At 46.2% G+C, this 144,179-nt stretch overlaps 2 protein-coding genes across 10 annotated transcripts; both read left to right on the forward strand.

The window, feature by feature from the left end:
• The first annotated feature begins 5,498 nt into the window (after positions 1–5,498).
• ARHGEF19 (Rho guanine nucleotide exchange factor 19) lies at positions 5,499–98,756 on the forward strand. Of its 4 annotated transcripts, none has more exons than XM_088463239.1 (16): positions 5,499–5,929; positions 60,250–60,746; positions 63,154–63,465; positions 66,658–66,751; positions 72,026–72,171; positions 75,697–75,944; positions 76,250–76,410; positions 77,781–77,933; positions 78,782–78,911; positions 79,497–79,571; positions 82,349–82,438; positions 82,526–82,689; positions 86,564–86,722; positions 96,435–96,514; positions 97,152–97,256; positions 97,833–98,756. In XM_088463239.1, exons 1-16 carry the CDS (start codon positions 5,925–5,927, stop codon positions 97,988–97,990), a joined length of 2,577 nt encoding a protein of 858 aa, XP_088319365.1. In that variant the 5' UTR covers positions 5,499–5,924; the 3' UTR covers positions 97,991–98,756. The 4 variants fall into 4 exon arrangements, with proteins under 4 accessions (XP_088319365.1, XP_088319364.1, XP_088319367.1 ...); XM_088463238.1 differs by lacking the exon at positions 5,499–5,929 and adding an exon at positions 47,626–47,741; XM_088463241.1 differs by lacking the exon at positions 5,499–5,929 and adding an exon at positions 47,626–47,741 and having other exon boundaries at positions 63,154–63,309.
• Positions 98,757–104,416: 5,660 nt separating this feature from the next.
• On the forward strand, positions 104,417–118,050 carry LOC148443101 (rho guanine nucleotide exchange factor 19-like). 6 transcript variants are annotated; one of them, XM_088463197.1, is made up of 15 exons: positions 104,417–104,484; positions 105,358–105,482; positions 108,636–108,897; positions 109,803–110,007; positions 110,824–110,894; positions 110,993–111,234; positions 112,040–112,200; positions 112,287–112,439; positions 112,774–112,903; positions 112,980–113,054; positions 113,307–113,399; positions 114,705–114,865; positions 115,063–115,224; positions 116,404–116,499; positions 117,344–118,050. In XM_088463197.1, exons 3-14 carry the CDS (start codon positions 108,645–108,647, stop codon positions 116,465–116,467), a joined length of 1,770 nt encoding a protein of 589 aa, XP_088319323.1. In that variant the 5' UTR covers positions 104,417–104,484; positions 105,358–105,482; positions 108,636–108,644; the 3' UTR covers positions 116,468–116,499; positions 117,344–118,050. The 6 variants fall into 6 exon arrangements, with proteins under 6 accessions (XP_088319323.1, XP_088319327.1, XP_088319325.1 ...); XM_088463199.1 differs by having other exon boundaries at positions 104,466–104,484; positions 105,404–105,482; XM_088463196.1 differs by lacking the exon at positions 104,417–104,484 and adding an exon at positions 104,491–104,749.
• The last annotated feature ends 26,129 nt before the right edge of the window (positions 118,051–144,179 follow it).

Consider the following 144,179-nt stretch of genomic DNA (forward strand, 5'->3'; position numbering starts at 1 on the left):
CTCGTTGACTGATACTCCTCATCCCAGCATCAATCAGTGAGGACTGAGGAGATGGAGCCGACCGGGTGAGGGAGCGTTCCTGCCCTGCGCAGCGCCACCAAGGAGCAGGTAAGTTTACTGTCGAGGAGGGTGCGGGGGAAGGGGGTCACGGACCTAGGGGGGCCCGTGACAATTTTGCTATGGGGCTCAGCAAGGTCCAGTTATGCCCCTGGCCAAAGTGTCTTTAAAGTCGCCGTCAGGTAACATAGAACATTCAGGGCTGGGTTCAGAGGTGGATGCAGTGTCGTTGCCGCAGGCAGGCGGCCGATGTTTTCAGTCTGAGCTTGCCTCCGAGCTGCACTGCGCACGCGCCCCCGATGGGTACCGCCGGGAGCCGCAGAATTAATTTGCAGAGAGAGGTAAAATTCAGTGGGAGTTCGTGGGTGGTAACAGGATGCGCACAGCGGTGGATTCGCCTCGGGGACGACGGGGGCATCTCTGTACAAATTCCATAGGCCGCGCCATTTGAATAAAGATGCAGTCGTGCGTATCTCTGAATCAGGCCCTCAATATTTGGTGCCTGTGTTTTCTGACAGTTAGGAGCTGATTGGCTGGTACTTTATCTCCATCCAGTTTCTCTCTATCCATGGCTTAGTAAATAGACCCCACTCACTGTAACATGACAGGAGCTAATGGGTTGGTATTTTATCCCCATCCACGTTATGGCTCTCCTAGCTTAGTACATCTGCCTGTAACAGAGAGAGAAGACTTTATATAGAGTAACGTTATTAGAGGTTGTTATATAAATATAAAGTGTAGTAGTAACTTTTCTTTATCCTGGGCACGAGATAATATTCTGGCATAGTGTGATATACAGGGAGCTGTGTCGGCACTTTACACATTAACATGAGATTTATACATAAAGTAGGACATGGGCGATGCCAATGTATCATAAAAAATGCTAAATATTTTTAAGAATTGCCCAAAAATGAAGGAGGTTTTCACAGGAGAGGGTGAACGTTGCTAAGGAGGAATGTTACTGAATAAACCATGCGGTGTCTAATATCAGTGTGTCCTGTCATTAATCGCACATATAATAACTGCCTGGTACTTAGGGTAATTACTATTATCATTTAGGAACCTTAGGTCATCCTCTCTCATGTGTCATTAGTAGCACTTTAGGACGGTGCCCCTGGCTGTTTTCTTGTGTATGTAGTATACCTGTCATTAGATGTGCATATTAGTATTGTGAGAACCCTCCCCGGCAATGGCGGCCTCGCATGCGTAGTCGGTGGGACTGCGCATGTGCAGTAGCCCTGGCAGCACTCCGGGCACATCGCAGGGACCGGCTCCTTTCGGAGCCCCTGTCCCCGCAACGTGTGCCGGTTGGTACATCCCACCGGTTGGAACACATCTCGCAATGCGATCATGGGTGGTAATGTCATTCCCAGATCACATTGCAAATGCCATAATTAATAAATGGGCTTCATATTAATGAAGTGTGAAGACGTCTTCCAGCAATGAGATCACGTTCTTTGGCACGATAGTTCCCTCGCTGTACAGCAGCGCAGGATAACCAGTCTTCTTGCCATGCTTGATAAATAGCCTTCCCTGTACAAAGGCACTGCAGTGTTATCACCAGCGGTAACCCTTTGTTGTGCTAGGGAAGTACAAAGTGCCCCCTGCAGGTCTGCAACAGGCGGGGGGGACCCAGCCTAGAATGCAGGCTCTGTAGCCCTGGCTGAGGGAGAGAGACATCACTATAATCCGCTCTCCATCTGACACGAGTTATACTGACACCCTGTCACACTTTCAGGGACAATTTACCGCTCTTGATCTTGATACTGGCTGCACAGGCAGGGAGCCACAAACAGGTTGTGACAGGGCCCCCGCTGGGCCTCGTACTCCCCCGCCATGAGGTGTCATTGATGTTTCTCTGGGCTCTGTAATCATAGAAATGATGTGAACTTGGACAGCAGAGCTCACAAGTGACAAATGGCGGGGACAGTAGTGGACGCCTGGCGCAGCCTCCCAGCCCAGGTGGCATAGACCGGGGCAGAGGCTGGGAGTATACGGAGGGTTATGCTGCTGTCTGACTCTGTAATATTATACATTCTGTGCTCAGTACGTGTTCCTGCCGAGTCCCCATGGCAGGTGCTGCTCTGCGCGTCTCTCAGGTGACCGCCCCGGGCACATATTTCTCTAAAATAAGAATAAAGCTCTAAGTTTTGGATATAAATTCACAGAGTCTGGAGGCAGCGCAGATTATTACCAAACTTCACAGCACCTTGTTCTTCACCTCTATGCAGAGGACTCTGTACATACATAACAGCATAGCTTACACTTAGTATTACTATAGGGGGGCAGGGATTGTACATACATAACAGCATAGCTTACACTTAGTATTACTATAGGGGGGCAGGGATTGTACATACATAACAGCATAGCTTACACTTAGTATTACTATAGGGGGGCAGGGATTGTACATACATAACAGCATAGCTTACACTTAGTATTACTATAGGGGGGCAGGGATTGTACATACATAACAGCATCTCTTACACTTAGTATTACTATAGGGGGGCAGGGACTGTACATACATAACAGCATAGCTCACACTTAGTATTACTATAGGGGGGCAGGGACTGTACATACATAACAGCATAGCTTACACTTAGTATTACTATAGGGGGGCAGGGACTGTACATACATAACAGCATCTCTTACACTTAGTATTACTATAGGGGGGCAGGGACTGTACATACATAACAGCATCTCTTACACTTAGTATTACTATAGGGGGGCAGGGATTGTACATACATAACAGCATCTCTTAGTATTACTATAGGGGGGCAGGGACTGTACATACATAACAGCATCTCTTACACTTAGTATTACTATAGGGGGGCAGGGACTGTACATACATAACAGCATCTCTTACACTTAGTATTACTATAGGGGGGCAGGGATTGTACATACATAACAGCATCTCTTAGTATTACTATAGGGGGGCAGGGATTGTACATACATAACAGCATCTCTTACACTTAGTATTACTATAGGGGGGCAGGGACTGTACATACATAACAGCATAGCTTACACTTAGTATTACTATAGGGGGGCAGGGATTGTACATACATAACAGCATCTCTTAGTATTACTATAGGGGGGCAGGGATTGTACATACATAACAGCATCTCTTACACTTAGTATTACTATAGGGGGGCAGGGATTGTACATACATAACAGCATCTCTTACACTTAGTATTACTATAGGGGGGCAGGGATTGTACATACATAACAGCATCTCTTAAACTTAGTATTACTATAGGGGGGCAGGGATTGTACATATCAACATGTGCTATCCTATATAAAGAATTCATGTCAGGAAACCCCATAACCGCAAACACAATATTACTTCTACAATAAGGTATAGGTCCTGTAATACTCAGCACTATTATACAGCGCAATACACTAACATCAGCCAGGGTGCACCACCACAGGGTATAATAACAGATTCCCCATCACACAGCGCAGTAGACTGACACCAGCCAGGGAGCACCACCACAGGGTATAATAACCGATTGCAGTACACTGACACCAGCCAGGGGGCACCACCACAGGGTTTAATAACAGATTCCCCATCACACAGCGCAGTACACTGACACCAGCCAGGAGGCGCCACCACAGGGTTTAATTACAGATTCCCCATCACACAGAGCAATACACTGACACCAGCCGGGGGGCGCCACCACAGGGTAAAATAACCGATTGCAGTACACTGACACCAGCCAGGGGGTGCCACCACAGGGTATAATAACAGATTCCCCATCACACAGCGCAGTACGCTGACACCAGCCAGGGGGCACCACCACAGGCTGATAGTAACTGATATACACCATATACATTCCATAGAGTATGGTAATGTGGACCATATACATTATAGAGTTTATGTAGTCTGGACCGTATACACACTATAGGGTTTATGTAATGTGGACTGTATACTCACTAGAAAGTATGATAATGTGTACCGGGTTTAGGTAGCATGAACCGTATACACTATATAAAATTTAGGTAGCATGGATCGTATATACACTCTGTAAGGATTATGTAGTGTGGACCGTATGCACTCTATAGGATTTAGGTAGCATGGACTGTATACACTCTATAGGGTTTAGGTAGCATGGACTGTATACACTCTATAGGGTTTAGGTAGCATGGACTGTATACACTCTATAGGGTTTAGGTAGCATGGACCGTATACATTATATGGGGTTTAGGTAGCATGGACCGTATACACTCCTATAGGGTTTAGGTAGCATGGATCGTATACACTATATAGGGTTTAGGTAGCATGGACTGTATACACTATATAGGGTTTTGGTAGCATGGACTGTATACACTCTATAGGATTTAGGTAGCATGGACTGTATACACTCTATAGGGTTTAGGTAGCATGGACTGTATACACTCTATAGGGTGTAGGTAGCATGGACTGTATACACTCTATAGGGTTTAGGTAGCATGGACTGTATACACTATATAGGGTTTAGGCAGCATGGACTGTATACACTATATAGGGTTTAGGCAGCATGGACTGTATACACTATATAGGGTTTAGGTAGCATGGACTGTATACACTATATAGGGTTTAGGTAGCATGGACTGTATACACTACAGTGTTCTCCCCAGAAAAAATTTCCAGCTGGGTGGCATCAAGAAGTAGCCGGGTGTGGGCTTTATTAATAGCAATAATAAAATGTTTTAAACCCTGACCTTATAATGATTTAAACTTGAAATAACATTGTATATATTAATTCTCCTCTTCTTATTAGAGGCCCAGTCGTCTGATTATAAAAAAGCTGCAAAGTCTGTAGGATCTGGTCCTTTTTATACAGCTCCCAGATACTGTCCCCACTTGCAGGCTCCAAAGTGCCGGGTGGTGCACCCACAAAAAACAGCCTGGGAGAACACTGCACTATATAGGGTTTAGGTAGCATGGACCGTATCCACTATATAGGGTTTAGGTAGCATGGACCGTGTACCCTATAGGCTGGTGGACCAGTATGTAAAGATGATTGAACGCAGACATGCTGTGTAAGTGATGCAGTGGCAGATCCCTGCGACTTCTCACAGTGCTGCCAGGGGGTGAGAGGGCACCGTTTCAGCTCTGCGGGCACTGACTCAGTCTCTCTGTTGTCTGGGTTTCTCTGGCACGCTGACCCTTCCTGCCCCTCCAACAAAAGAATCCTTAACCCATTCCTGGGCGCAGATGAGCCAAATCCCCCCCCCCCTGCCTGGCACTGTCTGCCTGGGTCACGAGACGTCCCCTCCATCCAGGGATGTGCAAACAGAATCTCCCCTGTTATTTCGGGAGCTGCCAAACCAGTTCTGAGTCTGTGAGACATGTCTGCAGGGATTGGGAGAAGATGGAAGGGGGTTGGGGCTGGGACATGTCAGCACAACACTGGGAGTCAGTTCTCCCTCCTCCCTCCCTGTGTCCTCAGTGTACACACAGAATCCTTCTCACACACACACACACATACACACACACACACACACACTGGGCATACACTGGGCAAGATGTGCAACAGGTGCCGGAGACAGGGGGGCATTCGGGATGTGAGCGGGGACTCAGCCTAATCCTGGAAAGTTGGGCTGACATTGGAGAGAGCGTGAGGAAGGGTCTGCAGAGAGTATGATAGAAAAGGGGTCAGGGGCATAGTCAGAACTGGGGGGGAGGGAAAGAGAGTGGGGTAAGACAAAAGGGAGAATGTGAAAGGGAGTTACATGGAGAAATATTAGGTAGCACCTGCCAGAGAAGAAAGACACAAGGAAGGAGAGACTCCCCGGACAAGGAGTGAGGCACAGACTCAGCCCCGTGCCATGTCCTGCCCGGGTACTCGGGACCTGCCAGTGGATGGAGGTGGCAAACCCTTCACACAATGAGGTACTGTAACTTCTCCTTATCTCTTGGGAAGTTTTGGGAATGGGGGGAGGAGGTTGTCAGGCTCTGCTGCTGGTCAGTGGATTCCTGGTCTCACTCCCGCCCCCCACTTGTTGATCCAAAACTTTAACTTGGAAGCTCTGTTCTGGACCACTTTGTGAAGTGTGTGTGGGGGGGTTTATCCACTGAGAACTTTTACAGGGGGCTCTAAAAAAGGGGGCGAATCATAATTTTCTCTGGCCGTGGGGGGACTGAAAGGGATCACTCACAGATTTGTCACCCTTACTTTCTGTTAATCCCTTTGTTCCCCGCGGCTCCCAGTAACACAATGAACACAGCGATCACTGGTCACGTTACTGGGGGGGGGGGAGAGGAACTCTGTAAAACTTTCTACAGCAGAGGAATGATCAATACTGAGGGTCGCACTTGTCCCAGTCACTTCTACAAGCACCAGATTTGTGGTTATATTATACAATGTACCTAACAATATACATATATAGTATATTTGTATAGGCGACTGTGTGTAGATCACCTGTTACCTGCTATTTCTGTCTCTATTGCCGTCTTTGTGTTTCTACCCCTTGTGTAAGGGCCCCTGTGCCGGCCATCTTTCTGTTGACTCGGGACCCATCTGGAGTGTACGGCGGTGGGCCGTCTATTTATAGATGGCACCGTGTCACCTAGAGGTGACGGCCTATGTATGCTGTGACACTGTATGTTCTAGATGACTTGGGTACACTTTGTATAGAGGTAACATTGGACCGTGTACAATGGGTCGCACACAGTGACATCATAATTGTGACATCACGCCATAGGAGGAAAATTCCCACGCATCTGAGGCCTCAAATTAGGCCAGACTGTCCGAGGTCACCATTCAAGACTACAGGAGATTTGTCTGCGTACAATGGACCTCATTCAGAGTCTCTCGCAAGCGGCCCGATGGTTTGTGTACGCGCATGCGCACACTTCATTCTGCACATGCGCAAACTACTCTGTGCGATCACAGGCCGCTCGCTCGACCAGCAAATGCAGCCTGGGGAAATGAGTGACAGGAGAGGCCGTTTGTGGGCGGTAACAGGGGCAGGACACTAATAACGGGGGTGTGGAGGTGCGAACGCAGGCATGTCTGAGTGTTTCAACGCCGTTTTAGAGGCGTGCATAATTAACATGCAGCGTCATAGTACACGTCACATGCCTGTTTTTTACACTGAAGTCCTCGCAATGCTTGCGAGGACTTCAGTGTAAAAGGCAACCACAAGCATTACGATCGCTTCCGATTGTCCTCGATGTACCAATGTTTTAATACACTTCCTGGAGATGACGTGTGCTGGTGGGCGGCTCTGCCTGTGCGATTGGGCGTACACTAGCAGCTCGCTAAGACATGGTGGGCATGCTTATGCCTTGGCGAGCGATCGCTTCCCGTGGCGTCACTTTGACAAATTTGCATACGCTGGGGGCGAGTGATTGCATCTAGCGAAAGACTCTGAATGAGGTCCAATGTACAGTACCACAAGCGGATCTATCAGTGCCACACATGGGACCTAAGTGCCTGTAGTCATCACTGCATCTATGTGCGAGCATTGTCAGCGCTCTGCAATATTGATCATGATGATAAATGTGCTGTGTTATTGGTTGTGATCTACTGATTATTATTTTAACAAGTGTATACAAAGATGAGAGGCTGAGCACCCTGCTGGACACCGCCTGACGGACGGATGTGAAAGCCACCAGAGGTGCTACTTGTGACAATGCAGCGAGGCAGCGGTCAGGGTAGACTCTTTTTATCTGAAATGGCGCTCCCCGGTCCCTTACACTAGCTGATTTCATATTTAGAGGGAGATGTATCAAACTTTGGAGAGATATAAAAGTTGCTCAAGGCAACCAATCAGCTTCTAACTGTCAATTTATAGACTGTGCTAGATATGTGACAGTTAGAAGCTGATTAATTGCTTAGTGTAATTTCTCTATATTATCTCTCTCCATGGGGTCTATTTACTAAGCAGTGTTAGGAGACAGAGTGAAATGAGATAAGGTACCAGCCAATCAGCTCCCAACTGTCATCTCACAGGCTGTGTTTGAAAAATGACAGTTGGGAGCTGATTGGCTGGCACCTTATTTCTTTGTTTCCTAACACAGTTTAGTAAATAGACCCCCAAGGATTGATTAATCTCCCCCATAATCACATTCCCTGCTTGAACTGTATATTTACACAGGGAGGACAGATTCTTATACCTGACAGCGTGGAGAGAGATAAAGTGGACGGAGCGAAAGTACCAACCAATCGTCTTCCAACTGTTTTTTTTTTCAAACACAGCCTGTGACATGACAGTTAGGAGCTGCATGGCTGGTAGTTTATCTACGTTCAACTTTTATCTCCATCCAAGGCTTAGTAAATAGACCATCTGTTATCTGGAATCATTAATAACTGATATAACCGCGCAGGTGCATCTAAGCACGTCACGCCTGGTACTGCGCAGGTGCATCTAAGTACGTCACGCCTGGTACTGCGCAGGTGCATCTAAGTACGTCACGCCTGGTACTGCGCAGGTGCATCTAAGCACGTCACGCCTGGTACTGCGCAGGTGCATCTAAGCACGTCACGCCTGGTACTGCGCAGGTGCATCTAAGCACGTCACGCCTGGTACTGCGCAGGTGCATCTAAGCACGTCACGCCTGGTACTGCGCAGGTGCATCTAAGCACGTCACGCCTGGTACTGCGCAGGTGCATCTAAGCACGTCACGCCTGGTACTGCGCAGGTGCATCTAAGCACGTCACGCCTGGTACTGCGCAGGTGCATCTAAGCACGTCACGCCTGGTACTGCGTAGGTGCATCTAAGCATGTCACGCCTGGTACTGCGCAGGTGCATCTAAGCACGTCATGCCTGGTACTGCGCAGGTGCATCTAAGCACGTCACGCCTGGTACTGCGCAGGTACATCTAAACACGTCACATCACACCTGGTACTGCGCAGGTACATCTAAGCACATTATGCCTGGTACTGCGCAGGTACATCTAAGCACGTCAAACCTGGTACTGCGCAGGTACATCTAAGCACGTCACGCCTGGTACTGCGCAGGTGCATCTAAGCACATTATGCCTGGTACTGCGCAGGTGCATCTAAGCACATTATGCCTGGTACTGCACAGGTACATCTAAGCACATTATGCCTGGTACTGCGCAGGTGCATCTAAGCACATTATGCCTGGTACTGCGCAGGTACATCTAAGCACGTCAAACCTGGTACTGCGCAGGTACATCTAAGCACGTCAAACCTGGTACTGCGCAGGTACATCTAAGCACGTCACGCCTGGTACTGCGTAGGTGCATCTAAGCACGTCACGCCTGGTACTGCGCAGGTGCATCTAAGCACGTCACGCCTGGTACTGCGCAGGTGCATCTAAGCACGTCACGCCTGGTACTGCGCAGGTGCATCTAAGCACATTATGCCTGGTACTGCGCAGGTACATCTAAGCACGTCAAACCTGGTACTGCGCAGGTACATCTAAGCACGTCAAACCTGGTACTGCGCAGGTACATCTAAGCACGTCACGCCTGGTACTGCGCAGGTGCATCTATGCACGTCACGCCTGGTACTGCGCAGGTGCATCTAAGCACGTCACGCCTGGTACTGCGGAGGTACATCTAAGCACGTCACGCCTGGTACTGCGTAGGTGCATCTAAGCACGTCACGCCTGGTACTGCGCAGGTGCATCTAAGCACGTCACGCCTGGTACTGCGCAGGTGCATCTAAGCACGTCACGCCTGGTACTGCGCAGGTACATCTAAACACGTCACATCACACCTGGTACTGCGCAGGTACATCTAAGCACATTATGCCTGGTACTGCGCAGGTGCATCTAAGCACATTATGCCTGGTACTGCGCAGGTACATCTAAGCACGTCAAACCTGGTACTGCGCAGGTACATCTAAGCACGTCAAACCTGGTACTGCGCAGGTACATCTAAGCACGTCACGCCTGGTACTGCGCAGGTGCATCTATGCACGTCACGCCTGGTACTGCGCAGGTGCATCTAAGCACGTCACGCCTGGTACTGCGCAGGTGCATCTAAGCACGTCACGCCTGGTACTGCGCAGGTGCATCTAAGCACGTCACGCCTGGTACTGCGTAGGTGCATCTAAGCACGTCACACCTGGTACTGCGCAGGTGCATCTAAGCACGTCACGCCTGGTACTGCGCAGGTGCATCTAAGCACGTCACGCCTGGTACTGCGCAGGTGCATCTAAGCACGTCACGCCTGGTACTGCACAGGTACATCTAAGCACGTCACGCCTGGTACTGCGCAGGTACATCTAAGCACGTCACGCCTGGTACTGCGCAGGTGCATCTAAGCACATTATGCCTGGTACTGCGCAGGTACATCTAAGCACATTATGCCTGGTACTGCGCAGGTGCATCTAAGCACATTATGCCTGGTACTGCGCAGGTACATCTAAGCACGTCAAACCTGGTACTGCGCAGGTACATCTAAGCACATCACGCCTGGTACTGCGCAGGTGCATCTATGCACGTCACGCCTGGTACTGCGCAGGTGCATCTAAGCACGTCACGCCTGGTACTGCGCAGGTGCATCTAAGCACGTCACGCCTGGTACTGCGGAGGTACATCTAAGCACGTCACGCCTGGTACTGCGCAGGTACATCTAAGCACGTCACGCCTGGTACTGCGCAGGTGCATCTAAGCACGTCACGCCTGGTACTGCGCAGGTGCATCTAAGCACGTCACACCTGGTACTGCGGAGGTGCATCTAAGCACGTCACGCCTGGTACTGCGGAGGTGCATCTAAGCACGTCACACCTGGTACTGCGCAGGTACATCTAAGCACGTCACGCCTGGTACTGCGCAGGTGCATCTAAGCACGTCACGCCTGGTACTGCGCAGGTGCATCTAAGCACGTCACGCCTGGTACTGCGCAGGTACATCTAAGCACGTCACGTCTGGTACTGCGCAGGTGCATCTAAGCACGTCACGCCTGGTACTGTGCAGGTGCATCTAAGCACGTCACGCCTGGTACTGCGCAGGTACATCTAAACACGTCACATCACACCTGGTACTGCGCAGGTACATCTAAGCACATTACGCCTGGTACTGCGCAGGTACATCTAAGCAAGTCACGCCTGGTACTGCGCAGGTACATCTAAGCACGTCACGCCTGGTACTGCGCAGGTGCATCTAAGCACGTCACGCCTGGTACTGCGCAGGTGCATCTAAGCACGTCACGCCTGGTACTGCGGAGGTGGAATCTGGGTTTATCTTGTTGGTAGAATTACAAAATGTTCAATATTACCAGATGTACCTTATACTGTGCAGGCAATTTATACATAGATGTTTCTGACACATGTGAGAAGACGCTATTTCAGTTACCGCCATGCTCCAAAAATATCGCCCCGGTAATCTTAGAAGTCTAAGGGGCCTGTTTCAGTAAGGATTGCGACTGCGATGACGCACAGTCTCACTGCGATGATATGCTAATCCATTATGATCGCTATGCCATCGTAGCACTACATAGGGACGTCCACCTTACCTTACACACATCCGTAATACTTAGCAAGACTGCGAAACCATCGGTAACAGTGAGTACCATCGCAGCCTCACGCACACTTGCACAAGCTCTGACCTTACTCAGGAATTGCTAATCTCATTGCACGCAGGGAGAGCTCAGGCTGCGTATGGAATCGCAGTGGATAATTTATGCACACCCCTGTAACGGCGTTCAAATGCACTGGCACACCTGCGTTTCGCCAACCACCCCCGTCACTTTCCACAAACAGCACTTCCTGACAATCACTCTGCCATGGGTCTGCATAGTCTCTGCGATCGCAGTCCCGATCACGGTGGCTGGTTCGTGCACTGCGATGCATGCGCAGAACGCAATAATCGTCCGATTGCGTGCATAATCGCAATTGCGATCCTAGCTGAATCAGGCCCAAGGGCAACACTTTACTCAGTATACAAGGATTTAGGGCCTGATTCAGAGCCGGACGCTATTTGCGGACGGTCGTTCAGGAAAAGGGGGTGGCTATTCAAATGAACCGTTCGCTCTTTGCGGTCTGTTCACGCCTCCATGTCTGAACGAGCGAACAAATCTTGCGGTCGTTTTTTGGATAACTACGCCCCCTGGCCATTCGCATCCTACGTCATGTCCGCTATTTATTAGATTAATCGAGCACATCGACCAGCGTATGAACTGCTTGCTATTCTTGTGGTTGGTTTTTGCTACCGCAATCTTGCGAGTAGTTCTGACTATAAAATAACCCAGTGACGTGGTCAATGACGCTGCTGTATTAATTATGCACACCCATAAAACGCCCGTTTTGACCTTTAAGCACGCCTGATCTCCACTCCCCGTTTTCAAGCACCTTCCCCTGTTACCACCCACATACGCCTCCTCCTGTCACTCAAAATAGCAGGCACTCACTATTTAGCGAACAAACAATTTTCGGCCGCACTGACTGGTTCGCGCATGCGTATTACGATCCGTACGCATGCGCAGTTGGGCAAACATCGCTCGGAACGAACGAGCGGCCGCTTACGAGCGGCTGTGAATCAGGCCCTTAGTTTCTAAAGTTGTCCAGTACAGAAAATGAGGGACATCTCTCCCTGCAAATCTGTAATCCCTGGGAGTTAGGGGCAACTGGCAGCCCATCCAGCGTCTATCATGTCCATATCATTTCCTGAACACGCTTGTGTTGAGCAGCTGAATTTATCTTGGTTACACGTGATCAGGGGCTGGCTGGCAAATTTTAGCCTGGGGGATAAGTCCAGAGCACTGGCCCCTAAGTATCGGCACATCCTTAAATGGAGGGTTTTTTTATGATAATAGATAAGTCACAAAAGTGCACTACCTGTTTTTTAGCAACATCTGCATGGTTTCCGTCGCCATACAATGGTAACTTGTAGTCAGATACCATAAAGAAAAGGGATTTTTTTTTTGCTATGTTACCTGCTTTTATACATACAGGTGTTTAATGTAAAGGTCAAATAGCACTGGCTACAGATAACCCATATTGTCATTGCATTTCTACTGATTGCTGCATAAACAACCTCACAGTAATGTTACCAGTCATTTTACTCAATGCGGACAACATGATTGTAACAATAAAATAACAAATGCATACAAATACATGCAACATTTTAAACACACAATCTTTCAACACTGAGGGCCTGATTCAGAGGGTCGATGTTGGCCCAGTGTGCATGCGCACGAGGGAGCCGGCTCTGTCGTGCGCATGCGCGAGACCCGCATATCGACGGGCAAGCCGTTGCTATGGGTCTCGCTACAAAGGTGGCGTGCTGTCGATGGTGAGTGACAGCACGCCCCCTTTGGTGGGCGTGCCGGGGCGTGGCTGCCCAGACGGAGGCGTTCCCATGGGAACGCCTACCGTCTGGGGCTGACCCCACTGACATCACAAGTGATGTCAGTGGGAGTGCTCTCGGCTCTGATAGAGCCAAAAGCACTCCAGGGCTGCGGCAGCGAGACCCTACCACAAGGGTCTCGTCGCAAGCCCGATGGTTGCAATGGTCTTGACCATCGCGACCATCTTTTTGGCCGCTCGCTATAGCTGTGGGTGGCCAGGAGGCCGCTCTAAAAAAGAGAAAGAGGGCACTGATTCGGAGCGAGCGCTCTGAAAGAGCGTCCGGGATCTGAATCAGGCCCTGAGACTCCTGTCCTGATCACACTGTTACCAGTATCTCACAATTATGTCGCTGGAGAAATCTAGATTACCAGTCTCCTCATAGCAGCAATACAACTGCAGGGATAATACATACATGTACAGTAAGGAGAATACATTCCACTAATCGCTCTAGCACACACTCTTATGGGACGCCAGTGATGCATTAAAGCAATTTCCAGAGTGCTGTCTTACTAGTGATCAATATATTTATATACACACATGCTGAACACCACGCATCCCGAAAATATAGCAGTAACAGTTTGTCGCTATCAGGACCTGCCACTCGCATTGCCAAGACAGCCAATCCTCCCCAGTGACCCCTGGTTTGGGCAGGGCAGAGGGGTAGGAGAATGTAACAATATAACATGGGCACCAGTAGGATAATAATCACCTGTCAGCAATGCCTCCTACTGGGTGAGGTGACCCTTGGCATTGGGGTGGGTATGTAGGGTGCTGGCTCTCATTAATATCAGGGTGTAATGGGGTGCAATAGTATAACATGGGAACCAGCAGGGTTATAATCACAGCTGCCAGCAATGCCTCCTGCAGGGTGAGGTGAGGCAGGAAGGGTGCTGGCAGCTAATCTCATTAGTACTGGAGTGTAATGTAACATATGGGCACCAGCTGGATAATACAGGGACCCCCTCCTCCTCCCAGGACCCAGAAGGAAACTGTGCAAACCAAATTGATATAAGGGCCTGTTATTGTTGCAATACTACTGGTACCCCCTCCTCCTCCCCAGTATGGGTAACAGTACTTTTGCAGCAGTAACAATAACAGGCCCTCCCGGTTAGCTTGCTGCCCGCAACTCCCAACACAGGGCACACTGTGACCTGAGTACTACTTACACTATTGGGTGCTTAAGGGAAGAAGCCTCTGATGCTGACGTTGCATGCTCTGCTGCTGTGACTGTGAGAGGCGGCCACTGCTATGTACAAGCCCGCGGTGCATGTCTGGATGGCTGGCCTATACATGATGTAATTTGGCCAGGCCATGCCCCCTGCACATCTGGACTCGCACATGCGCGGTCCGGATTTTTTACGGGGCAGTGGAGAATCCGGGGGATATAATTAAGTTTCTGGGGCAACGGGAGCATCAACCACTGGACCACCAGGGTTTTTTTTTACTGCTGAGGAGGCAGCCCAGGACACCAAGTGACAGTGCGGCCCGGAGGGCACATGGCACCCTGTCCCCCGACGCGGCCTGCCACTGCACGTGATCCAGGCTGGCCGTAATCAGCCAAAGTCTGCACCATGACCGGCTAACTAACCCTGGTTATAATGCCCTTTCCGGGGGTTTATATACTCTTTTTCTATAAATATTTAATCATGTAGACCAGAGACTACCAACAGATAGTGAGAATCACCAGAGCCGTAACCAGACAATTTGGTGCCCTGTGCCAGAAAGAGCACAGGGCACAAGAAAAACCACATCAAAGTACAGCTGAAGTGTGCCAGAAAACATCGTAATGACCCAGCTAAGAAGTGGGATCAGATAGAGTCAAAAATTAAGCATTTTCTCCCAAATTCAAAACGCTATGGAGCTCATTCAGACCTGCCCGCAAGATGCGGCCGCTTGCTAGCAAAAAGAGGCCGGATATTTAAATGAAATGCTCGCACTGCTTGGCGTATAGACGCCCTCTATGTCTTAGCGAGCTACAGCATTGAGCGCTCGCAAGTGTATTAAGATGCCCCCTTTCCCCTCACAACACACGTCATCTCCTGGAATTGTTTGATTAATCGGTAACATCGAGAGGCATAGGAGCTGCTCACAGCCCTTGAGGTAGCCTTACCCCACTGCAAGCACAGTGATCAGCGCTGGCTGAAATACATGCAGGTGACGTGTACAATGACGATACTTTGCTAAATAAATGGCGTTTTGTTTGCCTGACACGCCTGCATACGCAACACCACACCTCCGTTCACATACACCTTCCCCTTTTACCACCAACAAACGGCACATTCTGGCCCTGATTCAGAGCCGGACGCTCTGACAGAGAGCTCGCTCTGAATCAGGGCCGTCCCTTCTCCTTTTTGGAGCGGTCTCCTAGCCGCTCGCATAGCTGTGGGTGACCACCCACAGCTATAGCGAGCGGCCAAAAAGATGGTCGCGATGGTCAAGACCATCGCGACCATCGGGCTTGCGACGAGACCCTGCGGTAGTGTCTCGCTGCCGCAAGCCATGGAGTGCTTTTGGCTCTATCAGAGCCAAAAGCACTCCCACTGACATCGCTAGTGATGTCAGTGGGGCCGGCCCCAGACGGTAGGCGTTCCCATGGGAACGCCTCCGCCTGGGCAGCCACGCCCCCGGCATGCCCACCAAAGGGGGCGTGCTGTCAATCACCCTTTGGTGCGATACCCATAACGACGGCTTGGCCGTCGTTATTCAGGTCTCGCGCGTGCGCACGATGGAGCCGCCTCCGTCGTGCGCATGCGCACTTGGGCAACATCAACCCGCTTGCGAGTGCTCAGCGCTCGCGAGCGGGTCTGAATCAGGCCCTCTGTCACTAAAAGCAGCGACCTGATAGTGGCTTACGTCAACCAAAATCTGATTGCAAAGACTGGCTTGCGCAATCGCACTGCGAATTATACGCATGCGCAGAAGGGCGAAAATCGCTCAGAGCGAGCGCACCTTAGCGACTGGGTCTGAATCATGTCCAATGTGTGGTGCAAACCCAGCACTTCCCATTTCATAGCAAACTCCATCCCAGCAGTGGGGTATGGGGGTGACAGCATCATACTGTGGGGATGCTCTTCCTCAGTGGGGACTGGGCATTTTATTAAGATTGAAGGCCTGATAGATGGTGCAAAATACAGAGAGATACTATTAGACAACCTGCGTCAGTCTGCTAGAACACTAAAGTTTGGGAGAGAATTCACCTTTCAGCAGGACAGTGCTCCTGAGCACAAGTGGAAAGCCACACTGGCGTAGTGGTACAACATAGTAGGAATGTTCTACAATGGCCGAGCTACAGTCCAGATGAGAATCTGTGGAACAGCCTACAAAAGTCATCCGGGCAACCTGGAGCAAACCTGCAAGGAAGAATGGACAAGATCACTTCCAAACCTGGTAGACAATAACCCCAACAGACGTCCAGTTATTATTGCAGTAATAGGTGGTTCTATGAAGTACTAGTCTGCAGAGATTGAATACTTATGCAAGCAGAAATTTACAGTTTTATCTATGTATGTATGAATATATATATATATATATATATATATGTATATTGGGCGTAACCAGAGGTATGGGGGCCCCACCCAGACCCATAATACTTACACCCCCCCCAGACCCGTAATACTTACACCGACCCACCGACCCCCAGCCCCGTAATTCTTCCCTTCTCCTGAGGCTGGCGCTCCGCTCCATCTCTCCTCATTGAAGCTGGGAGGAGGCGTGGCCGTGATCCAGGGATGTCATCATAGCCACGCCTCCTCCCAGCTTCTAAAGGGGGGTATCCACTACAAGATCTGAAAACGACAGCACGATTGCGACATTGTAATCGCGGGGTCGTTTCTATGTCTGTGATGAGCCTGCACTGAATGAGCAGTCGTTCAGTGCAGGCTCATCAATCATCTGCAAACATGCTGAACCTGACGTTATTGTCGGGTTGACCAGCATGTTTGAAAGATGACAGATGTCTAAACGACCAGCGGGCACGGGCATCGTTCAATCGTTCAACTTAATCATCTAGTGCAGGGGTCAGGGAACTTTTTTACCTTTTACACGAAAATAGATTTAGATACGCCAACGTTACCCCCTTGATTTGAAAGGAAGGAAATCATATAGTAGTGCCCCCATATAATGCCCCTGTAGTAGTGCCCCCATAGTTATGCCTCTGTAGTAATGCCCCCATATAATGCCCCTGTAGTAGTGCCCCTGTAGTAGTGCCCCCATATAATGCCCCTGTAGTAGTGCCCCCATAGTTATGCCTCTGTAGTAGTGCCCCCATATAATGCCCCTGTAGTAGTGCCCCTGTAGTAGTGCCCCCATATAATGCCCCTGTAGTAGTGCCCCCATATAATGCCTCCTGTAGTAGTGCCCCCATATAATACCCCTGTAGTAGTGCCCCCATATAATGCCCCTGTAGTGCCGTTTGTACAAAAAAAAAAACACCTTAATCCCCGCTCCTGCATCCGCCACCGTCCTGTCCGCCCCGGCTGCTCCTCGGGACTATGGGAGAGATGTCATGATGTCTCTCCCATAGTGCGCATGGAGAAAGCCGGAAGCTGGAGTTGAGTAGAGAAGTCCAGCCTCCGGCTAACGCGGCGCTGCAGGGAAAGAGCCGAGCGCCCGCTGGTGATAACATCTCAGCGGGCGTCCGGCTTATAGACTCCCTGCGGTACAGCCGGGCATGCATATGAATCATTATATTATAGAATGATTCATATGCATGCCCGGCTGTCCGTCCATTACCCCCAGGAATTTCATTTTTACCCCATGTGGGGTAATTTACCCCTGTTCCCTGACCACTGGTCTAGTGATTACTCCCCTTAAAAGAGACAATGCCATTTTAATAATGCTGCCGGTCGCGAGCCAAGAGGAACTCGCGGACCAGCAGCCGCTGCTGATTGCTGGTCCCGAGTTCCTATTGACTCACAACCGGTTCCTGATTAAATGAGACATCAGTGCTAGCTGTACTTGGCAGGGTGCACGGGGTTGCGTGCTGGGCCGGCCGGCCCCCTTAGCCCCATAGCAAGCGCACCCCTTGCACCCTCTATAATTACGCCAGTGTACGTGTATCTCTCTCTCTATATATAAAATGCTGCTTGTTATGTAGTGTCCCAATACATTATATTTAGCAGATCCAGGTGAGGCAGAGGGTATATCCTCCCCTCTTGCAGACACTCCTTACACAGAGATGATTATATGTCAGCCAGCCGCCCGGGGCGTCAGTGCCCAGATGTTTAATTTAAGCCTTCAGCTGAGACAAGACACAGGAAACGCACTTTCACTCTGTTATAAGGTTTAACTTCTATAGAAACATATTCCTTTGTTTAATGGTGTCATGGAGTACACCTACCTGGGACTCTCACACATTGAATGGAACTGTCCAAATGTAATATAACTTTTTATCTTTAACTTGGATAATGTAGTTTTCTAATCATCACGTAACAAGTTCGGTAGTCAACACAGACATAAACTTTCTATCCACTAGTAAATATAGTATAGAAAGTAGAGTTGCATATAGGAATGGTGCAAGCAGACAAAACCCACTTCACGACTCTTATGATAAATTTGTCCTCGGATAGTGGCACTTCACCTACCCGCAGGGCCACTCACTGGGGGGGGGGGGGGGGACATGTCAGGGGCCACGTGACCTCAGAGGACCTGTAGCTACACTGCAAAAGCTTACAGTATGAAGAAACTTCTGATAAAGGGGGCTACATTGTAACCCAAGAGGTTGCCTTGACAACCATTCACTCGGGCAGAGAAGTCACGTTGACATCTCCATGACAACACAGCACAGCACGGTGACGGTCGCGCTTGAAGTTTTGGAATTCTATCACACGAACTTTAGTATGTTACATTTTTCTGTACCCAACACAAAACATAATACCATTAATGCTCCAAACATACAAATGTTATTTAGTGGCTGAATTATAGCAAATTTCAAACTCATCCCTCAGGGAGAAGTGGCCCCAGGATCACAAATCGTCTGGCAGTACAAAAAGACCCAACTGTAATATTTTTGTCTAGTGCCTGCCCTCCTGCCACTTTTACTAAACGCAGAGCTTCCTTCTGTGCTGTTGAGCCATGGCTATATAGCAGCGGGCAGATGTCTGGCTCGGCTGTGTTCTGTGCATCGGGTACAGTTTTATCCAGAGAGCAGCTTTGTGTGGGATCTCACTAGGGAATGCCTGTTCATACACAAGAAGAACAAAACTTGCAGGAGGATCAAATAACATAAAGTTGCCTGAGGTAAAAGCTGTTTATGACAAAGGATAAAAGGAGGGCTAATTTGAACAATATGTATTCAGTATAGTTCAGTCAATGTGTCACTAACACGGTGTCTCTGATAGGTTGGCCCAAACTGTAAACTGTCGAACTGTCGATGCCAATGGGTTGCTAAACGCTTTTCATTGTGGAATTGACCACAATTTCCTCAGTAACGTGGCAGTTGTGGGCAATTCCTCTACTGAGGAAGTTGTGGGCAATTGCGCTACTGAGGAAGTTGTGGGCAATTCCGTTACTGAGGAAGTTGTGGGCAATCCCACGGTGAAACGCGTTTAGAATGCCATTGGTATCGACCATCACATCATTGGAGCCTCATTTCAAGTTTCCGGACCGGCACTTTTATCACCTATTATCATGCCATTTGCCGAATCTCCTGGATACCATCAGGACGTGACTATCTACTTCAAGGCTGGTAATTATTCGCAAGCTGGATAATATCCTGGGTGATATTATTGAGGCCAATGACTGTTATCATACATTGTTGGATGTCATATGAATCAAGACTTTTTTTTTTATTCTATTTTTTTTTTTTTTATTCTTTCATTTTTATATATTATTGACTACATAACTGACCCTACCCATTTATTATATGGAATTCAGCAATAAATAATATTTTTTTTATACAACCAAGCTGTATATAGTCATATCTTTATATACATATTCTCAATGTATGTTAATTTTTAAATTTATGAGTTATTATCTGCTATATAATGGTTTAATTGGATATGAAATTACTGTATTATTTGTGATTTTTTTATTGAGTTTACCAATTTTCATTAGCGCTGTTCATCCAGTGCGTGATGTGTGTCATAGTTTGTCCAATGTGTAATGTAGGTGATGGCTCATCCAGTGGGTGATGTGTGTCATAGCTTGTCCACTGAGTAATGTAGGCGATGGCTCATCCAATGGGTGATGTGAGTCATAGCTTGTACAGTGCGTAATGTAGGTGATGGCTTATCCAATGGCTGATGTGTGTCATAGCTTGTACAGTGCGTAATGTAGGTGATGGCTTATCCAATGGGTGATGTGAGTCATAGCTTGTCCAGTGCGTAATGTAGGTGATGGCTCATCCAATGGGTGATGTGTGTCATAGCTTGTCCACTGAGTAATGTAGGTGATAGCTCATCCAATGGGTGATGTGTGTCATACCTTGTCCAGTGCGTAATGTAGGTGATGGCTCATCCAGTGGGTGATGTGTGTCATAGCTTGTCCACTGAGTAATGTAGGTGATAGCTCATCCAATGGGTGATGTGTGTCATAGCTTGTCCAGTGCGTAATGTAGGTGATGGCTTATCCAATGGGTGATGTGTGTCATAGCTTGTCCAGTGCGTAATGTAGGTGATGGCTCATCCAATGGATGATGTGTGTCATAGCTTGTCCAGTGCGTAATGTAGGTGATGGCTCATCCAATGGGTGATGTGTGTCATAGCTTGTACAGTGCGTAATGTAGGTGATGGCTCATCCAATGGGTGATGTGTGTCAGAGTTTGTCCAGTGAGTAATGTAGGTGATGGCTCATCCAATGGATGATGTGTGTCAGACCTTGTCCAGTGAGTAATGTAGGTGATAGCTCATCCAATGGGTGATGTGTGTCATACCTTGTCCAGTGCGTAATGTAGGTGATGGCTCATCCAGTGGGTGATGTGTGTCATAGCTTGTCCAGTGCATAATGTAGGTGATGGCTCATCCAATGGGTGATGTGTGTCATAGCTTGTCCAGTGCGTAATGTAGGTGATAGCTCATCCAATGGGTGATGTGTGTCATAGCTTGTCCAGTGCGTAATGTAGGTGATAGCTCATCCAGTGGGTGATGTGTGTCATAGCTTGTCCAGTGAGTAATGTAGGTGATAGCTCATCCAATGGGTGATGTGTGTCATAGCTTGTCCAGTGCGTAATGTAGGTGATGGCTCATCCAATGGGTGATGTGTGTCAGAGCTTGCCCAGTGGTTAAGTAGGTGATAGCTCATCCAATGGGTGATGTGTGTCATAGCTTGTCCAGTGCGTAATGTAGGTGATGGCTCATCCAATGGGTGATGTGTGTCAGAGTTTGTCCAGTGAGTAATGTAGGTGATGGCTCATCCAATGGATGATGTGTGTCATACCTTGTACAGTGCGTAATGTAGGTGATGGCTTATCCAATGGGTGATGTGTGTCATAGCTTGTCCAGTGCGTAATGTAGGTGATGGCCCATCCAATGGGTGATGTGTGTCATAGCTTGTACAGTGCGTAATGTAGGTGATGGCTTATCCAATGGGTGATGTGTGTCAGAGCTTGTCCAGTGCATAATGTAGGTGATGGCTCATCCAATGGGTGATGTGTGTCATAGCTTGTACAGTGCGTAATGTAGGTGATGGCTCATCCAATGGGTGATGTGTATCTTAGCTTGTCCAGTGCATAATGTGGGTGATGGCTCATCCAATGGGTGATGTGTGTCATAGCTTGTACAGTGCGTAATGTAGGTGATGGCTTATCCAATGGGTGATGTGTGTCAGAGCTTGCCCAGTGCGTAATGTAGGTGATGGCTCATCCAATGGGTGATGTGTATCTTAGCTTGTCCAGTGCGTAATGTAGGTGATGGCTCATCCAATGGGTGATGTGTGTCATAGCTTGTACAGTGCGTAATGTAGGTGATGGCTTATCCAATGGGTGATGTGTGTCATAGCTTGTACAGTGCGTAATGTAGGTGATGGCTCATCCAATGGGTGATGTGTATCTTAGCTTGTCCAGTGCGTAATGTAGGTGATGGCTCATCCAATGGGTGATGTGTGTCATAGCTTGTACAGTGCGTAATGTAGGTGATGGCTCATCCAATGGGTGATGTGTATCTTAGCTTGTCCAGTGCGTAATGTGGGTGATGGCTCATCCAATGGGTGATGTGTGTCAGAGCTTGCCCAGTGCGTAATGTAGGTGATGGCTCATCCAATGGGTGATGTGTATCTTAGCTTGTCCAGTGCGTAATGTAGGTGATGGCTCATCCAATGGGTGATGTGTGTCATAGCTTGTACAGTGCGTAATGTAGGTGATGGCTTATCCAATGGGTGATGTGTGTCATAGCTTGTACAGTGCGTAATGTAGGTGATGGCTCATCCAATGGGTGATGTGTATCTTAGCTTGTCCAGTGCGTAATGTAGGTGATGGCTCATCCAATGGGTGATGTGTGTCATAGCTTGTACAGTGCGTAATGTAGGTGATGGCTCATCCAATGGGTGATGTGTATCTTAGCTTGTCCAGTGCGTAATGTGGGTGATGGCTCATCCAATGGATGATGTGTGTCATAGCTTGTCCAGTGCGTAATGTAGGTGATGGCTCATCCAGTGGGTGATGTGTGTCATAGCTTGTCCAGTGCGTAATGTAGGTGATGGCTCATCCAATGGGTGATGTGTGTCATAGCTTGTACAGTGCGTAATGTAGGTGATGGCTCGTCCAATGGGTGATGTAGGTGATGGCTTGTCAAGTAGTTACTGTGGCTCATTCAGTGAGTGGCGTGGTTGATGACAGGGCTGTTGCAAGGTTTCCTGGCACCCTAGGCAAAGCTTTGCCCTGCCACCCCTCCTTCCATCAATACCCACTTCCCAGCCCCGCACTCACTTTTGTGAAATAAAGATCACTCTTACCTCCTCCAAGAGGATTGTCTAGGCTGCAATCCAGATGCAGTACACTGCCCAAGCTTCACTCCAGGGGCAAATGCAGGATTTCTAGAGGGGGAGGTTCCAAATGTTAGATTTCAAAACAAAGGAAAAAGAAACTGCAATAAGCTGATAACAATAACATGATCAAGATACAATATAGGGGGCATCCTAATGAACGCCATACAATACAGAGAAAATCCCAGTGAGCACCACACAGTGGCATTCTATGATTATTAATTAAACCCTCCTCAAAAATCGTTAACATCTTCAACATCATCAAAATAAACCCTTTTATTATTATTAGCCTATTTACAATCATTAATTCCCTAAACTCCATCATTAATTTACCCCCTATCATCAATTAATTCTGTTCATATTCATTAACCCCCTCATTATCTCACTCATCAACATCAGACCCATTAAAAGCATTAACCCCTATCACAGGAGTATTTTAAATTAAATACATTTAGAATAAACACAGTAAAAGTCCTCCGCTCTGCCCAGCGACCTCACAGAGCTGAGGCCACCTACGTAGGGTGGAATATACAGCATGGAGAAGCCCAGCAACCAGCCAGGAGGCCACAACAGGTATTCTCCATGCCACATCTATGCCAATACTACAGCCATTTGCAGCAACTCCCTTGCTGCTGGAATGAAATATTTTATACTGCCTACAAACCTATATGAACAGACGTTTTATGCTTTATTATGTTTTATTATGCTTTATTATGCACGTCCAATTATCAAACTTTTACTGTATTCATTATAAATAATTATTTTTAATTTGAAATACTCGTATTTTTTGATCCTACATTCATACACATTATCATCTCAAACACACTGGGCCGGATTCTGCAGCGCACCCGATGCCGATGTTCACAAAGCTGAACATCGAGCCGCTAAAACAAATCGCAGATCGGTGACCGGGAGGTGGCTATTCAGGCTCACAAAGGTGGTCCGTCTTATGAGCGGGTTATGGTTGTGTCGCGGCCGCGTCGCTGCACTGGTTGCAAACTCAGACGCATAATCGCTGACGCTGGAGGCCGTACTCTGACGGAAAGTCTGCACCCAGCACGGGGCTGGCGCACGTTATGACAGTGCGATAGATGGTTACGTCTAAAGACGCATCAGGGGCCTGATTCGCTATGGACCGCAACTGTGATCGCAGCTGCAGTTACGTGCGCAGTCTCACAGCGATGATATGCTAATCCATTGCGATCACTATTCCGTCGCAGCACAACATAAGGACGCTCACTTTACCTTACACACATCTGTAATACTGTGCAAGATTGCAAAACCATCGGTAACATCGAGTACCATCGGAGCCTCAAGCACACTTACACAAGCTCTGACCTTACTCAGGAATTGCTAACCTTCCGGTACACAGCGAGAGCTCAGGCTGCGCATGGCATCGCAGTGGATAATTTATGCACGCCCCTGCAACTGCGTTCGAAAGCATTGGCACGCCTGCGCTTCGCCGACCACCTCCCTGTCACCTCCCTCCAATCACTCGCAGTCCCGATCTCAGTGGCCGGTTTGCGCACACACTGCGATGCATGCGCAGAATGCAACAATGGCCGATAGTGTGCGTAATCGCAGTTGAAATCCAACCTGAATCAGGCCCCAAGTGGTATTTCAGCGTATAAAGACGCTGACAGTGGGCGTCTCAATCCTTGCACACATTTAGCCGCACAGCTCTACACCGGGGAAGACGCAGATGTAATGCGGAAAAAAGTCGCACACACGGATGCTAAATCAGCTTCTCCGGCGGTCTCATACTCATAGTTAGGGGAGTAGCTCAGATTCCCTCTCCTCTTTATATATTAAATGTTCATCTACAGCTGCCACCAGCGTAAACTAGATTATGTAAATTAAGATATATATTTTCTGTGATCTCACTGGAATCCTCTGCAGCGCAGTGTCCTAGGCAGCTGTTTAATGGTAGCACAGCCACTGGCACCACCGCAATAATTGCTATGTTACCGCCGTATCCGGATGTAATAATAACGCAATAACGGCCAAGCCGTCGTTAAGGGTCTCGCACCAAAGGGGGCGTGCTGTCGATGGTGATTGACATCACGCCCCCTTTGATGGGCGTGCGGGGGGCATGGCTGCCCAGACGGAGGCGTTCCCATGGGAATGCCTACCGTCTGGGTCCGGCCCCACTGACATCACTAGTGATGTCAGTGGAAGTGCTTTTGGCTCTGATAGAGCTATAAGCACTCCTGGGCTTGCGGAAGCAAGACCCTACCGCAGGGTCTCGACGCAAACCCGATGGTCGCAACCATAATTTTGGCCGCTCGCTATAGCTGTGGGTGGTCACCCACAGCTGTGCGAGCGGCCAGGAGGCCGCTCCAAAACGGAGCAGGGATGGCCCTGATTCAGAGTGAGCGCTCTATCAGAGCGTCCGCCTCTGAATTAGGGCCACTGTCTCATAACACTGCTTAGTAAATAGACCCCTGTGTCTTTAAAGAAAAGTAATCTCCAGTAGTTCACCGTAACTCCAATAATATCAAGTCGTCACTCCAAGCTTTGATTAAAATCATTCACCCACGGTCAACCTCCTTTGTGTAGATCTTCTGAAATATGCATACATGCAAGACAAAACAGGGTTGCCACAATAGTGTAAAATCTTCACAGTTTTATTAAAATTTAAAACACATAAATGGATGCGTACCATAACAGACCTATAAAGCAAGGTACACTGTTGTACATATAGGGGTGTTAGTCTGCTCCCCCTATAGAGCGTTACCTTCCCGGTCTGGGTACTTCAAATGCAATCACCATAAAACCACATTAAATAGGGCTGCCTGAGAATCAAAGTGACTTTCACAGGTCACAATCGTGAAATAGACTTGATATTATTGGCGTTACGGTGAACTACTGGAGATTACTTTTTAAAGACACAGTATTGATACAGGAATATTTGACTGCGATCGATTTAGCGGTGTAATAACACCACACATTGACTTAATAGCATTATAAATAGACTGAGAAACATTTTTTTGTTCTGAAAAACTATTCATCATTTCCCATTAGGTGCGCTGGAGAACATTCTTTTCTTTTCTGTATTTCACGATTGTGACCTGTGAAAGTCACTTTGATTCTCAGGCAGCCCTATTTAACCTGGATCGCGATTGTTGTATATATACGTCATCAGAAAATCAATCGTATTGCCGCTAAAGGTGGCCTGTTGATAAATAGGCCCCATAATGCTCAGAGCGTCAGTGAGCCTTTTACTCACTACTGGCGAGGTTTGATCTTTTAATTTGCTATTTGATATATAATATACTGTATTCAAAATTAATGTAAAATTTGCAAAGCTGGTGCCATTGCCAGGGGTACGTTGCCGGTGGTAACCGTTTCATGCATGCCCTATGCAAGCACAGACACGTGTAATATTTTGTCTGCTGTTTGCATTTATAGCAACACAACCCTGTGCACGGTTTATATACATGTACAGGATGGGCAATTTTATGACAGGTGTGCGAAGATCGTTATAGCACCCAATTTGGTTATAGATATTTCACCATTATACAATATTTTATCCAGGTCTATACTGGTTTTGCCTCCGGGCTTAGGTCCGGAGGTCATACATACTGATTCCGGGCCATAAAGCCATTTTATTGTAACTGTGCATTATAATATCATATATATGCTCACTCCATACATACTTCATATAATTTGTAGGGTGGGGGCCGAACATTCCTTCTCTAATTCCTCAGACACCTCAGAGAGCAGAAGCCTCTAATGTGCTGGGAGGGAACTTTTTTTATCTTGTCCCCGGGCGTGAGACGCGAGAAACTTCAGAACTCAGCTTAGCCCCAGTAAATCCTCCACATTCACACTCATTATTCACGTTCCACCAACCAGCCCATAAACATGTCACAAAAAATAGACCCCAATTACACCGCCTTAAATGTTTTCTAACTATTTAAAATGCTAATGTCTTTTATGTATTCTCTGGAGAGGCCACTGAGGTTAAAATGTAAAGTTGCCATTTATTAGCGATAATCTGTAATGGTGAAGGAAAGCATTTCCTCCTCTGCTCCCCAGACTTCCTGTGTGTACTCTGAACGCCGATGCGTGCGGCGTTTCTGGGCCTACAGATGGCTGACAGCAGAGGACAATACGGCGTTCTGAAGGAACGTCTGCCGTTTGTAGACGGCCCTACTGACATCGCCATTGATGTCAGTAGGGAGCTTCCTGCTCTGTTAGAGCAGGAAGCTACCTGGGGCTTGCGGTAGGGCTTGCGGTAGGGTCTCGTCTCGTCGTCTCGTCGCAATCCCCAATGGTAACCCACAGCTTAGCGAGCGGCCAAGAGGCCGCCTTTCAAAGCAAAAGCGGCTTTCCTCATTCAGAGCGAGCGCTTGCTTTTTGCGAGCGGCTCTGAATGAGGGCCCATGTCTGAAAACCCAGGTCGGACCTGGGTTTTTGATGGCAAAGAGGTATTAGTCTAAACTTTGGTACACAGTATACAAGTCTTGGCCCGACATAACTGTAGTTATATCTGACAGATTCGGGCAATAATTGTGTAGTGTGTCCGCAGCACCAGGGCCCGACGTTTGTTTAAAAACCGGTCAGATGGGCGCTCAATATAGTGAGTGCTGCACTCAGAGATGTAGGCTAATGCCATTGTAGCTGCGATCCCGTACTCAGCTGCTGTGTGGAAATATGCAACTGTCGCAGACACAGAGGATTGTATTGAGACGCCCACCTGCGTCTTTGCAAAACCAAGCATCTGCGTGCAGAGACGCAGCATCGGTCGCAGAGCACTCGAATATCGCAGTTCTGAGCGCATGTGAACTAACTAGTGTGATCGGGACTGCGATCGCAGGGATTACGCAGACTCATCGCAGAGTGAATGACAGGAAGTGTTTGTGGGTGGTGATGGGGGTGTGGTCGGCAAAAATCAGGCATGCCAGTGTGTTTGAATGCAGGGGCGTGCATAAGTTATCCACTGCGATACCATACCCAGCTCGAGTGCTGAGTGCGTGCGATGAGGTTAGCAATTTCTGAGTAAGGTCAGAGCTTGTGCAAGTGTGTGTGAGGCTGCGATGGTACTCGATGTTACCGATGGTTTCGCAGTCTTGCTAAGTATTACTGATGTGAGTAAATGGGAAGTGGGCGTCTTTATGTTTTGCTAAAACTGCATTGCGATCACAGAGATTAGCATACCTTCGCAGCTGAACTGCGTCCGTAATCGCAGCCGAGATCACAATAGCGATCCGTAACAAATCAGGCACTAAAATTATTATGATATTCTATAAGATAAATATGTTTTGTATTTCTCCATCAGTGGCTCTGAGGCCCATTTATGAATAACTATGATGCCAGTGTCGATTTGTTTTGCGGAATCACGCGCAAATATGAGATTATTTAAATTAGATAATGGGGAGAGGAAGCAAATTCCTGTTCTGGGACAGGGCTAGGGTTTTCTATCGAATGATTAACCATCGGTGATCTTCAATACTTTTCATCACTAGCGGTGTCACATGATGGGAGAGAGACAATTGGAGAAGGGGCGGGTCTTTGAAACATAACAGGAGGGCAGCGTTAAGAGCCATGGTAGTAAAAAAACAACAAGACAATATGGCCCTCATTCAGACCCGTTCGCAAGCGCTGAGCACTCACAACCAGGTCGATGGTTCGGCCCTGCGCATGCGTGCGCAAGCCCCGGAGCGAGAGAGAAACTCTCTAGCTCCGGAGCTCACTACAAAAGGGGCGGCTGTCGATGTTGATCGACAGCTCGGCCCGTTTTGTAGGAGGGGCGGGGGGATGTTTTCACAAACGGAACGCCTGCCGTTTTGTGGGCGGCCGCACTGACATCAGCAGTGATGTCAGTGGGGAGCTTCCTGCTCGATCAGAGCAGGAAGCTCCCTGGGGCTTGCGGCTGCCGAGACCCAACCTTATGGTCTCGTCGCAAGCCCCGATGGTCGAGATGGTCTTGACCATCGCGACCATCACCCTGCTCTGGTAACCCACAGCTTAGCTAGCGATCAGGAGGCCGCACTTAAAAATAAAAGCGGCCGCCCTCATTCAGAACGAGCGCTCGCTTCTTGCGAGCGCCTCTGAATGAGGGCCTCTGTCTCCCTCGGACCTCTGCTATCGATGCTAGAGTAACATTGGACCTACTCTCAGTGCCGTGCCCCACTGACATCACAGGTATTTCTCGGGGCGAGCCCCGAGTGAGCTCTCGCTTCTGGCTCCAAGCGCCCGGCCCTTCACCCGGCCGGCGCGCGACCCGCTCCGGGGACAGTGGCAGGTGGGGAGTTTGACTGAGGCGGTACACCTGTCAAACCGTAACGCAGGTGTCCTAAGGCGAGCTCAGGGAGGACAGAAACCTCCCATGGAGCAGAAGGGCATGGCTCAAACAGTGCTTTCGGCTTTGTTTGAGCCGAAAGCACTCTAGGGCTTGCGGCAATGAGACCCTACCACAAGGGTCTCGTCGCAAGCCCAATGGTCACGATGGTCTTGACCATCGTGACCATCTTCCTGGCCGCTCGCTATGCGATGCGGCCGCTCTAAAAAAAACAGAAGGCCGGCCCTGATTCAGAGCGAGTGCTCTGTCAGAGCGTCCGGCTCTGAATCAAGCCCAGAGCCCCCCATCTCCCCCCATGTAGGTGCAAAAGTGGGCGTGGTCACATACCACAAGGGGCGTGTCCACTGGAAAATGGGGGCGTGGCAACATGACACACCACCGTTTCTTGTCACTCTGGGAACATTCCTTTCCATTCCATATGCATCTTGATGCCCACTGTAGTAGTGCCCCCTGTAGTAGTGCCCCTTGTACTGTGCCCCCTTAGTGCCCCCTTATACAGTGCCCCCAGTAGTAGTCCCCCATATGCAGTGCCCCTTATATAATGCCCCCAGTAGTAGTCCCCCCTATGCAGTGCCCCCAGTAGTAGTCCCCCCTATGCAGTGCCCCCAGTAGTGGCCCACCCTATGCAGTGTCCCTTATATAATGCCCCCAGTAGTAGTCCCCCTATGCAGTGCCCCCAGTAGCCAGTAGTGGTCCCCCTATGCAGTGCCCCTTATATAATGCCCCCAGTAGTAGTCCCCCCTTGGCAGTGCCCCCAGCAGTGGTCCCCCTATGCAGTGCCCCTTATAGAATGCCCCCAGTAGTAGTGCCCCCAGTAGTGGTCCCCTCTATGTAGTGTCCCTTACATAATGCCCCCAGTAGTAGTCCCCCCTATGCAGTGTCCCCAGCAGTGGTCCCTCTATGCAGTGCCCCTTATATAATGCCCCCAGCAGTTGTCCCCCCATTCAGTGCCCTTTATATAATGCCCCCAGTTGTAGTCCCCTTATACAGTGTCCCCAGTAGTGGTCCCCTGTATGCAGTGCCCCCAGTAGTGCCCTCAGTATTAGTCCCCCCTATGCAGTACCCCTTATATAATGCCCCCAGTAGTAGTCCCCCCTATGCAGTGCCCCCAGTAGTAGTCCCTCCTATGCAGTGCAGCTTATATAATGCCCCCAGTAGTAGTCCCCTCTATGCGGTGCCCCCAGTAGTAGTCCCCCTACGCAGCGGTCCCCCATATGCAGTGCCCCTTATATAATGCCCCCAGTAGTAGTCCCCCCTATGCAGTACCCCTTATATAATGCCCCCAGTAGAAGTCCCCCCTATGCAGTGCCTCCAGTAGTGACCCTTATATATTGCCCCCAGTAGTAGACCCCCCGCAGGCCCAGACAAAGACACACACTCAAAAAAAAACAAAACACTTACCGGCCCACTCTGCACCATGGGAGAGATGACATGACCATACTTGTCTACTTTTGAAAAAGCATTTCATGGAGTTTGTGAAGGCAGCACCTATGACGCGGCGGTAAAGTTGGCGTGTACTCCTACATCTGAGAGGCGTGTCATACATGTGATAGGCGTGTACTCCTACTTCTGAGGGTGTGTCATACATGTGATAGACGTGTACTGCTACATCTCAGAGGCTTGTCATACATGTGATAGGCGTGTACTGCTACTTCTGAGAGGTGTGTCATACATGTGATAGGCGTGTACTGCAACATCTGAGAGGCATGCCATAAAAACTGACTTACTTCCGCATGTAAATGAGCCCCAAAGCAGTTAGTAAGATCTAATTATTGATAAAAACACACTGATACTTTACAGAAAATGCATGAAACCATAGGGATCATTCTGCCTTATGACTAATGAAGGGAAATGGCACTGATTATACTATTGGAATGTATATAACAGTTTTTTCTATATATAACAGCTATATAATGTGGGTAAGGTGCTATCAGGGAGATTGCTGGGCTCTTCAGGGAGACAGGGAGATTGCTAATTTCAAGGAGTCTCCCTGACAATCATGGAGAGTTGGCAAGTATGGTCATGACGTCTCTCCAATTACCCACTACGGGAGCCGGAAGTTGGAGATCATGAATGAGCTCCAGCTCGGCTAGGGCAGTGGGCGCAGCAGGCAATGAGAGGTCTGTCTGACTCTCATTGGCTGCCAAAACAGACGCACAGCCGCCGGGTAGTATGAGTGTACTAGCCGGCGGCCGTGTTTGTTGCTGTGTCCGCACTACACTGACCAGTGTCCTGGACCACTGCCGGCGACACCCCCCTGCACCGCTGGTCCGATGGCGCTCAGGGCACCCCACCTAGATTCGCCACTGCCTGCGCTATCAAAACCGTTGCCCATGGATAGCAAACCATCAATGTTTGACCATCGATGGTCAACCCTATATAAAACAAACAGGCCTGATTAAGAGATGGACGCTATTGCGGCCACGGATTGTGCGAGCCCTGAAACGTCCCACCCCAAAGAAACCTGGAAAGCTGTAGGTAAGAATTACTTCACATTAATCACATTAAACACCCCCCCCCCCTCCAATCTTCAGTTCTGGCAAGTCCCTGAAACCATCAGCAGCACTTTAATACGAATCTCCTTATATGTTTTTCATTGGTTTCCTCTGCGTGCTCCAGTCTCCTCTCAGATACCGAAAACATACTGGTAGGTTAATTGGAATCTGAGAAAACAAAATAACGTAGTGGGTACATGTGTGTCCATATTGTAGGGAACATACTGATGCAGCAGTGGAGGCAGATTGAGTGACTGCCATCGCGCATGTTTAGAAGCTGCACTGTGCGTGCGCAGAAATCGCTTTGTGATTACGCACGCACAGAGTGATTGTAAATTCTGCGTGACTGTCAGATGTACGTCAGTGGTACCGACCATTACGCAGAAGAGCGACATTGGACGGATATGAGAAGGCGGCAGTGGGCGTCTTTATGTCGGCTGTACTTTGGTAAGCACTAGCACATTTTAGCAACTGCGATCCGTAGGCGACTGACCAAATATTTTCTGTAAAGCGCTGCAGAATATGTGTGCGCTATATAACTGTTGATTAATACACATCAGTCCACCTCCCCCCGCCCCCCCCCCCCCCCCACGGCCGGCAGGCAGCCTCGGTGTCCTAGATCTCTACTGTTTATACGTCTCATCTGGGTCTGTAGCTGTAAGTATTTCCACGCTGATGCAGAGCATTTTTGCTGGGTATATAATTACTGGGGAAGTGATATGTCCTGATAATTATGGGATTTAGTGAGGAGGTCTGAGCCGGAGCCAGGGAGATTACCATGTACCAGGCCAGTCTGTACTCAGCAAACCCCAGGGTGGAAAATGTGAGTGCCACACTCAGGACTCATGCCAGTGTGCTCCGAGTATCTATGTCATCACAGCGGAATGGCCTGGCACACGCGGTATCCCCTGTGTTTTACTTACTCTTCCATTCCCAGCATCACAAAGGATCTAACACTTTATCCTGTCTAGCACAGTGTACCTAAGCTATAAAATACATAAATACAGTATATATAATACTGTAAAGTAATAATAATACAATAGGTGTCACAGTGACAGCCACCGTCTGCATTCTGGGCACCAAAAGTCTGGAACTACAGATTAACAATAAATATCCCAAATATCTTATTAAGCCTCCGCAAATGACTGTAATAAGTAATATAAGAGCCGTGAAAGAATACTAAGCTCCATAAATTAGCGGCAGCCCCCTCAATATTGGCTCACATAACTTATATGAGTCCTACAGCTATTTGCAGCAAATCAGATAGGAGCCACTCCCCAAATGCTGCTTCATTCACATAAATGGGATTTTTGCAGGTAGATTTTCCACGCTCCTGGGCACAGCGACAGGACACAAACACCTGGAGCACTTTGAAGAGAAATAAATGTTGTGGAAATTGTAGTAAAACCTCCTTATTAAGCAAATAGTTTGAATAAATAATGCAGGAATGATGAAAAAATGTAGCTGCATGCTGTTGTGTTTAGGTTATAGAATGCTGTTATGTTTAGGTTATAGAATGCTGTTGTGTTTAGGTTGTAGAATGCTGTTGTGTTTAGGTTATAGAATGCTGTTGTGTTTAGGTTATAGAATGCTGTTGTGTTTAGGTTGTAGAATGCTGTTGTGTTTAGGTTATAGAATGCTGTTGTGTTTAGGTTATAGAATGCTGTTGTGTTTAGGTTATAGAATGCTGTTGTGTGTAGATTATAGAATGCAGTTGTATTTAGGTTATAGAATGCTGTTGTGTTTAGGCTGTGGCATGCTCTTGTGTTTAGGTCATAGAATGCTGTTGTGTTTAGGTTGTGGCATGCTTTTGTGTTTAGGTTGTGGCATGCTGTTGTGTTTAGGTTATTGAATGCTGTTGTGTTTAGTTTGTGGCATGCTGTTGTGTTTAGGTTATAGAATGCTGTTGTGTTTATGTTGTGGCATGCTTTTGTATTTAGGTTGTGGCATGCTGTTGTGTTTAGGTTGTGGCATGCTGTTGTGTTTAGGTTTAGAATGCTGTTGTGTTTAGGTTATAGAATGCAGTTGTGTTTAGGTTATAGAATGCTGTTGTGTTTAGGCTGTGGCATGCTGTTGTGTTTAGGTCATAGAATGCTGTTGTGTTTAGGTTGTGGCATGTTGTTGTGTTTAGCTTATAGAATGCTGTTGTGTTTAGGTTGTGGCATGCTGTTGTGTTTAGGTTATAAAATGCTGTTGTGTTTAGGTTGTGGCATGCTGTTGTGTTTAGGTTATAGAATGCTGTTGTGTTTAGGTTGTGGCATGCTTTTGTGTTTAGGTTGTGGCATGCTGTTGTGTTTAGGTTATAGAATGCTGTTGCGTTTAGGTTGTGGCATGCTGTTGTGTTTAGGTTATAAAATGCTGTTATGTTTAGGCTATAGAATGCTGTTGTGTTTAGGTTGTGGCATGCTATCGTGTTTAGGCTATAGAATGCTGTTGTGTTTATGTTGTGGCATGCTTTTGTATTTAGGTTGTGGCATGCTGTTGTGTTTAGGTTGTGGCATGCTGTTGTGTTTAGGTTATAGAATGCTGTTGTGTTTAGGTTATAGAATGCAGTTGTGTTTAGGTTATAGAATGCTGTTGTGTTTAGGCTGTGGCATGCTGTTGTGTTTAGGTCATAGAATGCTGTCGTGTTTAGGTTGTGGCATGTTGTTGTGTTTAGCTTATAGAATGCTGTTGTGTTTAGGTTGTGGCATGCTGTTGTGTTTAGGTTATAAAATGCTGTTGTGTTTAGGTTGTGGCATGCTGTTGTGTTTAGGTTATAGAATGCTGTTGTGTTTAGGTTGTGGCATGCTTTTGTGTTTAGGTTGTGGCATGCTGTTGTGTTTAGGTTATAGAATGCTGTTGCGTTTAGGTTGTGGCATGCTGTTGTGTTTAGGTTATAAAATGCTGTTATGTTTAGGCTATCGAATGCTGTTGTGTTTAGGTTGTGGCATGCTATCGTGTTTAGGCTATAGAATGCTGTTGTGTTTAGTTTGTAGCATGCTGTTGTGTTTAGGTTATTGAATGCTGTTGTGTTTAGTTTGTGGCATGCTGTTGTGTTTAGGTTATAGAATGCTGTTGTGTTTATGTTGTGGCATGCTTTTGTATTTAGGTTGTGGCATGCTGTTGTGTTTAGGTTGTGGCATGCTGTTGTGTTTAGGTTATAGAATGCTGTTGTGTTTAGGTTATAGAATGCAGTTGTGTTTAGGTTATAGAATGCTGTTGTGTTTAGGCTGTGGCATGCTGTCGTGTTTAGGTCATAGAATGCTGTCGTGTTTAGGTTGTGGCATGTTGTTGTGTTTAGCTTATAGAATGCTGTTGTGTTTAGGTTGTGGCATGCTGTTGTGTTTAGGTTATAAAATGCTGTTGTGTTTAGGTTGTGGCATGCTGTTGTGTTTAGGTTATAGAATGCTGTTGTGTTTAGGTTGTGGCATGCTTTTGTGTTTAGGTTGTGGCATGCTGTTGTGTTTAGGTTATAGAATGCTGTTGCGTTTAGGTTGTGGCATGCTGTTGTGTTTAGGTTATAAAATGCTGTTATGTTTAGGCTATAGAATGCTGTTGTGTTTAGGTTGTGGCATGCTATCGTGTTTAGGCTATAGAATGCTGTTGTGTTTAGTTTGTGGCATGCTGTCGTGTTTAGGCTATTGAATGCTGTTGTGTTGTGGCATGCTGTTGTGTTTAGGCTATAAAATGCTGTTGTGTTTAGGGCAGGCTATAGAATACTGTTGTGTTTAGGCTATAAAATGCTGTTGTGTTTAGGCTATAGAATGCTGTTGTGTTGTGGCATGCTGTTGTGTTTAGGCTATAAAATGCTGTTGTGTTTAGGCTATAAAATGCTGTTGTGTTCAGGCTATAGAATGCTGTTGTGTTTAGGCTATAAAATGCAGTTGTGTATAGGCTATAGAATGCTGTTGTGTTTAGGCTATAAAATGCTGTTGTGTTTAGGCTATAGAATGCTGTTGTGTTGTGGCATGCTGTTGTGTTTAGGCTATAAAATGCTGTTGTGTTTAGGCTATAGAATGCTGTTGTGTTTAAGCTATAAAATGCTGTTGTGTTTAGGTTATATAATGCTGTTGTGTTTAGGCTATAAAATGCTGTTGTGTTTAGGCTATAGAATGCTGTTGTGTTTAGGTTGTGGCATGCTGTTGTGTTTAGGCTATAAAATGCTGTTGCGTTTAGGCTATAATAATACATATAATTATAGTGTCTGCGCTAGTTTGCGTAATTCTGTAGGTGCCTAATGTGACAACCAATATGTGTATGTAGATCTAATAATACTAAGCTCACAGGGATAATATTTAGGTGGTTTTAATGGATCTAGTACATACTACAACAAATCAATTTAGAAGTCACAATGCTCTCTAATTTGAGGAGTAATGTATGCAGGATATGGTACAGGGAATGGGTAGTATATAAGTATATGGTCAAATGAACGTAGAAAAAATGGGGGGGGATAAAATAATAAACAATGTCCTTTAAATATAGGAAAAATTGTAAATAATATATATTGCAGAAGGAATTAATGTCCTGGGGGGGTTGCGCTCTGCAGGGGCGGCGTCCCATGCCCTCCGGTCCGACAACTTACCCTTCTTCTTGCTGTCGATGTTAATCCTTGTGTGAAAGGTTCTTTCAGGTACACAGTCTCTCCGCCTCCGTTGGAGTGTGTGCCAAGTTACACACTCTCTATAGGTCCCATTGATTCACCAGATGCAGCGAGACCACCGGAACCACGATCACAGTTGATCACGTGGTCACCGGCTATCGATCACTGCGGCCGTACGGAGGCAGTTATGGTGTGTGCCGTGTGCACACTTCCTGGATACTTTGGTTGGTCTTTCGCTTCCTGGATTTGAGTGAATCCTTGCGAGATCTTGCAGGATCTCATGGAACAGCTATTCTTGTCAGTGCTTACTCCGGTAAGTGTTCTTATATCAGCGAGTGTTCCAGAGATTGATTGAATGTTGTCCAATGCGTTGCAGCCTTCCGGCCTTCCTCAGGGACATGCTGTTGTGTTTAGGCTATAGAATGCTGTTGTGTTTAGGCTATAGAGTGCTGTTGTGTTAGGTTGCGGCATGCTGTCGTGTTTAGGCTATAGAATACTGTTGTCTTTAGGTTGTGGAATGCTTTTGTGTTTAGGCTATAGAGTGTTGTTGTGTTTAGGTTGTGGCATGCTGTCGTGTTTAGGCTATAGAATGCTGTTGTGTTTCTTATTGTAGCATGATGTTGTGTTTCTTATTGTAGCATGATGTTGTGTTTAGGTTGTAGTATGCTGTGTTTCTGGATGTGGCATGATGTTGTGTATACATGCCTCCTCTCCTGGAAGTCGCGGGAGGCTCACAATTTTTCAGGTAAGCCCCGGCACCCCTGGTAGAGTAGGCATTTCTCCCGCATTCTGCCCACTTGCTAGTGAAGTGGGCAGAATGGGGAGAATTTCAGTGGCGATTGCAGGTTCTCGTGTAGGGGGCAGGGCTTAAATGTCTGACAACTTTGTTTTCCTGATTTACAGGTCTCATACAGATTCTTCTCTGTCAGTTACTGACATTCATGTGACCACCCCATTCTGTAGCTTCTGAACACTGTTGTATCCAAGGTGACCAAATCTTCTGTGCCAGAGTTCCGGTGACTCAGTTGTCATCATCGCATAACAGTGCTGTGTATGTAGGATGTACAATTGCTGACACATTGACGGTCCATCTTCTGTTGTGCACAATACACTTTAGCGAAGTGAACTCTGTGACCTCTCTGCTCCAGGACACTGATGGCTCCCATTTCTAGTACAAAAAGCACGTTTTTGATCTGTGACTTTTAGTCTCAACTTTCAGGCGGGCTTTAATTGTTCTTACTTTTGTAGCTGTAAGCACTTGATTGCCAATTCCTTTAATTGTGATAGGGTCACATTTGGTTAACTTGGTGAACCATTCATCATTGCAGCTGAAATGCCTTGTTGTACCTGAATCAATATATCAACAATCTTTTCTGCGGTTACCTGTAAAGGCACACATCCAAATGCCAACCAAAAAATGACTACACGATTACGACATTGTAATTATGCAGTAGTTTGACAGTCTGTGCTGTTTCTACACTGAATGAGAAGTCGTTCAGTGTAGGCACATTATTAATCCCCTAACATGCTGAACCTGGCATTACCGTCAGGTTGCACAGCATGTTCGGACCATGATTGATGTCGTAAAAGACCAGCGGGAGCGCGCATCTCTGGTCGTTTCCGACATTAATGTGCCCGATTAATGCATGATTCATGAGCGATTGAACGATAACGATATTGTTATTGTTCAATCGCTCAGAGAAATCGTCTAGTGGATGTGTGCCTTAACACTCCGGGCTGATTAATCTTTGCTGTTACATTTCATGCTTTGTAAAGGATTCACACTCTTTTGCTTGCACTCAAATGCTGTTATGTTTCTGGCTGTAGCATAATGTTGTATTTAGATTGTAGCATACTGTCGTTTCTGGTTGTAGCATAATGTGTTTAGGTTGTAGTATGATGTTGTGTTTCTAATTGTACAGTAGCATGTGTTTGTGTTTAGGTTGTTGCATGCTGCTGTGTTTCTAATTGTAGCATGCTGTTGTTTCTGATTGTAGCATGCTGTTGTGTTTCTGATTGTAGCATGCTGTTGTGTTTCTGATTGTAGCATGTTGTTGTGTTTCTGATTGTAGCATGCTTTTGTTTCTGATTGTAGCATGCTGTTGTGTTTCTGATTGTAGCATGCTGTTGTGTTTCTGACTGTAGCATGATGTTGTGTTTCTGATTGTAGCATGATGTTGTGTTTCTGATTGTAGCATGCTGTTGTGTTTCTGATTGTAGCATGTTGTTGTGTTTCTGATTGTAGCATGCTGTTGTTTCTGATTGTAGCATGCTGTTGTGTTTCTGATTGTAGCATGCTGCTGTGTTTCTGATTGTAGCATGTTGTTGTGTTTCTGATTGTAGCATGTTGTATTTAGATTGTATTATGCTGTTTTGTTTCTGATTGTAGCATGTTGTATTTAGGTTGTATCATGCTGTTTTGTTTCTGATTGTAGCATGCTGTTGTTTCTGATAGTAGCATGATTTTGTGTTTCTGATTGTAGCATGTTGTATTTAGGTTGTAGCATGCTGTTTTGTTTCTGATTGTAGCATGCTGTTGTTTCTGATTGTAGCATGCTGTTGTGTTTCTGATTGTAGCATGATGTTGTGTTTCTGATTGTAGCATGCTGTTGTTTCTGATTGTAGCATGCTGTTGTTTCTGATTGTAGCATGCTGTTGTGTTTCTGACTGTAGCATGATGTTGTGTTTCTGATTGTAGCATGCTGTTGTTTCTGATTGTAGCATGCTGTTGTGTTTCTGATTGTAGCATGTTGTATTTAGGTTGTAGCATGCTGTTTTGTTTCTGATTGTAGCATGCTGCTGTTTCTGATTGTAGCATGCTGTTGTGCTTAGGTTGTATGTGTTTCTGATTGTAGCATGCTGTTGTGTTTCTGATTGTAGCATGATGTTATGTTTAGGTTGTATACTGTTGTGGTTCTGATTGTTGTTAATCTACGTGAACATCGGCATGCCGTTCGAATTGCGTGCACCTCTGAATCTGGCTGTTTAATCATAAATGTGAGGGGAGATGTGGACTGTCTCTATTACCTGTGTGTCTATTATTTATCTCAATGTTCTTATTGCATTAGTTGAATTGCACTTGTGCTTTTCTATGCAAAGAGGGTCTAGGGCAAAACTCATCCCATATTGGAGACAAAATGCTGAGCGATCAGGCAAAACAGTGAGCAACCCCTTCAATGCACCTTCTCCATCCCTTTCCCTCAGTTACATAATCTCATCCCACAAAACAAAACCTAATTTTGGCGGTGATTGAGAATTCAGCTTTGCAATTCCATCCTTTCAAATATGCAGATGCAGCAGGAGGTGTCTGACCATCGGTTGCGATGGTGGAAAGCGCCAGCCAGTTGAGTAAGCATCAGTTTACGCAGGCTGGCCAGCTTGCAAGGCCAGGAAACTGCGCGGATGCAGCCCATGGCCTGGACGCTCCCGGAAAACAGGGCAGACAATCCGATAATCGGGAATCTGCGTTCGGCATTGTACTTACGTGCAATGCTGAATCAGCCACAGTGTGCACATGTAGGCGGAGTCATGCACCTAGACCATGCCCCAATCGCTTGTCCCCTCCCTATCACAGGCTGCAGTATTTTGCAGCCATTTTGATTGAGGAGCCTGACTAAGCAGCCATATAACATGAACATCCCACAATCCCTGTCTCACCCAGGGACAGCGGAGGAGGAATACTGCTATGTCTAATTCCCCCCCTGGAATCAGTGAGACAGCGATGCCTCGGGCTCTGATATTATTAGTATTTGCAGCTCTGACCTTTTCCATTAGACATTTCACTGTCTTGCTAATAACCCTGACCTAGAACCAGTACTGACCTCATTTCCTGCACCCTGACCTCTGCTTGTCAAGAGCAATAATTCACTGTACAGACATCTAAATTGCAGGACACAGCGAGCTCCTGTGTCGTTTATGTTACAGTACATCATGAAGGGGCAGAAGGCTTATTAGACACTACCAACATGTATAATAATTTGACCCATACTCTCGAATTTGGGAGTTTCTCCCAGGACTGTAGACAACCCTCTCACACCCCAGTCACTTGGGAGGATGGATGCATGATGATGTAATTACCCCATGCGATGTAATGCCGCATCTGCGAGTAGCTTATATACTTGGTCATCATCAGTGATGTCATTCTTAGTTTCAGCTCTACCTCCTCAATCATGTCGATATTTACTAACAAATTTATAATCATGAACACACTATGGGGTAAATTTACTAAGGTGAGAGTTTGGTCAAGTTTTGTTTTTTTTTAGTGCAAATTGTATTTTATTAAATTCAACAAAATCGTGATAATACATACATGCAAAGAGAATAAACAGTGGCCAAACTATCCTTACATAGAAAAAAGAGGAAACATTCAGTTAATTTGTCAGAACCACTGGAAAAATGTCTAACATCATATTACCTATCATCAATAATCAAATCACAAAAAAAGAAAAACAGACCTACAAAAACAATAATACTGTATTCAGCATAATATGAAAATAAAAAACAAAAAGACATCAAGACAAAGGGAAGGAAAGGGGAGGGGGAGAGAAAGATGGGAAGAAGTACTCACTTTCGATCCAAAGGTGCAAACTCATATTTACAAAAACCAATTAAACCTAAAATAGATATAGAGTGAAATTACAGAGCGGACAAAATAGCAATAGAGGCCTTAATGTGACACACTGGGAAACATACCCATAAAATATAAGAGGGTGAGCAGGAAAGAATAGCCTTAAAGGTATCCGAGTCCTTAAAATCCATCCAACGGAACCAGGTGTTTCCAAAGGACTCATAACCCCCGTCAGCAGGTCAGTATATCATCTATATCCATATAAAAATGTATTCTGTTGAACCAGTCCATCACCGTTGGAGAAGAGGAACACCATCTTACCGGGATAACTGCTTTAGCTGCATTATTCAAATGGCACAACAGAGATTTCTTATATTTTGAGGGGGGTCTGGACGATAAATGGAACAACCAAAACAGAGGTTCTGTAGGGACTGCTTCACCTAAAAATTTTTCAGATAGGGTAAGAACCTCCTTCCAAAAAGATTGGAGAGTAGGGCATTGCCACCAAATATGGAAAGGGATGCCCGGGGCATTAGAACATCGCCAACAAATATTTGGCACACCTATCCCCATTTTAGAAAGAGTGTCCGTACATCTGTACCAATGCGAAAGAAGCTTGTATTGGGTCTCTACAACATTAACATTGGAAGAGCATGCATGGGCTAATTTCAATATTTTTCCCCACTTAACTTCGCCTAGATATTCCCCAATCTCTTGGTCCCAGACTTTTGTGAAACTAGGTAGCGACAGGCTAGAGTCTGCCGACAAAACATTATAAATGAGAGAAATAGTATGCGTCGGGGGGGTTGAGCTGGCACAGGGTTGTTCAAAGGGAGTAAGAGGTAGGCGAAAAACTAAAAAAGGAGCAAGCGAGCGTATAAAATGGCGCACCTGGAGATAACGCCAATGTTCCCTTGATGGGAGGTTCCATTTCTCCCCTACTTCATCAAAGGGGATAAGACTACCTCCACTCATCAGCTGTCCGATTCTAAAGAGTCCTACCTCGAACCAGGATTGAAAAACTTTACCATCCATACCCGGGGGGAATTGTTCGTTAAAGAGAAATGACATGAATGAAGAATGAAGTGATGAAATTGAGGGAGACCGTCTCAGAGTTTTCCAACAATTTAAAGTGGGTAAAATAGTAGGATGGGAAGAACAAGGGAGGGAGGGAAGCCATGGTGATAAAGGAATCCCTAGTGCCTGGTTTTCAATTTGCACCTATTGTTTAGTGGAGTCTGGTCTGGATTGGCATTCTAAAATTCTATGGAGGAGACAAGCCCGGTAGTAACCTCGAATATCAGGGAGACGTAGGCCCCCTCTGTCTTTGTGGCGAAACAAAATATCTCATTTCAAATGTGGTCTACTACCTCCCCAAACAAATTCTCTAATTAACGTTTGGACCTCTAGAAACCAACTACACTGTAGCTTAATAGGTAGGGTCTGCAACAGGTACAGAATCTTGGGAAGAGAATTCATTTTTAGAACTACTAACCTCCCAAACCACGAGAAGGGCCTGGACTTCCACAGATGTAGATCAGAACGGATTTTATTTAAAAGGGGAGGAAAATTGGTCTCAAATAGTCGAGAAAGGTCCCTAGTAGTGATGACACCCAGATATTTCAGTTGAGAAGCATGCCAGGTAAATGAAAACGCTGATTTGAGGCCTGCTACCATCTGAGGCGTTGCCGTAAGATTCACGGCCACCGATTTAGAGTAGTTGACCTTAAAATTAGAGAGGTCTCCAAAGATCTTAAATTCATCAACTAGGTTTGGTAACGAGATAACAGGATTTGTGATTGTGGCCAATAAATCATCGGCGAAAACAGCTAGTTTAAATTCGCCGTAACCTGATATATCTGGGTTAAACCTGATTGACCTTGCCAGAGCTTCCATACAGAGAATAAAAATTAGGGGGGATAGAGGGCAACCCTGTCTAGTCCCATTATTAATAGAGAAAGAATCAGATAGGGAGCCATTGACTCTAACATGAGCAGAGGGAGAGAGGTAGAGGGCAAGGATACGCTGAAAGCAGACAGGACCCAGTCCCAAATGACCCAACACCCCTGACATAAAGCTCCAATCTATTCTATCGAATGCCTTCTCAGCATCTGTAGACAATAAAATAGCTGGAGCATCTGTATTTGAGATGTGGTGGATGAGCGCTATGATTTTGTAGGTGTTGTCCCTGGCTTCCTCCCCCGGAACAAAACCTACTTGGTCATTATGGATAAGAGAAGGTAGGAGGTGTTTTAATCTATTGGCAAGGAGCTTGGCAAATAATTTAACATCGACGTTAAGAAGGGAGATTGGGCGGTAGCTGGGACATAGGGAGGGGTCCTTGTCGTCTTTGGGAATAACCGTTATATGCGCCTCCAGGGATTGGCGAGAAAAGGGGGTTTCAGTCGAGACAGTATTGAAGGCTTGCAAAAGTATAGGAGCTATTTTATCTCTGAAGGCCTTATAATAGTTGATAGTAAAGCTGTCTGGGCCCAGACTTTTCCCCGATGGGGAGGATTTAATTGCCTCCTCCAGCTCAAGCAGAGTAAACGGCTTTTCCAGTTCCTCCTTATCAAAGTCAGCAAGTTTAGGGAACCCGTTTCTAGAAAGGTATACCTCGATGGCTCGTTGTTTCTCACTAATGTCAGGGTAGGTCAGGGGGGGAGAGAGATTATACAGTGAGGAATAATAAGAGCAGAAAGCTCTTGCAATCTGACCAGTATCGTGGAAGACCCGACCCTTCTCATCCTTATTAGAGGAGATAAAAGAACGAGCTATTTGAGTCCTCAGGGCTCTAGCAAGCATTTTACCGGGCTTGTTACCCCACCTATAATACCTACTACGGCACTTCCTAAATGAGTGTTTAACTTTGTCCAGAAGGATCTTATATAGTGCCGTTCGGGTCTTGACTAAATCAGCATATACAGCAGAGGAAAGGGAAGATTTATGTGCCATCTCCAAGGTCTGTATCTGTTGCAGTAATCCTTCTATTTGGTTCCCCCTTTGTTTTTTTAAGTAGGAGCCCAATTGAATGCATTTACCCCTAATAACGCACTTACGAGCTTCCCAAACAGGGAGGCTCGAGACATCAGGAGTAATATTACAGTCTAGGTAAACATCAATAGCCTCCTCCATCTGAGATTTACAGTAAGGGTCAGATAATAGGGATTCATTAAAACGCCATGTTCTATAGGTAGGGTCAGAAGGTCCAAGTGACAGGTCTATAGTAACAAGAGCATGATCTGACCAAGTTGTTATTTCTATAGAAGATGCCCGGACTAGGTGTAGGTGTCTATGTCCCAGCAATACATAGTCTATTCTAGAATAAGACTTATGCGGACTAGAATAATAGGTATAATCCCTCTCCGTGGGGTGAAATATGCGCCAAATATCGGACAGCTGATGAGTATGGAGCAAACGTCTCAACCGTCTTGACGTGCGGCAAGGGGTCGTTGAAGAACCTGAGGAAGTGTCCTGGAGGTGGTCCAAAGTCCCCACCTACTATCAGGGTTCCCTGTTGAAGTCAACATTATCCAGAATCCTCTCAAAAAAAGCCGGTTGACCTTGATTAGGGGAAGTTTTTTTTTTTTTTTTAAACTCACTTTGCTTCACCAATACTCGGGTGAGTTTATCCTTTAACAACTCACAAATTTACTAAGAAGTGAGTTTATCTGAAAGTGAGTTTTCCGATGGTGAAGCAGATCGATTTTTTTCCACCAAATTGAGAGTTTAGATGAGATTACTCACCCGAGATTATCAGTGAGATATGTGAGAGCTTTTTGTGTGGTCTACTGTTAAAAAACCGGGTTAAATGTTTTTTTTTAAAAACTGACATAGGGTCCCCCCAAAAAGCCTAACCAGCCCCAGACTTGCCAGCCAGTCCTGGTGCCTAAAATTACGGGAAACAAAATGAGTAGGGTTCCACCGTAATTTAGGAACCAGCACCTGGCTACAGGTGCAGTCCTGGTTTTAATTATAGGGGGGAAAAAAATGCGAAGGGGTCCCCCTATAATTAAAACCAGCACCGGACCCAAAATGGCCCGGCTGTAATGCTACAGCCCGGAGACCCTTTCACCGGGGCTCCGTGGCTAAAGCATTATCAGCCCAAGCCGGTCGGGCCAAGCCGGGGATCTCAGGGGAGATGGGACCCCCCCCAAGAAGCAGTCCCCCCCCCAAAAAAAACAGGCTTGGTCTGCAGCCCTGGGCTCTTCCCCACACCCCTGGAGCATTGGGTACAGGGTCAAAAAGTGAGAAATATAAGGAAACTATTGTATTTTACAGTGGGACTACAGGTGCCAGCATGCCTGCCCTTTGGCACTTGTGGAATATATCTGTGTGTGGGTGATATGAGGATATATCTGTGTGTGTGTGATATGAGGATATATCTGTGTGTGGGTGATATGAGGATATAACTGTGTGTGGGTGATATGAGGATATATATGTGTGGGGGTGAAATGAGGATATATCTGTGTGTGGGTGATATGAGGATATATCTGTGTGTGGTGGTGATATGAGGATATATCTGTGTGTGGGTGATATTAGGATATATCTGTGTGTGAGTGATATGAGGATATATCTGTGTGTGGTGGTGATATGAGGATATATCTGTGTGGGGGTGATATGAGAATATATCTGTGTGTGGGTGATATGAGGATATATCTGTGTGGGGGTGATATGAGGATATATCTGTGTGGGGGTGATATGAGGATATATCTGTGTGTGGGTGATATGAGGATATATCTGTGTGGGGGTGATATGAGGATATATCTGTGTGTGGTGGTGATATGAGGATATATCTGTGTGGGGGTGATATGAGGATATATCTGTGTGTGGGTGATATGAAAATATATCTGTGTGTGGGTGATATGAGAATATATCTGTGTGTGGGTGATATGAGGATATATCTGTGTGGGGGTGATATGAAGATATATCTGTGTGTGGGGGTGATATGAGGATATATCTGTGTGTGGGTGATATGAGGATATATCTGTGTGGGGGTGATATGAAGATATATCTGTGTGTGGGTGATATGAGGATATATCTGTGTGTGGGTGATATGAGAATATATCTGTGTGTGGGTGATATGAGGATATATCTGTGTGTGGTGGTGATATGAGGATATATCTCTGTGTGGGTGATATGAGGATATATCTGTGTGTGGGTGATATGAGGATATATCTGTGTGTGGTGGTGATATGAGGATATATCTGAGTGTGAGTGATATGAGGATATATCTGTGTGTGGGTTATATGAGGATATATCTGTGTGTGGGTGATATGAGGATATATCTGTGTGGGGGTGATATGAGGATATATCTGTGTGTGGGTGATATGAGGATATATCTGTGTGGGGGTGATATGAGGATATATCTGTGTGGGGGTGATATTAGAATATATCTGTGTGTGGGTGATATGAGGATATATCTGTGTGGAGGTTATATGAGGATATATCTGTGTGTGGGTGATATGAGGATATATCTGTGTGGGGGTGATATGAAGATATATCTGTGTGGGGGTGATATGAGAATATATCTGTGTGTGGGTGATATGAGGATATATATGTGTGGGGGTGATATGAGGATATATCTGTGTGTGGGTGATATGAGGATATATCTGTGTGTGGGTGATATGAGGATATATCTGTGTGTGGGTGATATGAGGATATATGTGTGGGGGTGATATTAGAATATATCTGTGTGTGGGTGATATGAGGATATATCTGTGTGTGGGTGATATGAAGATATATCTGTGTGTGGGTGATATGAGGATATATCTCAGTGTGGGTGATATGAGGATATATCTGTGTGGGTGATATGAGGATATATCTGTGTGTGGGTGATATGAGGATATATCTGTGTGTGGGTGATATGAGGATATATCTGTGTGGGGGTGATATTAGAATATATCTATATGTGGGTGATACAAGGATACAGTATATCTTGGTGTGGGTGGTATGAGTATATATCTACGTGTTGGTGATTGATCATTAGTGGCGAGCACCCACATTCCCGCATACTCCCGCTCCCTGCAGGATTCTATGGATGCCGTTCCTAATGATAGTCACTGGCTTTCCTTATTCCTGTAGAAACGGAGGGACTGCTTGAATTTGGACCCACCAAACTTCTGCCATGGCCAATACTTCTGTGCTTCTCAGAATTACTTGCGAGAGGACGGTGATGAGGGAAAACCTCTATTTCTCTGATCCTGCAGTAAATGAAGGGATTTACCCCCACTGCCCTCTATCATCAATGTGTCCAGTTGTTCCCCAAACGTAACAACCCAAGAAATGGAAAGTGTGTTGAGAGGGATCTCTGACAGCGGGTCTGCAGCCCATGGGCGCAGCCACAGAACTCTCCTGGCGTCTACGGCTAGAGACGCTCCTGGATGGGGAACACATTCCGGCCACAGAAAAATCTATTTGTTTTGCATCATTTACATTTTTTTCCTTTTTAATTAAATATTGCTGACTTATGTTCTGTTATGTAACCTTATGTAGGATCTGCCCAAACTCCAACCTCAGCCGACAGACAGGAAAATACACCAAGAGAAGGAGGTGTCATACACTATATCTGTATGTGGGATGTATGATATATGATATATGTGTGTGGGATGTATGTCTGTGTGTGTGGGATGTATGATATATGTGTGTGTGGGATGAATGATATATGTGTGTGTGGGATGTATGATATAAGTGTGTGTAGCATGTATGATATAAGTGTGTGTAGGATGCATGATATATGTGTGTGTAGGTTGTATGTCTGTGTGTGCGGGATGAATGATATATGTGTGTGTGGGATGTATGATATAAGTGTGTGTAGGATGTATGATATGTGTGTGTAGGATGTATGATATATGTGTGTGTAGGATGTATGATATAAGTGTGTGTAGGATGCATGATATAAGTGTGTGTAGGATGTATGTCTTTGTGTGCGGGATGAATGATATATGTGTGTGTGGGATGTATGATATAAGTGTGTGTAGGATGTATGATATATGTGTGTGTAGGATGTATGATATAAGTGTGTGTAGGATGTATGATATAAGTGTGTGTAGGATGTATGTCTGTGTGTGTGGGATGTATGATATAAGTGTGTGTGGGATGTATGTCTGTGTGTGTGTAGGATGTATGATATAAGTGTGTGTAGGATGTATGATATAAGTGTGTGTAGGATGTATGTCTGTGTGTGTGGGATGAATGATATATGTGTGTGTAGGATGTATGATATAAGTGTGTGTAGGATGTATGTCTGTGTGTGTGGGATGTATAATATATGTGTGTGTAGGATGTATGATATAAGTGTGTGTAGGATGTATGATATAAGTGTGTGTAGGATGTATGTCTGTGTGTGTGGGATGTATGATATAAGTGTGTGTAGGATGTATGTCTGTGTGTGTGTGGGATGTATGATATATGTGTGTGTGGGATGTATGATATAAGTGTGTGTAGGATGTATGATATAAGTGTGTGTAGGATGTATGTCCGTGTGTGTGTGGGATGTATGATATATGTGTGTGTGGGATGAATGATATAAGTGTGTGTAGGATGTATGATATAAGTGTGTGTGGGATGTATGATATAAGTGTGTGTGGGATGTATGTCTGTGTGTGTAGGATGTATGATATAAGTGTGTGTAGGATGTATGATATAAGTGTGTGTGGGATGTATGATATAAGTGTGTGTGGGATGTATGTCTGTGTGTGTGGGATGAATGATATATGTGTATGGGGGGTGTATGATATAAGTGTGTGTAGGTTGTATGTCTGTGTGTGTGGGATGAATGATATATGTGTGTGTGGGATGTATGATATAAGTGTGTGTAGGATGTATGATATAAGTGTGTGTAGGATGCATGATATAAGTGTGTGTGGGATGTATGATATAAGTGTGTGTAGGATGTATGTCTGTGTGTGTGGGCTGAATGATATATGTGTGTGTGGGATGTATGATATAAGTGTGTGTAGGATGTATGATATAAGTGTGTGTGGGATGTATAATATAAGTGTGTGTGGGATGTATGATATATGTGTGTGTAGGATGTATGTCTGTGTGTGTGGGATGTATGTCTGTGTGTGTGTGGGATGTATGATATATGTGTGTGTGGGATGAATGATATATGTGTGTGTAGGATGTATGTCTGTGTGTGTGGGATGAATGATATAAGTGTGTGTAGGATGTATGATATATGTGTGTGTAGGATGTATGATATAAGTGTGTGTAGGATGTATGATATAAGTGTGTGTGGGATGTATCTCTCTGTGTGTGTGGGATGTATGATATATATGTGTGTGTAGGATGTATGATATAAGTGTGTGTAGGATGTATGATATAAGTGTGTGTAGGATGTATGTCTGTGTGTGTGGGATGTATGATATAAGTGTGTGTAGGATGTATGATATAAGTGTGTGTAGGATGTATGATATAAGTGTGTGTAGGATGTATGTCTGTGTGTGGGATGTATGATATATGTGTGTGTGGGATGTATGATATAAGTGTGTGTAGGATGTATGATATAAGTGTGTGTGGGATGTATAATATAAGTGTGTGTAGGATGTATGTCTGTGTGTGGGATGTATGGTATATGTGTGTGTAGGATGTATGATATAAGTGTGTGTAGGATGTATGATATAAGTGTGTGTAGGATGTATGTCTGTGTGTGTGGGATGTATGATATAAGTGTGTGTAGGATGTATGATATAAGTGTGTGTGGGATGTATGATATAAGTGTGTGTGGGATGTATGTCTGTGTGTGTAGGATGTATGATATAAGTGTGTGTAGGATGTATGATATAAGTGTGTGTGGGATGTATGATATAAGTGTGTGTGGGATGTATGTCTGTGTGTGTGGGATGAATGATATATGTGTATGGGGGGTGTATGATATAAGTGTGTGTAGGTTGTATGTCTGTGTGTGTGGGATGTATGATATAAGTGTGTGTAGGATGTATGATATAAGTGTGTGTAGGATGCATGATATAAGTGTGTGTGGGATGTATGATATAAGTGTGTGTAGGATGTATGTCTGTGTGTGTGGGCTGAATGATATATGTGTGTGTGGGATGTATGATATAAGTGTGTGTAGGATGTATGATATAAGTGTGTGTGGGATGTATAATATAAGTGTGTGTGGGATGTATGATATATGTGTGTGTAGGATGTATGTCTGTGTGTGTGGGATGTATGTCTGTGTGTGTGTGGGATGTATGATATATGTGTGTGTGGGATGAATGATATATGTGTGTGTAGGATGTATGTCTGTGTGTGTGGGATGAATGATATAAGTGTGTGTAGGATGTATGATATATGTGTGTGTAGGATGTATGATATAAGTGTGTGTAGGATGTATGATATAAGTGTGTGTGGGATGTATCTCTCTGTGTGTGTGGGATGTATGATATATATGTGTGTGTAGGATGTATGATATAAGTGTGTGTAGGATGTATGATATAAGTGTGTGTAGGATGTATGTCTGTGTGTGTGGGATGTATGATATAAGTGTGTGTAGGATGTATGATATAAGTGTGTGTAGGATGTATGATATAAGTGTGTGTAGGATGTATGTCTGTGTGTGGGATGTATGATATATGTGTGTGTGGGATGTATGATATAAGTGTGTGTAGGATGTATGATATAAGTGTGTGTGGGATGTATAATATAAGTGTGTGTAGGATGTATGTCTGTGTGTGGGATGTATGATATAAGTGTGTGTAGGATGTATGATATAAGTGTGTGTAGGATGTATGATATAAGTGTGTGTAGGATGTATGTCTGTGTGTGTGGGATGTATGATATAAGTGTGTGTAGGATGTATGATATAAGTGTGTGTAGGATGTATGATATAAGTGTGTGTAGGATGTATGTCTGTGTGTGTGTGGGATGTATGATATATGTGTGTGTAGGATGAATGATATAAGTGTGTGTAGGCTGTATGATATAAGTGTGTGTGGGATGTATGATATAAGTGTGTGTGGGATGTATGTCTGTGTGTGTAGGATGTATGATATAAGTGTGTGTAGGATGTATGATATAAGTGTGTGTGGGATGTATGATATAAGTGTGTGTGGGATGTATGTCTGTGTGTGTGGGATGAATGATATATGTGTGTGTGGGATGTATGATATAAGTGTGTGTAGGTTGTATGTCTGTGTGTGTGGGATGAATGATATATGTGTGTGTGGGATGTATGATATAAGTGTGTGTAGGATGTATGATATAAATGTGTGTAGGATGTATGATATAAGTGTGTGTAGGATGTATGTCTGTGTGTGTGGGATGAATGATATATGTGTGTGTGTGATGTATGATATAAGTGTGTGTAGGATGTATGATATAAGTGTGTGTGGGATGTATGTCTGTGTGTGTGGGATGAATGATATATGTGTGTGTGGGATGTATGATATAAGTGTGTGTAGGTTGTATGTCTGTGTGTGTGGGATGAATGATATATGTGTGTGTGGGATGTATGATATAAGTGTGTGTAGGATGTATGATATAAGTGTGTGTAGGATGTATGATATAAGTGTGTGTAGGATGTATATCTGTGTGTGTGGGATGAATGATATATGTGTGTGTAGGATGTATGATATAAGTGTGTGTAGGATGTATGTCTGTGTGTGTGGGATGAATGATATATGTGTGTGTGGGATGTATGATATAAGTGTGTGTAGGATGTATGATATAAGTGTGTGTAGGATGTATGATATAAGTGTGTGTGGGATGTATGTCTGTGTGTGTGGGATATATGATATAAGTGTGTGTAGGATGTATGATGTAAGTGTGTGTAGGATGTATGTCTGTGTGTGTGGGATGAATGATATAAGTGTGTTTGGGATGTATGATATATGTGTGTGTGGGATGTATGATATATGTGTGTGTGGGATGTATGATATTTGTGTGTGTGGGATGTATTATATTTGTGTGGGTGTGGGATGTATGATATTTGTGTGTGTGGGATAAATGATATATGTGTGTGTGGGATGTATGTCTGTGTGTGGGATGCATGATTTATGTGTGTGGGATGTATGATATAAGTGTGTGTAGGATGTATGATATAAGTGTGTGTAGGATGTATGTCTGTGTGTGTGGGATGAATGATATATGTGTGTGTGGGATGAATGATATATGTGTGTGTGGGATGTATGATATAAGTGTGTGTAGGATGTATGATATAAGTGTGTGTGGGATGTATGATATAAGTGTGTGTGGGATGTATGATATAAGTGTGTGTAGGATGTATGATATAAGTGTGTGTGGGATGTATGATATAAGTGTGTGTGGGATGTATGTCTGTGTGTGTGGGATGAATGATATATGTGTGTGTGGGATGTATGATATAAGTGTGTGTAGGTTGTATGTCTGTGTGTGTGGAATGAATGATATATGTGTGTGTGGGATGTATGATATAAGTGTGTGTAGGATGTATGATATAAGCGTGTGTAGGATATATGATATAAGTGTGTGTAGGATATATGTCTGTGTGTGTGGGATGAATGATATATGTGTGTGTGGGATGTATGATATAAGTGTGTGTAGGATGTATGATATAAGTTTGTGTAGGATGTATGTCTGTGTGTGTGGGATAAATGATATATGTGTGTGTGTGGGATGTATGATATAAGTGTGTGTAGGATGTATGATATAAGTGTGTGTAGGATGTATGATATAAGTGTGTGTGGGATTTATGTCTGTGTGTGTGGGATATATAATATAAGTGTGTGTAGGATGTATGATATAAGTGCGTGTAGGATGTATGATATAAGTGTGTGTAGGATGTATGTCTGTGTGTCTGGGATGAATGATATAAGTGTGTGTGGGATGTATGATATAAGTGTGTGTAGGATGTATGATATAAGTGTGTGTAGGATGTATGTCTGTGTGTGTGGGATGTATGATATATCTGTGTGCGGGATGTATGATATAAGTGTGTGTAGGATGTATGATATATGTGTGTGTGGGATGTATGTTATATGTGTTTGGGATGTATGATATATGTGTGTGTGGGATGTATGATATATGTGTGTGTGGGATGTATGATATATGTGTGTGTGGGATGTATGATATTTGTGTGGGTGTGGGATGTATGATATTTGTGTGGGTGTGGGATGTATGATATTTGTGTGTGTGGGATGTATGTCTGTGTGTGGGATGTATGATAACGTGTGTGTAGGATGTATGTCTGTGTGTGGGATGCATGATATATGTGTGTGGGATGTATGTCAGTGTGTGGGATGCATGATATATGTGTGTAGGATGTATGTCTGTGTGTGGGATGCATAATATATGTGTGTGTTTGATGTATGTCTGTGTGTGGGATGTGATATATGTGTGTAGGATGTATGTCTGTGTGTGGGATGCATGATATATGTGTGTGGGATGTATGTCTGTGTGTGGGATGTGATACATGTGTGTGTGGGCAGGGCCGGCTCTCCCGTTACGCATGGTACGCAGCTGCGTAAGGCGCCACATAGTGGAGGGCGCCTCAGCTGCGTACCATGCGGGCCGCGGGCAGACTGTCTCTGTGACACAGCTGCACCACGTGTGTAGCGCTGACCGGACGGCCAGCACTACTCGGCACAAACACACAGCCACCGGCGCCGGCAGCTGTGTGTTTGCTTTAGCAGCTGATGAGAGTCAGACAGACTCTCATCGGCTGCTGCTCCCACTGCCAGAGCCGGACATCTTCCGCTCCCGCAGTTGGTAATGGGAGTGACGTCATGACGTGCCGTCACTCCCGTAATGCAAAGCGGCGGACAGAGGAGCTGATATCGGCGGCGGGACCAGGAGCAGGAGCGGGTTTCAGGTAAGTGTTTTTTTTATTTATTCTTATTACGTCTCTACTGCGGGAGGCGGGGGAAGGTGGATTACTACTGGGGGCACTACAAGGGGGGGATTACTAGGGGGGAATACTACTGGGGACACTACAGGGGGTAATACTACTGGGGACACTACAGGGGGTAATACTACTGGGGGCACTACAAGGGGGGGGAAATACTACTGGGGCACTACAAGGGGGGATTAGTACTGAGGGCACTACAAGGGGGGGATTACTACGGAGGGCACTACAAAGGGGGGATTACTACTGGGGGCACTACAAGGGGGGGACTACTACTAGGGGCACTACAAGAGGGGGATCTACTACTAGGGGCACTACAAGGGGGGGGACCACTGCTGAGGGCACTATATAAAGGGCATTGCATAGGGGGTACTGCATAGGGGGGGAGTACTACTGGGGCACTATATAAGGGGAATACTACTGGGGGCACAAGGGGCACTGCACAGGTGGGATCACTACCGGGGGCACTGTAAAAGGGGCACTGCATAGGGGGTACCACTACTGGGTGCACTGCATAGGAGGACTACTACTGGGGGCACTATATAAGGGGAATACTACTTGGGGCACTGCACAGGGGGCCCACTACCGGTGGCACTGTAAAAGGGGCACTGCATAGGGGGGCGCCAAAAAATATACTTGCTTACCAAAAAATTTGGGCTAGGGCCGGTCCTGTGTGTGGGATGAATGATAGATGTGTGTGTGGAATGCATGATATATGTGTGTGTGGAATGTATGATATACAGTCAGGTGCATAAATATTGGGACATTGACAGAATTTTAATATTTTGGCCTCTATTCACCACCACAATGGCTTTGAAATGAAACAAACAAGATGTGCTTTAACTGCAGATTTTCAGATTTAATTTGAGGGTAATTACATCCAAATCAGGTGAACGGTGTAGGAATTACTACGGTTTCTATATGTGCCTCCCACTTTTTAAGGGGCCAAAAGTAATGGGACAAACTAAACAATCCTAAATCTAACTTTCACTTTTGAATACTTTGTTGCAAATCCTTTGCAGGCAATTACAGCCTGAAGTCTGGAACGCATAGACATCACCAGACGCTGGGTTTCATCCCTGGTGATGCTCTGCCAGGCCTCTACTGCAAATGTCTTCAGTTCCTGCTTGTTCTTGGGGCATTTTCCCTTCAGTTTTGTCTTCATCAAGTGAAATGCATGCTCAATCGGATTCAGGTCAGGGGATTGACTTGGCCATTGCATAACATTCCACTTTTTAGCCTTAAAAAACTCTTTGGTTGCTTTTGCAGTATGCTTCGGGTCATTGTCCATCTGCACTGTGAAGTGCCGTCCAATGAGTTCTGAAGCATTTGACTGAATATGAGCATATAATATTGCCCGAAACACTTCAGAATTCATTCTGCTGTCACATCATCAATAAATACAAGGGAACCAGTTCCATTGGCAGCCATACATGCCCACGCCATGACACTACCACCACCATGCTTCACTGATGAGGTGGTATGTTTTGGATCATGAGCAGTTCCTTTCCTTCTCCATACTATTCTCTTCCCATCACTCTGGTACAAGTTGATCTTTGTCTCATCTGTCCATAGGATGTTGTTCCAGAACTGTAATGGCTTTTTTAGATGTTGTTTGGCAAACTCTAATCTGGTCTTCCTGTTTTTGAGGCTCACCAATGGCTTTCATCTTGTGGTGAACCCTCTATATTCACTCTTGTGAAGTCTTCTCTTGATTGTTGACTTTGACACATATACACCTACCTCCTGGAGAGTGTTCTTGATTTAGCCAAATGTTGTGAAGGGGTTTTTCTTCGCAAGGGAAATAATTCTTCTGTCATCCACCACAGTTGTTTTCCATGGTCTTCCGGGTCTTTTGGTGTTGCTGAGCTCTCCGATGCGTTCTTTCTTTTTAAGAATGTTCCAAACAGTTGATTTGGCCACACCTAATGTTTTTGCTATCTCTCTGATGGTTGTTTTGATTTTTCAGCCTAATGATGGCTTGCTTCACTGATAGTGACAGCTCTTTGGATCTCATATTGAGAGTCGACAGCAACTGATTCCAAATGCAAATGTCACACCTAGAATCAACTCCAGACCTTTTACCTGCTTGATTGATAATGAAATAACGAGGGACTCTGCCCACACCTGTCCATGAAATAGCTTTTGAGTTGATAGTCCCATTACTTTTGGCCCCTTAAAAAGTGGGAGGCAAATATAGAAACCTTTGTAATTCCTACACCGTTCACCTGATTTGGATGTAATTACCCTCAAATTAAATCTGAAAGTCTGCAGGTAAAGCACATCTTGTTTGTTTCATTTCAAAACCATTGTGGTGGTGAATAGAGGCCAAAATCTGAAAATTCTGTCAATGTCCCAATATTTATGCACCTGACTGTATGTCTGTGTGTGTGTGGGATGTCTGTGTGTGGGATGCACAATATATGTGTGTAGGATGTATGTCTGTGTGTGGAATGTATGTCTGTGTGTGGGATGCATGATATATGTGTGTAGGATGTATGTCAGTGTGTGGGATGCATGATATATGTGTGTAGGATGTATGTCAGTGTGTGGGATGCATGATATATGTGTGTAGGATGTATGTCAGTGTGTGGGATGCATGATATATGTGTGTAGGATGTATGTCAGTGTGTGGGATGCATGATATATGTGTGTAGGATGTATGTCAGTGTGTGGGATGCATGATATATGTGTGTAGGATGTATGTCAGTGTGTGGGATGCATGATATATTTGCAAAAATCTAAAAAAAAACTTTTGACACGTTGTCAGTATGGGGCATTGTGGGTAGAACTTTGAGGACAAAAATTAATTTATTCCATTTTGGAATAAGGCTATAACATAAAATGTGTAAAAAAGAGTTGTGAATACTTGAAGAAGACCAGCGTCCCAGCGCCTGCGCAATTAACCTGGCAGGCGCTGGGATCGGCACATGCACAAAAGTGGCAGTGGCTTCACACATGCGCAAAATGCCAGCTTCTAGGGACTGTATCAGCTGCAGCCCCTAGAAGCCAGGTAGAGCAGCCCGAAAAGGCTTCTCCCTGAGACTGCCTGTTGTGTATGTGACTGACAGGTAGCGCCTCCAATGGGAAGCCACTGCCAGTCACAGTGTAGCCAGTGCAGTCACGGACTGCAACTGGCTCACTACGGTGGCGGATTTTATTGGGAAGGGCTGACGGTTCTGTGTAAAATCCGCCACTGGTAGGGATATAGAGATATATGAAACAAAGGCCACATTATTACTTACAGTACTGAGACCTGGTGACTGTGGCAGAAATTGCAGTACACTGACCTCGTTATCATGTACATGGTACCAGCGTGGGATAACGTGTGCTGTCTGACATGGCGCGCTATCCTGCTAGTAGCAGCAATTAGACAGACTGTGGGCCCGATTCAGACCCGATCGCTAAACAACGGATGCACGCTATGGGCGATTGTTGCCCGTCTGCGCATGTGTATGCGGCAAAATATGCATGCGCATACCAGTCACTGGACGCTACTTTGATTGACAGAATGCGCCGTTTGTGGGTGGTAACGGGAAGGTGCTTGTGAACGAGGGAGTGGTGCTGTGAACGCAGGCGTGTCTGGGCGCCAAAACTGAGTTTTATGGGTGTGCATAATTAGCAAAGATGTGTCATTGTACGCATCACTTGGTTGTATTTCAGCCTGCAGTGATCGCAGTTTTTGCGGTGGGGTAGGGTCTACCTCAAGTGTTGCGTGCAGCTCCGATGGCTCTCGATGTTACCGATTAATCATACACTTCCTGGAGATGATGTGTGTTAAGAAAGCAAAGAGGGCGTCTTTAGACTGGCGTGCGTTCGCTATGCTGTCTCTTTTAAATACATAGAGGGCGTCCTTACACCAGTGCGATCGCAGAATTTGCATACCCGGTCCCTTTGGGCTGCGAGAGAGCGTAGCTTAGCGTCCAGGTCTGAATCGACCCCTGTGGCTATAGATGGGTGCGCATGGTCAGCGACAATACTCAGGTAGGCAGCAGCATTTATACTCTTTTAGTATTAAACTGCCTAATCGGTGCCTAGGAAGTATTTCCCACTTCATTACGAATCCACCAGCCTGATCCGTTGTCACAAGCTAGTCACATTTCTCTCCCATTCTGCTGTTTGGCCTGAACAAGAACTGAACCTACTGACACTTGTCTGCATGCTACTATGCATTGAGTTATTGCCATATGATTGGCTGATTAGATATTTATATTAATGAGCCCATGTATTGGCGCACCTAATAAAGGGGCCTCTGAGTGTGGGGATATATCTGGGAGGGTGGGATGCAGGGATAAATCTGGGTGCTGGGATGTAGGGACTTATCTCGGGTGCGGGGGGGGGTGTATCTAGGTGGGAGGGGTACATGTGTAGGGGTATATTTTTGGCGGTGGGGAATGCACGTACATAAATGGGGGGGGGTATATACATGTGTGAGGGGGCTATGTATCTGGGTGTGCACTAGGGGGGGTTTCTGAGTTCCTGCGCAGCCGAACAGTCCTTTAGATGCTTAAGACAGGCATCCTGCAGCCTGCACAGCCAATCAAAGCATCCTCAGGACACTCCAGTCTGCGTTGCACTTACCAGTGCTGCCCTCTGTGCGACGTAATTAAGTCATGCGAGCGATGTCATGACGTTGCACGCTCAGGGGCGAGGGCTACCACAGGGCGCATTAGAGCCCTGTTACGGTGCTGGCTACAGGGACACATCTTGGGGGGGTAGCACTTTGTGTGGGGTACAGCATAAGTGCTCAGAACTCTAGTATTGGTTACACGCGGCTGACATTCAGTGGGGATGGCAGTCACAGTGTAGTAGAAGCTCCGGGCTGTGCAGGTTCAGACACTGACAGACAGCTGATTCCCTCCACCTTATAACAGATGGAATTTCATTATGCTAATGAGCTGTAAAAGTATTTGCTGTGTGTTGTCCTGATACATGTAACAGTCTGCAGCTTCTAATATAGTACACAGAATGCTCAGAGTAATGCACCCGCCAGCCCGCTGTCACATTTACCAACTGCTACCCATGTAAATGCTTCATTACCTAACTGCTATATGAGACAGAGCTGCACCCATGCCGGCTCTGCAGACGTAGCTCGCATTTTTATCAACTGTGCGTGCTGCGGAGCATACAGCTGTTTTCAGGGGATACACGCAAATATTTTGTAGTCTCATATAGGAATACAGGGCCTGATTCAGAGCCGCTCGCAAAAAGCGAGTGCTCGGTCTCAACCAGGGCGGCCGCATGTTTTTTTTTGTTCGTCCTCCTGGCCGCTCGCTAAGCTGTGGGCGACCACCCACAGCTTTAGTGAGCGGCCAGATGATGGTTGCGACCATTGGGCTTGCAACGAGACCCTTGTGGTAGGCTCTCGTCCGTCGCAAGCCCCAGTGAGCTTCCGGCTCTAATAGAGCCGGAAGCTCACCACTGACATCACTCGTGATGTCAGTGGGGCCGCCCCCTGTTTGGCCAGCCACCCCCCCCTCCCCGACACGCCTACCAAACGGGGCGAGCTGTCGATCAACATCAAGAGCTGCCCCTTTTGGTTGCGAGCGCCGGAGCAAGTGATTTCTCCCTCACTCCGGGGCTCCCATGTGCACTGCCCGGCCATCGACCCACTTGCAAGCGGGTCTGAATCAGGCCCACAGAGCCTAATTCAGAGATGTATCTCCGATTGTGCTGGTCTGCGACGGCACAAGATCCATACTGTGCATGTGCATTACGGGTTCTGCGTGTTCGCACGCAGAGCGGCAGCAGACTGTCAGTGATTGACAGTCTGCTGCCATTTCTGGATGGGGAGGGGGTGGCGACGGCCTCCATTTCCCCAAACGTAGTCGTGTCACCACCGTTTTGGGGGAGGGGCGAGGCCAGGATCTCCGTCAGGCTGAAGGAGATTTCCTGGCCTCTTTTGTGCAACTGCATTCACTGGTGTGAGTGACCCTATGGTCACTCGAGCCAGCAGATCACGCAGATGCTGCATCCATGGACGCAGCTCGGATCAGTAATGCATTCAGGAGGTGTGACGCCTCCTGCTGCATTACCATAACATTGTTATCGCTCTGCTACCATGGTAGCAGCTGCGATAGCAATACCGTAGGACTATGATCAATCCCATAGAGTATATGTTTCTGTTTTATAATAAAATGCAAGATGGCATTTTATACCTTTGTATACAGTAAGATGTTTGTATATTATATATGATATTTGCCTTTCATTCGCTGTCAGCCATAAACTGATTCGTTGTCTGTTCCGCAGGCCTGGTCTCCCTAACACGATATTCATGGAGTACCAAGCTTTCCCAGACTTCCAGCCACACCGCAGCCCGCTTCCCTACGGAGGTGAACGCAGTATGGTGCCCGGCATTGGAGACCCACCACCCAGAGAGCGGCATCGGGTGGTGATGTACCAGCAGGAAAGCTTGGCTTTTGGAGGAGTCCCCACTGTTTGTACTGAGAGACAGTTGGGGTTCAGCCCAGTGCGGGGTCCTCTTAACCCCGGAATCCCTGGAGTGACGAATCACATAGAGGATCCCTGGTTCATGACCTTCCAGAAAAAGGAAGTTGACCACTTTATGGAGCCTAGAACACCCACTGGAGACAGATATCACATCCCAGAAGATTTATGTGCACAAGATAACAGAGGGAACAGTAGTACAGAGAGTGACCAGCCCGAAACACCATCTTTCCCCATCCATGAGAGTCCGCGACCACTATGCCGAACGTCACAGGGCTCAGAGCGGGCGAAATCGGCATGTAAGTGACCGACTGACACTAATGACCCGATGTGACCTCCACTATGGTGCCATTTCTCTGGTGTCACAGACGAGGCTACAATGCTGCGTTCTGTGTTATATTATTAACCACCTTCCCGTTCCTGTATATGTGACACCCAAAATGTGCCTGGGGCACTGCATATGGGCACCACGACGGGGCTGTTCCTAATTTTTACTTTACATTACTCCCATATGGACCCGCCTCCTCCCTGGGGGGGAGGGAGGCGCCGTAGCACGCATGTTCTTTGGGCACCCTGGCTACACGCTACCCCTCTGCCAGGGCCGCCTACATGCATTTGCCCCCCAGGCTAAAAGTTGCCAGCCAGCCCCTGATCACTAGTGATGTCAGTGGGGCCGGCCCCAGACGGTAGGCGTTCCCATGGGAACGCCTTTGTCTGGCCAGCCACGCCCCCGGCACGCCTACCAAAGGGGTCGTGCTGTCACTCACCATCGACAGCATGCCCCCTTTGTAGCGAGACCCATAGCGATGGCTTGCCCTTCGCTATCCAGGTCTCGCACATGTGCACTGGCCCAACATCGACCCGCTTGTGAGCGCTCGCGAGCGGGTCTGAATCAGGCCCAATGTCTCATCCTCTCAATAAAATTTGTCTTTAAAAATAAATAAATAAATAATAATAATAATAATAATAATAATATGCAGAATATATCACTATGGGCCATATTCAATTAGAGACGAAAAAGCCATTTTCGCCTGGTTTTTTTTGCAAAAATTTTGCCTAAAAAAAATGTCGCCAAATTCAATTCCAGGAGAATTTCGCCTAAGCGGAAACAATTCTCCAAAAAAGTTTCTCCAATGGATAGCGGGTGAAAAGAAATGCTAAATCTTTATTTTGGGGTGCAAATGTAGGGAAACGACTCAGAACCCTTGGGACAGCACCCCAAAGGACAAATCTGCAAAATAAAGACATGTCATTTTTGGGGTGAAAGTTTAAAAAGTGGGGGGATAAACATAAAAACTAGTGAAATAGGCTTCTTGGGGATCCCCAAGGATGGGTCAGGTGTTTTTGGGATTGCAGGTGCATGCAGCAGGTGGATTTTTCATGTTTTTAAAAAGTTCACTTTAGAGACATAAAAATATGCGAGCCCCCATTTTCATGTACCCCATATTTGAGAGGACTAGTTATTTTCTCCAAAAAATACAGCTTTATGCCGTTCTTCACCACTTTTACAAAGACACTAATAGCAAGCAATTTACACAACTCAAGTACCCAAAATAGTCTTATTAGGGCTATTAGTACACATCTATATTGATTCCCTATGTTAATGTATCTTTTTCTGGGGTACAGACTGATTTCCCCAATTCTTTCAGTACTTTTCGCCCGTTCCGCATTCGCCTATTTCCGTTTTCGCCTGCTTTGCAATTGAATTAGGCGAAAAGTGGGGACAAGCATGGAATGAATTAGCCTCTGAAACAGGCGAATGAAGCGAAAAGTCGGACAGGCGAACACTTCGCCTCTAACTGAATTCCCCTCATTGTATCTGATGGGACAGAGAAATGTTCTGCAGATCACTAGAGGTCAGTAATGTAATAATCTGCAGAATATATCAGTATGTATCTTGTCAGGGGGTAGATGGTACAGAGCAATGTTCTGCAGATCACTAGAGAAGTCAGTAATGTAATAACCTGCAGAATATATAACTGTGTATCTGTCAGAGAGTGGATGGGACAGAGCAATGTTCTGCATGTCTCTAGGGGACAGTAATGTAATAATCTGCAGAATATATCACTATGTATGTGTCAGGGGGTACATGGGACAGAGCAATGTTCTGCATGTCTCTAGGGGACAGTAATGTAATAATCTGCATAATATATAACTGTGTATCTGTCAGGTGGTAGATGGGACAGAAATGTTCTGCAGATCACTAGAGAGGTCAGTAATGTAATAATATGCAGAATATATAACTGTGTATCTGTCAGAGAGTGGATGGGACAGAGCAATGTTCTGCATGTCTCTAGGGGACAGTAATGTAATAATCTGCAGAATATATCAGTATGTATCTGTCAGGGGGTAGATGGTACAGAGCAATGTTCTGCAGGTCTCTAGAGAAGTCAGTAATGTAATAACCTGCAGAATATATAACTGTGTATCTGTCAGAGAGTGGATGGGACAGAGAAATGTTGTGCAGGTCTCTAGAGGACAGTAATGTAATAATCTGCAGAATATATCACTGTGTATATGTCAGGGGATAGATGGGACAGAGCAATGTTCTGCAGATCACTAGAGAGGTCAGCAATATAATAATAGGTAAAAAGAAAAGGTGGTAATAAAGGTAGAGGTTGGCACAAATGTCTCCTGGGTATCGAGTGATTTCCTGGCCTGACTGGCACACTCTGACAGAACATTTATTATATTTTGCCACCATAGGGCGTAAACTTCGCCTGTATCTCCCGGATGTCAGCAGCTCCCTGCCCTCCCCGTCAGCAGAAGATGACTCTGTATTTCCTGAGGTAGAAGACCCCAGTCCTGCAGCAGCTGAAGTGAAGGTGTCTCCTGACGTTCTGGAGGTGACGGCGCCCCCTGGTAAGGTGGAGCAGGAGAGGTGGAGATTCTCAGCCTCGGAGCTTATCAGCAAACTGCAGCTTACTCAGCGTAGAAACAACTTCACTGCTAGGATTGGCAAGTCCCTCTCCACCAAAATCACCCTAAGAGAAAGAGGGGCATCTGCTGGCCAGGAAGGTGTGTACAGTGCCAGTTGGGTATCTTGCCATGCTGCGTTTACATCTACTCAGAAACTAAATTACAGAGCATCAAATTATATGAAACGCCTAAAGTGTACATGTCTCATACATAGATTACACCCTATCCGTTCACTAGGAAACAGTGACATCACTGATAATGCAGCCTATCCAGTCACTAGGAGCCAATGACATCACTGAGAGTGCAGCCTATCCAATCACTAGGAGCCAGTGATATCACTGAGAGTGCAGCCTATCCAGTCACTAGGAGCCAGTGATATCACTGAGAGTGCAGCCTATCCAGTCACTAGGAGCCAATGACATCACTGAGAGTGCAGCCTATCTAGTCACTAGGAGCCAATGACATCACTGAGAGTGCACCCTATCCATTCACTAGGAGCCAGTGATATCACTGAGAGTGCAGCCTATCCAGTCACTAGGAGCCAGTGATATCACTGAGAGTGCAGCCTATCCAGTCACTAGGAGCCAGTGACATCACTGAGAGTGCAGCCTATCCAGTCACTAGGAGCCAGTGACATCACTGAGAGTGCAGCCTATCCAGTCACTAGGAGCCAGTGATATCAGTGAGAGTGCAGCCTATCCAGTCACTAGGAGCCAGTGATATCACTGAGAGTGCAGCCTATCCAGTCACTAGGAGCCAGTGACATCACTGAGAGTGCAGCCTATCCAGTCACTAGGAGCCAGTGACATCACTGAGAGTGCAGCCTATCCAGTCACTAGGAGACAGTGACATCAGTGAGAGTGCAGCCTATCCAGTCACTAGGAGCCAGTGATATCAGTGAGAGTGCAGCCTATCCAGTCACTAGGAGCCAGTGATATCACTGAGAGTGCAGCCTATCCAGTCACTAGGAGCCAGTGATATCAGTGAGAGTGCAGCCTATCCAGTCACTAGGAGCCAGTGACATCACTGAGAGTGCAGCCTATCCAGTCTCTAGGAGCCAGTGATATCACTGAGAATGCAGCCTATCCAGTCACTAGGAGCCAGTGATATCACTGAGAGTGCAGCCTATCCAGTCACTAGGAGCCAGTGATATCACTGAGAGTGCAGCCTATCCAGTCACTAGGAGCCAGTGACATCACTGAGAGTGCAGATTATCCAGTCTCTAGGAGCCAGTGATATCACTGAGAATGCAGCCTATCCAGTCACTAGGAGCCAGTGACATCACTGAGAGTGCAGCCTATCCAGTCACTAGGAGCCAGTGATATCAGTGAGAGTGCAGCCTATCCAGTCACTAGGAGCCAGTGATATCACTGAGAGTGCAGCCTATCCAGTCACTAGGAGCCAGTGACATCACTGAGAGTGTAGCCTATCCAGTCACTAAGAGCCAGTGATATCAGTGAGAGTGCAGCCCATCCAGTCACTAGGAGCCAGAGATATCACTGAGAGTGCAGCCTATCCAGTCACTAGGAGCCAGTGACATCACTGAGAGTGCAGCCTATCCAGTCACTAGGAGTTAGTGATATCAGTGAGAGTGCAGCCTATCCGGTCACTAGGAGCCAGTGATATCAGTGAGAGTGCAGCCTATCCGGTCACTAGGAGCCAGTGACATCACTGAGAGTGCAGCCTATCCAGTCACTAGGAGCCAGTGATATCAGTGAGAGTGCAGCCTATCCAGTCACTAGGAGCCAGTGATATCAGTGAGAGTGCAGCCTATCCAGTCACTAGGAGCCAGTGACATCAGTGAGAGTGCAGCCTATCCAGTCACTAGGAGCCAGTGACATCACTGAGAGTGCAGTCTATCCAGTCACTAGGAGCCAGTGACATCACTGAGAGTGCAGCCTATCCAGTCACTAGGAGCCAGTGACATCACTGAGAGTGCAGGCTATCCATTTAGTAGGAACCAGTGATATCACTGTGAGTGCAGCTAAACAATTCACTATGAACTAGGGGCCTATTCATGATGTTAATTATCATCCGAACGGACCCCGATAATTAACATTCTAACTCGCCGCAGCTGCCGGAGCAATTCATCATTGCTCCGGCGCGGTGACAGCTGATGTGAAGTCAGATGTCCCTGCGAGCGGCGTCACTATGCCTTTTCGGAGCAGTGAATCTTTTCACTAACCCTTTCGGAGGAGTGACCGGAGTGTGCATGCATGTCCTACAGGTCACGTATGTGCACAAGAGCGCCGATGTCCAGCGGAAGAAGCCGGACAGGGACAGAGGGATCCTAAAGGATCCCTCTTTTGCAACCCGGACCTCATCCCCATAGGAAGATGGCGAATGCTACCGCACTCAAGCTCCAAAAATATTGTATTTTCGGAGCTTGATGAATTCTGTCCCCATACTAGTGTATGGGGACAGCGGGCCATTCCGCGGGACGAAGGTACCTTCTTACCTTCTTTACCTTCTTGATGAATGGCCCGATAACTTCATTTTTACAATTGCAGGTGAAAATGTTCATTTTCATCTGCCTTTGTAAAAATTAAGTGATGATGAATAGGCCCCCTAGTGACATCACTGAGAATGCAACCTAGCCATTCACTAGGGACCAGTGACATCACTGAGAATGCAGTCTATCCAGTCCTTAGGGACCAGTGACATGACTGAGAGTGCAATCTGTACATTCGCTAGAAATCAGTGACATCACTGAGAATGCAACCTATGCGTTCACTAGGAACCAGTGACATCACTGAGAGTGCAGACTATACATTCACTGATAGCTAGTGACATCACTGAGAATGCAGCCTATCCATTCACTAATAACCGATGACATTACTAAGAATTCAGTCAATCCTTCAGGAACCTGTGACATCAATGAGAGTGCAACTTATCCATTCACTAGGAACTAGGACCGTGACATGACTGAGAGTGCAGCCTATCCATGCACTAGAAAACAGTGACATCACTGAGATTGCAGCCAATCCCTTCACTAGAAGCCAGTGACTTCACTGAGAAAGCAGCCTATCCATTCACTAGTAACCATTGACATCACTGAGAATGCAGCCTATCCATTCACTAGTAACCAGTGACATCACTGAGAGTGCTGATGCAGCGGTGAGAGCTGAACTCTCAATGCTAGTTACATGGGGCCACCTCCCAGTAGAAGTAACTGCAGAACTTGAATGATGGAGACAACAAACATAAACATAATATACTTATCTACCACCTCTCCGTATTTATTACTTATAAACCAGAAATTCCAGAAATAACTTGTGACTTCATGTATAGGGAAATCTGGAGGAAGGGAGAGGAGATGCAATAGTGCGGGGGTGACAAGTCTTCTTCAGCCAGCTGCCGCAGACACAGACACCTCCTGGCTCAGGTAAGTACATTGCTCACTCAAAGACTTTCATTAACTGCAATATCACTGTAAGATTATTATCCTTTGTTTATGTGGAGCCACAAGAGGTCCGCAGACATGTAAACAGGGGAAGCAATCGGAAAGCCGTCTGCCTATATACCGGCAGCCAGCTTCCCGACTGTCTTATCCCGGCAAGGGTGAAATGCCGGGCGTCTAGATGTAGACGCCCGCATTTCCCCGACGCCGGGAGACCGGCGCCCGGCATCACGATCGTAGTGATGCCGGGCGCCGCGAGCAGACAGCCGCGGGGGGGGAGGGTTAGGTTTAGGGCTCCCGGGGGGGACTTAGGGTTAGGCACCCCCCCGGGAGGGTTAGGCTAGGGGGAGGGAGGGTTAGACACCCCCGGGGGGGACTTAGGGTTAGGCACCCCCCCGGGGGACTTAGGTTTAGGCAGCGGGGAAGGGGGTGGTTAGGGTTAGGCACTTAGAGGGGGGATTAGGGTTAGGCACTTGGGGGGGAAGTTAGGGTTAGGCACCCCTAAGGAGGGTTAGGGTTAGGAGGGTTAGGGTTAGGAGGGTTAGGTTAGTGGATACTTACCTATCCACGATCGGGATTTCCAGCGCTGTCGGGCTGCAGCTGTTTCGCACTCTGCTCCTGTCGGGCAGCTGCTGACGGGAACAGAGATAGTATGAACAGAACAAGAACAAGTGACTTACAGTATAGAACATTGCAGAACATGGACAAGGTTTATAAACATTGCTGCCACAGACATTGGGCCTGATTCGGCTAATGCTGCCGCAGCTATGATCTTTTCAGCTAATGGAACAGCGGCCGGGACTTGTACCGAGGCGTCCACTGGAGCCATCACTGCTGTCCGCAACTGTGTACACATAGGCGGCATTGGACGCAGATCATGCAAACATCGACTCCTTAACCCCGGAGCCATGTTTCCTGTAACCACATCCGATTGGCTGATTACTCACTTCTGTTTTTCCACCGCTCACGTCATGCGTATATTACGTGATTCTGTCATTATATATTAGCAAGAGTCTTATTTTTTGTACATGAGAATGAAAATTAGACCTGTATTTATTTTTTTAATTATTATTATTATTATTATTATTATTATTTAATTAAAACCTAATAGCAAATGACTATTTCATAAAGTTTACAAAACTGGATGTAAGTGTATCTGACGTATGTCTGACGTAAGCCTGGCGCATCTGACCATGGTGCCGAGCTGCGCAGAATGGCGTTTTCTCAGATAATTAATTTATACTGCTTTTTTTGTTTTTGGCACATAAGCGCTCATGCTCTGAATGGCTCTATTGGCTTATTATTTCTACATTTCCTCTGTGCTTTCCCATCATGTATTTATATCATCAGTAAAGGCTGTTATTTATATTCCCCTGGGACACGACAATAAGCTTCAGTCTAGATACAACTATTCACACTGCAGAGCTCTGTCCTATAAATAAATCCATATTCTGATGATATACATACATGGCTTTAGAGCACAGAAAGCTAACCGAACTAAGGGACTGATTCGGCATGCATCGCAATTGAGATCGCAGCTCCGTAATCGCACGAAATGCTACTGCGCAAATAATGTAAGGTCTGCCACCGCTCAGCCAGCATAGAGACACCCACTGCTGCTCTCTCACATCCGTAGTACCTCTCAGTCCTGCGTAAACATCGGTAACATCGAGTAACATCGGCCCGTCACACACAATCACAGCAGCTCTGACCTGTCTCAGAAATTGCAAGTCTCGTCGCACGCAGTGAGTACTCAGGCTAATGTATGCACGCCCATGAAACGGCGTTCAAACGGACAGGCACGTCTGCGTTTTTCCGACCACTGCCCCGCCACCACCCCCAAACGCTCACGGACTGTCACGCACTCTGCGATGAAATTCCTGTGTGCAATGCTATCGCTGCGCATGTGCAGTACGCACCATCGGCCGGTCTGCGTACACGTTTGCAATTGCGATCCATGCTGAATGAGGCCCTAAGGAAATAAGGGAACATATAAATAAGGGAACTGTTACTGTTATTTTATGTACATGTCCTTTACTCCAATATACTCTGGCTGGCTGGGAAAAAAAAACAAAGAGAAAAAACACATAAGGGAGTATATTTACTAAAGTGCGGGTTTTTAGAAGTAGAGATGTTGCCCATAGCAACCAATCCGATTCTAGCTATTATCTTCTATAAGGTGCTAGATAAATGTTAAGTAGAATCTGATTGGTTGCTATGGGCAACATCTCCACTTAAAAAAAACATCGCACTTTAGTAAATATACTCCAAAGGCTAAGGCCCTGATTCAGACCCGCTCGCGCTGCCGCAGGCAGCTCGCAGGGTCTGTGGGTGTTTTTTTTTTTGTCTCCAGCCCACTCGCAAAGCTGTGGGTGTCAACCCACAGCTTGTGCGAGAGGGCTGGAGACTGTCGCGATTATCGCGACCATCGGGCTTCCGACGAGACCCTGGGGTAGGGTCTTGGCTGCCGCAAGGCCGAGTGGACTCCCTGCTCTAATATAGCAGGAAGTCCACTACTGACATCACTAGTGATGTCAGTAGGTCCTCCCACAAACGCCAGGCGTTCCTAAGGGAATGCCTGCGTTTGTGCAGCCACCCCCTACCAGCCTACAAAACGGGGCGAGCTGTCACTCACTATCAACAGCCGCCCCGTCTCGTAGCGAGCCTCATAGTGACTGAAGTTCAGTCGCTCGGCGGGGCTCGCGCACGCCGGACGCGGCGCATGCGCAGTGGCCAAACATCGTGCTACTTGCGAGCGCTGTGCACTCACGAGCGGCTTTGAATCAGGCCCTAAATACAAAATTTTATAAAAGCGTTCTGCCCCCTCCCCCTGGTGACGTGTGGGGGTCCTATGACCAGGGGTGCCGAGAGGGGGGGGAGCGGATACAGATTACCGGGGCCCGGGCTTCCTGAGGGGCCCGGCGGGGGCCCGGGTCCGGCGACGCTCCCCCCCTCACAGCGTGTGCTGAGCAGCAGCCACAGCAGTCTCCTATGCCTGTGCGGGGGAGCGATCACACTGATCGCGCCCCACCCTAGCTTTGCGCCGGGCTGAGGGGGCGCCGGGCTGAGGCGGCGCTTCGCGGTGCTGCAAATCTTTTTTTTTTCTCGGCTAGGGGGCGTGGCCACGCCTTCCCAATTAGGCCACGCCCCCTATTACCGGGGCTCGCCACAGCTCTTGGCGGGCCTGCCTATGACGGGATGGGGACCTGATTTGCAGAGCAGCGCCCACCTTTTATTGGTCCAGCACACACTTTCCAACTCACCGACAGATTCATGTTCCAGAGACAGAATCACGTAGCGGGTGGTGGGCTCAACATTGGGTGTTATGTTCTGCAAATCTGGGAGATCTTATTTTTATCAGGGTGGAGGATGGCGGTCTCATGGGTGAGACCTCCAGAAATCAGATAAGGGGAGATGGGAGATTGAGTTTTGCAAACATTTTTTACATCTAGCATTCACCGTTAGCGTCATGTGAAGGTGAGGAGTCTGTGGGCTCAGTCCATGTCAATGTCTTGGGTGGGATTGACTCACTAAGAGATATGGTAACATGTCTAACAATTGCACTTGCATCTGTCTCCTTTTAACCAAAACTAAACACATGATGGCCACCACTCCCCAAACTACATAACGCCATGTGGTGGAACAAAAGGGAAGGGGTCTGCAGATTAATTTATTAACACATGATCACGGATGACATGCCAAATCCACATACCACATGATGTAACTCCTCACCAGAAGGAGGTTCCTTCTTGACCACTCTAAGGCCAAAACCCATAGATATCCTCTAGTGTCCACTTGTGAGTTTTTGAAAATCACGTACCACTACACCCATCAAACCCCACCTCAGATAAACTGCCAGCAGAGAGGCCATTACATACCCTAAATTGGCCTCTTTTCCCCAACAAAAACAAGGGTATCGCCATATTTATTGATAGTGCACCCAGTATTACAAATAAGCCGGGATGAGGCCCTCTTGATCCAGATGGCAGAGACCACAAGCATGATACAATCTAGCACATCTCTCTAACCTTGCTAATGTTCCTGATAGTAATGAGGTTGATTCCAAATCAAGTGTGGGATCATTTCTGACCAACTTTTTATGCTGCCACCTAGGAGCTGGCTATAAAGGGCTGCAACTATACATACATTAACAGCTAGATCCAGAAAACACACATAATACAAATGACTTGCCCCAACATGAACATCGTGACAGTGGTCATACCTGCAGAAGTCGGCAATCAACACTTCTCTATCTTCCCAAGCATGATCCGCAATAGTACCCAAGTTCCATCCGTGCGGATGACATGCACCTACAGTCAATTTATACATGATTCCCACCTGAATAGTCTCCATCCAAACTCAGTGGCAGCACCAATGCGGGATGAGTGCGTGCCAAATTGCAATGTATCAACATCTACCCTGCCCAGGCTGACCTGGCAAATTGGTGCCTAGAAAGTGGGAAAGGCTTCTTATAAGTAAGGAGAAAGCCAGTAGACTGAGGGCAGCTATGTAACATGGTACAGAGGTTGGAGAAAAGCCATGGGGGTGAGTTGGGTAGAGCATGTAACGTAATAATCTATTTTTCCCTAACTGATTTGTACTGGACCTCTAAATGAGAAAAGACAGGTGAGCACCACCTAATGATGCCTCCATCTCACTCCATCCCACCACCTAATGATCTCCAACCCACTATCCTGATGAGCCAATTAATTCAGCCACTCGCAGTGAGCCAAAGAGGTCCAAGGTGATGGCTCAGTTGTATGTAACAAAGCTACAACTGGAGGAAACAGATAATCCCACCTCAGATACAACTGAAGGCAAGAGATAATCCCACCTCAGATACAATTGAAGGCAAGAGATAATCCCACCTCAGATACAATTGAAGGCAAGAGATAATCCCACCTCAGATACAACTGGAGGCAACAGATGATAATCCCACCTAAAAGCTCAGGCTGTAGAGATGAGCTTCCTCCAACATTTCTGCCAGTAGACTCTACTTCTGTCACTACGCCGGAAGTCATATCCAGAGGAACTAATATATGTGTTTATTTGAGTGTTTTCCTTATTTCTGGGGATCTGTTTTGTTCACGGTTCCTTGTTCTAGTGCGCTGCTAAATGACTCTTTGTTTGCTCGTTTTGAAGGAATTTTCAACACTTGCCCTTCAATTGTTCGGCCTCAGCCTCCACTCTCTGCCTCCCCCAGTGCCAGAAAGGCTGCAGAGAGACTGGAGGCTGAACCGGCTTCATTTACCCTTTCAGGAACAAACTCACAGAGGGTCTCGGGAAACCACCCAGCGAGGAGAGAGAGGAGCAATGCCAGCTGAGACAGTCATCTTGTGAGGAGACGCAGGACCCCTCGGGTGACACGAAGTCCCAGAGAAGACAGTCACGCTTCCTGCTGAGCTGTAAGTCTTTATATTACATATATTATTGTATCTCAGCCCTATCTGTATATGCATATACCAGCGTTCATTTACTGCTTCGTACAAATCCTCCTGCAGCTCTTACTAAACAAATAGCCTGATCTTTGGGCCTGATTCAGAGCCGGACGCTATTTGCGAACGGTCGTTCAGAAAAAGGGGCCGGCCATTTAAATTGAGCGCTCGCTCTTTGCGGTCTGTTGACGCCTCTATGTCTGAGCGAGTGAATGAAATATGCGCTCACTATTTTGTAAAGACGCCCCCTGGCCGCTCGCATCCTACATCATCTCCGCTATTTATTTGATTAATCGAGTACATCGAAAGGCATCTGAACTGCTCGCAGTGCTTGTGGTTGGATTTTCCTACCGCAATCATGCGAACAGTTCAGGCTAAGAAACAACCAAGTGACGTGGGCGATGACGCTGCTTTGTTAAATATGCAGACCCTTAAAACGCCCGTTTTGACTTTTTGGCACGCCTGCGTTCGGATCTCCACTCCCCGTTTTCAAGCACCTTCCCCTGTTACCACCCACAAACGCCTCATTCTGTCACTCAAATTAGCAGGCATTCGCTATTTTGCGGGGCACACAATTTCCAACCGCAATGACTGGTTCGCGCATGTGTATTACAACCCATACGCATGCGCAGTTGTGCGAATGAGCGGCCGCTTACGAGCGGCTCTGAATCAGGCCCTTTGTTTCTTCCTACTGTTCTTTTCGGTCAATGGGCCCGATTCAGCAAGGATCGCAAGGAAGCATTTGCACGTACATGGCCGCTGCGAGAATATACTAATGAATGCATACGCTCGACAATCGCAACACAAGATGCAGACTTCCAGCACTACATAAAGCCAGCCCACCTCCCTTTACACTATGGCCCTGATTCAGAGCCGGACGCTCTGACCAGAGCGCTCGCTCTGAATCAGCGCCCACCTCCATTAAAATGGAGCGTCCTCCTGGACGCTCGTATAGCTGTGGGTCACCACCCACAGCATATACGAGCGTCCAACAAGATGGTCGCGATGGTCTTGACCATCGCGACCATCGGACTTGCGAGAGAAACCCTGTAGTCGGGTTTCTCAACCGCAAGGCCAGGAGTGATTTTGGCTCTATCAGAGCCAAAATCACTCCCACTGACATCACTGACATCACTAGGGCCGGCTTCAGACGGTAGGCGTTCCCATCACTAGGGCCGGCTTCAGACGGTAGGCGTTCCCATAGGAACGCCTCCGTCTGGCAGGCACGCCCCCGGAACGCCCACCAAAGGGAGCGTGCTGTCAATCAACATCGACAGCACGCCCCCTTTGGTGCGAGACCCAGAGCGATGGAAAGTCCTTCGCTCGCCGGGTCTCGCGCATGCGCGCGACGGAGCTTCCTCCTTCGTGCGCATGCGCAGTGGGGAACATCGACCCACTTGCGAGCGGACTGCCGCTCGCGAGTGGGTCTGAATGACCCCCTATGCTTGATCAGTATGCAGGCTTGCGAAAACATCGGTTACACAGAGAACCATCGAACCCATATGCACAACTTTGGAAGCCCTAACCATCCGCAGGATTGTGGCAGCTTCCGGCGTACATTGAGACGTACGGCACGAGCTTAACTATGCACGCTCTATAACGCCGTTCAAACGCACAGAAACGCCTGATTTCACACGACCACCACCCACAAACGGCACTTCCTGTCAATCAACATCGGAGGTCTCTCCGTGCTAACTGCGTGTGCCCTGCGATTCCTTACTTGATCGCAATGACTGGTTCGTGCACGCGCATTGAGATGCACGTGCAGGGATGCAACATCGGCCAACTGCGAGCGAATTCTTACTTGCGATCCTCGCTGAATCAGGCCCTATGTCTTTATATCATCAGGCTGAGCTGTTTATTGTCATTGCCTTTGGAGATACGACACAGCTCAGGGTATGAGATGCGACTGTAAGCTCAGATGAAACTTGTGTCATGTCATCTATAGACAATAAGAATACAAAAACAGTTGTACAAATAGAAAACCCCTTTAAATGATGCAGATACAGACAATATCTGGAAGATGGCATAGGGAATAATAGGGGTCTAGTTACTAAGCAGTGTTAGGAGACAAGAGTGAAAAGTGATTAGGAAGTGATAAGGTGCCAGCCAATCAGCTCCCACCTGCCATCTCACAGGCTGTGTTTGAAAAATGACAGTTGGGAGCTGATTGGCTGGCACCTTATCACTTTTCACTCTGGGCCTAATTCAGACTTGCTCGCAAGCGGGTCGATGTTAGCCAAGTGTGCATGCGCACGATGGAGGCGGCTCTCCGTCGTGCGCATGCGCGAGACCTGGATAGCGACAGGCAAGCCGTCGCTATGGGTCTCGCTACAAAGGGGGCGTGCTGTCGATGGTGACAGCACGCCCCCTTTGGTGGGCGTACCGGGGGAGTGGTTGCTCAGACAGAGGCGTTCCCATGGGAACGCCTACCGTCTGAGGCCGGCCCCACTGACATCACAAGTGATGTCAGTGGGAGTCCTCTCGGCTCTGAGCCGAAAGCTCTCCAGGGCTTGCGGCAACGAGACCCTACCACAACGGTCTCGTCCAGGGGCAGATTAACAATGTGGCCTCCACATAAAAATAGGCCCATTGTCATGACAACATGATGTTGACTGGCCATCTGCTGTCCACACGGTCAGCCATAAATCATAAGTAGTAAATTTCTTTTTACCTCACAAAATGAAGGATTTTTTTTCCTTTACATATTTAGGGAGACATTGGAGCAGAAAGTATAGGAGGTACACGCCCACATGGCACTGGATACACCCACACAGCACTGGTCACGCCTCCTCTGCTTCTCATAATAGGCCCTTGGTCATTTTCAGCTCCAGGCCCATGTGGCCATCAATCCGGCCCTGGTCTCGTCGCAAGCCGATGGTCGTTATGGTCTTGACCATCGCGACCATCTTTTTGGCTGCTCACTATAGCTGTGGGTGGTCACCCACAGCTATGCGAGCGGCCAGGAGGCCGCTCAAAAAAAACAGAGGGACGGCCCTGATTCAGAGCGAGCGCTCTGTCAGCGCGTCCGGCTCTGAATCAGGGCCTCTGTCTCCTAACACTGCTTAGTAAATAGACCCCATAGACTGATATGCTGTAGGTCAGGATTCTCCAAACAGATGAGTTCTAGACTGGGGAGGAGTCAAATGTCTCGCAAAACATTAAGCCTATAAATTAGGACTGAGTAGAAAAATAGGAAATTGTGCCATGTTATATAAGTTAGAGGTACGTGTCTCACAACTGTCCTGATTTTCAGGGACTGTCCCGCCATCATGTAGAGCAGGATATTCGGTCATGATTTCAGGACAGCTAGGTCCTTGTGCCAAACTGAAAGGGTCTTTGTAGGGTAAGGGGCGAGGAACAGCCCTTGGAAGCACTGGGCGTAATGTAGTAAATTTGTAACCACTGCTCCATGTTAGGGGTTATAGAGGAACCATCTCTCCTCCTGAGCTGCTAATATCTGCTACAGTAACATTGCTGCCGTCTTCCCTCCAGCCATCTTGTATCAGGAATACAGTGATGTGGCCATTAATCGGGAGCTCCAGAGACAGAAGCGGGAAGATACCACCAGCGAGGACGATGACGTGTCATCCAGTCCGAGGAGCAACCTGTCCCCCAGTAGCTCTTTCCGCTCCCAGCGCTCGTCCCGGGGGTCCACCTTCTCTCTATGGCAGGATATCCCGGATGTGAGAGGCAGCGGACTACTCAATACCCTGACCATTCAGGAGAGGAAACTACAAGAGGTCCAACACTACATGATATATTATAGCTACATTTAATCACACCCATAACTTACACATAGTGGGGGCAGCCATTTTGTGGGGTGAACTAATATCCATGTGGATACAATCAGCATCAGTAATGTGTGAGGAAGTTTGTTCATCCCACAAAATGGCTGCTTCCATTGTGTAGAGGACAGGTATACTGTAATAACTCCACTCTATGCACAGACAGAGAGGAGTAAACCTCTGTCTTACCTATCCCCAGCCCTGTGTCTCTGTGTCCTAGTGCGCCCTTCCCCCTGTTCACTGGCTTCATGTTTCCACAGGCCAAATTTGAGTTAGTGACCTCTGAAGCTTCCTACGTCAACAGCCTGTCTATAGTTGTGGACCATTTCCTCAACTCCCTGGAGCTGAGCGAGTGCCTTGGTGCCCAGGAGAAGCAGTGGCTATTCTCTAAACTGCCGGAAGTGAAGGACATCAGCGAGAGGTACGTTCAGGCACAGGTTTCATGTTTATTGCCCCTCCCATGGTCCATTGTGCTGTTCTACCGTCTGCCCGATGACCACAGGGTCCACCACCGAATGTCCATTCTTACTGTGATTAAACATGTTTGTGGACTTACTAGTGGCCATGCCAGTCCCAAACACGTCCATATGCCCCATACGCAGCAGAGGTTTTGCTCCACTGAACGTAAGGCTAGAAGATGCCGCTTGCAACGCACATAAAAGTGTGACGGTTCCTCAAAAGTGATTGTTGTTCCTGGGTGGTGGCTACTATCGCACGCAAAAAAGGTCCGTTCAGTGAGCACGTTACGGGAGTGTTGCAGGCGTGTCAATGTGGCTGCATACACAGACGCACAACCGCAGCTATGGTCAGACGGGGACACTGCATCTACAATAGGACTGGTGCAAGTTACATGGTACAACCAATGGTGGCGTATAAGGAGGCACCAGTCAGTATTACAGCGGGCACAGACGCTGACAGTGGGCGTCTCAGTCCTTGCACATTTGGCCGCACAGACGTACACAAGGGATGGAGTTGGTAGCAGCATTTGCACAATCTCCCAGACGGGCGACGGCCATTAGACGCTTCTCCGTGAGACTCAGAATCCGGCCCTTGGTCCTGAGTGAGAAGAATATGACTGTGAAAAGGAGCCAGATTCTTTACCATACTGTAGTCTCCTGTCTCAGATAGAGGACGCCTCCCCTCCCCCTAATTATACAGTCTGCCGGAGCACATCAATGCTCCACTACATGGCCAAGAGGTGAGACACCAGCCTGGAAATCTCGCTCTCCTGTTTGCTGTTAAATATAAGGCAGGGAGTGTATATATCGCATCTGCTGGAATGTGGCGGGAAACCGGGTCAGTAACACAGACTTGTAAAATGTTTTACTGTAAGCGAAGGGAAATCCCGTCCGCATCTTCCATATTGACACACTCCAATGTGTAATTGGGCAAAATTAATTTTGCTTCCAACCTACTTGTGAGCTGACATCAGTCAAATCAATTCAGTATAAAACAAAGTATCTGGGAACAATGTTAGCTTTCTCTACTTTGTGGAAACAATGTTGCTGCACTGTGAAGCATTGGATCATTTTAAATCTTGTTTTAAAGAGCAAAATATCATAAAATTGTTTTATAACAACCATGTGATATAGGTAATATCAGAATAATTAGTGAGTTCTGATGTTATCACTGCAGGTATAAGGAGCAATGCGCTCCCTACAGTGACTGCGGATATTAGAAGCCATCTTGGAGTCCCAGGAGGGGTACATAGACCTATTAATAATAATGGTAGCATGTGAATTATTGGGGGGCCTTTTCCTTTAACCCTTATTATCTGCTCCTCACCGGCAGGTTCCTGGCAGACCTGGAAGAGAGACTGGAGGAAGATATCTTACGGTTCGATGTCTGTGATATCGTCTTACGTCACTGTCCGGAGCTGCGCAGAGTTTATCTTCCTTATGTCACCAACCAGGCTTATCAAGAACAGACCTACCAGCGGCTGCTGTAAGCATTCTAATAGCAGAAAGTGTATATTAGGGTCAGTCATGGATTGTGGGGTACGTACAGCGTGTCTAGCGCAGCAAGGCTCAATTATAGCACACGTGATGTTACAGAGCACCCCTTTTTTGGTGGAAGTGCATGGATTTCAAGACAAGACAAGGATCTCTGATACTGGTCTTCATAAGATCTCTGATACTGGTCTTCATAAGATCTCTGATACTGGTCTTGGTGGGATCTTGGATAATGGTCTCTGAGTTTCGGTGGGATCTCTGTTCTTGGTCTTTGTGGGATCTCTGATACTGGTATCTGTGGGATCTTTGAAACTGGTCTTGGTTGTATACCTGATACTGGTATCTGTAGGATCTCTGATACTGGTCTCAGTTGGATATCTGATACTGGTCTCGGTTGGATATCTGATACTGGCCTCGATTGTATATCTGATACTGGTCTCGGTTGGATCTCTGATACTGGTCTTGTGGTATCTCTGAAACGGGTCATGGTAGTATCTCTGATATTGGTTTCACTGCAATCTCCAAGACTAGTCTCTGCGAGATCTCTGATGTTGAACTTGGTGGGATCTCTGATACTGTCTAGGTGGGATTTCTGATACTTTTCTCAGTGCGATCTCTCAGACTGGTCTCGATGGTATCTCTCATGCTGGTCTCAATGGGATCTCTGATATTGGTCTCATGGGATTTCTGGTCTCTGATACTGGTCTTGGTGGGATCTCGAAGACTGGTCTTGGTGGGATATCTGATACTGGTCTCGTTGTGGCTATGTGTCTGGATGACAGATCTGCGTTACAGTATGTTATATAGTCCTGACCTGTCCTACCTCTGTTGTCCCACCAGACAGGAGAATACTCGATTCCGAGGAGTTCTGGCCAAACTGGAGGAGGATCAGGTGTGTCAACGTCTCCCTCTCACATCCTTCCTCATTCTTCCCTTCCAAAGGATCATGCGCCTGAAGATGCTGGTGGAGGTACGGTATCTCATTCTTGTCATGGGCAGCTTTATATATGGCCATCATAGAGGCTTATTACATCCACAGAGGTGTTGCACAGTGAGTGCCCTTCAACTGCATAGCACACGTCCCACGCTTCTGCCCCACCACACATCACAGGCCAGAGTGACCTGTCACACAGTCCGAGCAACAAGATAGACCATGACTAGCCACCCATAATGCTGGCAAAACTGCTAGGAATCTCCCTTACAGAAAAACGAATTCAGGTCAGTGGGACCACTCTCTGCTTCCACCCCTGGTCCCTCACTGAAGAACTCAGCCAGCCTGGACTGTGGTGTCAGTAACATTTCCCTGAACACACCCTCAAATCAAGTAGAGCAGTAAATCTATATCCATTTGTCACCAGTTAATGTCATCAGTATCCCTGTAATGAATATACCGGACCTTGTTAGAAAGGTGTTCCCCGGATAATTTTCTGCCCCAGTGCCACAGAGACCATACAATGAGTTACGTGTGGCAATCCCGCCCTTCGCCACTTGGTGTCACCTATATTTCCCTTGCATTAGACCAGGCTGGATAATGATGAGCTTTCTATCTCCACAGAACATCCTGAAACACACGGCCCCGGGGTCCCACAATGAAGAGACGGCCAGCCAGGCTTTCACTGAGCTTAAGAAGGTAACGTGGAGGCAATCAGGGTTATGTCTGCTAAGCAGCGCTAAGCTGTAGGGGGCAACACAATCAGATGACAATACAAGAGCCACAAGTCCACAATTCAATACAGCAACAAAAAAATAAAAAGGACATTCTAAAAACTTTTTAATGCTGGTAATTCCCACAGCACAACTTCCCGAGGAAACCATGGTGTAAGGTAACCATGAATGAGGCTTAGGAGTACACGACACCCATGAACAGACTCATTCACATGTAAAATAGTTATAAGGGTAGAAACGGTAATTTCAGACTTTTCGTAGAACAATGTGGAAATGCGGAAGTCATTTTTCCCTGGGTTACAGCTTTTCCTCGTCCTTTCTTGCTCACAAGGAGCGGATACAGGGTTGCACGCAATTCCTCCACATTGCTAGCTTGGAAATAAATACTGATCTTTGCCTTTATTCAGATTTGGCTGCATCTATACCGATATACATCAGCCGTCATCACTACCAACGCACATTTGCGCCAGTCCTATTCTTGGTACATTCTCGCCGCTAAATACGGATGTGTCCTTCTAAATCCTTGCCAATCACGCTGCAAATGGGCACATGTATCATGCAATACAATTAGCCGTGGCCGTGTGCGCCACAGTACGCCATGCCCGGCGGTGCGTTCACACCATGCAATCCTGTGGGGTTGCGCGTGCGAACGCAGCACGCATACCCGATTGCGTGCGCAGGACTCACGCTATGCGCGGCACGAATTTGCTGCACTAGCTGGACATATCTGTAGACTGCAATTCCTTCCTCGTTGAGCAGACGGATCGCGTCACATACATGCAGACTCCCTGTCGCCGACTAGTTGCACCCATTAAGATACGGCTGGCTTGCGTAGGCCAGTAAAACGAACCTAGTGGCACAAGGTTGCCCTGGTGCATGCCCAGCTGCTAGAAATAATAAAATCGATAAGTGGATTTGCATGTAACTCTGGAACAGCCCCAGTGTGCGGGATTGATACCAGACACTACAGCTTATCCACAGGGATGATACTATCAGCGATCCAGCACATTTGTGATACTAGGTGGTGGATATTATATTAAGCAGAGTTATTACATTTCCAGCAGCAAAAGCCGCAGAGCAGCAGAACCAAGGCAGAGCGTTTTACTACTGGGGTATCGTAATGGGGGGGAACCCAACCCCCAACAGCCCCTAAACATGGGCCTAAAACAAGGCAGTCTGTGACAGAGGCTTTGTTGGGGTGAATAAAGTGGGGTTACCTTGGGAACTCCCTTTGTTACCTGGCTGTCTCTTACAGCACAGTGACCTCTCTTCAGGAGCAGAAGCCATAGAATAATCGGCATTAGAGAAGGCAGATTAGCACTTGCTGACATATCCAGGGGCTGTATGGTTACTGCTCTGAATTGCTGCACACCTGTGATATTATCAATAGGTTATTAAGTGAAATGTTACCAGTAAGCAGAGTTACTATATATGTCAGCAATTTCTCCACGTCATAACCTTTTGCTTTTATTATCAGACGATAATCTGTCCTGTGAGAAGCAGGTTCCGGTCACAGTATTACTGGAATCCGGGAGTCTTTGTCTCTGTGTATACACTGTTCTGTATACATAGTGTCTACAATAAAAGTGACAGATATGTGGTATATGACACGTGGGTGTGATTGTATTGGGGAGGGGGGATGTTGGTGACAGAGATCAGAGGGAGCCATGAACCCACCGGGACAGCTGTACGATATTCCCAGACGCACAGCGATCAGGGCTGAAACATAAACATCACAAACACTTCCCTAATACAGAAACCACCCGCTCTGGGGATATTAGTAACAAACAAAATACCTATTTCTAACACACATTTTGGACAATTTTTTTTTAGACTATTCATTTTCTTAATTTTGAACTTTAGCTAAAACATATTAGACAAGATAAATAAAACTGGAATATAGACGAGTCCCCTTGGCGTAGGCTTCCCGTTTATCTCAACGTAAGAAGGGAAAAAGCTGCTTGGAATTTGGAAAACACCTGCACAGAGCTAGACAGAGAACCTCAGACAATTTATCAACATTCTAAAAGTTCCCCCCATTAAGTATCATTTTATATCATATAAAGCGGCAACACAAAATTACTTAGGTTATCAATTTATCTAAAGTTTGTTTCTGGGACAGCGGCTCCGGCAACAGCCAGTCCTGTGATAGAGTAAGTAGGTGCATACATACGGAACGATATATCGTTACGATATGAAAGATATTGTCCATAGGGCATGCATGCAGGCCAATCTGGACGATATCGTTTTCTATATGGGAGAACGATCGTTGGTCGTTCATCGTTGGTGAAATCTTTGGTGTGCGGATGAACAATATCGTTCATCCAGCAGACCAGGAATTTCAAGGGAGATCGTTCTGCGATATCGTTCGCTGAACAGATTGTCCCGTGAGTACCCAGCTTTTCAGCTATTGAGGACCTGCCAAGAATAGAGAATTGGGGAAGCGGATGGTAATTATTTATTTCTAATTTTATTTCTTAGACATAATCTCACCCAAAATGACATTTTCTGCTTTGAGCGGAGTTATCCTTAAAAGAAAATACTTCTGGTATATAGATAAATTCAGAGTGCACTTTCAATGCCTTGTAAACTTTTATAACCATCATTAAGTATTTTTTACAATTGCTGCCATGTTCCTATTCATTGTACAAATAGTAGAGGTGAGCAGACATTATATAGACATGAGTTTATGAGAGCCTCTATGGTGCATGCAGGGTGTAACGGCCATCTCTTCTCGCACAGCTGGTGAAGGAGTGCAATGCCAGCGTACAGTCCATGAAAAGGACCGAGGAGTTAATTCACCTCAATAAAAAGATTCACTTTGAAAGTAAGGTGAGGACGGGTTAGTGCACGGTGGGGGGGTCTATATCAGACACCAGGCAGAAGCCCCAACTTACTGTGTCTCTGTTTCTCCTGCAGATTTTCCCTCTGATCTCCCAGTCACGCTGGCTGGTGAAACACGGGGAACTGGTAGAACTGGATATGCAGATTCCCAATGCTGCCGGCTCCCGCTTCAAGCTCAGCCCAAAGCCAGTGTATCTGCATCTGTTTAATGACTGCCTCCTGCTCTCCAGGAAGAAAGAGTGAGTGTGCCACTGTTGGTGCTGGTGGGACAGCCACTGTTGGGACTGATGGTGTTGGGACTCTTGCTGGTGGGATTGGCCCCCGTAGAATTGGCTCTGATGGTATTGGCCCTGTAGGACTGGCTCTAGTAAAACTGGCACTGGTGGGATTAGTGCTGGTGGCATAATTCGCACCACTGGGATTTAAAATAATGCGCCTAGTTCTGGTGAGACTCACCGGTGTACTGGAACTAGTAGAACTGCCACTGGGGGGATTGGTGAATGTAGGGTTGGCACTGGTGTGTTTGACCATGGTAGGACTGGCACCTGGGGAAGTAGCACATATTGGGATTGGTGCTGGTGGAACTGACCACGGTAGGAGAGGCAATGCTGGGATTTATGCTGGTGGGAATGATGATGGTGAGATTGGCACCAGTGGGATTAGCACTGATAGAACTGGTACCACTGGGATTTATACTGTGAAATTGATGCTGGTGCACACTGGTGGTACTGGCACTGCTAGAGCTAACATTGTTGGGATTGATGTTTAGAAGAGTTGACACTGGTGGGACTGACACTTGTGGGAGTTGCACTGGTAGGACTGACACTGGTGGAATTGGTGCTGGTGGGTCTGGCCACGGTAGTAGTGGCACTTCTGGGATTTATTCAAGAGGGACTGGCACTGGTGGTGTTGGCATGAAATGGTTTATTAAACTTTTGCTGACGATCTCGGGCCTCAGAGACTGGGTCGGTCATCTGTGAAGCTCTTATGTCCGACGAGCCCGGCAATCGCTATATGCATTAGTATATGACCCCGCCAGATATTAACGATGAGGCCACGTCTGGTTGTCAGGTGAACAGTTAGAACAGCTCCCAGCATTGTCCTGTATCCAAGCAGAAGTCTGATCGCTGACGTAACGCTCCGTCTCGCAGTCCCCTACAGAGCTTAGGTCCAGGTTGCTAAGCAACAGCCCTCTGCTAAAAATACCGGAAAATCGAGATAGAATCCAGGGCACGATTCTGTTTCATGTTCATCTCTCAGGAGACAGATCTCCAGACAGGGGTCAGGCAGCGATGACAACCAGCATCAGCAGCAGAAATGCCCGGGAGTGCCCATACACAATACGCTAACCAGGACATCAGTGACATCACCTGGCACCTCACAAAGCTGCCATCCCCCAGGCTCAGATATCCCATGCAACGTTCAGCAGAATATAAGTGGTGTCTTCATTCTTAAGTATAGAGCCATGACCCCGCCTCCTGCGCAGCTATGTCCATGCTATGACCCAAACTACATACGCTGTGCTAGGTGCAGGAGATCCGCCAGACCGAGGCTTCCCTTCCCCGTATGCACAACTCAGAATCACACATAAGCTTTTGAAATACACGCCCACAACACTCCGACAAGTCAGGGCGATTATGTGTGATCGCATTGTCCTATTCCATGGAAAGACAGATGCGTCCGACTCAGGACAGGACGGACCTAAGCATGTATGCGTATATTACCCCCTGTGTATGCGCTGCAGGCAAAAACTCGCTATTTGCTTACGTTCATAGAGATCTGCATTATTTATAGCACACTGTTATATATAAACCAATCCCTATGTGCTATGTGTTATTTACTATTTAAATATATTGTATATGTTTGTGTAGTGGCACTGGTCCGCATTTGGTGTTGTACGTCCATTGTTGTGGCGGAGTTCTAATTCTGTAGTACGTATGTACATCATGTATCGGGGGCAATAAATTAAGCGCGAGGGGTGCGAATCAGGTCCGGGTTGCCCTATGGGGTTGCGCACAGTTTTAAGCGAGTTTAAGCTGCCGTCAAGTTCGGCCGTTGTCACGATGACTCGCACCCGTGAGTGCAATACTTATAATTGGATTGACCCCAATGTACGTATTTGTTTGTGTTGTGTAACTTACTAATCATATGTAGTTTATGTTTATGTTGTAGTATATACTGTTGCTATATATTATGTTTGTGTTGTGTTTTTACTATCTATATATTGTATGTTTGTGTCAAGTTATTTACTTTTCCTTTTGCATTTGTTTGTGTTGTTAAATTTTTATTCCTGAATTGGATATGTTTTGTCGTGCTATTCTTATTCTTATATTATATATGTTTGTCTAGTGATATTTAGTATATTGTAAATTTGTGTTGTGTTATATTAATATATTAGGGCTGTAGTTAAGAGACCGATGACCTCTACCCTGACACTGGAATCCCAACAAGGGAGTTAAGATGGGGGTGTTAGGTTTAGGTCAGTTAGCGTGGTCAGCGTTAGGTTTTGGGGGGAAGGTTAGGCACCCCTAGGGGGGAGGCTTAGGGTCAGGCGCCACTGGGGGGGGTTAGGTTTAGGCACTAATGGGGGAGGGTTAGGTTTAGGCACGAAGGGGGGAGACTTAAGTTTAGGAACTAACGGGGAGGGTTAGGGTTCGGGGTGGGTTAGGCTTCAAGAAGGGAGGGTTAAGGGAAGAAGGGGGGAGGGTAAGTATACTTCGGGATAGCAACCATCGGGATGCCGCTGTCGGTACTGTGACAGGAGGCATCCCGACAGCCGGCATTACATACCCATTCCACATTTTGGATATGTTTGTCTTGTGTTATTTAATATTAATATATTGTATGTTTGTGCTGTGTTATTTACTATTCATATATTGCACAGTATATGTTTGTGTCATGTCACTGGCCCTCATTCAGAGCCGTACGCTCTGAGCAGAGCGCACGCTCTGAATGAGGGCCGGGCTCCATTTTCATGGAGCGTCCTCCTGGACGCTTGTATAGCTGTGGGTCACCACCCACAGGCTATACGAGCGTGCTTTGTGATGGCCGCGATGGTTGAGACCATCGCGACCATCGAAATTGCGAGCCGGAGCCTGCGGTTGAGGTTTTCAACCGCAAGCTCCGGAGTGATTTTGGCTCTATCAGAGCCAAAATCACTCCCACTGACATCACTAGTGATGTCAGTGGGCCGGCTTATGATGGGAGGCGTTCCCGTGGGAACGCCCCCGTCAGGGAGGCACGCCCCCGGCACGCCCACCAAAGGGGGCATGCTGTCAATCAACATTGACAGCACGCCCCCTTTGATCGGACACAACGAGCGAAGGACTTTCCTTCGCTCGTCGCGTCTGGCGCTCCCTCCGTCGTGCGCATGCTCAGTGCATAACATCGACCAACTTGCGAGCGGACAGCCGCTCGCGAGTGGGTCTGAATCAGGCCCACTGTTCATACATAGTTTCTGTTATAGGTTAATATTGTTTGTGTTGTGTTTTTTACTATTCATATATTGTACAGTATATGTTTGTGTCATGTTACTTACTATTCATATATAGTTTGTGTTGTGCTTTTTTACTATTGATATATTGTATGTGTCAAGTTGTTTACTTTTCCTATGTTGTATTTGTGTTGTGATATTTATTATTCCTGTATGTATATGTTTTTGTCATGTTGTTTATTATTCCTGTATGTATATGTTTTTGTCATGTTGTTTATTATTCCTGTATTGTATGTTTTTGTCATGTTGTTTATTATTCCTGTATTGTATATGTTAGTGTCATGTTGTGTTATTATTCCTACTAACTGAAGTACCCGGCGTTGATCAGGTTTAAATCTTCAAGTTATTAAGTTAGGCATCTCAGACCAATTGCCCCCCAGGTGAAAGTTTTGCCCAGCGTACACCAACCGGGACTCTAACCCCCCCTAATACCTGGCCAAAATCCAACTGGACCACCTCGTGTTGGTTTCATCCCAATGGGTGCAGGGGTCTCCGAATGCATAACTGGACAGAAAGACAGACCAATGATTTTTATATATCAGATACTGCATATGTTTGTACCTTGTTATTTAGTATTCGTATATTCTATATGTTTGTGTTATATTATTTGCACTCTGCAGGTTGGGGAGATTCGCCGTCTTCGCTCACGCCCAGGTGTGTGACCTGAAGGTAACAGATCTGAGCTGGAAACTACAGGAGGTGCCGGGTGAAGTGTTTCATGTTCAGCTGTGCCATGAGCAGAAACCCAAACACCAGATCCTGTTGCGAGCACAGAGCGAGTGAGTGTTGGGCATAACAATGGGTGGGGTGCAGTGATGGGGGTCACAGAGTTATGGCTGGTAGGCAGAATAATGACAGGAAAGAGCCAACAGAGCAGAGTAATGGCTGGGGTACAGTGATGAGGGCACAAAGTAATGTTCGGGGACAGAGTAATGGTGGACAGAGTAAGTGAGAGGCAGAGTAATGGGTGGGGTGGCAGAGTAATGACAGGACAGAGTGAGTGAGAGGAAGAGTAGGTGGGGGAGCAGAGTATTGACAGGACAGAGTGAGAGGAAGAGTAGGTGGGGGAGCAGAGTAATGACAGGACAGAGTGAGAGAGAGGCAAAGTAGGTGGGGGAGCAGAGTAATGACAGGACAGAGTGAGAGGAAGAGTAGGTGGGGGAGCAGAGTAATGACAGGACAGAGTGAGAGGAAGAGTAGGTGGGGGAGCAGAGTAATGACAGGACAGAGTGAGAGAGAGGCAAAGTAGGTGGGGGAGCAGAGTAATGACAGGACAGAGTGAGTGAGAGGAAGAGTAGGTAGGGTGGCAGAGTAATGACAGGACAGAGTGAGTGAGAGGAAGAGTAGGTGGGGGAGCAGAGTAATGACAGGACAGAGTGAGTGAGAGGAAGAGTAGGTGGGGGAGCAGAGTAATGACAGGACAGAGTAAGTGAGAGGCACAGTAATGGGTGGGGTGGCAGAGTAATGACAGGACAGAGTGAGTGAGAGGAAGAGTAGGTGGGGGAGCAGAGTAATGACAGGACAGAGTGAGTGAGAGGAAGAGTAGGTGGGGTGGCAGAGTAATGACAGGACAGAGTGAGTGAGAGGAAGAGTAGGTGGGGGAGCAGAGTAATGACAGGACAGAGTGAGTGAGAGGAAGAGTAGGTGGGGGAGCAGAGTAATGACAGGACAGAGTGAGAGGAAGAGTAGGTGGGGGAGCAGAGTAATGACAGGACAGAGTGAGAGGAAGAGTAGGTGGGGGAGCAGAGTAATGACAGGACAGAGTGAAAGAGAGGCAAAGTAGGTGGGGGAGCAGAGTAATGACAGGACAGAGTGTGAGAGGAAGAGTAGGTAGGGTGGCAGAGTAATGACAGGACAGAGTGAGTGAGAGGAAGAGTAGGTGGGGGAGCAGAGTAATGACAGGACAGAGTGAGTGAGAGGAAGAGTAGGTGGGGGAGCAGAGTAATGACAGGACAGAGTGAGAGAGAGGCAAAGTAGGTGGGGGAGCAGAGTAATGACAGGACAGAGTAAGTGAGAGGCACAGTAATGGGTGGGGTGGCAGAGTAATGACAGGACAGGGTGAGTGAGAGGAAGAGTAGGTGGGGGAGCAGAGTAATGACAGGACAGAGTGAGTGAGAGGAAGAGTAGGTGGGGTGGCAGAGTAATGACAGGACAGAGTGAGTGAGAGGAAGAGTAGGTGGGGGAGCAGAGTAATGACAGGACAGAGTGAGTGAGAGGAAGAGTAGGTGGGGGAGCAGAGTAATGACAGGACAGAGTGAGAGGAAGAGTAGGTGGGGGAGCAGAGTAATGACAGGACAGAGTGAGAGGAAGAGTAGGTGGGGGAGCAGAGTAATGACAGGACAGAGTGAGAGAGAGGCAAAGTAGGTGGGGGAGCAGAGTAATGACAGGACAGAGTAAGTGAGAGGCACAGTAATGGGTGGGGTGGCAGAGTAATGATAGGACAGAGTGAGTGAGAGGAAGAGTAGGTGGGGGAGCAGAGTAATGACAGGACAGAGTGAGTGAGAGGAAGAGTAGGTGGGGGAGCAGAGTAATGACAGGACAGAGTGAGTGAGAGGAAGAGTAGGTGGGGGAGCAGAGTAATGACAGGACAGAGTGAGTGAGAGGAAGAGTAGGTGGGGGAGCAGAGTAATGACAGGACAGAGTGAGTGAGAGGAAGAGGTAGGTGGGGGAGCAGAGTAATGACAGGACAGAGTGAGTGAGAGGAAGAGTAGGTGGGGAAGCAGAGTAATGGCAGGACATAATGAGTGAGAGACAAAGTAAGTGAGAAGTAGAGTAATGGCGATGGAGCAGAGTAATGGGTAGGGAAGTAGATTAATGGCAGAACAGAGCGAGTCAGAGGCAGCGTAATAGGAGGGGTGGCAGAGTAATGGCAGGACAGAGTGGGTGGTGGCAGAGTAATGGTGAGGAGCAGTAGAGTAATGGCAGGACAGAGTGAGTGGGGGCAGAGTAATGGTGAGGAGCAGTAGAGTAATGACAGGACAGAGTGAGTGGGGGCAGAGTAATGGTGAGGAGCAGTAGAGTAATGGCAGGACAGAGTGGGTGGCGGCAGAGTAATGGTGAGGAGCAGTAGAGTAATGACAGGATAGAGTGCGTGACGGCAGAGTAATAATGAGGAGCAGTAGAGTAATGGCAGGACAGAGTGAGTGTGGGACAGAGTAATAATAAGGAACAGTAGAGTAATGACAGGACAGAGTGAGTGAGGGCAGAGTAATGGTGAGGAGCAGTAGAGTAATGACAGGACAGAGTGAGTGTGGGACAGAGTAATAATGAGGAGCAGTAGAGTAATGGCAGGACAGAGTGAGTGTGGGACAGAGTAATAATAAGGAACAGTAGAGTAATGACAGGACAGAGTGAGTGGGGGCAGAGTAATGGTGAGGAGCAGTAGAGTAATGGCAGGACAGAGTGAGTGTGGGGCAGAGTAATGGTGTGGAGTAGTAGAGTAATGACAGGACAGAGTGAGTGGGGACAGAGTAATGGTGAGGAGCAGTAGAGTAATGACAGGACAGAGTGAGTGGCGGCAGAGTAATGATGAGGAGCAGTAGAGTAATGACAGGACAGAGTGGGTGGTGGCATAGTAATGGTGAGGAGCAGTAGAGTAATGACAGTACAGAGTGAGTGAGGGCAGAGTAATGGTGAGGAGCAGTAGAGTAATGGCAGGACAGAGTGAGTGTGGGACAGAGTAATAATGAGGAGCAGTAGAGTAATGGCAGGACAGAGTGAGTGTGGGGCAGAGTAATGATTAGGAGCAGTAGAGTAATGGCAGCACAGAGTGAGTGTGGGACAGAGTAATAATGAGGAGCAGTAGAGTAATGGCAGGACAGAGTGAGTGTGGGGCAGAGTAATGGTGAGGAGCAGTAGAGTAATGACAGGACAGAGTGAGTGTGGGACAGAGTAATAATGAGGAGCAGTAGAGTAATGGTAGGACAGAGTGACTGTGGGACAGAGTAATAATGAGGAGCAGTAGAGTAATGACAGGACAGAGTGAGTGGGGGCAGAGTAATGACAGGACAGAGTGAGTGGGGGCAGAGTAATGGTGAGGAGCAGTAGAGTAATGACAGGACAGAGTGAGTGGGGGCAGAATAATGGTGATGAGCAGTACAGTAATAGCAGTACAGAGTGGGTGGGGCAGAGTAATGGTGAGGAGCAGTAGAGTAATGACAGGACAGAGTGAGTGGGGGCAGAGTAATGGTGAGGAGCAGTAGAGTAATGACAGTACAGAGTGAGTGAGGGCAGAGTAATGGTGAGGAGCAGTAGAGTAATGACAGGACAGAGTGAGAGGGGCAGAGTAATGGTGAGGAGCAGTAGAGTAATGAAAGGACAGAGTGAGTGGGGGCAGAGTAATGGTGAGGAGCAGTAGAGTAATGACAGGACAGAGTGAGTGGGGGCAGAGTAATGGTGAGGAGCAGTAGAGTAATGGCAGGACAGAGTGAGTGGGGGCAGAGTAATGGTGAGGAGCATTAGAGTAATGACAGGACAGAGTGAGTGGGGGCAGAATAATGGTGAGGAGCAGTAGAGTAATAGCAGGACAGAGTGGGTGGGGCAGAGTAATGGTGAGGAGCAGTAGAGTAATGACAGGACAGAGTGAGTGGGGGCAGAGTAATGGTGAGGAGCAGTAGAGTAATGACAGGACAGAGTGAGTGGGGGCAGAGTAATGGTGAGGAGCAGTAGAGTAATAGCACGACAGAGTGGGTGGGGCAGAGTAATGGTGAGGAGCAGTAGAGTAATAGCAGGACAGAGTGGGTGGGGCACAGTAATGGTGAGGAGCAGTAGAGTAATGACAGGACAGAGTGAGTGGGGGCAGAGTAATGGTGAGGAGCAGTAGAGTAATGACAGGACAGAGTGAGTGGGGGCAGAGTAATGGTGAGGAGCAGTAGAGTAATAGCAGGACAGAGTGGGTGGGGCAGAGTAATGGTGAGGAGCAGTAGAGTAATGACAGGACAGAGTGAGGGGGGCAGAGTAATGGTGAGGAGCAGTAGAGTAATGACAGGACAGAGTGAGTGGGGGCAGAGTAATGGTGAGGAGCAGTAGAGTAATGAAAGGACAGAGTGAGTGGGGGCAGAGTAATGGTGAGGAGCAGTAGAGTAACGGCAGGACAGAGTGAGTGGCGGCAGAGTAATGGTGAGGAGCAGTAGAGTAATGACAGGACAGAGTGAGTGGGGGCAGAGTAATGGTGAGGAGCAGTAGAGTAATAGCACGACAGAGTGAGTGGCGGCAGAGTAATGGTGAGGAGCAGTAGAGTAATGACAGGACAGAGTGAGTGAGCGGCAGTGTAATAGTGAGGAGCAGTAGAGTAATGAGAGGACAGAGTGAGTGAGCGGCAGTGTAATAGTGAGGAGCAGTAGAGTAATGGCAGGACAGAGTGGCTGGTGGCAGAGTAATGGTGAGGAGCAGTAGAGTAATAGCAGGACAGAGTGAGTGGCGGCAGAGTAATGATGAGGAGCAGTAGAGTAATAGCGGGATAGAGTGAGTGAGGGGCAGAGTAATGGTGAGGAGCAATAGAGTAATAGCAGGACAGAGTGGGTGGGGCAGAGTAATGATGAGGAGCAGTAGAGTAATGGCAGGACAGAGTGAGTGAGGGTAGAGTAATGATGAGGAGCAGTAGAGTAATAGCGGGATAGAGTGAGTGAGGGGCAGGGTCATTTCTGAGGTACATTATTATAGGAGGTGAAGAGACAGGTAATGCAGCCGCCTTATTGTCACCTTTGGAAGGTGATGGTCACAGAGAGGAGGATTGCATTTGCTAAGGGTGGAGAGATGTCCCAACCATTCCACTATTTACATTATTTACAGGAACATAGGGATCGGATGTATAGATATTTGATGACGTTCCCTTTACATACAAGGGTTAGGGTTAAAGGAAAACCTCATACAAAATCTGTAAAATAAATGTAAATTGGACTTTTCAGATTACAGACAAGTTCCCTAATACTTTATCCTGTGCATCTCTATAATAGTTCCCTAATACTTTATCCTGTGCATCTCTATAATAGTTCTCCTTATACTTTATCCCGTGCATCTCTATAATAGTTCTCCTTATACTTTATCCTGTGCATCTCTATAATAGTTCTCCTTATAATTTATCCTGTGCATCTCTATAATAGTTCTCCTTATACTTTATCCTGTGCATCTCTATAATAGTTCTCCTTATAATTTATCCTGTGCATCTCTATAATAGTTCTCCTTATACTTTATCCTGTGCATCTCTGTAATAGTTCTCCTTATATTTTATCCTGTGTATCTCTATAATAGTTCTCCTTATAATTTATCCTGTGCATCTCTATAATAGTTCTCTTATAATTTATCCTGTGCATCTCTATAATTGTTCCCTAATATTTTATCCTGTGCATCTCTATAATAGTTCCCTAATACTTTATTCTGTGCATCTCTATAATAGTTCTCTAATACTTTATCCTGTGCATCTCTATAATAGTTCTCTAATACTTTATCCTGTGCATCTCTATAATATTTCTCTAATACTTCATCCTGTGCATCTCTATAATAGTTCCCTAATACTTTATCCTGTGCATCTCTATAATAGTTCTCTACTTTATCCTGTGCATCTCTATAATAGTTCCCTAATACTTTATCCTGTGCATCTCTATAATAGTTCTCTAATACTTTATCCTGTGCATCCCTATAATAGTTCCCTAATAGTTTATCCTGTGCATCTCTATAATAGTTCCCTAATACTTTACCCTGTGCATTTCTATAATAGTTCTCTACTTTATCCTGTGCATCTCTATAATAGTTCCCTAATACTTTATCCTGTGCATCTCTATAATAGTTCTTTAATACTTTATCCTGTGCATCTCTATAATAGTTCCCTAATACTTTACCCTGTGCATCTCTATAATAGTTCTCTAATACTTTATCCTGTGCATCTCTATAATAGTTCCCTAATACTTTATCCTGTGCATCTCTATAATAGTTCTCTAATACTTTATCCTGTGCATCTCTATAATAGTTCTCCTTATAATTTATCCTGTGCATCTCTATAATAGTTCCCTAATACTTTATCCTGTGCATCTCTATAATAGTTCCCCTTATAATTTATCCTGTGCATCTCTATAATAGTTCCCTAATACTTTATCCTGTGCATCTCTATAATAGTTCTCTACTTTATCCTGTGCATCTCTATAATAGTTCCCTAATACTTTATCCTGTGCATCTCTATAATAGTTCTCTAATACTTTATCCTGTGCATCCCTATAATAGTTCCCTAATAGTTTATCCTGTGCATCTCTATAATAGTTCCCTAATACTTTACCCTGTGCATTTCTATAATAGTTCTCTACTTTATCCTGTGCATCTCTATAATAGTTCCCTAATACTTTATCCTGTGCATCTCTATAATAGTTCTTTAATACTTTATCCTGTGCATCTCTATAATAGTTCCCTAATACTTTATCCTGTGCATCTCTATAATAGTTCCCTAATACTTTATCCTGTGCATCTCTATAATAGTTCTCCTTATAATTTATCCTGTGCATCTCTATAATAGTTCCCTAATACTTTATCCTGTGCATCTCTATAATAGTTCTCCTTATAATTTATCCTGTGCATCTCTATAATAGTTCTCTTTATAATTTATCCTGTGCATCTCTATAATAGTTCTCCTTATAATTTATCCTGTGCATCTCTATAATAGTTCCCTAATACTTTATCCTGTGCATCTCTATAATAGTTCCCTAATACTTTATCCTGTGCATCTCTATAATAGTTCCCTAATACTTTATCCTGTGCATCTCTATAATAGTTCCCTAATACTTTATCCTGTGCATTTCTATAATAGTTCTCCTTATAATTTATCCTGTGCATCTCTATAATAGTTCCCTAATACTTTATCCTGTGCATCTCTATAATAGTTCTCCTTATAATTTATCCTGTGCATCTCTATAATAGTTCTCCTTATAATTTATCCTGTGCATCTCTATAATAGTTCTCCTAATAATTTATCCTGTGCATCTTTATAATAGTTCCCTAATACTTTATCCTGTGCATCTCTATAATAGTTCTCCTTATAATTTATCTTGTGCATCTCTATAATAGTTCCCTAATACTTTATCCTGTGCATCTCTATAATAGTTATCCTTATAATTTATCCTGTGCATCTCTATAATAGTTCCTTAATACTTTATCCTGTGCATCTCTATAATAGTTCCCTAATACTTTATCCTGTTCATCTCTATAATAGTTCCCTAATACTTTATCCTGTGCATCTCTATAATAGTTCTCCTTATAATTTATCCTGTGCATCTCTATAATAGTTCCATAATACTTTATCCTGCGCAATCTCTATAATAGTTCCCTAATACTTTATCCTGTGCATTTCTATAATAGTTCCCTAATACTTTATCCTGTGCATCTGTATAATAGTTCTCCTTATAATTTATCCTGTGCATCTCTATAATAGTTCCCTAATACTTTATCCTGTGCATCTGTATAATAGTTCTCCTTATAATTTATCCTGTGCATCTCTATAATAGTTCCCTAATACTTTATCCTGTGCATCTCTATAATAGTTCTCCTTATAATTTATCCTGTGCATCTCTATAATAGTTCCCTAATACTTTATCCTGTGCATCTCTATAATAGTTCCCTAATACTTTATCCTGTGCATCTCTATAATAGTTCCCTAATACTTTATCCTGCGCAATCTCTATAATAGTTCTCCTTATAATTTATCCTGTGCATCTCTATAATAGTTCCCTAATACTTTATCCTGTGCATCTCTATAATAGTTCCCCTTATAATTTATCCTGTGCATCTCTATAATAGTTCCCTAATACTTTATCCTGTGCATCTCTATAATAGTTCTCCTTATAATTTATCCTGTGCATCTCTATAATAGTTCCCTAATACTTTATCCTGTGCATCTCTATAATAGTTCTCCTTATAATTTATCCTGTGCATCTCTATAATAGTTCTCTTTATAATTTATCCTGTGCATCTCTATAATAGTTCTCCTTATAATTTATCCTGTGCATCTCTATAATAGTTCCCTAATACTTTATCCTGTGCATCTCTATAATAGTTCCCTAATACTTTATCCTGTGCATCTCTATAATAGTTCCCTAATACTTTATCCTGTGCATTTCTATAATAGTTCTCCTTATAATTTATCCTGTGCATCTCTATAATAGTTCCCTAATACTTTATCCTGTGCATCTCTATAATAATTCTCCTTATAATTTATCCTGTGCATCTCTATAATAGTTCTCCTTATAATTTATCCTGTGCATCTCTATAATAGTTCTCCTAATAATTTATCCTGTGCATCTCTATAATAGTTCCCTAATACTTTATCCTGTGCATCTCTATAATAGTTCTCCTTATAATTTATCTTGTGCATCTCTATAATAGTTCCCTAATACTTTATCCTGTGCATCTCTATAATAGTTATCCTTATAATTTATCCTGTGCATCTCTATAATAGTTCCTTAATACTTTATCCTGTGCATCTCTATAATAGTTCCCTAATACTTTATCCTGTTCATCTCTATAATAGTTCCCTAATACTTTATCCTGTGCATCTCTATAATAGTTCTCCTTATAATTTATCCTGTGCATCTCTATAATAGTTCCATAATACTTTATCCTGCGCAATCTCTATAATAGTTCCCTAATACTTTATCCTGTGCATTTCTATAATAGTTCCCTAATACTTTATCCTGTGCATCTGTATAATAGTTCTCCTTATAATTTATCCTGTGCATCTCTATAATAGTTCCCTAATACTTTGTCCTGTGCATCTGTATAATAGTTCTCCTTATAATTTATCCTGTGCATCTCTCTAATAGTTCCCTAATACTTTATCCTGTGCATCTCTATAATAGTTCTCTAATACTTTATCCTGTGCATCTCTATAATAGTTCCCTAATACTTTATCCTGTGCATCTCTATAATAGTTCCCTAATACTTTATCCTGCGCAATCTCTATAATAGTTCTCCTTATAATTTATCCTGTGCATCTCTATAATAGTTCCCTAATACTTTATCCTGTGCATCTCTATAATAGTTCCCTAATACTTTATCCTGTGCATCTCTATAATAGTTCTCCTTATAATTTATCCTGTGCATCTCTATAATAGTTCCCTAATACTTTATCCTGTGCATCTCTATAATAGTTCTCCTTATAATTTATCCTGTGCATCTCTATAATAGTTCTCCTTATAATTTATCCTGTGCATCTCTATAATAGTTTCCTAATACTTTATCCTGTGCATCTCTATAATAGTTCTCCTTATAATTTATCCTGTGCATCTCTATAATAGTTCTCCTTATAATTTATCCTGTGCATCTCTATAATAGTTCTCCTAATAATTTATCCTGTGCATCTCTATAATAGTTCCCTAATACTTTATCCTGTGCATCTCTATAATAGTTCCCTAATACTTTATCCTGTGCATCTGTATAATAGTTCCCGGTAAGCGAGGATGACAGCAGCCGACCCTGGTCCGCGACTTACGTCTCCCGTCTCTTTTGTTGCAGGAGCCAGAAGCAGCGCTGGATTTCAGCAATGTGTCCTTCTAACCCTCTCAGTGACCTTGAGAACCTGGCAGAGAGCGAAGGTGACCGCTCTTCCCACGCTGCTGACGACGTGTAGATATGCTAGTGGGGAGTTGTGGGAGATTTATGCAGATTAGCAAAGGACGCGTATTCCTTCATTTGCATAGTTCCTATACGAGAGAAAAAAAACCTCTGGATATATAATAAGAATATAATAAGAATCTGAATTGCATGTGATGGAAATAACCTTGAATTGTTTTACAAAGTCCCGAAATAAAATAAAATGTGGTCTGATAACAAGATATATATTATGGATATCCGCACTTCCTAAAAGCGGACTGAAAAATGCTACAAAATATCCCAAAAAATCTGTCCTGTCCCCAGCCTGTAGTCATGCCCCCCTCTTACAAAATAATTTGTAATAAAAGAGCAGGCCACACAGGGCCTTGCCACAAGAGCTAACAATCCACAGGATGATAAACCTGAAACGCCGATTTAGATACATTTCCAGTGATGGCTGCAAGTCTTTTACTTTATCTGTACTAGAAGGATAAAATTTGTTCCTTATTACCAGACGACTGACCCCTGACCTTACCCCCAACTCATATGTGGGGTGCGATGCCACAATCAGATACATTTCCCAAAGCATCGCTAGGTACAGAAGATCGCTTACCGGTGTCTCATTTTCTTCTCTCTTAGACACCCCACAAGTCCAGTGCATCAAGGGGTACACAGCGCAGGAACATGACGAGCTGACTCTAGAGAAAGCCGACATCCTCCGTCTGACCGCCAAGACCAGCGATGGTAAGAGACCCACAGAGTAAAGCAGGAATGGGGGGGCAGTTATGGTCCAGAACATTATAAAGTTTGGGCAGTGTTACCATTACTCCCACTAGATCCGTCCCGTGATCCACCACTCTATACGCTTGGCGTGATTATTTTAGAGCTATTCCTATTGGGACAGGGAAGAGTTCAAGACTCAATTTAATCAGCAGAGGCTGCGTTCAAGTCTTTATAGTAGAACCATCTATTCAGGTTCCGATGTTAAACCTTTGTAAATATTTATTCTTTTAATGTCCAGTGCTGGCATTCCGACATTGTGTTTACCATTCCCTAGTTCTTGGTAAGCTTGGACTTGTAGTTCCCCAACAGCTGGCGTGTCACGTACCAGATGTCCACGTACGAATTGATGAATATTTGGTCGGCGCTTTAAATAAACTCAGCAGTTCTGCTCTAATAACACCACATCTGCCGTGAGAATATTAATGAGCTCCAGAGATTTGCCGCTGGCACAAACTGACATTTATGGGGGGAATCGGATTACACGTCTGCATTCATTTCCCCCAGGTGCTCAGATCATGTATGTATTGCTTTTTGCAGGTTGGATGGAAGGGATGCGCCTGTCGGACGGAGAGAGGGGCTGGGTGCCCGCCACGCACGTGGAGGAAATCACGAGCAAGAATGCTCGACTACGCAACCTGCGCGAGAATAAGAGGATCAAGCACGCCACCAGCAAACTGGAGATGAAGCCGCCATAAATTCAGACACAGGACTATTATTACTGGGCCTCTATGGGGTACCGTCCTCACGTAGAACATTTCAAAGTCTTGTACATTTCAGCCCTCCCCTGTCCTGTTGGGCCTCCCCCCCCCCCTAATGAACGTCATCATGGAGCCAGTTCTGTCACCCATGACTGCTGCAGTCCCAGATCCTGGTGCAGGAGAATGTACTGCATCACTCCCAGCTACAGGATTATGGGCGGCCTGGTCTGAGCACTACTTTTTCATCATCCCCACTGGGATCCATGCAGACACAGTAACGCGCAGCATGATAGTGATCGCACAGGTATCGGTGCTGATGAATTCCTGGTGTACGGTTGCACGAGGATAAAATGTCTGTTTCCATCGTGTCCAGATTGCCATATATCGGTTCCTAGAGACACTGTAAAACTGTAATAAAGTTACCAGGAGGTCATCTCTGCCTCCGCAGCCCACGACTGGCGGAGGACGCATGCAAGGGCTACCTGGAGATTCTGTAAATATTTCTACATCGCTGTGTAATTAAACTTGGTTCTCATTAGTATTCCAGCCTCCCTGTTATGTCCGCCACGGATCCGGCGTCAGCCGGTGTCATCCCATAGCACACAGGTCTCTCGCTTGGCTGTAAAGAACATTGACAAGAACCTCTGAGACTGTAATTTAGTTTTTTTTTTTAGGATTTATTTATAATTTACCAACATATTCTACAGCGCTGTACAAAGGGAATAAAGGAGATTACCATGTAATAAACTTTTATAACACAAGGTGGCGCTGGAAGTCTGTGCTGATACCGACCAATAAAATACTATAGAATATTTATATATTTTCTACACTGCAAGGTTCTTATATAGTCACCAAAGGTCTCATTAGGGATAAGGCAGATGGTGGTCTCATGTGCTACATTATATCATATAATATGACAGTATCCTGGTATTAATACCCTTTACTAAGGCACCCCCCCGGGAGGGTTAGGTTTAGACTAGGGGAAGGATGGGTTAGGGTTAGGCACCCCCAGGGGGGAGGTTAGGGATAGGCACCCCCCCCCCCGGGGACAGGTTTAGGCTGTGGGGAAGGGGGTTAGGTTTAGGAACTTAGAGGGTGGATTAGGGTTAAGCACTTGGGGGGAGGTTAGGGTTATAGTTAGGGTTGGGGGGATTAGGATAGCGATACTTACCTTAGGGACGATCGGGATCTTCACCCTTGTCGGGCTGCCTCTGTCGGGATTTGTACCGCTGGTCATGTGGCCGGCGGTAATACCTACTACGCCCCTACTAAAGCACTAACATATTCTGCAGCGCTGCATATACAGGGGAGTATATTATAAAATAAATGACATGTACTGACACCCATGTTCCTGTCTGGATGAGTTTACAATGTGAGAGGTTTGGGGTGTATACTGGATACATAAGGTGAGGGGGGAGCGGGTGTGAGAGGACCGCACAGTTACAGCTGATGAGAATGAAAGTGATTACATAAAGGATTAGGAGTCAGGGGTCTTCAGGGAGGGCTCACAGTCAGGGTGGTGCCCCGTAGATGGGGAGAGCTCTGCATGGGGTGAGTGTGGGGACATTTGTAGGCGGGGAAGGGGTGGTGTTGTTATAAGTAGGCCATACTGATGGAGATTGCAATAGCCAAGGTGGGAAATGATATGGGCGTGAATCGCAGTTTAGGTGAGGAGAGTTCATATGTTATCATCATCACTTATCAGTGTAGTGACATTCTGCGCTACTGGGCTGGCAGCATAACAGGTCATACTAAACACGAATCGCGTAAGACCGGGAGAAGAAGCCACAAGGGTGATATGTCAGACAGAGGGCAGAGAGGCCCCAGCTCGTCAGAGCTTGCAGTCTAGAGAGAGCGGGCAATGCTGAGGAGATAGCAGAGATTGCTACGCTATTGCATTCCCAGTTGCGATCTTGACCGCAATTTATGTGTGAAGTGTGTGAATGCCCGCTAACAGACTCTCTACCTGAAATAGTGTGCGATGGTCTGCGCAACCGTGGCCACACCCACTTCCCCTATATTTCAGTCACTTGCCACCAATCCACCCAGGAACGCCCGTGGTCTGCTCACAAAACACTGCGAATGGCGTGTAATACTACAGCTCTCACAGTGAGACATTCTTCTGTGTTTGCGCAATGCGTAGTAGCAAAATATCGCTCAATTACGTGGAGATGGGCAAAGCGTACAAATCTGAATCCGGCCCATGGGGTGGGTGCTGGGGAGGGTATATGAGGACTACCAGAGAAGTGGAGCAAAGATTAAAATTCGGTATGTCACATACGTCACGCCTAGCTACATGGCAGTGTGTTAGACCATCTGAGGTAACCGCACACATCCATGCAGGGCTATAAGGTCACCTTCAACCACAATTCTCTCCATGGCTTAGGCAGCACAGTGGTTAGCATTGCTCCCACGCAGTGCCCTGGCCATGGGTTTCTAACTAGGGTTGCTGTAGGGTGCAATAGCATAGGTGGGAAATATGGGCACGATATGTGTTTGTATGTTCTCCCCGTGTTGATGCATGATTTTCCTGCATGTGCTCACTTACCTCCACCATCCCAAAGGCATACTGGTAGGTTAGTGTTAGCGGAGCCGATGCAGAGTGAATGCAAGGCGCCCGTGATTGCAGCTGCATTGTGTGCACAGGACTAAATGCAGACATTCCCCTGAATGCGGAGTTGTACGCTGCAAATGGACAGCTGCTATCTATGTGCTCGTCCTCACAGGCGCCATCAACTATGTGTGCGCATGCACCTGCCCTATCCCCAAAAGACAGGTGTATGATTACCCTGCTGCCACCCAGACCCGCCAGCCGCATGCAATGCAGAGATGCAACCGAGTGGTTTGGCGTCAGAGCCTGCGCAGTGCGAAGGATACGTCTACAAGACTGACTTGCATCAGCCTCAGGGTTGTGTGGGAGAACGTAGGGCCTGATTCAGCAAGGATCCCAACTGCGATTACGCACGCAATCAGACGATTGTTGCGTTATGCGCATGCGTTAAACATTGCAGTGCGCGTGAACGAAGACTCCGCTGCGATCTACTGTGACTACGCAGACCCATTGCAGAGTGGTTGACAGGAAGTACCGTTTGGGGTGGTGGCGGGGGGTTGTCGGCGAAACGCAGGCGTGTCAGTGCGTTTGAATGCCACTACAGGGGCGTGCATAAATTAGCCACTGTGATGCCATACACAGCCTGGGCTCTCACTGCGGGTGATAAAGTTAGCAGAGTAAGGTCAGACCTTGTGCAAGTGTGCGTGAGGCTGTGATGGTACGCCATGTTACCGATGGTTTCCCAGACTTGCTAAGTATTACGTATTTGCGTAAGGTAAGGTGGGCATCCTTATGAAAGGCTGCGTATGGCATTGGGATTGCAATCATTAGCATATTTTCGCAGTGAGACTGAGCGCGTAATCGCTATAGCTATCCTTACTGGATCAGGCCCTTAAGGTGTGTACGCACTACACGATATGCTCCCTGAGCGATATCGTGTAGTGTGTCCCTGGCAGGTTGTGCTCAGTGTCGTTCATGACATTGAGCACACCCGCCTAACGATATCATTAACGATATCGTTCAGCGCCCGGCTCTCTCCCCCATTCCCCAACATGCAGCAACCTGACGATATCGTCAGATTGGCCTGCATGTTTGCCAGATGAACGATAAAGACGAACGACCTGCGGGAACGCGCATCGTCGTTATCGTTCATCGTTTTGGTGTAAAAAATGGACGATATAGTGAACAACTGAACGATAACGATATCACCTTTAGACTGTAAGCTCCATTGTGACACGGTCTGACAAAAAGAACAGAATAATAAGTTGGAAGTACTTGGTACTATATATATTATAATGGGAGATAATAATGATTGCTGTCACCCATTACAGGCATTTTCTGCTTAATACAGCGAATAACGTCTGCTCTATGGATGCTGGGGAACAGCTGAGTAAAAGTAGACAGTATAGGGTTGGGTCACAACTGTGAGTTACCATGTCAGCTCTATACACATACAGCCTTCTATACTGCCATCAGTATGACTGTATGGTAATGCAGTGTATATAATTCATATGGCTCAGGCTTTAAATGGCTGAACTGGCATCCTGGTCCAGGATTCATGTAATAGTTACTTTGTGAATGCTGCCATATGTTTGAGAAAGTCCATCCCAGAGTCACTGACTTGAATCAATAAATAAACAGCACAGTTCGCAGCAACAGATGTGCCAGCAGAATTCCTGCGCTATGTACCTCTTCCCATCTCCAAATAAAATAAATGACCCAACATAGTATGTCAATTTCTACACATGATAAACAACACACAGGACTGGTTAGCCACAAACACCTGATCAGAATATCCATAAATCCTGTCCTGCGGGAAACCACTGATTGCATTGCTGTATACAAAACACACAAGGGATGTACACAGGGATCAATGAATCCCATCACTATGGCTGGGGGACTCCAGATGTTGGTCAGGAAGGTGTAGTTTACAGGTCTGAACACCGGGTGGCGTTATAGAATATATAAGGCAGGGCCGGAACTAGGGTGGTGCGACATGTGCCATGGCACAGAGCAAGGGGGCGCTGTTTGGGCTGGTCAATGTTTTGTGTATGATCATTCTCACTTGTAGCTGCCGTTTCTTTTATCCCCGGCATCTCCTGGTCGCCCCTATCACCTCCCTGGCCGACTCCCCTCCATCTGGCCACCTCCCCCAGCACCTTCACAGCTATCTGCCCAATTTCTGATGGCAGCCCTGAACACAGCCACCCATTCCTGCCCCAGGTGTTACCAGCCCACCTCGTGTACCCAGCCGGTGAGTTCAGCTGCCGGCACAGGGTGCATACACCTATTTATTAACAGTTTCTTATATAGCGCAGCATATTCTGTTGCGCTTTACAACTGGAACCATTAATAGAACAAAACTGGGTAATAACAGACAGATATATAGGTAGGAAGGCCCTGCTCGCAAGCTTACAATCTATACACCTGTGATATTTGCTGCACATACAATACAAGCAGCGCTCTTTCCATACCTTCAGTCGCTGATCTACACTGCTGGCATCAGACCCTTACACATGAGGCCACGCCCCTTTTTCAGGTGCACTTCTTCTATCCCTCTTTGAAAAATAGGAGGGGGGGGGGGGCAATGCTCTTTCTAGCCCAGGGCACCATAAAGTCTAGCTACGGCTCTGATATAAAGGGCATGGAGGTGTAGTGTACGGGTATGTGCATTGGGTAATATAAGGGAATGGAGGTGTAGTGTACAGGTCTGTGCAGTGGGTGGCGATATAGAATAAATAAGGGAATGAAGGTGTAGTGTACAGGTCTGTGCACCGGGTGGCGATATAGAATATATAAGGGAATGGAGGTGTAGTGTACAGGTTTATGCACCATGTGGCGGTATAGAATATATAAGGGAGTGAAGGTGTAGTGTACAGGTTTGTGCATCGGGTGGCAGTATAGAATATATAAGGGAATGAAGGTGTAGTGTACAGGTCTGAGCACCGGGTGGCAGTATAGAATATATAAGGGAGTGGAGGTGTAGTGTACAGGTTTATGCACCATGTGGCGGTATAGAATATATAAGGGAGTGAAGGTGTAGTGTACAGGTCTGTGCAGCGGGTGGCGATATAGAATAAATAAGGGAATGAAGGTGTAGTGTACAGGTCTGTGCAGTGGGTGGCGATATAGAATAAATAAGGGAATGAAGGTGTAGTGTACAGGTCTGTGCAGTGGGTGGCGATATAGAATAAATAAGGGAATGAAGGTGTAGTGTACAGGTCTGTGCACCGGGTGGCGATATAGAATATATAAGGGAATGGAGGTGTAGTGTACAGGTTTATGCACCATGTGGCGGTATAGAATATATAAGGGAGTGAAGGTGTAGTGTACAGGTTTGTGCATCGGGTGGCAGTATAGAATATATAAGGGAATGAAGGTGTAGTGTACAGGTCTGAGCACCGGGTGGCAGTATAGAATATATAAGGGAGTGGAGGTGTAGTGTACAGGTTTATGCACCATGTGGCGGTATAGAATATATAAGGGAGTGAAGGTGTAGTGTACAGGTCTGAGCACCGGGTGGCAGTATAGAATATATAAGGGAGTGAAGGTGTAGTGTACAGGTCTGAGCACCGGTTGGCAATATAGAATATATAAGGGAAGGGAGCACACCTGTGTTTCCAGTTTCACAGACACTATTTTTCACTAGCAGCAAATAAATGTACTAATTATTACCCGACAACTCACAACTCATTACCACAGAGGTATCACTTTATTGCAGAAATTCCCAGACTCATCATCAGCCCTAACAGGGGAAAGGGATTAAGATCAGCAATTAAAGCTTCTAAAGCTATCCTGAAAACATGCACCGTCTGACAGGACACTCCATGTTACATAATCCTGACTGGGAACTGGATTCTGCCCCGGTCTTTATTAGAGCCAGCAACCTGAAGTTACTTAAATCCAGAGAGCAGAAGAGGCCCTCCCTCCTCGGAGACAGGTAACTGGGTGAGGGGCTCAGGGGACACTGCATAACAGGAGTCATATTGGGGTATTCAGGCCAGTGCACCGATAAAGGTCACTTACAGCTAAAATGTTAGATAGAACTCTGTAATATTGCCAAGGCCAGGAAGGTGTTCAATATACCGCACCAATAACCCCACTGCAAACACTGTCCATACACAACTGCCGGGCTGGCCAAATGTTTGCTTCCAACAGCCGCTTAAACCTTGCCCTTTGAGTCCTCAGCTGTTTTACAGAGGAAGGTGAGTAGTGCAGACTCCTTTCCTTAGAGGCCAGAACAGTTCTGTTTAAAAATCTACAAGTTTCTCAGTGTGCTTTGCCATATTTCTGCAGAAGTTCATCACACATCCTAAGTCTCTGAGCAAAAAACACCGCCATTAGCAGCGACATATATTACTGCACTTACTTTGCATGTAGATTCCTTGTACTTAATAAACGCAGCAAGTCTCTGTAATCGTACAGCCTAGCATTCTATATTATTCCGGTGAGAAGGCTGATTTCTGCGTTCATGCTGTCAGAATAATTTATGACACTATACTGCATGATTACCCAGTTTTATAATCACCGAACTCTGTATATAATCTGAGATCCGGCTGTTCGGAGCCAGTAAAGGTATAGCCCTGCTGTCAGTCTGTGTGGAACACCTGTATGTCACACACAGGAACAGATGCCTCCTGCACAGGGATTTACAAGGAGCACATTTCATGGGTTTGGCTGTAAGATCCCCACAGAATGCACCCAGGATTTCTTACTCCCTGCATTCATCTAGTTATATACACAAACAGCAGATGAATCTTACATCACAAATTGTATTCGAAAAATAAGCCAGCCACATTTTTTTATATTTTAGATATTTTTGTGAATTAAAGATATTTGTAATCCTAATGTATTACAAGGACAACACCTGTACATGCTGGAAGGTTCTGCACGGAGCCGCCTGAAGCCTAAAAGTGTTTTATGGAGGACTCTACATAGGTAAGTTTCCACTTATCAAAGTCCTTCCCACACCTACACACAGACAACCATTAAGAGCTAAACTAATATATTTATCATTCAAGAGAATGCAGCCTATTCAGTTACTAGGAACCAGTGACATCACTAAGAATGCAGCCTATCCAGTCACTAGGAGCCAGTGACATCACTAAGAATGCAGCCATTCCATTCACTAGGAGCCGGTGACATCACTGAGTGCAGCCAATCCAGTCACTAGGAGCCGGTGACATCACTGAGTGCAGCCAATCCAGTCACTAGGAGCCGGTGACATCACTGAGTGCAGCCAATCCAGTCACTAGGAGCCGGTGACATCACTGAGTGCAGCCAATCCAGTCACTAGGAGCCGGTGACATCACTGAGTGCAGCCTATTCAGTTACTAGGAGCCGGTGACATCACTGAGTGCAGCCATTCCACTCACTAGGAGCCGGTGACATCACTGAGTGCAGCCATTCCACTCACTAGGAGCCGGTGACATCACTGAGTGCAGCCATTCCACTCACTAGGAGCCGGTGACATCACTGAGTGCAGCCAATCCAGTCACTAGGAGCCGGTGACATCACTGAGTGCAGCCAATCCAGTCACTAGGAGCCGGTGACATCACTGAGTGCAGCCAATCCAGTCACTAGGAGCCGGTGACATCACTGAGTGCAGCCAATCCAGTCACTAGGAGCCGGTGACATCACTGAGTGCAGCCAATCCAGTCACTAGGAGCCGGTGACATCACTGAGTGCAGCCTATTCAGTCACTAGGAGCCGGTGACATCACTGAGTGCAGCCATTCCACTCACTAGGAGCCGGTGACATCACTGAGTGCAGCCATTCCACTCACTAGGAGCCGGTGACATCACTGAGTGCAGCCATTCCACTCACTAGGAGCCGGTGACATCACTGAGTGCAGCCTATCCAGTCACTAGGAGCCGGTGACATCACTGAGTGCAGCCTATCCAGTCACTAGGAGCCAGTGACATCACTGAGTGCAGCCTATCCACTCACTAGGAGCCAGTGACATCACTGAGTGCAACCTATTTACTATCAATTTGCTTTTCTGTGTAGCCAACAGGTACAGTAATGCTGGGTACACACTAGACGATGTGTACCCGGACGCTATGGCAGCCGATGGGGTGACATATCGTATCCTCTGTACCCATCAGAACAATGTAATGAAGGACAGAAGATCCCTTGTTCCATCCTTCATTACATTGCAAGGCGCCCCATGCGATATCGTCTGGTTGGCCGCACAGCACGGCCTACTAGAAGATATTAGCAAATGACTGGGAGCGCGCAGATAGGCTGTAAAAGTGCGTATCCACTAGATGAGAAAAATGGGATTTAACAATTACGACATAGTTATTGTTCAATCGCTCATTATTCGTGCAGAAAAAATGTCGGCAATGACCAGCGATGCGCGTTCCCGCTGGTCGTTTTCCACATCAATCATCGCCTGAACATGCGATAATGACAGATTGTGCATGTTTGGGGATGAGGGAGGATCCCTGCGCTGAACGATATATCGTACAGTGTGGGCACATTACCCACTGCACAGGGTGATGAACATGATTCCAATGTTGTAATCGTACAGTCGTTCACTCTCGTGTAGTGGATACGCACCTTTACATTGAATAATCCGGCCGATATGTCATTTTGATTCAGCAGAAACTACATATCGGTCCAATATCGCTCCAAGGTGTACCCAGCTTTAATGTAAAGTGTAAATTCACTCATTAGTCTGTGTTTAGAATAAAACATATGTAAATTATATTATATGTATTGTGCAATGGTTGTCATTTTTCAACCCTTTTAGAACTGAATGCCTCTGAAGTTTAATTCTATAGACCAGAGGTTCCTACACTCTGCCATTACAGTACAGGTTTTAAAGATATCTATGCCTGAGCCCAGCTGGTTAAATCAAATTGCCCGAGATGCTAATTCAGTCACCTGTGCTCAACCATGGATATCCTTAAGACCTGGACTGTAATGTCAGAGTTTGAGAACCTCTGATATAGACATATAGTATATATGGGCAACTGCACAGTACAACTGCTATTCTGTACTGTATATATTCTAGATGCTTCATGCAATGCTTTGCACCTGTTCTTATGCTATACAATGCAAGCGATATACTGTATGTAGCGCATAATGCTCAGTGTAACTTTGTGTTGTGGTCCGGTCATGTTGGGCTGGTTGTTTCCTAGACATACCGGAGTACAGGCAGAAACCAGTCTTTCATCGTATGTACAGTCAGTCAGACTTACCTTATTGAAAGCCATGGCACAGGTAGTACCACACAAATCCACATGAGGGCGTCCTGCAGTAGATCATAGGATGTTGCTGTGACTAATTACAGGACTTCCTATAAATAAGTTTATGTTGGAGATAAGCTCCTGTGCACACAATCTAAAGGGCAAGCTGAAGTTATGTACTCCAGATAAAACCCAGTTCCGAGCGGGGCTTTGATACAGGAATCATTTCTGTCCCTGGATGTTTTTTTTTCATTGTCATTAGGACAAATCGCACAGTACCTCTTCTTGTGTTGTATTGACGAGTATTATAATTCTATATGCATGTACTGTGCAATACCGCTGTTCTTGTTCTCAGTACATGCTCTGATTCTGCCTGTACATTATATTATATAATTCTCATTATTTGGTCCTATTGTATACATACAGACAAATACACAATAGCACTTGTGTTTTGTGTATCATTCTGAGGCTGTTATACTCCCGGTGGCGTAGTGGTTAGCATTACTGCCTCACAGCACTGCAATCATAAGTTCAATTTCCACGCCTGGGCTATGTGTGGAGTTTGTATGTTCTCCCCTTGTCTGTGAGGATTTCCTTCAACACTCCCAAAAACATACTGGAATGTTAATTGGATTTGTACAAAATTAACCCTAGCGTGTGTGTAAGCTCCAATGGGGCCGTGGCTGATATGAATGACAAATGTTCTCCATTCAGCTCTGTGTAATTGGGTGGCGTTAGATAAAGAAAAAATAATACTCATATAAGCATTTCAATGTTATGCTCCTGAGTAGACACTGTGGGTGTAGTACCCTGTGGACACTGTAGAGGGTGCTGTATATGATGTACATTTATGAACTAGGAGAACTGTCCATTGTATCAATGTCTCCTGGCCCAGGAATTGGAGATGTTCTGTAGAAACTGCACTTACACCCCATCTCCTCCTCCGCCGGTGGACGTGACGGTGAAGAGGTGTGCCTCCTGCCCCGAGACGTGCAGGCCACTGGTGACTCTGCGTGGACGCAGGGAACAGCGGCGTCTGCTGGACGGTCTACTGAAGATCACTAAACGCGTTTCTAACGGAAAATGGAATTCCTATGATGACATCACTTTCCTGCCTCTGACATCACAGAGCCTGGGAGACCTGGACCACACAGAAGGTAAGATTACACCCAGACATAGTGCAGGAGAATATACACTCTGTACCTGTAATACTGTGCCCATCGCCAGATCAGCCACTAGGCAACCTAGGGCCCAGGGGGCAGTTAGAGACCTAGATTAAGCTGAACTGGTTTTGTTTTCTATGGTGACAAATGGATTGGAGAAGAGGCCCAAAAATAGGGTACCCAACATAGGAGCCTCTCCTGGGTGCTTCCGTTCTGCAGAACTGTCCCCCATGGCAGTACCCGAGGCCTCTCCTGCCCCCTCCCCCAGGTTACAAGGACCCTCCTTTTGTTGCAGAGTTTATATAAAGGATTAGGGGGATTAGTGTGGCGGTAACACACCTCACAGGAAAGATTGTGTTTTCATGTGATCACTAAAGATGACAGAGAGAAGAGTTAAAGTATTTTATAACCGGATTATCCTCTCCACAGCACAGGAGGTGGAGGACACCACGCCAGTAAACAAATACAGGCAGGAGCTGTGTAACAAAGAGATTAACTTTCTGCAACAATGGCTGCTGGTCAGAGTAAAGAATTGCGCTGCCCTGTGTGGATTATTCCTGCATTGTAGAGATCCATGTACTGAGCCACGTTACTCCCTGGGTTTAGGCAAAGGTCGCATAATATTCCCGTGTCCTATAGGCACAGGTATAGGTGCAGGCCATGTCCTCACAGGGTGAATTCTATAAACTGATTCCAAATGCAATGTGTTTTAAATAATTTAAATACCTACACCTGTCCTTTTTGCTATTAGCGGTTGGGAAATCTTGAAAAATGAACCGTATTGTACATGGAACTGGTGAGCGTAACTAGTCTTTGGAGCATGTGACTGGGGTTCCGGCTCTGGCTGACGACACAGTGAGGAAGGGCAATGGTAGATACCTGTGATTTGTATCTTGCAGGGTCCAAAGTCTACGATAACCCCCTGTACCAGCCTCCTGCCAGTAAGATGGCTCGACATAGCCTTGATGTGGAACCCCCAACCCAGGAGGACACTAGCCATGACTCAGCTGAGTCTGCTACCAACACCACCAGCCACAGACAAACCCAGGAGACGAACGGAAATCAGGCAGCGGCTCACACAGTGCCAGCTGTCCAGGAACCCGGGTATGAGAGATAAGTTTGGACCACACAGAACCAGCCCTGACCCTGGGCAGATATACCACCTGCTGCCTTATTGTGTATACCAGGGGGGTACTCAACATAAAGACCTCCAGCTGCTGTAGGACTACACATCCCAGTATTCCCTGCCACAGTTGTGCTATTAGGGCAAGTTAAAACTGTGGCAGGGCAGGCTGGGATGTTTAGTTCCACAGCAGCTGGAGTTCAGCATGTTGAACAGAACTGGCGTATAGGTTCTAGAGAGCATCGCATTTAGCACAGGGCTAATGCTGCTGTTGTACCATTGGAATGGTTATTATTCTATACAGCTCACAGAGCTAACACTTCCATCGTTTGTGGATCACATATAGACACTGGAGTTTTCATCAGTTTGGCTGTTTTTCCTGTGGTGCAGTTCCTATCACCAGCCTAGAGGGGGCACTAAGTGTTTTGCAGGATTGGCACCACATGATTTCTCCTCCATCCTTTGAGCTCCTGTCTCTTCTCCTAGAAGCTATGGCATTTACATTTGATGAATGCTGTATACGAGAGACTAGAAGAGTTCTACTTGGGGTAATTAAGTCTATGGAGGTGGAACATGTGGTTCTTCTATGTGGTTTAGTAGGTCTGTGCGCTAAACTGATCAAATTGAAGGGTCATGATAGTCTCAGCCCTGAACTGTCCCTGAAACTTGAGGTGGGTCTAGTAGAACTTGTGGCAGCCGGTTAGCGGTGAAGCTGTTCTGCAATTCCTCCAAGCCTTGAGACGTAATCAATTCATTGAGCCAAGCTCCTATTTTGATCATTATGTTTCTCTACTTAGCTTTATTGCAAGACTAATGAAGAAGGATTCTGGTCGATGGAAACGGAAGGAGTCCAAGTTTGTGCGCACACGTTAGTACGGCTCACCTTTCCGGGGGGTGGGTTCCACAACTTGGCTTTCTGAAGTAAATGTTTGCAATCGCTCATATATTGTTTTGTCCTTTGTCCAGAGCCCCTTTATCAAGATTACTGTGTGTACTACACAAATGAGGGCCCCGTCCTCTCCACGTCCATCTTCTCCCTGGATCTCTCTCGCTCTTTTGCTGGTTTAATCTCCTCCTCTTTGCTCGGGGTGCATCCTGCTGAGGTGAGCCCCCGACATTACTCATCGTCCCTGTGGCAGGAGCTCCCAGAGGTTAAGGGAAAAGGAATTGCAGAAACAATCAGCCCTCAACAAAAGCAGCTCCAGGAGGTAAGTGGCAGGGAGATGATAATCTCTGGTTTAGAAAGCAAGATATACACGTCCATTATCGGAGACCTTTCTAAAGACAGTCATCACATGGCACCAACGTTATTAAAAGCAAAGCAAGGTTCTTCCTTAGAGTTCTGTAACCACCTCAACCAGATGGATTGACCTGGGTATCTTGACTTTAGAGACCCATTCATCAGGGAACATAGTCATGCCATCCAGACCATAAGCTATTTGGCACAAAGCTGGTATTTAGTAAGAACATGGGCCAAACAAAGTGCCATCTACTGTACCAAACCTAACCATCCCCAGTGCTGAAAAGTGCAAAGTTTCTTCCTCATTATCCAGGTGCCAGTAATGACCAGGATAATTTACACCTGGAGAGGTGGCAGCAGTGCCATCCACCTAGGATCCTCTGCAATGGCAATACCCATTAAAATGGTCAATAGCCGTTCCCTTTTATGCCAATTCACTGCACCTTCCACACCAGGCTGGCTAACTTTGGAATGAGCCTCACTAAGCATGGTAACCACACTACCAGTGTGTATAACCCATCCCAAAATTCTCAAGCCTGGTCATTGAGATATAAAATGCCTCCAGTAAGTAACAAGGGGGTAAATACCACTTCTACAAACCTCCATTACTATCCTCATAGTTCCATACCTGCCTAATAATTAGCTACTACTACTCTAGTCCTGACCTAAAACCCATTAGTGGGACGAGGACTTTTACAATCTGAAGCCTGTATTTTGTCTACCGCTCTAACGTATGACCTGCCATTCTTGTCGTTCTTTCACTCTCCCTGCAGGCTATATTTGAGGTGGTGACATCGGAGGCCTCCTACCAGCGAAGCCTGTCTGTAGCCATCGGCCACTTCCAGAAATCGCGCAAGCTCTCAGAAAGTCTCGTCATCTCTGACCATCACACGCTATTCTCCAATCTTCCCAGTGTCCGGGAGGTCAGTGAGAGGTGCGTTAATGGGAGAGGGTATTTATAGCCAATATCTCTCTAGTATTCTGTTACGTAATTACTTTCATGATCTCTGATGCCCTCAGGTTCTTGCTGGATCTAGAGGAAGATTTGGAGAGGGACATATTTTTGTCTAACATTGGCGAGCTGGTCTTGAGACACTGCCCTGAATTTCATCGAGTCTACATTCCCTATGTTACCAACCAGATGTATCAGGAGAGGCTGATGCAGCAGCTGGTGTAAGTGGGATCATGGGAGACCATGTCTGCTAGGAGCATCAATTTTATATACCACATCTGTCCCATACGCCACCCACACCAACCATGTCCTATCCATTCTTCTGAGCTAAATATGAAAACACACATATCCATATTACATGCCTCTGAGGTATTCAGAACTGGACACCTTGTGTTTCACACGCCATCACTAGATCATCACGTTCTTCCCAAAGAACTGGAGATTCTTCTTGAGACATATGTAATGGTTCCGGCCTCTCCCGACACCACACTTTCCGACATCGGACTCTATAGTGACACTTATTACTCTCTTGTCCCTCTTTTTGCTTCACAACAGTCGAGAGAATGGAAAGTTCCTGCAGGTTCTCAAGAAACTAGAAGAGCAGCCGGTGTGCAAGAGGCAGCTTCTGAAATCATTCCTGGTCCTCCCGTTTCAACGGATAACTCGCCTGAAGATCCTGCTGGAGGTAGTGAGACTTCAGTATGTCCAGATGGACATTTACTGACGCTTTAGCTTCTAATGGGCTTTTTCTCTTTTCGCAGCATATCCTGAAGTTGGCACAGAGTGACTCGAAGTTGGCGTCTTCTGTCGGAAACGCTGTATCTACGGTTGGGCAGGTGAGAGCAGAGCTTCAGTTCAGGAATCACATTGCACTGAGAGATGGAATCTGCAAAGCTAACTCTGTGTAGGTTAATATAGGAGTGTAAAGAGTAGCATAACCTCAGTAATCCTGAAGGTGTTTCTTCGCTGGACACCAGTTACATTTGTAGACATGTTCGCTCCTGGCCAGTAAGACACTTTACGCTGACAGACGTTGGCTGGTTATTGGAGAGACACCCACTGACTGGTGTTTTTTTTTGCGTGTGCAGATTGTGTCGCAGTGTAATGAGGGGGTGAGATGTATGATGCAGACAGAGGAGCTGGTCTTACTCGAGAAGCAAGTGGATTTCCAGAATACGAAGGTCAGGAGATTTGGTCATCCCAAATGATGCTCATTGTCATTGCTCATCCTCATGGCTAATCACAATGGGCCGAATTCAATTAGGAGCATTAACCCGTTTATGCGGTTTAATGCAGCCAGGCGCAAATGTTTCCATTATCCAATTAGTTGCATGCGTTAAGTCATATCACCGCTCCATAGGAATGAATGCAGCTTTTTGCAAAAAGTTGGGAAAAATACCTATTTTAAGGTAGAAAATGTCACGACTTGGTTCATAAACCCTGGGACAACCTCCCTAATTATTAATGGGGGTGCTGTACGGATGGGACAGGTGTATGGGGGTGCTGTACGGATGGGGGTGCTGTACGGATGGGACAGGTGTATGGGGGTGCTGTACGGATGGGACAGGTGTATGGGGGTGCTGTATGGATGGGGGTGCTGTATGGATGGGGGTGCTGTATGGATGGGGGTGCTGTATGGATGGGGGTGCTGTATGGATGGGGCAGGTGTATGGATGGGGCAGGTGTATGGATGGGGCAGGTGTATGGATGGGGCAGGTGTATGGGGGTGCTGTATGGATGGGGCAGGTGTATGGGGGTGCTGTACGGATAGGGCAGGTGTATGGGGGTGCTGTACGGATGGAGGACAGGTGCATGGGGGTTGCTGGATGGATGGGGACAGGTGCATGGGGGTTGCTGGATGGATGGGGCAGGTGTATGGGGGTGCTGTACGGATGGGGCAGGTGTATGGGGGTGCAGTACGGATGGAGGACAGGTGCATGGGGGTTGCTGGATGGATGGGGACAGGTGTATGGGGGGTGCTGTACGGATGGTGGGGACAGGTGTATGGGGGGGTGCTGGATGGTGGGGGACAGGTGTATGGGGGGTGCTGCATGGATGGGAAGGCAATTTTTTTTTTTTTTAAAGATGGCTTAAAAATATCTTTTATGCACCCAACATTCAGCTAGATCATTTCATTTGCTTAAACACTTTTTCTCTCATTTTGTTTTACTGTTATTAAATCGGCCATTTGACACTTTTTAAAAGCCCCAAATACTTTGCTTTTGGTCACTAATAGACATCTATACTGGGTTTTTTTTTGGGGGGGGTACAGGCTGATTTCCCCATTTTCCCCCATACATATATACGTTAGATCAAGCCTCGTAAACCAACATTTTACTGCGACTACTTGAACCTACCAACCAGTTTTCTGGTGTGGCGCTTTGTATGTTCTCAGGGACAGGTTCAGAGAACTGCGCAGGTTACATCTGTGTATATAAAATGTCGCTGGCTGTATTGTAACTCCGGCACCCCCTGTATTTCTGCAGACTATTCCCCTGGTCTCCAGGGGGCGCACCCTCATCCTGCACGGAGAACTAGTGAGGATAGTATTCCAGGATTTGGGAATTGGTCACAGGCCGCGCCTCACCAGCAAACCCATCTACCTCCATCTCTTCAGTGATCTGCTGCTTCTGTCCTGCAGGGTGGAGTAAGTGTTGGGGGGAGGGGGGTTCTCTAATTATGCAGCATTCTGTATCCCCCCGCAATGGAGGCTTATATAATCCATACAGACCTACAACTGATGTGCTTAGTGCAGCTTATGTGGCATATATGGAGGTTTATTACGACGCTGATGAGTCTTCTTCAGATCCAGCCGCCATTTTCACGTTCACATTCTCTCCCCAGCACCGGCCGTTTCTTGGTGGCTGATTATGCCAGGAAGGGGCAAGTGAAAGCCGACCATGTGAAAGCAAAGGCTCTCGGCCTACCCAGTCTGGTCTTCCTGCTGCGCCTGAGACAGAACCACAGCGGCCTGAACTGCGAAATCGTCCTGCAGGCCCCCAGCGAGTGAGTGAGCGGCTCTGGTTCCATTAAACTCATACATGTACCCAATATCCATCCCTTCTAGTCGGCCTCTGGCGGGAGAGCCCTGCCCGGCCTGCCAGGTATAGAGCAGCAGGGCCGTAGCTAGTAGTGCGGCCGGTGCCATCGCACAGGGCACCACAGGTCAGGGGGCGCTGTTAGGGCCTGTCAAATTTCTGTTTATTATCATTCTTGCTTGTAGCTTCCTCTTACTTCATCCCCAACATCTCCTGGCCTCTCCTATCTCTTCCCTGGCCCTTCCCCATGAAGCCATGGCCCTTTTTAGGGTGCATTATGTCCCTTTGAAAAATCAGGGGGGCGCCAATGCTCTTTCTGGCACAGGACACCAAAAAGTCTAGTTACGGCTCTGTAGAGCAGCATAAATGCAGCGCAGGAACTCTTGGAGTCCCTTTTCCCATATATACAATGGCAGCTTTTCTTTTATATATTGTTGAGTTAAGGCAGGCCTGGCCAACCTGTGGCTCTCCAGCTGTTATGAAACTACTAGTCCCAGCATGCCCTGCCACAGTTTTGCTATTAGGGAATGCATGAACTGTGACAGGGCATGCTGGGATGTGTAGTTTCACAACAGCTTGAGATAGGGATGGCCATTGGTGGGCTAACCATCAATGGTACCATTGGTGGTTGACATTGATGGTATGAAACCATCATCTGGCAACAATCGATGGTTTCATCCTCCGGTTATCATCTCTGCTTTAATTGCCGTACAATCGGGCAGTGGGGCTGGGGCTTCGTGGGTCATGTCGGGGGCGGAGCTATGCTCTGTCACTGCTCATGAGAAAAATATATATTGCGTTTCTCTGTACCATCGATAGCAGAGAACCACTGGATATCTGCCATCGATGTCAATACCATCGGTTAACCATTTATGTTAAACATCGATGGTCGAGGGTCATTCCTAGCTTGAGAGCAACAGGCCGGAGTTGAGGCCTATCTGTTTTTGCCTCTCTGTGCCACTGGCATGTGGAAAGACCTGCCAGTAAAGGAAGAGGGCAGATAACAAGAGTAATAGCCTCTCTACTATAAAGTCCTGGCTATAGAAACACAGGTGGTAGTGTGATACCCCTCCTGGCGTCTGCTTGCTCAGTAGTATATTATTATTATTAGAGGCCGTTGTTAATCCTGTGTTTCCCTGTGATCTAGGAGTGAGAAGGAGAATTGGATTTCCCAGATAACCAGGCAGATGTCACAGGAGGCGAGCGGCTGAGTGTCAGGGACACAGGCCGAGCATTGCTGGAGGTGAGGTGTCTTCTCACACTTCATGTATTACACAAATACTAGTATATATGTTTGTATATACAATACACCCTTCAGGTAACAGGGGTACTACCAGCTGCCGGGGTCTTTCTGTTTTCGCTGTCCGGTCTCGTACTACAAATAGCTGCACTCCCTGTTCCCAGGGCTATTTTAAACCCCTCCCTGCTGTGTTTATTCACCCAGCACAGGTGTCGGAAGGTTCCCACTCCTTGCACAATACAGTCCCTGGGTTCCAGCCCGAGCTGAATGGACTGACCAGCCTAACGGAGGACAGATAATGACAATGATTTCCCTGATAACTTCCTCTTCCCTGACAAACGTACACAGTAATCTGTTCCTCTCCATTAAAGTGTTCACAGTGTAAGCCTATGATACGGGTGGAGTATATAAGACGGGCCTGTTAGAGTAAGAAGGGCCTGGAGCTACTGTCCGCTCAGCTGACATTCATCTGCCTGTCATTTGGCAATAAGCAATTTACTAACAGTAACAGGTCTGAAATTGAGAACAGGCACTTGTCAAACATTTCACAGCGGTGTCAGAGGAAACAGCAATCAAAGGGTTTGTCACAATGAAGCTGTGGAACAGGAGCTATCTGCTCTGCAAACGTTGGGACTGTTAAGCCATTTAATGTAAAATTTGCTGTCTAAATTGGCACGGGCTGGCTAGCGGCACGGGCTGGCAGAACTTGTATATAGGATATAATATAAATGATGCGTTAAAAGTTCCAGTGGGAGAAACCTGTTCACGTAAAATTCAGCTGTGGTAACAATATATCCTGTAATTAATTAGCAAAGTGGTTCTGGCAATGACTGACGTTATTTTACAGGGGTCATTCTGAGCTATTGATCGTCTCGTGCTGGGGTCAGCGACCTTTTCGACCGTGGTTTCCTTGGCCCGATTCCTCCAGGATTTGGAGTTGGGTCTGAAGTTTATCTGCCATAAGGAATACCTGACCACGTCTGCTGAACATGACTGCCACTTCCGCTGGTTTGGCTACATACTGGGAAATGCTGACTCCATGTTATCTGTAGGACTGATGATGGAATGTTAGGCACTATATGGATGATTCCAGTGAAGAGGGGGGATTAGGACATGTTTTCCAGTCTTGGGCCAGTAAACGTGTCCTTTTCCGTGGCATTCCCTGTCAGGAGTCCTATCGCTTCCAGACTTCTGTTATTCCCATATTTATTTATTTTTTTTAAAAGAACAAACTAAATGTCACCCCGGGCTGGTGTGCGGAGCTGGTTTCCCCATTCCCAGCCTCCGTTATAACTGGAAGGGTCACACTGGCTGTATTTTGTACATGGACGCAGCCCCGGCTGATCGCTTGCGCGCTGGATCACCACGGTCATCCGCTAATGACCTTATGTAATTACACGAGCCATGGGCCATAATAAAGAAATACCCAGTGCCGTCCTCTTACCTATTTGCATGTATCATATCATAATTATATAAAGATTTTGTGTAACGTGCTTCCAGCAATAGTTCTACTGATTTAATGTTTTGTTGATGATAAATAAACACTGTTTTATAGATGTGACTCTGTGTAGTATATATTGTTACAATGTGACCGGTAAACAAAGTATAATACATAGGTTTTATATGGGCCAGGATGACAGGTGGTCCCATTGGTTCCCAGCTATAAATCACTTGTGTGTTTTTATAAAAGTGGTCTCTACATCCTGGGAGTTATTGCCTCCCAGGATCTACAGAACACTTGGAGTCATCCCTGGCCTTTTGTTGAATTCTGAATTTGTGTTTAATTTCATATATAACAGCTGTGAATATGAGAAATACTCTGGTCACAGCCCACTGGGTTATTATACACTCATTTACTATGTGACTGTGGCTGGGGAGAGGAATAGCATCATAATATTAGGACTCCACGTGTGATTGTGTTCAGTTCTGGAGGCCATATCTCCAGAAGGATATTAATACATTAGAGACTGTACAAAGAAGGGCAACTAAAATGGTGCAAGGTCTACACCACAAAAAGTACCAGGAAAGACTAAAAGATCTTAATATGTATAGTTTGGAGCAGAGAAGGGAAAGGGGGGACATGATAGAAACGTTCAAATATATAAAGGGTTTAACAAGGTAAAGGAAGGAGACATTCTTCAAAGAAAGAGAAGTATTAGAAGAGGACATGATCTGACACTGGAGGGAGGTATGTTCAGGAGAAATTTGAGGAAAAATTACTTCACAGAAAGGGTAGTGGACAAGTGGAATAGCCCCCATCAGAGGTGGTAGAGGCTAAGACAGTACAGCAGTTTAAACATGCATGGGATAGTCATAAGGATATTCTTCAGAAGAAATAAGGATCAATAAGGGTTGAGGTAATATGTTTAAAAATAGGGCAGACTAGATGGGCCAAGTGGTTCTTATCTGCCGTCAAATTCTATGTTTCTATGACTGATCTCTGCCAGTGACGTGCCGTGAGGTAAATGGCTGGGGAGGCGCTGGCTAGTAAAAGAGCCAGACTTACACATACATATATGAACCAGAGGGTACATGCGGGTATTATACAAAGGTTCAGCAGTATATAGTGCTGGGAATTTGGGGCCTGATTCAGAGCCGGACGCTATTTGTGCTCACTCGTTCAGAAAAAGGGGCCGGATATTTAAATAGAGCGCTCGCTCTTTGCGGTCTGACGCCTCTATGTCTGAACGAGCGAACGAAACATGCGCTTGCTATTTTGTAAAAAACGCCCCCTGGCCGCTCGCATCATACGTCATCTCCGCTATTTATTAGATTAATCGAGTACATCGAAAGACGCATGAACTGCTCGCAGTGCTTGTGGTAGGATTTTCCTACTGCAATCATGCGAGCAGTTCAGGCTAAAAGAGAACCAAGTGACGTGGTCGATGACGCTGCTTTGTTAATTATGCACACCCTTAAAACGCCCGTTTTGACCGTTTGGCACGCCTGCGTTCGGATCACCACTCCCCGTTTTCAAGCACCTTCCCGTTACCACCCACAAACGCCTCATTCTGTCACTGAAATTAGCAGGCATTCGCTATTTTGCGAGCACACAATTTCAGACCGCAATGACTGGTTCGCGCATGCGTATTACAACCCATACGCAGTTGAGCGAACGAGCGGCCGCTTACGAGCGGCTCTGAATCAGGCCCTTGGTGTGTTTTAAGCAGGGATGTGCAGAAAAGATAAGACAGAGGAGGCAGTGCCTCACCTGACATACACGTTTTACTCCAGAGTTTTTAACTAGAAAAATGATTAGAATAATACAAAGAAGATATTTATGATATTTTCTTATCATTTTTTTTTATAGTAAAAACTGTGGCGTATCCCTATGTATGACAGGAGAGGCTCTGCCTCACCTGACTGCACATCACTGATCTCTATTGTAGTCACAGCCGGGCCCTGATCTGTAGCCTCAGATGGCTGCAGTCACATTTTAGTCTCTCTGGTATTAGTAATAGATGGCAGCACTGAGCTGTTCAGATAGGATTTCCTGGGTTTGACTGATTCATTTAACTCGCTAGCATTGATTATGGATAATAAAACTTGCTTAATGGGATTTAAAGAGAATTAGTGAATACGTTGTGTGGCTGACAAACTCCCGGACCCTTACTATTATTCTGACCCACATTACAGACAAGTGATGGTCCCTGTTTCTCTTACATGTGTTGCAGGGGCTTTAAATACTTGTTAGATCCAGTAGTGGCCGAAATTTATGGCCAACAGTCGCAGCGGTGCTTCCTGCAAATTTACTGGGACCAACACCCATTCGCCTCAGTAACGCCATGTGTTCCTAGTGATTTGATTGGCTTTCACTCCCAGAAAATATCTTCCTTCGCTATTTTAAATGAACATTGGTGCTCACAGGCTAGTGCAGAAATGACTACTCTGTAAATGTTAAGGAGCGCTCCACAATTTTTCATAATTATGATGCCATTAGGGGGGGTAGTGTACTGTTGCAATCTGTGGCGGTTTCAGCCTGTCCTGACAGAGGGGCTGATTCAGACCCGCTCGCAAGCGGGTCGTTGGTGCCGAATTGCGCATGCGCACGACGGAGGGAGCTCCGTCGTGCGTATGCGCGAGACCCGAATAACGACGGCCAAGCGTCGTTATGGGTTTCGCACCAAAGGGGGCGTACTGTCGATGGTGAGTGACAGCATGCCCCCTTTGGTGGGCGTGCCGGGGGCATGGCTGCCAGACGGAGGCGTTCCCATGGGAACGCCTACCGTCTGAGTCCGGCCCCACTGACGTCACAAGTGATGTCAGTGGGAGTGATTTTGGCTCTGATAGAGCCAAAATCACTCCAGGGCTTGCGGTCACCGAGACCCTACCGCAGGGTCTCATCGCAAGCCCGATGGTCGCGATGGTCTTGACCATCGCGACCATCATCATGGACACTCGCTATAGCTGTGGGGTGGTAACCCACAGCTATGCGAGTGTCCATGAGGCCGCTCCATTTTCAGGGAGGAGGGCCCTGATTCAGAGCGAGCGCTCTGGTCAGAGTGTCCGGCTCTGAATCAGGCCCAGAGAGAACAATATAGAGCAGGCCTGGCCAACCTGTGGCTCTCCAGCTGTTGTGAAACATTCGCATTCCCTAATCGCAAAACTGTAGCAGGGCATGCTGGGACTTGTAGTTTCACAACAGCTGGAGAGCCACAGGTTGGCCAGGCCTGATATAGGGCCTTGTATGAATACACTGTAACAGAGAATGGTAGCTAAATGGGCTTTAGTTCTACGTAAACCAGAGCATAGAACAAACCCGATGGGTATGCATTCCAGTCAGTAACATGTGCCCTGTTTTTGTGAAGTACACATCACACACAGGATAGAGGGGTTTATGTATCAAGCAGTGGAAAGCGTGGAGAAGTTGCCGGTATCCGCAACTGCCCCTCACCCCAGCCGTAAATAATACAGCTTTACCAGGTGTATCGCGGTCTCCTTCAAGGTGTGCATGTGTTGGCATTTCTGTGAGCACGGCCTTACTGTGCTTGTCCCTGTCGCAAATGCCCCCATCCCACCCATCCATTTACAGACTGCAGGAGACGGGGGCTGAATGTCATAAATCTGCACTGGCACATATGCGATGGCACACTGGCGTAACGTTCACTGTAGAAAGTCTCTGTTTCCATAAACCTGTATGGAAACCTAAAGCGCATATATATATTTATTACCAGTTATTTATACAGCTTTACAGAGCATATTTGTCCATTCACATCAGTCCCTGCCCCAGTGGAGCTTACAATCTATATTCCCTATTACATGCTCACACACACACACACACACACACACACACACACACGGGTTAATTTTTGTTGGGAGCCAATTGACCAGTATATTTTTGGGGAATCTGAGGAAATCCCGATTGTCAAAGGTAAGTATATACTAACCTATTTCTACCCCCTAACCCTCCCTTAGGGGTGCCTAAACCTAACCTTAAAAAGCGCCTGAATTCTGCAAAGGATGAATATAAAATATGAGTACTTTGGTTGATAAAAGTATAACGGCGTCCCTGACCGTTGGAAATGTGCAGACGGCTGGAGGCCATTGCTGAGCAGAAACTGGGACTTGCCAGAATTTACCCTTAGTAACCGTCCCAGGGTTTGTTTGCAAAATCAACACCGGTGACGTTTCCTTTCTGGTTGTTTGGGAACAATCCGTCAATGGGGTGTGTAAATCCTTACCAAGGGGTACGGTGGGTAAATAGTTAATAGAAGCCCCGGCTATTGGAACAGTGAAGCTTTTAAAAAAAAAAACTGTTGTTTTGTGAAATTAACCTTTGAAGTCAGTTTGGCCACAGGCGAGAAGTTTCCATCTTCTATCAGATGCTGAGTGCAGAGTAATTTACAGCAGCTGCCTCATTCATCAAGTACATATTTTACCAACATCAAAACTGTCAGGTGCTCTAATTGCCCCCCCTGCTTCCTCCCCAGTCCTGCTGGATACTGTCTGATGTCCGATTAACTCTGATATGGAAACATTGCTTCGCCGACGTCAGTCTCCTGTGATGAAGTCATTATCCGGCGTTCTAGGTGTAGCTATTGTTGGTTTGGCTGGGAATGGGTTAAGTGCGGGTCCCTGCAGAGACAGCTGGAATTGGGGGATTATAGGTAGGGAAGCAGGGAGCGGGCAGGCCTGGCTCGCTGGTGATCACTCAGCGTCAGTCACTACACTCACAAAGTCATCATTTTCCCTTTCATGTGTTCTGTATGCGGTGTCCCTGCAGGGGGGGCCGGGTGTATGATTGAGCAGTGTCCGCCGCCCCCATCCATCACTCTCCCATTCTTAGGAAGAATCTGCCCCAGATTTCTCTCCTCCGCTCTGCAGGTAGCGATATTCAATCAGCCCCAGTGACTGATGAGCCCCAGGTCCAGGCTAAGGATGGGTAATGCAGAAAAAAAATTATATTGTTTCAATATTTTTACTCTTGAAATAATAAAATAAAACTGTTGATAGTGCTAAAATATCGGCTGCAAAATAGTGACTTTTACCTGCCGTAAAAATCGTTTTTTTTACTGAAAACATCTGAATAAGCTGCCTGTACTGGCTCAGCCGGAATACGTTGCTCGTCCGCTCCGCTAATCAGCACCTCGCGCCAAGTAGTGCTCCATTATGTTATGATGCTCTGAGCGCCGTTTTTTGCAGAAGATATCCCTAATGAAAGCACATATCAGCTCCCCGCACGATTCCCAAAAGCCAATTCCTTTCCACTGACCTTCCGCTGGTAGTGACTCTTTCCAAGGAGCCCCTTTATTAGGTCCTCCCTCAGGAACCGCAGATGATACTTCTCAGGACACCCGCTGCCACCAATGATGGACGGGCAGCTGCGGCATGTTCTGTATTTCACACATATAACCAAGACCTGGACCCTCCTAACTTGCCTTTGCCCCTTTTTGGTAGCTGGAAATAGGGACTGTACCGCATACATCGGGACTATGACAGGGTATGCCGAAATACCTGTATAACTCACCTGAGCGACAGAATGCGCCTGATTCGCACTCAGGTCTGAATGTGGCTGTGTCTCACGAGTTTCAGGAAATCGCTCATGCGTTGTAGCAAACGTACGTGTCGTGTCTTTGTGTATCTCTGGGCGATTCTGACTCTGGCGGTTCTTGTACGTTTCTCTCTGTCCATGATAAACTCTTTCTGCGTGTTAACTGAGCGAACGCACAGAAAAGAACCGTCTTGTGTGTCACAGGCATGTTGCTTGGGGTAGGTGTAAGTGGCGATGATGACAATGACGTCTGATCTTACGCACGGAAACAGTGGGGTGGTGATATGGGCTGGCATTAGGATGTACCTAGTATTCCGTTTACAATTCGTTCGCAGTGCGAGGGCGACCCAGGCCCTATAGGCACACTTCATTCCGCCATATTGGCGATTCTGATGGAAAGACCTTGGCGTCATGATACTGTTACTTGAGGTCTCAAAATGTAAAACATCTGTGGGTCTCGTTCCCAGCCGTAGCGGAGCTGAAGAACATGAATGAAACTTCTAGCAGTTCTTCACTGATCAGAGTCCCCAGCTCTTCTACAAGCCCCCCCCCAACTGGTCATAGGGGGCTATTTACTAAGCAGTGTTACGAGACAGAGTGAAAAGTGATAAGAAAGTGATAAGGTGCCAGCCAATCAGCTCCCAACTGTCATTTTTCAAACACAGCCTGTGAGATGACAGTTGGGAGCTGATTGGCTGGCACCTTATCACTTTCTTATCACTTTTCACTCTGTCTAGTAAATAGACCCCATAGTCTAAGGAATGTACAGTGCCAGGACAGTAACTGGCCTATGCTGACGGTGGCATACTGAGCAGGATACATCCCCGACCCAGGGGACTCGCTCGGCGGTTTCAGCAGTGAATGCAGAAATCTGGCTGCTGCGCGGTCGCCTGTATCCCAGATTGTTGCTGGGGTGTTTTAATGCAGTAATTTTGTGGGGTGAACCAATATACAGAATACTAATGTACTGGGCGCTAATCACGCCATCACTCAGGCAGGAGGCACTGGTACATCTTCTGATTTGTGATCGCTTCTATCATGGGCGTAACTACCATAAGTGCAAGGGGTGCAGCGGCTATGGGGCCCAGAGCTTCGCGGGGGCCCATCTACCTTGACAAAGTTACATGTGTTCTATACATGTTTAACCATTGGGTGGTACATAGTGACCCTTACACACTTTTGCTATGGGGCCTTCAAATACCTAGTTACGCCTCTGGCTTCTATGGATATAGAGGACAGGACTTCAGGTTACAAACAGATATTAAAGCAATTAACGACCTTACCTGCCAATGATAGTATCTCTGGTGTCCATTCAGTTAACCCCTCCGCCACCAGAACACTGGATAAAACGTTCCGCTGTAACTGTAATGAGATGAGATGATTGAGATAAAAGGGACAAAAGCCACTAATCAAAGTAAAGCTGGATTGAGAGGTCCCAGATAATAATCTAGGTGTAATTAGCTAGGAACTAACAAGCCCAGCTGAATAGGTTTGTGAATATGAATACAGTTCAGCCAGGGGAGAGGGGAGGACCCAGCAAGCACCTTACAATACACACAAAACACCAGCTTTAAAGGCTACAGGAACCATCGGAGCGGCCATAAAATGTGACACATTCTCCAGGGATTCACAATAACCTGTTACTGCAGAGAGGAAGGAGGTGGGGGTCACCCTTAAAAGGCTGGAGGCCCGGAGAGGCCACTGGGATTATATTGGCCTGGCTCGGGGACACTTCCTAAAGCTTTTTGTTCTCTGGTCATAAAATGGTTTTTAAATTGTAGGACAATGAGCCCCTCATCACAGCGTAACAAGTGCCTGTAACGGGGCGTTTGTAAAGACCCCTGAAATAACCCTACGCACAGGACAAAGGGATTTGCAAAACCTCTCTTTTCCTCCAAACGCAATAAAAAAAAGTTCTTTGTATTGCTTGGTGATTTAATCGTCCTCCTGAGAAAAGCGTGAAAATCGATATTTAGGGCATGAAAGGCTTATTCACATTTGGTTAAATGATGGCGTTTGGCCACAATGCACGTTTCACAAATATATATAATGTTCATGTTCAAAATACTGATTTATTTTTTGAGATAATATAATATAAATACATAGGCATGTAATCGCTTTGCCATTTATATGTAGGAAGTGTGAAAATTTGCGCACATTTACACATACATAGGCGCAGGTCCACATTTGAGACCAGCATCCACTAAATCACTCTGGTCCAACTTAATGGTGGTGTGTGGGACAACTGGAAATATTTATATTGGAAAAAGTCAAAACATCAATTTAAAGTCCACTACCTTATATCACCCAACCTTCATTACAGTCTGTGTGATTATAATCCCACCAGTATTATTGCCTCTGTGGTTACGTTCAGCTAACCAGTACCATCAAGTCTACTGTAAGAGATGGATGCATGCAGCAGACCCAGCAATTCCCAATGTTGTTTGAGCATGCAGCATGGTGGCACAATGGTTAGCTGTGCCGGGAGTGCCACGACGTCAGGTGGGCCCTGGTAGCAGCACACGCACTGGGTAGCCTGGTTGCGGGGGGCTTATGAGCCTGCGTAGTTCCTACTCATCCCCTACTTCTCAGTGCCCTTGAGCTTTGCTCCCTCACATCACTGATCTCATAAGTAAAATTCCCGACCACTGCCCTATCTGTGGGGAGTTTGTATGTTCTCCCCTTGTTTGCGTGGGGTCCCCCAGGTGCTCCGGTTTCCTCCCACGTGATAAAAACAAACTACTGTAGTAAATTACTTGGTTTTGGGCAAAAAACTAACTCGGGGCCTGATTCAGCAGTGCGATGGTCGGGAATCTGCGAAGGCGCCAGACCTGTTTTGTGCATGTGCTGAACGGGTATGTGATCCCGCACGCAGACTGGCAGCAGACTGTAAGTGATTGGCATTCTGCTGCCTTTTGGGGGCGGCGATGACGTGTCACTGCCAGTGGGGGGGGGGAGGCCAGGCCTCTGCTTCCCAACTGTGGCGGCCAGCTACATGACCCCATGGTTCACCTTAGCCGGCTGATTTTCGCAGATTATCAGATGCTGCGTTGGACAACGCAGCTCAGATAAGTAATGCACAGGAGGCGTGATGCTTCCTGCTGCATTATCATATCTGCAAGGATCGCAATTGCAAAGTTGCCTGCGTGCATACATCATATCTATAGCCTGCGTGCATACATCATATATCTATAGCCTGCATGCATACATCATATCTATAGCCTGCGTGCATACATCATATATCTATAGCCTGCATGCATACATCATATCTATAGCCTGCGTGCATACATCATATCTATAGCCTGCATGCATACATCATATATCTATAGCCTGCATGCATACATCATATCTATAGCCTGCATGAATACATCATATCTATAGCTTGCATGCATACATCATATCTATACCCTGTGTGCATACATCATATCTATACCCTGTGTGCATACATATCTATAGCCTGCGTGCATACATCATATATCTATACCCTGTGTGCATACATCATATATCTATAGCCTGCGTGCATACATATCTATAGCCTGCATACATACATCATATCTATACCCTGTGTGCATACATCATATCTATAGCCTGCATACATATATCATATCTATACCCTGTGTGCATACATATCTATAGCCTGCGTGCATACATCATATATCTATACCCTGTGTGCACACATCATATATCTATAGCCTGCGTGCATACATATCTATAGCCTGCATACATACATCATATCTATACCCTGTGTGCATACATCGTATCTATAGCCTGCATACATATATCATATCTATACCCTGTGTGCATACATATCTATAGCCTGCGTGCATACATCATATATCTATACCCTGTGTGCATACATCATATCTATAGCCTGCGTGCATACATCATATATCTATAGCCTGCGTGCATACATCATATCTATAGCCTGCGTGCATACATATCTATAGCCTGCATACATACATCATATCTATACCCTGTGTGCATACATCATATCTATAGCCTGCGTGCATACATCATATCTATAGCCTGCATACATCATATCTATAGCCTGTATGCATACATCATATATCTATAGCCTGCGTTCAGACATCATATAACTATAGCCTGCATGCATACATCATATATCTATAGCCTGTGTGCATACATCATATATCTATAGCCTGCATGCATACATCATATCTATAGCCTGCATGCATACATCATATATCTATAGCCTGCGTGCATACATCATATATCTATAGCCTGCGTGCATACATCATATCTATAGCCTGCATACATACATATCTATACCCTGTGTGCATACATCATATCTATAGCCTGCGTGCATACATCATATCTATAGCCTGCGTGCATACATCATATCTATAGCCTGCGTGCAGCTTTGCAATTGCGATCCTTTCTGAATCAGGCCCTCAGTGTATAAGGGAATATAGACTGTAAGCTCTGCTGGGGCAGGGACTGATGCGAATGAATGACATATACTCTGTAAAGCGCTGCGTAATATGTGTGCGCCATATAAATAACTGGTAATAAATATTTAATAGTCTGTCAGACTCAAGTATCCGATGGGCTAGCCAAGAAATCTTGACGACCTCCAGTGAACCTCAGTTAAGTGATCATATTTCCTTTATCTGAATCACATATGTACTTGGAATGCACCCAATGGAAAACTTGGACAGCCCCCCCCCCCCAGGAGTCAGCGCAGCTTGTCCCTGTTCTGCGTCACTCAGGGGGACTGGAATATTTGCTCTTTGCAGGTTTTCCTGGTGATCCAGCGGCCATGACAGTGACTGGTGCAATCCAGGACCAGTCTATCCGGTGACATCCATCAGTAACACTCTTTCCATGTCCTCTCCCAGTTATCCAGGTATCCCGCTGTCTCTCCCTCAGCACTCTCTTATCTGGGGATTAGCAGAGATGACAGACTCCGCACGGCTAAGGAAGAGATCCTTTGTGAGGAGGATGTCAGGTCCCACATCCTTTGTTTGCTGGCACTTATGAGCGTTTCCGGATTATGTTCACAACCTTTATCAATAAATGACCTACTGTTTGGTACTGTAATCACGTCGGCTTCAGTGCTGCAGGTACAGACAGGAAAAGCAGCCTGGATGACAGAAAGCAGGGATACCTGACGTAGTTATACAGGGATACCTGACGTAGTTATACAGGGATACCTGATGTAGTTATACAGGGATAGCTATTGTAGTTTTGTCAGGTAACTATTGTGTGGCTTGGTCTTTTTGAAGTATTTGTTTCCAATAATATATGGGGACTTTTATGTAACCGGTGTGTGTTCTTCAGCCGCCAGCTGTTACGGTAGGGATCCCTGATCCCTACAGCAAATACAGATGTTCTTGTGAATACTGGATAAAATAGGATGACAACTTGTTCTACACTATGTAGACAAAGGTTATTGGACACCCCTTCGCAAGCGAAATGGTCCCGTGCATACGAGTTCTAAATGGCCACTAACGTGGCGGTTTGGGCAAGAACACTTGGTAGTGAGGCCCATACACTTGCAGTTCTACGGAAACAACAAATGTTTTATCAGGGTGACAATGCCACCTGTCATGTTTTCATGGCGACGCTGGACTGGTATACAGAAAATTCGGTCACCCGGATGGACTGGACAGCTCAGACTCCATATCTTAACCCCAATGAGAACTTCTGGGACGAATTGGAGCGACGGGTGCGTTCTAGGCAGACTCGACCTTCTTCAGAGTCCCAGTTGGTTACTGTATGTAAGGCGGAATGGCAAAACATACCCCCTGCTGCTGGCCAGGGACTTGTGGGCAGTTTGCCAAGAAGTGATCACTGCACGTGGTGGACGTACAAAGAACTGATGGCAATAACATATCACTGATCTATTTGCTGTCATCGTCCAATCACTTTTGTCTTCTTAGTGTACATATGGTCTGTTAACTATTTGGAAAAGAGTCATTGTGAACTGGCAGCGTTTACTATAGGGACTGATGGTCCCTACTTTAAGAGCAAGAGTAAATGCACCTCACACAGAACTTTTTATGTATAGTTAGGGACTGAGGGCCTGATTCAGAGGCGCTCGCAAAAAGCGAGCGCTCGCTCTGAATCAGGGCGGGTGCTTGGTTTTTAAGTTGCGGCCTCTTGGCCGCTCGCATAGCTGTGGGTTACCAGCCACAGCTTATGCGAGCGGCCATGATGATGGTCGCAATGGTCAAGACCATCGCGGCCATCGGGCTTGCAATGAGACCCTTGTGGTAGGTCTCGTGGCCGCAAGCCCCAGAGAGCTTCTGGCTCTAATAGAGCCGGAAGCTCTCTCATTGACATCACTGGTGATGTCAGTGAGGCCGCCCACAAGCGGCAGGCGTTTGCTTGGGAACGCCTCCGTTTGTGAAGCCACCCCCCGGCCACGCCTACAAAAGGGGTCGAACTGTCGATCAACATCGACAGCCGCATCTTTTGTAGTGAGTCCCGGAGCGAGCACTTTTTGCGCTCCGGGGCTCGTGTGTGCACTGGCCCACCATCGACCCGGTTGCGAGCGCACAGCGCTTGCGACCAGGTCTGAATCAGGCCCTGAGTCCATCGCCATGTAATACCTATTACCGTGCTGCTTAATCTGCCTCTTTCGTCTCCCTCTAATATGCATAGCGCCAAGCCTTAATGACGTAGCTGTCCACTATGCAGGCATTTGGTTAAAACAAAATTATTCCTGGATTATCGGGTCCACTGATGTCTATTATTAAGTGTCTACATGTGACTCAGCGCAGCTCCTATTCATCTTCATGGAAGCAATTAGTCACTAGCCACCAATGTGACATGTCATAAGTGTAGCCGGTCCCATAGGGGTCTATGGATAAGAGATCATCTCATCATCCCACGTGATCTGTTGTACAAAACTCTAGGACTACATTTCTGGGAACTGGCGTGGCCCCGAAATAGTGGACTATGCAGCACCCGCATAAGGTTCATTGACAAAATGGGACATTAGTGGATTTGTGATGGTTATAAAGGAACTGAGCCAAAGAGCTTACACCTAACTGAGTGTATATATTCAATTCAATTATTGAAATGTATAACTTCTAGCCATTCTGGGTAATAAAGCGCGATCACAGTACTATAAAGCAATCTATTATAGTGTGCAATTATTATCTGTTTCCAGATCCAGCTTGTAGACTTCATGTCGGCTAATTGCCCGTCACCTGACAATCATCTGGCTGACACATCTCAGAACGAGTTGGACAATGGTAGATTAGTAGCTGACACTTGGACCGGATAGACGACTTTAGGTCTCGTAATGACAACGGTGTGATTAGGGGCCCGTTCAAACACCCGGGTAATAAATCATTTTTGGCAAACCTGTAGCACCACATTATGATGGTACAGTAATGGTCTGTTTAGTCTGGAGTCAGTGACTCAGCGTAGGGAACGTAACACTTTTGGTCCTTTGTCCCCAGGCGCAAGAGGGGAATCTGGTGTCCGACATACATGGGCAGAATCGCGCTGAGCTCGGATTTATTACCATGGCCCTTGTTAAACAGGCTGCGGCCGGGCCCCAGAGGCTTGTCCATCTGCCCTCTTTCCTGTCTGGACAGGAGGCAATCTATGCAAAGTGCTCTTTATAAACAGACACAAGCGCTCTCTTGGGAACGTTAATTAATACTCTGCTGCATATTTGGTCTAACAACCTTATGTAGCAACAACAAACATATATTTATATATCTCGAGGTCCGGGTACTACAAAAGCACTGTTCACTAGTCTCAGGAACAAGAACAAATGATGCTTTCAATACTAAAATGGACAATAGAGTGCAAGCTTTATGGGGCAGTTATTCCCATCCTATAGGAGCCACAGAGTCCCAGTGATCCGCTATTACATAGGCAAGTGGTGAGTAGCGACACAATGACGCGGGGCTGCCATACTGCACGCTAGATACTGTTTGTCCGCCATGATGAGTAAAGGTCTGGTACACGGGTAGTTCCATCTTCTATGCCCATTTTTCAGTATATCACGGGAACCTCTGACAACTCTGGACAAGTATGAACCAGTCACTCTCTGTGCAATTTACTGAAGACTTTGAAAGAAATATGTGACAACACCTATAGTAGGATACATTTGCACCCAGTACACTATAATTGAAATGCTACAGATTTTTGAAGTATTATTTCAATCACTTTGATGGGAAAGATAATAAAACTTATACACAAAGCTGTAACCTTTCATCTGAATTTATTTTATTAAATAAATTTCATTAATATCCAAATCGAGGCCCAGGAGCGAGTGTCACACCACAAAATCTGACCCAATAACTGTGGGCGCTGCAGGCACAGGAATGTGTAGCTGGATGTGAAGCCATTTAAGGGAGGAACAAAGAAAGCAGACTGATGATGAGGTGTGAAGAACCGCTCTATGCGCCTGCTAAAATCATTGAACCTCAAGTCCCCCCCCTTCCTAGATACAGTGATCCATAACACAGGCCTCCATTTCCTCCCTAGGCCTTGCCCTGGTTGCCATAGCGACCTGCATCGCCCCCACACACGGGTTCTGGAGTATCCCTGGCACCAGGCCCAGTAGTGGGGTCCCCTCTCTTCCTGAGCTCAGATAACTTATATTGCAGGCTCAGGAAATGGCTGATGTGAAAAACAAAGAGTCATGTGAATGACAAAGCAGTAGCCCAGCCTCATGGGGTTTATAGGGGGTGTAGTGACACCAGGAGCATTGTCATGTAAATCTGGGTCCTCGCACATTCCAGGAGTCAGGTGAGGGTCAGTGGGAGAATGTCCCTTGATTGTTGTAACTGCAATAAAGTACCGCTCAGGTTGCTCTCTGTATGTGTGTGTATATATATATATATATATATATATATATATATATAGGTGGCGTCACCGTACTGGGACATCTTGGAAGTGCCCAGACCTGCATCAGCTGTAATCTGACATCTTGTGAGTCACTTTGAACACCAGCTAGGCTGCTCATGGCAAGGCGACGTAAATTATCAAAGTTCAAACGGGGCATAATAGTGGGTGCCCGATGGACGGGACATTTAATTTCCGAAGTTGTGCAGACATCCAACATTTCTCTATCTAAGGTGTCACATGTGTAGCGGGAATGCCTCATGGAAGACACTACTACCCACTGTGCACAGCGCAGTGGCTGACCACGGGTGCTTAATGATAGCGACCAGCGGCGTCTGGCCAGAATTGTCCTGGGTAACAGACAAGCGACACTGGCTCATATCACATCCACATTCAATGCAGGAGGTACCAGACGCGTATCCAGCAGGTCAGTGCAGCGTTCTTTAGTTTCCGTGGGATATGGGAGCAGAAGATCCACCAGAGTGCCTGTTACACTATGACACCGGATACAGCGCCTCACCTGGGCTTGTGAAGTCACTAATTGGAGGACTGGCAACATGTGGCGTGTTCCGATGAGTCACGGTTTCGGCTGTTTCAGGCTGACAGTAAGGTTCGGTTGTGGTGCAGACAGCATGAGGCCATGGACCCCAGTTGTCAACAAGGCACGTGCAGGCTGGTGGTGGTTCCATAATGGTGTGGGGTGTGTTCGTGTGGCATGGGTTGGGTCCGCTGGTCCGCCTGAACACATCATTACCCAGTAACCGCTATGTTGCATTGCTTGACGACCAATTGCATGGACTTCATGTACCGGATACCCCCACAATGCTGGAATATTACAGATGGATAATGCACTGTGTCATCGGTCCCAAATCGTCCAGAATTGGTTTGAGGAGCCTCCTGGAGAGTTCATGCGACGAGTCTCCCAATCCCCCACATCCCAGCTGTGCCTTATAGTACTGAGACCATGAGCCAAATGTAATAGGGTGAGAGTTTAGAGAACGTGAATGTTTAGCAGTAACCTCTCACACATTTTAAACTCGGCCAATGTAACAGAGTCCGAGAACAGGCAATCTCGCACGTTTTTAGACTCATAAAACTCTCACGATTTAAACTCTCATCCAGATGTTTTCCCATTTTGAAAATAAAACTCGACCAATGTGACAGGTTACTGCTAAACTCCCGCCCTATTACATTTGGCCTCTGGTGACTGTGGCGGCCATTGCAGGACCCTGACCTCATTGTCATGTACAAGCTACCAGCGTGGGATGACGTGTGCTGTGTGACACGGAGCAGTGATCCTGCAGGAAGCAGCCATTAGACAGACTGTGGCCATAGAGGGACGCACGTGGTCAGCAGCAATACTCAGGGAGGCGGAAGCATTTATACAATGCTCAATTGGTATTAAGGGACCTAATGTGCGACAAGAAACCATTCCCAAAGTCTGTCCCTACCATCAGCACATAGCAGCAGAAATGGAGATTGGTCAGAACAGGAGACATTATTACCATCCTCAGCTGCCCAGTGTTGGTGACCTGTGCCCACTATAGCCTCAGTGCCCTGCTCTCGCTGCTGCTACAGTGTGTGTCAGTGTACTGTATATTATGGGAGGTGTATGTTACATGTATATCGCTGTACACACAGGGTGGTATACATTATAGTGTGTCTCAGTGTACTGTATATGGGAGGTGTATGTTACATGTATATCACTGTACACACGGGGTGGAATACATTATAGTGTGTCTCAGTGTACTGTATATGTGAGATGTATGTTACATGTATATCACTGTACACACGGGGTGGTATACATTATAGTGTGTCTCAGTGTACTGTATATTTGACATGTATGTTACATTTATATCACTGTACACACGGGGTGGTATACATTATAGTGTGTCTCAGTGTACTGTATATTTGAGATGTATGTTACATGTATATCACTGTACACACGGGGTGGTATACATTATAGTGTGTCTCAGTGTACTGTATATGTGAGATGCATGTTACATGTATATCACTGTACACACGGGGTGGTATACATTATAGTGTGTCTCAGTGTACTGTGTATGTGAGATGCATGTTACATGTATATCACTGTACACACGGGGTGGTATACATTATAGTGTGTCTCAGTGTACTGTATATGTGAGGTGTATGTTACATGTATATCACTGTATACACGGGGTGGTATACATTATAGTGTGTCTCAGTGTACTGTATACGCATACTTGCCAACTCTCCCTCATTGTCAGGGAGACTCCCTGAAATAGCAGCAATCTCCCTGTCTCCCTGAAGAGTCTACCAATCTCCCTCATTTCACCATACCTCCTTATGACACTGTTATATAACAGAAAAAATAGAGATATATACATTCAAATGGGATCATTAGTATAATTTCCCTGCATTGGATATAATGCACAATGATCCCTATGGTTACATGTATTTTCTGAGAAGTATCAGTGTGTTTTCATCAACAAGTAGATCTTACTAACTGCTTTGGGGCTCATTTACATGTGGATGTAAATCAATTTTATGACACGCCTCTCAGATGTAGCAGTACACGCCCACTTTACCGCCACGCTCATAGGTGCTGCTTTCACAATCTCCCTGAAACGCTTTTTCAAAAGTAGGCAAGTATGTGTATATGTGAGGTGTATGTTACATGTATATCACTGTACACACGGGTGGTATACATTATAGTGTGTCTCAGTGTACTGTATATGTGAGGTGTATGTTACATGTATATCACTGTACACACGGGGTGGTATACATTATAGTGTATCTCAGTGTACTGTATATGTGAGGTGTATGTTACATGTGTATCACTGTACACACGGGGTGGTATACATTATAGTGTGTCTCAGTGTACTGTATATGTGAGGTGTATGTTACATGTATATCACTGTACACACGGGGTGGTATACATTATAGTGTGTCTCAGTGTACTGTATATGTGAGGTGTATGTTACATGTGTATCACTGTACACACGGGGTGGTATACATTATAGTGTGTCTCAGTGTACTGTATATGTGAGATGTATGTTACATGTATATCAGTCACTGTGCACACGGGGTGGTATACATTATAGTGTACTGTATATGGGGCCTATTCATCATCGATAAATGGCCCGGTAACCATGAGGAAACGCTAGTTTCCGCATATTTTAGTTACCGGCCATCCATCATCAGGGGTCCGATATGACCCCCTGATAGTCAGCAACCTCAGAAAACTGAAAGTTTTCGGGGGTTTGCTCACGAGAACAAGCGCCATCTTCAGCCGTCGCCTGCTCTCGTAGTCCCGATCCTTCCTATGGGAAGAAGTTCCGGGGATGCGATGAGGGATCTGATACATTATATTGTGTCTCAGTGTTTATGTGACGTATGCTCATTATAGAGCAGGAACATTCATGGAGTGCAAATTCATATCATCTCTCATTTGCCTCACATGCTGGGAGCCCTATAGTACTGACCCCCTGCTGAGGAGTGTGTTGCCTGGTATTTGACTATCACTATTGTACCCTGCCAGTCACCCCACCCAGTCTTGTTCAGGGAACAGTTTTACAAGCTTCCAAGCGGAAAACAACAAAAGAAGGAACAATCCCTAGGGAGAATTCCTGGAGATTTTATATATATTTAATTATTTATACATATACAGTGCATCCGGAAAGTATTCACAACGCTTCACTTTTTCCACAATTTGTTATGTTACAGCCTTATTCCAAAATGGAATAAATTCATTTTTGTCCTCAAATTCTACACACAATACCCCATAATGACAATGTGTAAAAAGTTTTTTTGAGATTTTTGCAAATTTAATTTAAAAAAAAAACCACTCAAGCTGCATACACACACAACGATTTTGTTACCAACGATTTTATGAACGATTTTTATGAACGATTTTCTGTCGGATTATAGGTGCGTACACACTAGGCGATAAAGTGGACGACTGAACGATAACGATATCGTTATCGTTCAGTCGTCCACTTTATCGTCCATTTTTAAGCCCAAAAAGATGAACGATGACGACGACGCGCGTTCCCGCGGGTCGTTCGTCATCATCGTTCATCGGGCTGACATGCAGGCCAACCTGACGATCTCATCAGGTTGCTGCATGTCAGGGAATGGGGGAGAGAGCCCGGCGCTGAACGATATCGTTAATGATATCGTTCAGCGGCTGTGCTCAATGTCATGAACGACACTGAGCACAGCCTGCCGGGGACACACTACACGATATCGCTCAGGGAGCATATCGTGTAGTGTGTATGCACCTTAAATGAAAATCGTTCAGTTGACAAGTCTGACTGAACTACAAACTACAAACGTGAACGCGCATGAACGATAATCGTTCATCATTTGACTCAGAAAGTGAACGATTTTTTTCAAACGATTATCGTTAAACGATATCGTTTAACGATTATCGGTCAAAAAATCGTTGTGTGTGTATGCAGCTTAATGGAGCATACACACGGTCAGATTTGTCAGATTTGTCAGATGAACGATTGAACGATTAAACGATTTGAACGATTTGACCAAAGTTTTGAACGATTTGAACGATTGAACGATTTTTGACTGCATTAAAATGAATGGAATCGTCCAAGTCTGACTGCAAACACATCAGATGTCAGAAATCGTTATCTGACCATCAGGGACGCGTATCGTTGATCGTCCATCGTTCAGGCATGTCAGATATGAACGATTTTCCTTCAGATATGAACGACTGAACGATTTTTAAATCGTTATCGTTCATATCTGAAGGAAAAATCTGACCGTGTGTATGCACCATAAGAAATCACATGTACATAAGTATTCACAGCCTTTGCCATGAAGCTCAAAATTGAGCTCAGGTGCATCCTGTTTCCACTGGTCATCCTTGAGATGTACCTACAGCTTAATTGGAGTCTACCTGTGGTAAATTTACATTTTAAATTTAGTTGATTGGACATGATTTTGAAAGGCATACACCTGTCTATATAAGGTCCCATACTTGACAGTGCATGTCGGAGCACAAACCAAGCATGAAGTCCAAGGAACTGTCTGTAGACCTCCGAGACAGGATTGTTTTGAGGCACAAATCTGGGGAAGGGTACAGAAAAATACCTGCTGCTTTGAAGGTCCCAATGAGCACAGTGGCCTCCATCATCCGTAAATGGAAGAAATTCGGAACCATCAGAACTCTTCCTAGAGTTGTCCGTCCGTCTAAACTGAGCGATCGTGGGAAAAGGGCCCTAGTCAGGGAGGTGACCAAGAACCCGATGGTCACTCTGTCAGAGCTACAGCATTCCTCTGTGGAGAGAGGAGAACCTTCCAGAAAGACAACCATCTCTGCAGCAATCCACCAATCAGGCCTGTATGGTAGAGTGGCCAGACGGAAGACACTCCTTAGTAAAATGCACGTCAGCCCACCTGGAGTTTGACAAAATGCACCTGAAGGACTCTCAGACCATGATGAGACAAAGTTTGAACTCTTTGGCGTGAACGCCAGGCATTATGTTTGGAGGAAACCAGGCACCGCTCATCACCAGGCCAATACCGTCCCTACAGTGAAGCATTGTGGTGGCAGCATCATGCTGTGGGGATGTTTTTCAGCGGCAGGAACAGGGAGACTAGTCAGGATAGAGGGAAAGATGAATGCAGCAATGTACAGAGACATCCTCGATGAAAACCTGCTCCAGAGCGCTCTTGACCTCAGACTGGGGCGACGGTTCATCCTGTAGCAGGACAACGACCCTAAGCACACAGCCAAGATATCAAAGGAGTGGCTTCAGGACAACTCTGTGAATGTCCATGAGTGGCCCAGCCAGAGCCCAGACTTGAATCCAATTGAACATCTCTGGAGAGATCTGACAATGGCTGTGCACCGACGCTTCCCATCTAACCTGATAGAGCTTCAGAGGTGCTGCAAAGAGGAATGGGCGACACTACCCAAAGATAGGTGTGCCAAGCTTGTGGCATCATATTCAAAAAGACTTAAGGCTGTAATTGCTGCCAAAGGTGCATCAACAAAGTATTGAGCAAAGGTTGTGAATTCTTATGTACATGTGATTCCTTAGTTGTTGTTTTTTTAATTAAATTTGCAAAAATCACAAAAAAACCTTTTACACCTTGTCATTATGGGGTATTGTGTGTAGAATTTTGAGGAAAAAATGAATTTATTCCATTTCGGAATAAGGCTGTAACATAACAAAATGTGGGAAAAGTAAAGTGCTGTGAATACTTTCCAGATGTACTGTAGCACGAGCGCTGGGACAGAACAGGACAATATGGCTTTACACTAACCTATCCCCATCTGTGGGCACTGCACCTAGTGACAATCACTGTGTCCTCATCCGAGTGCTAAGACTCCTATTATTGCAAAATAAACGTTGCTTAGATCATCTGCGACACAAAAAAAAAAATCCTCACTAAGATGTAACAGACATGAAAATCATTTTTCTATATAATAACTAACACAGACCAGCACACATGGGGTTAGCGGGCAGCCTGCGTGATGTTCTGGAAAAGTGGACGCACAGGAGATTGGGGGGAGGGGGGGATAACGCCGGTCGCCGAGCATGCTGGGATGAGCTCGTGTTTTGTTTGGAGACAATGGCCTGTAAGCTGGAGAGCTTATTTAAGTGAATGGCTTGAGCCTAGCACTGAGGATCTGGCTGACTCTCCATCCTGAGCGAGGTCCTTTCATAGTGTCAGCCGCTCGTAACGCTGCCGGCCCTGACTACCAGCCCTGGTAACAGGAAGTTGAGGGGTCGGCGGAGACAAGTCAGGGATTTGGGCTGGTGTCACAGGGCCCATTAGCTGAATGTCTGTGACAAACCTGGTGACGATGCGGCAGGTTCTGGAATGGCCGCTGACGTTGTAGTTTCCATAGAGTCACTGGTTTTATTGTTTGTGGGTTTTTTTTTCTCCCACTGGTTTCTGAATAACGTTAAACACTGCAAGCATTATTATTTTCCTTTATTTATAGAACGCGTACATATTACGCAGCACTGTACCGAGAGATATACCTTAGAGGCCCCCTAACACTGAAATATCTCAGCGAGACCAAAAATAACAAAATACATTTACTCAATGCAAAACATGTATCTATGATAAATATCTGCAGACATTTTATACAATTGTTACAAGCTATAGCGGTAGCCAACAAATGTGACACCAAAGCAGGAAGGAGCTTGGGGGCCGAGGAAAAAGCGTGGAGGGCCACATTGGGCTCTAGGGCCGTCTGTTACCTATAACTGATTTCAGGCCTTTATTATTAACATCTGGAGAAAATGCTGATTTTCTGTCATCACTTAATCGCCTATTGCTGGAATATATAACTGAATATGACCGTCATTCAGTTGCCCCAATAATACAAATCCCAGGAGTCTCCAGTCTCTGAAATGGTACATGAAGAAGTACTGAGGCGTACATGAAAAAGTACAGTGGCGATACATGAAAAAGTACTGGGCGGTACATGAAGAAGTACTGAGGCGGTACATGAAGAAGTACTGAGGTGGTACATGAAGAACTGAGGTGGTACATGAAGAAGTACTGAGGTGGTATATGAAGAAGTACTGAGGTGGTACATGAAGAAGAACTGAGGTGGTACATGAAGAAGTACTGAGGTGGTACATGAAGAAGTACTGAGGCGGTACATGAAGAAGTACTGAGGTGGTACATGAAGAAGTACTGAGGTGGTACATGAAGAAGAACTGAGGTGGTACATGAAAAAGTACTGAGGTGGTACATGAAGAAGAACTGAGGTGGTACATGAAGAAGTACTGAGATGGTACATGAAGAAGAACTGAGGTGGTACATGAAGAAGTACTGAGGTGGTACATGAAGAAGTACTGAAGCAATATATGAAGAAGTACTTAGGAGGTACATAAAGAAGTACTGAGGTGGTACATGAAGTACTGAGGCAGCATATGAAGAAGTACTGAGGCGGTACATGAAGGACTGAGACTTTACATGAAGACCAACTGAGATGGTACATGAAGATGAACTTAGGTGGTACATGAAGAAGTACTGAGACAGTACATGAAGAAGAACTGAGGTGGTACATGAAGAAGTACTGAGGCAGTATATGAAGAAGTACTGAGGTGGTACATGAAGAACTGAGGCGGTACATTAAGAAGGAATGAGGTGATACTTAAACCAGGGCAGCGGCAATACATGAAGACGACTGAGGTGGGACATGAAGAAGGATTGAGGTAATGCATAAACAAGGACTGAGACAGTACATGAAGAAGGACTGAGGCGGTACATAAATAAAGACTGAGGAGGTACATGAAGGACTGAGGCGGTACATGAAGAAGGAATGAGGCGGTACATGAAGGATAGCTGCCATACATGAAGGACTGAGGCGGTATATGAGGGAGTGCACTACAGCCATTTTTCCTGATTAGGCTTCCCCTGAAGGGGCTACAATCTGCAGTGACCCCTTGAGGTATAGGATGAAGTCCTCTTGTTGGCGGTAACTATGTCCTTAGTGGTCTTATTTGAGTCAACTGTACCCTCAGCATGTACACTAAACAGAAGCAGTTGTTCTTAGATAGGGAAGTGTATAGTGCTGCAAGTAAGGCTATAATCAGCAGTGTATGGAAACACACAGAACGTTAATCTCACATAATTGTCTTTCCTGAACAGCAAAAACGTATAATCATCATCTGATATCTCAGCTGAATGAAAGACATAAAGTTTATATAAGGCTCTTTTATTATCATAGACTATAGCTTGGCCCCTCCGGGGATTACTGACAATTTAACTCTTTGTGGGGGGATTAGACTCCCGCAGTCTCAGGGTGTAAGAAGAATGGATTGTCAGGGGTTTAGGGACATAATATAAGTCTTTCTTTGTCCATAGAGGGGGATCCACTGATCCTTTAAATCACATTCACATCACAGTCAGACGCAGACGCCTTCGGGGTATAGAGGTCACTGGGGAGCAATCAGTGTTCCAGCCAAGGTCAGAGAGGAAGCCTCCTGGTAGCAGAGGGGACCCGAGATGAGATGCGAACTCGCTATTGTGCATGGGTAGAAAGAGATGCTAAGAAGGGCAGGCCTGGGAATTCCTTCACTGCTGATCCTGCGCCATCCAATTCACAGCTGCTGTAGAACTGCAAGTCCCAGCAGGCCCTGCAACAGGCTTCCATGTGGTATAGCCCTGCAGGATGCATTCATCGTGTTTAGAGTTAGGGAGCGGCTACAGGAGATCTCCTTCTCCCTCCAGTTCATCTAGAAGTCATTTGTAGATTGGAAATGGCGCTAGGTAAGTAAATGTTAATGAATAATAAATAATAGTATCCTAGGAAGATGCTCAGGGTTAGGGACCAGTAAGTCCTTATTTTATAACTGACACAACGCCGAATATTCATGAAAAAGATTCTTGTGAATATAAAAGCAAATCCGAGCCCTTATGGGCTTTACGGGAGTTGGACGGAAACGCAATTGACTCTTTTTTTCCTGCAAATTGCGCTCTCTCCAACTGTGCAAGCATACTAAAAGCTCTAAGGCTTCCGTTCCCATGCTGACTGAGACACAGCTGGAGCGCTTACAGCCTCTTGCTAGGGCTATGGGGACGAGTAAGGGGTCGATTCAGACCCGGACGCTAAGCCGCGATCGCTCGCATCCAAAAAGGGCCTGGTATGCAAATTCCGCAATCGCACTGTCTGGTGTAAGGACGCCCTCTATGTCTTAGGGAGCGATGGCTGAGTGAGAGCACGCCAGTTTCAAGACGCCCACTTTTCTTACTTAGCACACATCGGGCTCTATTTACTACAATCCGCATATTGAATGCGGATTGTAGTGTGATATTACCGAGTGAATTCGCATTGAGAATTCAGGCAATATCACAGGGATTTACTATGAATCCCTTGCAGGGACAGATCTTGCGATAAAGCTCTGTCCCTGCGGATCCCATCCGCACTCTAGTCGCGGTATTTTCGGAAGAAAAGAGCCCGCACATGCGCCGACCGACCACCGCTACTACCCCCCCACCGACGCTAAGCTCCGCCCCCGGCGCTAAGCCCCGCCCCCCGTGATCGCGGACTCCCGCGACCCCCCCTCCCTTCATTACACTTACCTGCATCCTCCTGGCCTCCGGTGATCTTCTCCGGGCTTCCCGATCAGGTGATCTCCCATACTGCACTGGGGCCCGATCACCTGATGACCGGGCCCCAGTGTACTATGGGAGACCAGCTGACCGGAGAGGAGCCATCACCGGAGGCCCGATCACCGGTCCCTGGATTCAGGTAAGTAAAAAAAAAAAATGTTTAATTTTTTTTTTCTTTTTTTTACAGCAATCAGCTTGCGGTCTGCTTAGACCACATAGCTGATTACTGGTACCGGCTCCCGCCTCTGCTCTCCCCGTTAGAGCAGAGTGGGAGCCCGGTAACCGGGGGAGACCCTGGATAACGCCACCTCCAGGTGGCGTTATTATCACAGGGCTTCCCCCGGTATTTTTTTACAATTTATTTTTAGTAACTTAGGTCGAATCACATTTCCCATTACAATTATGGGAAATGCGATCTGCTTTACTAAAAATAAGTGATACTGGGGGTTGGAGTAGAATTTTACTAATTCTACTCCAATTGCCCTATAGTAACTACAGGTGAAACTAAAATAATGTGAAAAGGGTGTGAAAACACCCTTTTTCACTTTATTTTATTAAAAATAATGTTAATAAATAGAGCCCATCATCACCAAGAAGTGTATAATTAATCAGAACCATCGAGAGCCACCGGAGCTGCACGTAGCGCTTGAGGTAGACCCTTCCCCGCCACAAGCACTGCGATCACTGCAGGCTGAAATACAACCAAGTGACGTGTACAGTGACGCTTCCATGCTAATCATGCACACCCATAAAACGCTGTTTAGACGCCCAGACACGCCTGCGTTCGCAGCACCACTCCCCGGTTCACAAGCATCTTCCCGTTACCACCCACAAACGGCACTGTCATTCAAAGTAGCGCTCAGTCTTTGTGCTACGAGCGCACGATTCCTGATCGCAGTGACTGGTTCACGCACACGCACTGTGCTGCATACGCAGATGGCCGACAATCGCCCATAGCAAGAGATCGCAGCTTAGCGTACTGGTCTGAATCGGGCCCAAAGTACGGTGTGTCCCAGGCTGACCACAAGGGCATATGCGCCAGTTTGGTTGACGGTCCCTGTCAGGTGCTCAACCCTTGGTGTAAAATGCAAACTGATGATAACATTTGATTGTTGCTTCTGATTGGCTGAAGGCATCTGAATCCCTCCCACTAATGCCGATACTATAGTAATATTGCTGCTGCGATCTATTCACATTATTACAGTGAGATTAGCAATCGGTCCGCAGCAATAAAACAGACTGACATTTGCGCTTTGATAGGCGAAGGCGGTGGATGTCTGTATTGACGCATACTTGCTTACATTTTACTTCTCTCCGGGAGAAGCCAAGGAGAGGAAATCATTAGGTCCCACCCACTCACCGTATATTGCCACAATTTATAAGTCTATGAATAGGAGGTGGAGCCAAAATTACGCGATTCTCATATGATTGCGTGATCTTGGCCCCACCCCTCCAACCGGACACGCAAATCACACTTTATACGCCCCTTCATACCCACTTCACTAGGCGCCCACTCTTACCTGGGCCTGAGGGACTCCCTGAACACTCCGCTGTCTACCAGATGTTTTGGGAGAGTAAGTATGATTAATACGTTGTCTTGCATTGAGGACCTGATTCAGACCCGGTCGCAAGCACTGAGCGCTCGCAACCGGGTCGATGGTGGCCCACAGCGCGTGCGCACGACGGACCCGGCTAGCGACGTCGCTTTGGGTCTCGCACCAAAGGGGGCGAGCTGTCGATGCTGAGTGACAGCTCGCCCCCTTTGGTGGGCGAG

This window comes from Taudactylus pleione, unplaced genomic scaffold (genome assembly GCF_031769625.1).
Source record: "Taudactylus pleione unplaced genomic scaffold, aTauple2 ptg001334l, whole genome shotgun sequence".
Classification (NCBI taxonomy): domain Eukaryota; kingdom Metazoa; phylum Chordata; class Amphibia; order Anura; family Myobatrachidae; genus Taudactylus; species Taudactylus pleione.

Coding starts and splice junctions, on each gene's coding strand:
- LOC148443101 (XM_088463197.1), top strand. CDS start 108,645: ATGTTCTGTAGAAACTGCACTTACACCCCATCTCCTCCTCCGCCGGTG. Junction 110,895..110,992: donor GTCCAAGTTTGTGCGCACAC/GTTAGTACGGCT, acceptor TCCTTTGTCCAG/AGCCCCTTTATCAAGATTAC. Junction 114,866..115,062: donor CTTCTGTCCTGCAGGGTGGA/GTAAGTGTTGGG, acceptor TTCTCTCCCCAG/CACCGGCCGTTTCTTGGTGG.
- ARHGEF19 (XM_088463238.1), top strand. CDS start 47,641: ATGTTCTGTTATGTAACCTTATGTAGGATCTGCCCAAACTCCAACCTC. Junction 63,466..66,657: donor GGCATCTGCTGGCCAGGAAG/GTGTGTACAGTG, acceptor CTTCATGTATAG/GGAAATCTGGAGGAAGGGAG. Junction 72,172..75,696: donor GTCACGCTTCCTGCTGAGCT/GTAAGTCTTTAT, acceptor TCTTCCCTCCAG/CCATCTTGTATCAGGAATAC.